Below are 123,447 nucleotides of genomic sequence, written 5' to 3'. Positions count from 1 at the left end.
CCCAGCTAAACCTGAGACACTTCCTCACTTGTTTTACCTAATACACTTATCCCAAAGCCCACAACAACATCTGGCCATGGCCTCTTTAGTGGTGCCACCTCCAGGCTGTCTCAAATAAGCATCAGTGTTGTCCCATGTACAGGTTTGCAGTGCTGGAAGGACTGGCCAGAGAGGAGAGGATGCTGGAGACCCAGCTTCTGGATTTGCTCTCACACAGAGGTGTAAAATTATCCCTCCCAACCTGGCTGGATAATACCTGGGATAACCTGGAGTGATAATCCAGAAGGATGGGTTTGGAGCAACCTGGTCTAGTGGAAGGTGTCCCTGCCCATAGCAGAGAAGTAGAATGGGATGGGCTTTCAGGTCCTTTCCAACCCAAACCACTCTGTGACTCTGTGCTGGGATGAGAGGCCTTGCAGAGGGCTCTGCACAGAACTGCTGAGTCCAAGTGTGGGTTCTGCACCCAGGGGGAGCAAGGCTGAGCACGAGGCTGAGCTGGGAGAGGAGAGGCTGGGGAGCAGCCCTGGAAGGGTCTGGGGGTGCTGGGGCAGCAGCTGAGCAGGAACCATGGCCAGGAGGGCAGGTGGCGTCCTGGGGACACCGACACAGGAGAGGGCAGGGCCTGGCTGTGCTCAGCTCTGGGCAGCCTCACCCAGAGAGCTCCAGGGTCAGAGATGGGGAAGGGGCTTGAGTGTGCCCAGAGGAGGAGACCCAGGCTGGGGCTGGGAGGAGGCTGAGGGCTCTGGGTTGGTCTGCTTTGAGAGGAGGAGGCTGAGGCTCTGGGTTGGTCTGCTTTGGAGAGAAGGAGGCTGAGGGCTCTGGGTTTGTCTGCTTTGAGAGGAGGCTGAGGGCTCTGGGTTTGTCTGATTTAGAGAGAAGGAGGCTGAGGGCTCTGGGTTTGTCTGCTCTGAGAGAAGGAGGCTGAGGGCTCTGGGTTTGTCTGATTTGAGAGGAGGCTGAGGGCTCTGGATTTGTCTGATTTAGAGAGGAGGAGGCTGAGGGCTCTGGGTTTGTTTGCTCTGAGAGAGGGAGGCTGAGGGCTCTGGGTTTGTCTGCTTTGGACAGAAAGAGGCTGAGGGCTCTGGGTTTGTCTGATTTGAGAGAAGGAGGCTGAGGGCTCTGGGTTTGTCTGATTTGAGAGAGGGAGGCTGAGGGCTCTGGGTTTGTCTGATTTAGAGAGGAGGCTGAGGGACAGCCTCATGCCCTCTGCAGCTTCCTGAGGAGGGGGCATGGAGAGGGAAGTACTGATCTCATGGGAATGCTGCTCTCAGAACAGGGCCAGGGGAGGCTCAGGCTGGACATTAGGAAGTGTTCCTTTATAGAGCACATAATCAAATACTGCACCAGGCTCCCTGCAGAGATGGCTGATGCCCCAGACTGTATTCAAGAGGCATTTGAGCAGTGGTGAAACTTTAGGGCAGCCCTGAACTGGTCAAGCAGTTGGACCAGATGATTGTCCTAAGTTCCTTCCAGCTGAACTGTTCTATGCTAACATGAAGGGGTTTGTTGGTTTTGGGGTTTGGTTTTATTTGCTACAGTGTCTGTTTTGTAATTTATGGTTTGTTGTACAAAACCACAGTCACCTTTCTGCCACAGAGGCAGTGAGTCATTCATCTTCTGGCTTACTTGGTGTTTGTTAGTTATATCCTTATTTACTGATACGTGTCACTCCTAACCTAAGCTTGTATCCAAATGAAGCAGGTGGTGATGAGAAAGAGCCAGGGCATTTTCCAAAGGTAAATAGTATCACTAAGGTGATAATCTTTTACAACAAAAGGATGTTTTCTGTCAACATGGGCAGAGCAGTGGATGTCAGCAAAGCCTGTTATGCTCTTTCCCACAAATCCTCTCCAGGCTGGACAGGGATTTGAGTGGCCTGGCCTAATGGAAGGTGTCCCCTGCCCATGGCAGGGGGGTTGGAACAGGGTGAGCTTCCTACCTAAAGCATCCTGTGATTCTGTGACTCCCCTGGAATGCCTGGGTGAGCTGTGGGACAGGTAACAAGCTGGCTCAGGCTGTGCTCAGAGGGAGCATTGGTGGATTTTACTCAGGTGTACTGGTTTGGAAAGCCTTACTGGATGCCATGAGAGTAGGGAAGGGAAGGTGGTATCTCATGCAGTAGCCATCTTCTCCACTACCTGCTTTTTGTGATATTGGCTGTTCCACAGAGCAGTAAAATAAATGTTCCATCCAGAGCCTTGTTCTTCAAAGAAAAACCATCCTAAGGAGTGTTTTCTTCTGTTTTAAGGCAGAACACAATCTCTACAAGGCTGCACGCTGTCAGACTGCACTAAGGATGCTGGCTTGTGTTCAGCAATGTGTTGCCATGCCTTTCTCAATACAGTTCTAAGATCACATCTCTCTCAGCTTGGCCACATGGATGCTTTTGACAGAAACACCTCCATATATTCCATGGCCTGCCAGTACCTAGTCCTGCTCTCCACTCTTGGCCATTCAACCCATTCTCTGAATTATGGGACACTCCCCACCTCTCCATCCTTCAGGACCAGTCAGAGAGGAGCTGATTGTCCTCCTCTGGGCTGAAGCAAAGTGAACAATGCCATCATTTGCAAAGAGGAAGAATTTTATCATGAAAACAGAGGTCAGGCACTGGTAGGGGCTGCCCAGGGAGGTGCTGGAGTCCCCATCCCTGGAGGTGTCCAAGGAATACCTGGATGTGGCACTCAGTGCTCAGGGCTGGTGACAAGGTGGGGATTGGCCACAGGCTGAGCTCAAAGGTCTTGGAGGTCTCTCCCAACCCAAATGGTTCTGGAATTCTGTGGCTCTGTGAAAAGAGAAGACAGCCTGTGCAACACAGTCAGCCTGTGCTGCTTGGGTGTGGGTGATGAAAAGCCATGGGAAGTCCAAGATGTCCTTGGAAAAGAAATCTCCAGGGTTTGCTTTCTGCCAGGATAGCCTGATGCTGCTAGCTCGCTCTGAATCAAGCTGTTTATATTTTCTGCCCTTTTCCTACACCATTCTTTCTTTTTTTCCCCTCTAAACTACTGACCATCCCTGTGTAAAATACAGACTTTCCACATGAAAGGCTCTTTTTGGGAAGTGGAACTTTCCATAGTTCTCTTTTTCAGCTGTGTACAGAGAGGGTGCTCAGGAGGGAGACACACAACCCTTGGCTGTGGCCGGGGAAGTTCTGGCACAGCTCCATTTAACATCTTCCTTACCCTTGGAGATCCTAAAGCTCCATGTAAGTGTTACTGTTTCACTGAACAATAGAGCAGTTCCTGGGGGAATACAAGGGAGGAGAGAGTGTAGGGTTATTTTATCTTTCCTAAACCTTATTCTGGGTTCTCAGTGATGCTTTCACATAATGGTCACTGTTGTTTATAGCAGGGAGAGACAGGGTGGGTACATCTATGTGTATTTTTAAAAAGAATCATCGTGACAGAGTTTTGGACAAGAAATGCCTAATTTTTCTGAGACAGACTTAAATACTAGAATGCTGTGAATGCTCTGCACTTAGAACCAGTGGTCCTCTTGGCTGTCTCTACTGGTTTTGTCTTTGTCTGTACAGGATTATGGCTGGGATAGAGTTAATTTTCTCGACAGCGGCTGGTCTGGATCTGTGTTTGGATCAGCGATGGAAGCACAGGAATGTTGTAGCTGTCGCTGAGCGCTGCTTACACAACACCGAGGTCTGTTCTGCTCCTCACCAGCGTGGGGCTGGCAGGGGGCACAGCGCTCTCCCACACCGGAGCAAGCGGCGCTCCCAACAAAACCCGGCAGGAAGGAGGGACCAAGGGGCTGTTCCCAAATCACCTTCACGCGTGATGGAGTCCGGCTCTCCCGGCGTGCCTGAACACCCACCTGCGGCAGGAGGCAGGGAATTAATTCCTTTCCATTCGCTTGTTTGTGCGGGTCTTGCTTTGCCTGTTAAGCTGCCCTTTTCACAACCCGCGAGTTTTTGCCTGTGAAAAACGCCAATCACTTGGTTTTAAAATTTTAAAAGTTTAATAGTAATAAAATGGTTATAAAAAATTAGTAATACAATGAGAGTAATAAAAATTTGGGCAAATTGAATTAGGACAATATGAGACAATAAATACAAAGAGTTATGGATGTCCAGATACCTTTTCCTGGGCAAAATAAGCCTGAAAAAGGACCCACGTTAACAGAGGATTAACCCTTAAAAGCAACAGCCTGTTGCACATTCATACACCTCATACATGATGCATAAATTCCATTCAAACACAGGATTCTGTCTGGTCAGTGTCAGCTTCTTCCTCTGAATCCTGACAGCCCCTTCGAGGCAGGAAGAAGTTCCTTTCTTCTGATTAGAGGGCAATAAATTCTTTTTCCCTGAAAGATTCAGGTGTCCTGTGGCTGCTATCTCAGTGCAAGCCCTTCTTTAGAAAAAGTATCCTACATAGCATAGTTTCTATTTTAACATTTTGTTGTAACCTAAAACTATATTTAACACACTACTAAATAGAATTAATACAGCATTGCTTTCTAACACAACACATATAATATTAATTTTAATATTTGCAAAAAGCCAATAAAAATTACATGCATTTTTCACATTGCATTTCCACATTCTGATTGTCCCCATCCTGCTGCAAGGGCTGACTCCCCCAGGGCCTGACCCCAACAGGAAGCAGAGCAGGATGGAGTGATGAATCCCACCCCAGCTCACCAATTCTGTGTCACCTGGCTGCCCTTCCCTGCCCCAGCCCACCTCCACATCAGGACAAGTATTCATGCCCAGCATAATTTTTTTTTTTTTTTTTGGTGTAACCAAAGCTGACAATCCGTGCACGACACCCCAGGAGAGAGCAATGAATCAATTGTAAAAGTGTAAAAAATGGGCTTTTGTGATCTGTGGGCTCTACCAGCTCCTGGTAGCAAGAAATGGCACAGCTGACGTGTGTAATGTAACAGGAGAAAGAGGTCGCTGAAACCTGCCCCCCCTGCCAGCAGCAGCTGGGGCTGTGCCAGGAGTAACCCTAGAAATTCTCCATAAAAGAGCACATTGACTCAGCTTCTACCAAGAAACTCAAGGAAAGCAACCCTACACCTTGCTAATCTCTGCATCTTGGTAAGCGCTGGGGCTGGGGCTGCTCTGGGGGAGCTGTGATTTACAAAGAAATGCTGCTGTGTGTTTGGGTGCTCTGGAAATGCAGAAGGATGCTGGAGTGCTGAGGGTTTGGCTGTTGGTGAGGGGCCAGCAGCACACAAGAGAGGTGGCACTGTGTGAGGGGAGGGACAGGGGACCACCAGGAGGTGCATGGAACTCAGCATGGCTGTAAAAGACCAAAGTAACAGCTCAGAGCCCCCTAATCCAGGCTGCGAGGTGTGGGTGCACTTTTAGTTGCCCAAATGAGGAGAGCATTGGCTTCATCCCAGGATGGGGAGCAGGGAGATGACACCTCCAGACCTGCAGGACAGATTCTGCTCTCCCAGGGCAAACTGCAACCATCAAACCCAGTTTGTGGAGTCCTGGTGTACAGCAGCCTCAGTGGAATCTAAAATTCCTGCTTAATACCAATTATAACAGTTGTTAATAATTTAAAGTTTAAGCATAAAATAATGCCCCTTTAGGGGCAAGATTTCTCCCTCCCAAGGCCTGGATGTCCCAAGTCTATTAAGCTCTTAACATCCAGCTACAATAATTGCCTTTTTACCAAAAATTTGAAGTCTAATGTTTTAAGAGGAATTTTCCATAGGTGAACACCGTTCCTGTTTCGCTGTTGTCCCTAATTTGCTCTTGCCAAATACATCAGGCAGGGAATTCCTGTCCTTACCCACCGAGCAAGAAGCAGACAAAAGGGACAGCAGGCACTGACCGTGGCCCCTGGTGCAGGGTGACAAAGGTCCAGTGCCCTCCAGCAGCCCCTGTGAGCCTCCCTCCTGCAGCCAGGATTCCCTGTGAGGAATCCCAGTTCAGCCTTTCCTTCCCAGCAAAGCTGCTGCAAACGCCGTGTCCCGAGGCAGCTCTTTTATAGCCGTGCTGATGTCCTGGATACCAGCACTTTTCATGGCTTATTAATTAACTCCCACCCCCTTCTGGGAACACCTAGCCACTCCTTCATCCTCACCTATCCCAGCCATTTATAGCAGGGAACAGATGCTAGAAATAGAGACTTGGCCACTGAGAGCCAGAGGAGACAAACAGGCACTGGAGTCAGTTTGCAAGGGAGAGATTTCCCAGCCTGCAGCAGCATGAAAAGCCCTGGGTGCACTCCAAGGTAAGGGCAGAGGGTGCTCAGGGCTGGGGGTGCCCAACTAAAACTTGCTTTGCAGGAAGGTCTGCTTCAAGACATCCCTGGGAGTTGTAAATAACTATAGAGTTAGTTACAATTTGCTCCAGGGAAGGGATTCATTTTGCCATCAGTATTTCTTGCCTGTGTTCCAGGTCTTCCAATTTAAAAGAACTTTTTTAGTTTGATGCAGATGTCTGTTATTTTTGGCTTGAGCCAAAGGAACAATAAGGGGGTCACAAGCCTTAAAGCATCTATAGCTGCACCTCTAAGAGAGGTAGATTTTGTGTAAGAGAGGTAGATTTCCATGTTTTCTTGCCAGAAGGGATAAAAGCACAGCAGAGGCTGGAAAGGCAGGTGGAACTCTGGCACCAAGTGCTCTGTGGGTTTTTTGGCTTCTTAGAATTTTGTGTCTCCCATGTGCTGCTCAAAGGTTTTCCAGGCTCGTTCAGGTAACTTCAGCACAGCATTCAGATTTGGGCTTTCTCTCCTGAACTTTTCTGCACCAGATCTTAGAGGTATTTCACAACCTAAACAACTCCATGGTGCTGTGCAGGTCAGACACTTGCAATGTTGTGACAAAGGGGGTGTGACACTAAGGGAACAGACAGAGAATCAGAATATTCTGAGCTGGAAGGGATCCACAGGGACCATTGAGTGCAACTCCTGGTCCTGCAAAGGACAACCCCAAATACCACACACCAAGTGCATGAGAGCATTTTCCAAATGCTCCTTGATATGCTCATAATTTCCATTGCATGCGTTTGAAGCATAGAGAGCATGAGATGTAATCATTCTCTGCAGAATTTCAAACAGTTGTCATGTCTTACTCTGGAATGAGCACTGGAAGCAGGTCTGGTAGCAAATCCCACACTGGCCCTGTGCTGTTTTCTGGGAGAGCAGCCACTCTGTGTTCAAAACACTGTGTATGCTCCAGGTGAAGATCCTACACCCTTTCTGTCAGTAAAAACCCTGAAACACTTCAGGAGCTCATTTGTTTCCAAGCACAAGATGTGCAGAAATGATGGAGGCTTGTTGCAAGAGAAAGGTGCCATCAATTTGCTGTGTGGGAGATTTGTTTACTCAGCCCCCCATTACCCCAGTGTGTGTGGGGATGTCACCCTGGAGCCAGTGACAGCCCTGACAGTGCAGCTGTGGGTGGCCAAGCCCAGGGGGTGATGGGGACAGGACTCCATGAGTGCACTGACCTGCACCCTGTGTACCTGCAGCCCTTCTCTCATCCCCAGGGTCTCCATTTCCCACTCTCCTCCCTGGGGATCTCCTGCATCCCTGCCCTTGCCTCTTCCTCTGCACACCTTCCTTGCCCACCTTTGCTGGGCTGAGGAGCAGCAGAGTCCCCTCCATGTCACCATTCCCTGCTTGTTCCCTGGGCTGGAAGGTGGTGTGGAGTTGTGAGGTCCCCAGGATGAGGTGAGAGATGAGAATCTGACTCCCAAGTTCTCAGAAGGCTGATTATTATATTATATTATATTATATTATATTATATTATATTATATTATATTATATTATATTATATTATAGTATAGTATAGTATGCTATACTAAAATTATACTAAAGAAAGAGAAAGTGTACATCAAGAGGCTATAAAAGAATGAATAATAAAAACCCACGACTGACCAGAGAGTCTGACACCTGGACCATGATTGGTCATTAAATTAAAACAATTTCACTTGCTGGGTAAGGAATTCTCCAAATCACATTTCAAAGCAGAAAAACAGGGAGATGCTGAAGCTTCCCAGCTTCCCAGGAGAAGAATCCTGGGCAAAGAAGATTTTTCAGAAAATGTCATGGTGACAGGAAGGCAGATATCCATCCATCCATCATCCATCCATCCATCCATCCATCCATCCATCCATCCATCCATCCATCCATCCATCCATCATCCATCCATCCATCCATCCATCCATCCATCCATCCATCCATCCATCCATCCATCCCAGGAACAAGAACCATGCCATGATAGTGCAGTGTCTGTCACCCCTGGGGCAAGGAGCCTGCCATTTCTGTGTGAGGATTGGCACCTGCATGGACCATGTCCTGCAGAGATCAGTCACTCTTGCTCCTTAAAACTCACCATTCCAGGAGAAAATAGTTTTGGCCTAGATAATTCAAACCTTCATTCCTCCCTGTGTCTCCAGGGACAAAATCTAGCTGTTGTTTGGTGTGGGGCATGTCCAGACAAAATGGGTCTCTGGGAGCATTCAGTTAGGCTGGAGTGTGTGCTGAATGTATGTGAATATTTGGAGGCAGAATGGCGCTGTGCAATCCTTTATTTAAGTAAATAACTCTAAAATATTGAGGGATGCCTTGAGGTGATAAGGTGCAGAGGTCTACAGAGCCTGTCTTCCTGCAGCAGAAGGGATTTTGCCATTAGTATTTTGTGCCTGTGTTCCAGGTCTTTGAATTTAAAAGAACCTTGTTAGTTTGATGCAGATGTCTGTTATTTTCAGCTTGAGCCAAAGGAACAAGAAGGGGGACCTATGCTCTGGGTCTTCTAGAGCATATTGTGATCTGGATCTGCCCTCAGGGTGGTTTTGGGTGTATGTGATTTGTTTGCCCCATAAATCATCGTTCAGAGTTGCCATTTGGGGGACATTACCTAAATTAATAAATGGGCTGTTACTGCACCATTAAACTGGACAGAAAAGGTGCAGCAGGAGGATGTCAGCTTAGGAAAGAGCTCCAGGCATGCAGGCAGGGTGATGTGCTTTGGAAAACCACCAGATATAAAGCAGCCTCAGTTTAAATGAAAGACCAAGAAGGAAGATTGGTGTGGGGTTTGCATGAAGCCTGCTCACTGCCCATGGGCTCCTCTGCCTTTCTTCTCCCACCTCATCTCCAGGGACAGGGGATTGTCCCACTGTCATCCCCCTCACAGGCCTGGGGCCAAAAGATAAGGAAATCCTGATGAAATCTTGCCTGCAGGTCTGTCTTGAAAGTCTTCCTGCAGAAGCTGTGCTGCAAATTCCTGTCAGGGGTTGGTAGAACTATGGCTGAGGGTCTTCCCTGGCTTTGGGAAGGGTTTTTGCAGGAAGGTTTGAAGGCTTGTTTGCTCCCTTTGGAGAGTGGAAACCACGAGTGTGACCACACCATGCTGGAAATTTGGATTATATCTTCTCAAAGCAGTGTAAAGCCTGAGCCAGACCTGCTGCATTTTGGCCATGTCTGCAAATAAGACATTCACACAGAGCTAAAAAACCTTCCAGGGTGAGAGAAGCCAGACCAAACTTGGTGGTGAAAAATTCCTTTTAGGTGGGCATCAAACCTTCAACAGATCCCCTCTGTGTCCCAGCTGGAGTACTATGGTGATGATCAAATCATCATAGGATTGTTTGAATTGGAAAAGAGATTAAAGACCAGCCCATTCCAACCCCTTGCAATGTGCAAGGAACCCTTGATGAATCCTTGTCTCTCAGGTTGCTTAATTATTGCTGGAAAAGGCTCCTCCCTCATCATTATCCCCCATTTCAAACTGGGGTGTAATAAATCCATTACAGGTGCTGTTGGGTTATTTGACTTTCTGTCTTGAAAAATTGTATTTATATTGCAAGACAACCTCAGTTTGGTGGATTGTTTTCCCCTCAGTTTAGTGGTTTTTTCCCAATCCCCATCTTCTGGAGTGATGTGATTACAGGAGCTGCTCAGGTTTCTCACCAGGGAAGTCTTTATACCCCTACAAAGGGCTCGTTTTCTGGTGAATAATCTAGGAGTTTGAATAGTGAATGAGCTCTAAAGCCCCAGAAAACCAAAAGAAAAGCAAAACAAAAGGCAGCCAAGCAGAGCAGGAGGCTGTGGGAAGAGCTCAGGCTCTGCCTGAAGCACACTGTGTCTTGCCAAAAGCCAAATTAGCAGGGTGATAGTGAGAGTGCAGTTTATCACTGCCTTGCCTCTATCACCTGCTCAGGGTCCGAAGGTCTAACACCTGCTCTTAGAAATATAGAACTGTGCTCACATTTGTGAGGGCAAGATGCAAAATGTGGCGGTTTGGGAAAGGACTGTTGGGTAAAAATCCACTGAAACTCTTCTGTATTTCCAGGCATGCCAGGTGTCTCATCATTTTCAGCTTCTGCCTGGGACTTTCCTGCCTCTCAGGATTCTTCCATATGAGAAGTAAGAGTTACAGGTAAGGGAGGCAGAAGAAAAGTTGCAGTTTCCTGTACCTGGAGCAGCCAGGGCGTGGCCTCTGACACCTGATTTATTTCTCAATAAGGCCTTGGGCTGATGTTCAAAGGGGGGTGGCTCAAAACCAGGTCCTGGTTTGGGGAAGGAATGGAATTAGCCAAAGCTCAGCCTCTCTGGGCCAAAATCAGCTGGGTGGGAAAAGGGGATTCAGATGAAGTCTTTGGTGAGAGTCTGGAAATGGGGGAAAGCTGAAGGGGCAGAACATCTACACTGGAGGGGTGTGGCTGATTTGGGTGCAGCCTCGGACCAGCTGCAGGTGTGGGCTCAGAGGTGCAGCTGGTTTGGCTTTGCCAGCTCTCAGACACGGGGTGCAGCTCCAGAGAGCCTCTTTGCCCCTCCTGTCGCCTTCCTGCAGGATCTCAAAGAGCCACGAGGAGCTGCCGGTCCCTCCCACGCCGTGCCGTGCCAAGACAAACGTCATGTTCCTCAAAACCCACAAGACTGCCAGCAGCACCGTGCTCAACATCATGTTCAGGTTTGCAGAGAGGCACAACCTCACTGTGGCCCTCCCTGCTAACAAGCTTGTCCACCTGGGCTACCCAAGCACTTTCATGGCCCGCTTTGTGGAGGGCTTTGAAACCATAGGCCAGAATTACAACATCATGTGCAATCACCTGAGGTTTAACCCCTTGGAGGTAAGAAAGAGCCACGACACCTGAGGAGAAACTTGGTTGGGACAGGACTAACTGTGGTGGTGTTCACAGGGGTCCCAGGATGAGGGAAGGGATGAGAATCTTGACTCCATGATTCAGAAGGCTGATTTATTAATTTATTATATATATCAGAAGGCTGATTTATTATTTTATTATATATATTATAAGAAAATTATATATTAAAACTGTATTGAAAGAATAGAAGAAGGGATTTCATCAGAAGGCTTGCAAAGAATAGAAAAGAATGGAATGAAAATAAAATCTTGTGACTGACCAGAGAGTCTGAGACAGCTGGACTGTGATTGGCCTTTAATTAAAAACAACCACATGTGACCTATCAAAGCACCTAACAGGTGACCTATGCACCTGTTGCATTCCACACAGCAGCAGATTGTTTTTCTTTTCTTCTGAGGCCTCTCAGCTTCTCAGGAGAAAAAATCCTGGGTGATAGGATTTTTCATAAAATGTGTCTGTGACAGACTAACCTCTTCTTCCTCCCACAAACAGGTGAGAAAGGTGATGGCAGCCAACACCTTCTACTTCTCCATCCTGAGGAACCCCATCCCTCTGCTGGAGTCTTCCTACATCTACTACAAGGACTACGTGCCTGCCTTCAGGAGCTCCAAGGACGTGAACGAGTTCCTGGAGTCACCCACGAGGTATTACCAGCCAGCAGATCACAGGAGGAACATCTACGCCAGGAACATCATGTGGTTTGACTTCGGCTACGACAACAACGCCGACGATGACGCCAACTACACCCAGGCTGTCCTGGAGCAGATCGAGCACAACTTCCACCTCATCCTGATCGCAGACTACTTTGATGAGTCCATGGTCCTCCTGAAGCACACTTTGTGCTGGGACCTGGACGATGTGATTTACTTCAAGCTCAATTCCAGGAGCCAGGACACCGTCCAGACGCTGACTCCGGAAAGTGAGGAGCAGATAAAAGCCTGGTGCTCGCTGGACTGGAAGCTCTACCTGCACTTCAACCAGAGCTTCTGGAGGAGGATTGAGGAGACCATAGGGCTGGAGGTGCTGGGAAAGGAGGTGGATCACCTGCGGAGCAGACAGAGGGAGCTCATGGAGACTTGTCTGTCAGAGCAGGAGGCAGTGAGGAAGGACCACATCAAGAACAAAGCTCTCCTGCCTTTCCAGTCAGGGGCTGCAAACATCCTGGGCTACAACCTCAAACAAGACTTGGACAACACAACTCTGAGAACCTGCCAGAAAATGGTCATTCCAGAGCTCCAGTACACCTCCTACCTTTATGCTGTCCAACACCCTCACAAGAAGAGGAAAGATGTGGGGTTGCCATTGCTGTGGACCAGTGTCCAGGAGAAGATGCAGCTCCCAGGGTCCAACTAGGACGTGTGGCAACCCACTGTGGCTTCCCAGGGCTTTGCATCCCCCCTTGTCTGACATGGAGCTGCCCCACAGGACCCTTGTGCATGAGGGGGAGGCACTGGGGGCTTTGTTGAGGGACACCAAGTTGGTGGTTGGTCTCTTTTTGGGGACCTTGAGCCAAAGGCTTTGCATTGCCCAGTTGCTGGGTGATCCCACCTGGCTGGAGGGAGCCCGGCTGGCTGCAGCTGGCTAAGACATTCCAGCCTCTTAATCATTAATCAGGAGCGTGATCATTTGCCTTCATTTGGTTTTATTTGATATCCACCGCTGCATCAGTCTGGTCACAGCTCGCTGGAGCAGGTCCTGACTTTGGAGGGTTTAGGGGAGGGAAGTGAGGGGGCTGTGACAAGGGGACACAGGGGAGGTGGTGGCTGTGACAAGGGGACACAGGGGAGGTGGGGGCTGTGACAAGGGGACACAGGGGAGGTGGTGGCCGTCCCATCCAGCAGCATCCACGCTCACTGAGGGCAAACCACCACACTCTGCTGGAGCTGCCTTTGCTGTGGCAGTGCCAGGCACCTCCCCAAAGCCAGGCAGGCTGCCCCTTGCCCAGGCAGGTAAGCTGTGCCTCTCACAGGTGTCACCACATGTGCCTCTGTCCCCTGTGGCAGAGCTCACTGCTTCCCTGAGAGAAGCTTTTGTGGTTTTGCCCCTCATTCTCAGGCAAGGGTGCCTGGGCATGGATGCTCCTTTGGGTGCAGCATCCCCAAAACCCTTTTGGGGCAAAACAGACACTTTTTGGGGCTCCGAAAAATGGCTGTGTTGGCCAAACTCTGCAGCACAGATTAGGAGGGGATGGAGTGAGGCACAGCTTTGGGCACACTGGTGCATCCAGCTCCCTGCTGCTGCCCTGAGCAGGAGGAGATGCTGGCCCAGCTTTAAGACACTGGGGTTTTATCAGTGTAATCTGGCACTGACAAATGTGTTGGGAGCGGGTGACAGCGACACCAAATCCATTGGGCTTGGTGCTGCATCCTCACAGACCTTCCTGGCAGCAGGGCCCTGGCTGGCAGGGTGGGGAGGGTGGGTCTTGGGGCTGAGGCTGTGGGGCAGCAGCCCCAGCTGGGAAGGTGATGCTGTCAGGGGCACAGGGGTGAGAAGCAGATTTTCCTCAGCTGCGTTCAGCAGCTGCTGAGGCAGGGGTGAACCAGCCCAGCAGGAACAACCCAGATTAACAGCACTTTGCCTCTCTAAAATTAACCCGAGGCTTTTCTAGCAGCCAGGTGGAGCTGCAGGAGCCACACTTGGTCACCCTGGGCCATTCCTGAGCAGTTCTGCAGCCTCCACCTCAGCTTTCCCCTTGGAGCTCCCGATCCGTGGCTTTGATATGAATTTTGTCAAACCCTTTTGGCTAAACTGATCACAGAGATGGAATATCGGAATATAGGTGTAAAAATGGTTTTTATGAGTAGCCGATCTGTGTGCAGGTCTGGGAAGTCTGGGGATCCTGGGAGGTTCGTGGATTCTGTGGTGCTGGGGGTCCTGAGAGGGCTGGGGATCCTGGGAAGGTTGGGGGTCCTGGGAGGGCTGGGGATCCACAGAAGGTTGGGGGTCCTGGGAGGGCTGGGGGTTCATGGAAGGCTGGGGGTCCTGGGAAGGCTGAGGATCCTGGGAAGTTTGTGGATTTTGTGGTGCTGGGGATCCTGGAGAGGCTGGGAAGGCTGGGAGTGCACGGAAAGTTGGGGGTCCTGAGAGGGATGGGTTTCCTTGCAAGTTTGTGGATTCTGTGGTGCAGGAGGTCCTGATAGGGCTGGGGATCCACAGAAGGCTGGGGGTCCTGGGAGGGCTGAGGATCCTGGAAAGGCTGGGAGAGCTGGGGATCCATGGAAGATTGGGCGTCCTGGGAGGGCTGGGGATCCTGGAAAGGTTGAGAGAGCTGGGGATCCATGGAAGATTGGGGGTCCTGGGAGGGCTGGAGCTCCACAGAAGGTTGGGGATCCTGGGAGGGCTGAGGTTCCTGGGAAGTTTGTGGATTCTGTGGTGCAGGAGGTCCTGATAGGGCTGGGGATCCACAGAAGGCTGGGGGTCCTGGGAGGGCTGAGGTTCCTGGAAAATTTGTGGATTCTGTGGTGCTGGGGATCCTGGAAAGGCTGGGAGAGCTGGGGATCCATGGAAGGTTGGGAGTCCTGGGAGGGCTGGGGCTCCACAGAAGGATGGGGATCCTGGGAGGGCTGAGGTTCCTGGGCAGTTTGTGGATCCTGTGGTGCTGGGGATGATGGAAAGGTTGGGAGGGCTGGGGCTCCACGGGAGATTGGGGGTCGTGGGAGGGCTGAGCCCCTCTGTCCCACAGCTCCCGGGCTGGGGAGCTCACAGTGGGGTGCACTGTGGTGAGCATGGGCTGGAGCCCCTGTCTGGCCTCTCCCAGCCTGCAGGAGAGGGAAACTGAGGCAGGAGATGCCGTGGCTGCCCTCGCTTCCCCTCGGGGCTCCGGGCAGGGTGTCTGGGCAGCCTCGGGCCCCGCTCCGGCCATAAGGGCTCCTTTGTGCGCCGCTGCTGAGTCAGGGATTGGAGCGGGGACCCCGTGACCGGCGGAGGGGGGACCCTGCGGGACTGGGGGGCCGAGCAGGGAGGGCACAGCTCTGCCCAGGGCCGGCGTCACCCCGTGGTGGGACACAGAGGGGACACGCGGCTGAGCGGGACGCGGTGAGTGACATCGCTTTCTCGGGGGGATTGAATCAGCAAAAGCTCCTGATGAAGCCACAGGTGACAGCTCCAGCTGAGCCTGGGGTGGAGGCCATCTCCTTCTGTGGTGATAATCGCCAGGGAAATGTAGGGGTATGTCAGCAGGGCACAGCTGGCCTGTCCCCGAAGGAAAGGCTTTGGGGACAGCTCTCACTCGGTGCCACAGGGACAGCCCAGCTGGGGACGCCCTGTCCGTGCTGTGCAGCTCAGGATCCCCCCCCAGAGGAGCGGGAACAGGGGCTCAGCTGGGTCCGTGTCACTGGAGGCAGCAGGGACACAGGAACACCCCCTGACCCTGTCCCCATGAGCCTGGGCTGCTCCGGGGTCTCCTCTGTGGGCTCTGCCCTCCCAGTGCATGGAGCTGCAGGGCTCACCCTGCTCTCTGCTCACTGGCCTTGATTTCCCAGACAGGCATCTTCAAGATCAAATTCATTTATTTCATTTATTTTGGGGTTCCTAGCTCAGCCTCCTCGCTGGTACCCCATGCCCTGGCACCTCTGAGCTGTGGTGACTCTCCAGCACACACTCAGCCCCTCTCCACCCCATCCCTGCTCCGGGGGGCTGCCCCGACCCCAGCCCACCAAATAAACCCCAAACCCTTCCTAGGACAGCCCCACACCCCTGGCCATGCCCAGCGGTCGCTATGGGACACGAAAGAACACAAGCACACACTGCTGCTCTCAGGGTGAAGAAAAAATGTTCCGACTCCAACATTTATAGTTTTCTAAAAGTGACAGTGGATTGGAGGGTGACAGTGCCACCTCTCCAATGACACTGGACAAACCACCAGTCTGTCAACTTTCTCCTCCTCCATAAAAGAATGCAAAACAACGACTTACTTACAGAAAGTGTGTGAGAAAGTCCGCTACAAGAATGTTAACATCAGAAAGCTTAGAAAAGCTTGGAAAATCTTAAAAAATCATCAGCCTCTCCCCCCGCCTTCATCCATCATCCCCCCGCATCCCTGTGCCGCAGCCGCTGCCATGGGCTCCCGGCACTTCCCGGCGCGCACCGTGCTGTTCGAGAGGGAGTCCAGCGGTGTCACGTACCGAGTGCCCGCCCTGCTCTACCTGCCCTGCGGTGCCAAGCTGCTGGCCTTCGCCGAGGAGCGCCTCAGCGCCGACGATGCCCACGCCAACCTGCTGGTGCTGCGCCGCGGCTCCGTCTACGGCACCTTCGTGGAGGTGGGACACGGTGTGCCAGCCTGGGGACACAACGGGGATGTGCCCATGGCGTGGTGGGGATGTCCCCATGGCACGGTGTGCCACAGCGGGCTCTGGAGGATGGCTCTGGGGATGTCCCCATGGCACGGTGTGCCACAGCGGGCTCTGGAGGATGGCTCTGGGGATGTCCCCATGGCACGGTGTGCCACAGCGGGCTCTGGAGGATGGCTCTGGGGATGTCCCCATGGCACGGTGTGCCACAGCCGCACGGGGAGGGGAGCGTGGCTGGGTGGAATCACAGGGCCACGGGTCGGTTTTGGTTGGAAGGGATCTCGAAGGCCATCTCACTCCATGCCCTGCCACGGGCAGGAACGCCTTCATTATCCCAGGTTGCTGCAAGCCCCATCCAGTCTCAGAATCTCTGCTGGTCACAGTGACTCTGAGATATGTACAAGTCTCTTTTTCCCAGCCTGGCAATCATAAAGAGTCAGGATTCTTCTGTTCTCGTTCTCAAGGTTGTTTGTTATTTCTTATCTATAGCATTCTTTCTCTGACCCACTGAGGTATGTCTGGCAGGCACACTGCCCATCTCAGAGGCGGTGTTATCTTTTTATACTAAAATCTACTTGTACATTATTTACCATATCTTCCCAATACCTATCACCTATGTTAGACAGTGAGTTTCTACCTTAAACCAATCTAAAAGTGCCAGCACCACCTGGAACATGGAGGCTAGGAAGAAGAAGGAAGAAGGACAGGGTATGCCCAAATTCCTCAATCTTGGGACTCCAAGCCCTCATTCCAAAAACCTCAAAAATCTATTTTTCACCCTGTGACAAACTAACTATTATGACAAACTAACTATTATTCGACTTAAGCTCTCTTGACTTGTAATTCTTCATATAAAGGTGGTCGTTTGCTCCATGCGTCAAAATCAAAGTCACGGGTGTCTTGGGCTCTGTGCCAAGGTCTCTGAGCCCCCTGTCAGGATCTCGAGTCCTCCAGGGCAGTCCAAGGAATTTCCTGGGTTCCGACAATCCAACCCAGCCGGGAACACTTCAGGGATGGGGCAGCCACAGCTCTGGCGTGGTCCTTACCCCTGTGTGTGCTCTCCTCCTCCTCCTGCTCCGCGGGCAGTGGGAAGACATGCGTGTGCTGGAGACGGCCACGCTGCAGCACCACCGCTCCATGAACCCCTGCCCGCTCTACGACGAGTTCACGGGCACCCTCTTCCTCTTCTTCATCACGGTGCTGGGCAGGACGCCCGAAGCCTACCAGATTGTCACCGGCCAGAACGTCACCCGCCTGTGCTGTGTCACCAGCGCCGACCAGGGCCTGAGCTGGAGCACGGCCACAGACCTGACACAGCAGGTCATCGGGGCCACCATCAAAGGTACCCAGCTGGGGGACAGGGGATGTGACCGTGTTCACAGGGGTCTGAGGATGAGGGAAGAGATGAGGGTCTGACTCCATGTTTCAGAAGGCTTGATTTATTATTTTATGATTTATATTATGTTAAAACTATACTAAAAGAATAGAAGAAAGGATTTCATCACAAGGCTAGCTAAGAATAGAAAAAGAAGGAATGGTAACAAAGGCTTGTGGCTTGGACAGAGAGTCTGAGCCAGCTGACTGTGATTGGCCATTAATTAGAAACAAGCACATGAGACCAATCCCAGATGCACCTGTTGCATTCCACAGCAGCAGATAACCATTGTTTACATTTTGTTCCTGAGGCCTCCCAGCTTCTCAGGAGGAAAAATCCTAAGGAGAGGAGAGGATTTTTCATAAAAGATATCTGTGACAAGGGGACAGCAGCCAGCACGGGGCTGGCCCTGGCTTTTGCTCTCCTGGAGCCACCAGTGACATTGCTGGGGGTGACTTTGACATGGGAATCCCACAAGCTTCCAAATAGGTGGAGGAGGAACTCAAGCAGGGGGGGTTGGAGAAGGGATGGAGGGAGTGTCCGTATCTGTTGCTGGGAGTGGGGAGAAGATGGAGAGGCGTGTGGGGACAGCTAGGCAGCACTGGGCTCTGCTGCCCTCCCACTCCCCCACTCGAGAGGAAGCCCCGGGGACCCTCCCACGCTGGGCATGGCAGGGCACGGCGGCGGTCGCTCTTTACCCCCCCCCACCTTCACCCCACGCCACCTCCTCTCCCCAGACTGGGCGACGTTCGCGCTGGGCCCCGGGCACGGCATCCAGCTGCGCTCGGGCCGGCTGCTGGTGCCCGCCTACAGCTACCACATCGACTGCAAGCAGTGCTTCGGGCAGCTCTGCAAGACCACCCCGCACTCCTTCGCCTTCTACAGCGACGACCACGGCCGCGCCTGGCGCTTCGGCGAGTTCATCCCCAACCTGCAGTCGGGCGAGTGCCAGCTGGTGTCGGTGGATGAGGAGGACGGGTCCAACGTGCTCTACTGCAACGCCCGCAGCCCGCTGGGCTTCAGGGTGCAGGCGCTGAGCACGGACGACGGGGCCGTGTTCCACGGGGGGCAGCTGGTGCAGCGGCTGGTGGAGCCGCCCCACGGCTGTCACGGCAGCGTCATCGGCTTCCCCGCACCGCTCGTGTACGTCCCCGCCGCCTCCCGGGACACCGGGGCGCCCTCCCGGGGCTCGGCGTGCCCGCTGCTCCCCGGGGCGCTCCGCGGGTTCGGGCGCTCGCCCACACAACAGGCGGGAGATGCCGAGCTGCCCGCCGGCAGCCGCCGTGAGCCCCGTGAGCGCTGTGCCGCCCCAGGGCAGCGCGGTGATGCCCACAGCGTCGCCTCGGCGCGGGGGCACTCTGCAGCCAGCCCCAGCCCCGCTCCCTTCTTCCAAGCGCCGACGTGGATCCTGTACTCGCACCCCACCAGCCCCATGTCGCGGGTGAACATGGGCGTCCACCTGAGCACCTTCCCCAGGGACGCCGAGAGCTGGACGGAGCCCTGGGTCATCTACGAGGGCCCGAGCGCCTACTCGGACCTGGCGTGCCTGCAGCTGCCGCAGCGGGACGCGGCCCCGGCCGGCGGCACCGCCACCGCCTTCGCCTGCCTCTACGAGAACGGCGTGAGGAGTCCCTACGAGCAGATCTCCTTCAGCATGTTCACGCTGCACGACGTGCTGCAGAACATCCCCCTGACAGCCGCTGCTCGCCCGCGGGGGAGGAGGAAGAGGAGGAGGAGCTGCTTCATCTCCTAGAGCAGCTTCCACCGTCACCACCCTGGAGCATCAACCCTTGGCTGGGTCCTGCCGCCGTCCAGCACGGCCGCAGCACACGGAGGTGTGTCACTGTCCCCTCAATGGGGTTCGTCTCACTTTTATTGCTGTTTTTTAAATTCTGTTTCGGGTGGGGAGGGTTTTGCCCCCAGCTCTGGTGGTGTCCACAGGGGTCTCAGGACGAGGGAAGAGATGAGAATGTTGAGCGATGTTTCAGAAGGCTGATTTATTATTTCATTATATATATATTGTATTAAAAGAAAATGATATATTAAAACTGTACTAAAAGAATAGAAGAAAGGATTTCATCAGAAGGCTTGCAAGGGATAGAAAGGAATGGAATGATAATAAAATCTTGTGACTGACCGGAGAGTCCGAGCCAGCTGACTGTGACTGGCCATTAATTAAAAACAACCAACACAGACCAATCAAAGCTGCACTGGTTGCATTCCACAGCAGCAGATAACCATTGTTTACATTTCAATTCTGAGGCCTCTCAGCTTCTCAGGGGAAAGGATTTTTCATAAAATGTGTCTGTGACACCCAGCCCAGCCTTAGGCTCCTCTCCAAGCAAGAGGCACCTCTGGAAACAAATACTGGGGGGCAGCAGCAGCAGAGCAGGGGGAGGCAGCCAGGGGTTTGGGTTGGGGTAAAGTTCTGTTCCTTCATTGTAGCTGGGATGGGGTTGGGTTTTATATTTGGGCTGATGATAAAGAAATATTTGTATTGCATTTCTGTCTGTCTGGGGTTTTAGTGATTTTTCTTTGTTATTTTTCTTTTCCTTACAATTTATTATTATTATTATTTCAATTATTAAAGTGTTTTTATGGCAAACCCAGGAGATGTCTCACATTTACCCCTCTCATTCTCTGCCCTCCCACGGCATGGAGGTGAGTGGCTGGGTGGTTCTCAGGTGCCAGCTGGGGTTCAGCCACCCCAATGGCCCAGCTGCTGTTTTGTCTGCTCTGGGATTTGGGTTTTTAATGTGCCAGGGCCGTCAGGGCTCTCCTCTGACCCTTGTCAGCCCATCAGGCCCACGCTGGGTGCTGTAAGGTTTGGGGAGGTGTTGAGCACAGGAGTGGGGAACGAGCAGCAGCTGCTCCTGACACTCGTGTGTGGTGAAATTTGGGGGTTACACCTCAATTCCTGCTCTGCCTCCCCCAGCACAGCTCCATCCGAGTGCCCAGCTCAGCTCCTCAGGCTCCTTCACCTGCTCTGTGCAGGGGACAAACACCAGCTCAGCTGCCCTAAACACGCACTGATTAACAAAACTGCCCTAAACATGCACTGATTAACAAAACTGATTAACAGGAGTGTCCAGCTCTTCAGTCTGTGACACCACCATGCCTCATTTTCCACCAGGGTGGGTGGAGGCTGGCAAGGGACAGACAACATGTAGAATAGAAATTTTCAGTTCCCTGGAAGTTGCAAAATAGAACTTAAAGACTAACTGGAAGTGAGACAAAAGGGTGTAAAAGTCACACACACAGGATGCTAAACACATCTGGAACCACTGGAGAAACAGGTAATGAGACAGATGAGCTGTCAAGGTGATTGATTTACACCTGATGGTTGCTGACAATCCCTAAAACATTTCATGTAAACTTGTTTCTTCTCTATCAGGACAAATCCCTTGACCACTGTTGTTGCTGTGTTATCTTGGGAGCTTAGTGCACATGGTGTGTGTTGAATGGAGATTTATTTTCAGGGTGTTGGTTTTCTTGGAAAACTCAAAGCTGCTACAACAAATGGCCAAGTCTTCTGATGGAACTTTCAGATCTGACTGTCTTTTTGGGTGCTAATATGTAATGCTGGGTGTTCACTGATGTGACACCACAGATTTGTCTTTTAGTGAGGATGTCAACCTCAAATAATTAAGCTATATTTATAGTTTTATAGCAGATTAAATAACTCCTCTGGATTCAAAAATTAACATTTTGGAACATGGTGACTTTTGTGGCAAAGTTATGTAACAAGAAACAGCAGTGCCCTGAGAGAGGTTCAAGGCAAGGTCGCGGCATTGGGGCACTAAGAACCAGCAGACACCCCTGCAGACAAATCTCCAGGATCAAAAATCCCTTCCAGGAAGGGATGGAGGCATGGAAACTGGTTCTAGGCAAAGTGTTCTCTAGGAAGCCCCTTGTAATGAACCTGTCTGACCATGGTGGAACAAACCCTGCTATGAGGCTCCTCGGCACACATTTGGTCAGAGGAGATATCCTGCGTGTGTCCAGCCCTGGGATAAGGAGTGCGTGCTCTCTAATGCTCCAAATTTCATCAGGAAATGTCCTCTGCCTCCTTTCAGTATCTTGAGGTCCTCTGCCTTCAGTTCTTCTCCTTTCAGAATCATGAGGCAGCTGCTGGCAGCCAGGTCCTGCCCTCCATCCCTTACCAGGCCAGTCCCAGCCCCAAAGGCCCCAAGGGAGGGGACACAGCCCAGGCCAGGGGATGTGCACAGGAGCAGCCCTTGGCTCCTCATCCCCACCAGCTGCTCCAGCCCCGGGGTGTCCATCCATCCCTGGGGGCTCTGTCTGTCTCACACCGCACTGGTGTCACCGCTCCGGCTGTGCCCTCTGTGCCAGCAGCCAGGGACACCGGGGTGGCACCTCCTCCCGGCAGGGCCCTACTTGCCATCACAGGAGCCACAGAGGCAGCCCAGGAGCCCGTTGAGGATCTGGAGCAGCGCCAGCAGCATCTCGGCAGCGCTGAGGAGCAGCAGGAGCGAGAAGAGCGCCACGTGCCAGGCCACGATGCCCTCGGGCTCCAGGCAGGTGCTCCAGGAGCTCCGGTGGTACAGGTAATTCTCGGCCCTGGGTGGCAGCAAGGGGACAAGGTTCTCCAGGATCCACAAAACATCCCCCAGACATCCCACCCTTCATCCGGAGGATAAGCAGAATAAAAGCTTAGAAGCAAAAAAAGCAAGGAGCAGGTAAGAAAAAGAATAGTTAGAAGAATCACATGTACTCATGTGTGTGAATCTAAAAAGAGAACAGAATTATTTTGACAGGAGGGAAAGGAACCTATACAATGACTAATTCTGCCATCTCTCTGAGAATTGACCTGACCACTGGAAGAAAACTCATGGAAGCTAGTGTCAAGATATTCCAGTGCAAAATCATTGGAATAAAACATTACCCATGGGTTCAGATATGATGAAATGTTGCTAAGAGTCTGAAGTAAAGAAATGGGAGCAGTGGGCTTCAAACAGTGAATGCAAAGGGACGATTCCACTTCATAATAAGCTATCAAACAGTGCTGCAACTTCTTATTTAAGTTCTATTCTGTCACTTGATAGTACAATTACTTCAGCTGGGAGTTGGGAGGATGATGAAGATGGAAAGCAGCACGCGGAAACCCACGGAAGGTGAGGATTCCTCGAGCTACCAGGGTCCTGCATATCCCACCCCCTGCATCAACCCACTTAATTAGCAATGAATTAATGAGGCAGCGGCGGCTCAGCCCTCACCTGGCGCCAGCCCCCAGGTCGATGGGGTCCAGGAATGGGTATCCCCAGAGGGCGGCGTGCCCGGGCCCCAGCGCGGTGCTGTTGTGCAGGCAGAGCGGGCCCGTGCTCAGCCCCACCCCGCAGAGCACGAAGCAGGCGGCGGAGCCCAGCAGGGCCAGCTTGGAGAGCAGCACGGACAGCAGGGCCTGCGGGGACACACACGGTCAGGGGACACACACGGTCAGGGGGGACACACACGGTCAGGGGGGAACACACACGGTCAGAGGGGACACACACGGTCAGAGGGGACACACACGGTCAGAGGGGACACACACGGTCAGGGGACACACACGGTCAGAGGGGACACACACGGTCAGCAGGGACACACACGGTCAGCAGGGACACACACGGTCAGGGGGGACACACACGGTCACAGGGGACACACACGGTCAGGGGACACACACGGTCAGGGGGGACACACACGGTCAGGGGGACACACACGGTCAGGGGGGACACACACGGTCAGGGGGACACGGTCAGGGGGGACACACACAGTCAGGGGGGACACAGTCAGGGGACACACACGGTCAGGGGGGACACAGTCAGGGGACACACACGGTCAGGGGGGACACACGGTCAGGGGACACACACGGTCAGGGGGGACACACGGTCAGGGGACACACACGGTCAGGGGACACACACGGTCAGGGGGGGACACACACGGTCAGGGGGGACACACGGTCAGGGGGGGACACACACGGTCAGGGGGGACACACACGGTCAGGGGACACACACGGTCACAGGGGACACACACGGTCAGGGGACACACACGGTCAGGGGACACACACGGTCAGGGGGGGACACACACGGTCAGGGGGACACACACGGTCAGGGGGGACACACACGGTCAGGGGACACACACGGTCAGGGGGGGACACACACGGTCAGGGGGACACACACGGTCAGGGGACACACACGGTCAGGGGGGACACACACGGTCGGGGGGGGACACACGGTCAGGGGGGGACACACACGGTCAGGGGGGGACACACATGGTCAGGGGGACACACACGGTCAGGGGGGAAACACGGTCAGGGGGGACACACACGGTTAGGGGGACACACATGGTCAAAGGGGACACACACGGTCAGGGGGGACACACGGTCAGGGGGGGACACACACGGTCAGGGGGGACACACACGGTCAGGGGACACACATGGTCAAAGGGGACACACACGGTCAGGGGACACACGGTCAGGGGGGACACACACGGTCAGGGGACACACACGGTCAGGGAACACACACGGTCAGGGGACACACACGGTCAGGGGACACACACGGTCAGAGGGGGACACACACGGTCAGGGGACACACACGGTCAAAGGGGACACACACGGTCAGGGGGGACACACACGGTCAGGGGGGGACACACACAGGGGGGACACACACGGTCAGGGGGGACACACACGGTCAGGGGACACACACGGTCAGGGGGGACACACGGTCAGGGGGGACACACGGTCAAAGGGGACACACACGGTCAGGGGACACACACGGTCAGGGGGACACACACGGTCAGGGGACACACGGTCAGGGGGGGACACACACGGTCAGGGGGGACACACACGGTCAGGGGGGGGACACACGGTCAGGGGGGGACACACATGGTCAGGGGGGGACACACACGGTCAGGGGGGACACACGGTCAGGGGGGACACAAGGTCAGGGGGGACACACACGGTCAGGGGGGACACACGGTCAGGGGGGACACACACGGTCAGGGGACACACACGGTCAGGGGGGACACACACGGTCAGGGGGGACACACGGTCAGCGGGGACAACCCAGCTCAGCTTGTCTGGGAGGGGAACGGCCCTGCCCAGCTGTGCCTGGGGATGGAGGCACCGCTTGGGTGGCAGCGACCCGCAGAGCCCATCCCGGTACTCCCTGGAGCCCTGTGCCCTGGGGAGGGGACACCCTGCCGTGGCACCCTGCCACAGGGGACACCCTGCCATGGCACCCTGCCATGGAGAGCAGCTCCCTGTCTCAGGGCCGTGCGGGACAGGGGCGCTCCACATCCCACCTGGCACCTGAGAAAGGGTCTGTGCCCAGCACAGGAGAGGGGGATCCGACACAACCCACGGCAGCCGGGGGAGAGGGGGATCCCTGCCCCGTCCCATGGCACAGGAGGGTCTCTGCCCTGTCCCACAGTGGAGGAGCTGCCTCCCGCCCCATCCCCACTCGTTCCCGGCCCCACCCGCGCTGGTCCATCCCGGCTCCCTTGGCTTACGCTGTGGCGGCCGGAGCAGCCGGGGCGCTGCCAGCCCAGCGCCGTCACCTGGATCGCTGCCAGCAGCACCTGCGGGGACAGAACCGGAGCTGGGGGACCAAGGGGACAGAACCACGGCTGGGGGAGCAAGGGCACAGAACCACAGCTGGGGGACCAAGGGGACAGAACCGGAGCTGGGGAACCAAGGGGACAGAACCACAGCTGGGGGGCCAAGGGCACAGAACCACGGCTGGGGGACCAAGGGGACAGAGCCGGAGCTGGGGGACCAAGGGCACAGAACCGGAGCTGGGGGACCAAGGGGAGCCGCCTGCCCCGCTCCATGCCCCGGCCCCGCTCCATGCCCCGGCCCCGCTCCACGCCCGTGCCCCGCTCCATTGCCCTGCCCCTCTCCATCCCGTCCCGTGGGAAGGGCGCCGTGCCCGCGGTACTCACGGCGATGCCGCCGCCCCAGAGCCCCGGCAGAGCGCGGGCGTGGCGGCCCAGGTGTCCCTGCAGCAGGTAGCGGGATGCTCCGCCCGGGAACAGCAGCAGGATGCTGGCCAGCACGGACAGCGTGCCCAGCACCAGCAGGCACGGCCCCACGATCCGGCTGCACTTCCCCACGCACATGGCCGTCCTGTGAGGGCACGGGGAGGAAGAGGAGGAGGAGAGGAAGGGGCCGCGTTCGGCGCTGCAGCGCCCCGAGGGGTCCCCACCCCGAGCCCATCCCGCAGCTGTGGGTGCGTGGGAGCTGCTGGGTTGTGCTTTGGGTGTCAGCCCACCCTGCTGGCACTGCCCCTACCTGAGGGAGGGCAATTCCCAATGGAAATGCTATTATTTCTTTGCCAAATGGCCACTAGTGTTCCCATACCAAACCCCAAGACCTGTGTGGCTCTTCCCAAATGTGTCCCAGCTCCTGGCAGGGAGAGATGTTTTGGTTTTTTTTCTTTAAGGTCCCTCCAACCAAACCCAGTCTGAGATTGTGTGGAAATGTTACTGCACAGCTCAGCTTGGCTTTCAGGGTTTACAATGAGCAGGAGGGAGCCAAGAAAGAGATAAAATCCTTGTACAGGACTTGTGAAAGCACATCAGCCTCCAATTTAATCCAACAGCAATTCCATCCCTGTCCCTGCCAGAGGTCTGAGTATGAAACTGATTAAATTTAATTAAGAAAACATTATTAATTATCCTCCAGTTCCACCGGCATGGAAGTTATGAGTTATTAAGTTATGAGTTTATCTAGAAAGCACCTGCCCATCTCCAGGTGCTACCTTGTCCAAAATTGCCTCTCCTCTGCACCTACAAGCCCCTTTCTGTACAGGATGTCCTTTGGTCACTCTGGCACTGCTGAATAGAGCATGGTTTGCTGCTGTCCTGGCTCCCAGCTCTTCTCTACCCTGAGTTCTCTTGGCTTGAAGTTGGGCTCATGCATTTTCCCCTTTCCTGCTCGATTGCAGCCCATTTTGCACAGGTTCCCAGGTCAGGCTGTTTCTTGCTCTGGCTTTGCAAAGCAGCAGCGTCTGTGGCACCGTGGTTGGCTCTGTGGAAGAGCTCCCAGCCCCTCCTGCAGGCCCCGGGGACAGGGAGGAGACCAGGGCAGCACATCCAGCTCTGGCACTGCCCCAGGGGCTGGGGGACAGCAGTCCAGGGGATCTGCTCAGGACCAGCCCCAGCAGGGCACTGGCGAGGGCTGAGCATGAGGGACAGGGCTCTGAGACACCTGAGGGGAACCATCAGCTCCACGTGTCCTAAAATCCCACCCTTCTTGATTTCCATCCTCCTGCCTTGGTTGCAGGGAATTCAGGGCCTCTTTGCCCCCCTTCAATCCCTGCCTGCAGTCCAGGGGTTGTGTGTGGTTGCTTCCTGCCCTGTGCTGAGTCCCACCTCCCCTCCACCTTCTGGAGCAGCTCCAGCCCCTCTGAGCTCACAGCCTGGGCTCTCACCTTTCTGCTCCTCTCTCTGCCACCTCTCCAAGCACTCTCCTTCCCCTCCAGCACTGCCCTCTCCCTGGGGATGGCAGGAATCTCTTTCCCCTGGGAATCTCCCAGGGAATGCTGTCCCTTCCAAACACCCCCTGAGCATGCAGCTCAGCCAGCACAGACAAACCCCGAGTGCAGGTTCTCCTGTGTCCATCTGGACAGCAGGTTGGTCCCGCGTCCTTCTGCCAGCCCAGCCCCATCACCAAAAGCACAGAGAGATTCCAGCAGAGCCCAGGGAGCTTCTCCCCCCTTCCCAGCTTACCTGGAGTGATGTCTCTCAGAGCAGCAGTGCCCAGCCCTGCCGAGCCCCGAGGAGGATCACCCTATTTATGTGGCTATTTGTGACACCTCAGCCCCCAAGGGCCGCCCACCAGGGCGTGACCCGCTGGCCATGTCCCCATCCCAGGGAAGGATGAGTGGCTGCATGAGCCAGCCTCTGCCTTGCTCTTCCCCATTTCAGAATTTACCCTGCAGGGCTCACCCAAACAGGCACACCCTCAGATTTTAAGGCTTCTACCACTGCCTCAACCACTGCCTGGTTGAATATTGAACATTGTTATTCCTGCAACACCCTGTTGGGATAATGCTTTCCTCTCTAATATTCAATAAAAGCTACAGAATAAACATTCCCTTGTGTCGACTGGCTCCTACCTCCCACCCTTTGCTCCTCACAGGTGTCCCAGCTTTTCCTCAGGTGCTGAGTGCATCCCCACCACCATGTGTCTCATGCCTTGGTGATAAAATTGAGAGAGGAAGGTTATTTCTGGGTATCTTCATTATTATAAATCACCAGATATCAGCATTTCCTATCTGCCATGGCTGGCAGTTAATGTGCAACAGGGAAACTCCAATTCCCACAGAGGTGGTGAGGAACAGGATCAGGAGAACATCAATGATCTCTGTGTCTGACAAAAGGAGTCAGGGAAACAACAGCACCAAAAAATGGCAAAAATGGGGCAGTTTTGTTGGCAGGAGGAAGAGCTGCAGGTTTTTTTTTGGCAGAGGAGTTGCAGGTGGCACAAGCAAAGAGAAGAATTGCTCATGGGCTGTGCAGGGAGAAGGAAGAACCTTCTCAAAGAAGAGTTTTGGGAGCCCTCCAAGAGCCCCATGGGAAAAGATGAATGGATGAGGCTGAGTTACAGCAGGCAATTCAATTCCTCTTGCAAAAATAAACTGAGGAGCAGGTTATCAGACAGTCCCTGTGAAAGGAAAATCAGAGTTGGCACCAGGAGAGGAATTCCCATTTTAGTCACAGAATCTCAGAATAAACTGAGGGGGAAGGGACCCAGCAGGACCATGGAGCCCAACACTGAATTGAGTGGCCCATGCAGGGATGGGGGAGAGGAGAATCCCTGACCTTGGCATTCCTTGGCACTGGGCTCAAGCACCTGAGTTAATCTTAGGCTATTTGATCCTTAAATAAGACAAATCAGTCTCTAAAATGAAGTCAGACATTTATACAGGCATGCAGGATAAGCAGAATCCAAGTTTTCCTTCCTCTCTTTTTCTCACTTTGAAAGAGGGGAACCCATTTTTCACTCTGCTGGAAGAAAACGTTTTGCAACCTCATCCTGTGCCTTCCCTACGTCACAGCAGAGTGAGGCTCTCAGCACACACATGATCTGCTCCATCACCCACAGAAAACCCCACGCCAGGAAGTGTGAAGCACCCAGCTGACACTCTTCCCTGCACTGCTGATCTTTTCCTTATAAGAATAATCCTCATGGAAGGGTAATTTTAGCCCTGCACGTGAGGAGCTGGGTGCTTGCCTTCCTCACACCAGAGTGCAACTGGGGAAAGTGTCAGCACAGCAAGGAGCTTGCTGCCAAGTCACCCAGTCCTGGTGCAGCCAAATGTGGTCCCACCTAACAATTCCAGCTTGGCCAGGGGCTCCTGATGGTTCCTCAGAGCTGAAGAGGAGCTTCCACCTCCCTGCTCGCTGCCCTTTGCCTCCCCAGGCTCCTCTGGGGCTGGGGAATCTGCACAGCAGGCTGGGTCTCAAGAGAGGTTTGACTTCAAGGAGAACCAAAGAGACTGAAGTGAGCCTGACCTGGTGAGAGGGACAAGTTCTGTGCCAAAGCTGCCTCCACCTTGCTCCTGGATGGAAGATGTCCAGCAGCCCTCTGGCTCTCCCACTCCCCTCCTTAGCACCTGCAAACCTGTTTGTGCCACTACACAGCCTTAAGACAAAGCCCTGCAGGGTGTTTGTGGCTAAACTGACTGAGGAAACACCCACACAATGCTGGACAATATTCCTTTTAGGGCTTAGAAATGTCACCCAAATTTACAGTTCAGATTAACTGGAAAGTTGGAAGTTTACAGAAAGGAAAAAGAAGTAAATGAAACCCAAGAGGTATTTTGAGTTTGAGGTATCCCTGCAGTTCCTTGACCTGCAGACTGATGTAAAAAGATTCCCGACTCAATTGGAACTGGAAATATTTTCCTAGGCTGTATGAAGAGTTCAGGGTTTTCCAGCTACAAGACCCTGGAAGGGCTGAGCTCCACACTGGAGACCCACCTACAGTCAGGAACATGAGGATGACCCAAAACTGATTTCTTAATTTCTGTTTCTCCACTGTACCTGCCAAGTCCTGGTTCAGAAGGGGCCCTGCTCCTCAGCATTTCATGCCAGGCCACAACAGCAATGTCCCAAGGAGCCCAAACTCCGTGAGAGGCTCTGCTTTGCCACCACCAGGAGGACACAGTTCAGAATAGAAAGCCCCATTTCCTCTGCTCCTTCATTGGGAAGGATGGGAAATCCCAGCCCTGCCTCTTTATATTAGTTTTCATACAGGTATTTTTCCTGTCAAGGTCCTGTAAATTTGTCTCACTTCAAGATTTTCTATCCTCTACAACAGCCTGAAACTTTCCTGGGCAGTGCTGTCATCAAGTTTCTAATCCTTCTAGCCCAGTATCTTTAAGGAAAAACTCAGGAACTCCACAAATAACACAGGCACAGACTTCCATTAGAACTAAACCAACAAATAAACCCCAAACCCAAAAAATCAAGTGCTGAAGAAAGCTATTGAAAACAGTTTGTTTTATTTCCAGGATCAAATATTACAATAGGACATTTACATATATTTATAAAAAATGCAGCAGTTGTGTATATAGATCAGAGGTTTCCTTGAGTTTGGTCCCTCCCAGCACAGTGAGCTGAAAACTTCCAAATTAATCCTCTCCCTCCTCCCATGTGAAGTTGCCATCATTGAATAAACTGACCATTGTGAAAAGCTGTCCCTTAGAAACTGGATGTTCCCCAGTTCCAGGAAACAGCCTCATTTTTAAAAAACCATCTGTCCTAGAGTCTGGTGTCTCTGAGCTGAGTTTTACCCAGATGTAAAATAGCACCTCATCCCCTGCTCCCCAGTTTCAGTTCCACACCTTCACAAGAGTTCCAAAGTGGCTTTTCCCTGCACTGCAGACACTCCCAGTGATCTGTCAGTGAGCAAATCCCCAATTTCTGCCCTCCCTCCCAGGGTGCCCATGGAACACAGGGGATAACCCGAGGCAGGTGGAGGCACTGCTGGCAGGTGCAGCAGTCTCTGGGTGTAAATAGATAAATATGGCTCTGTTTGTTGGGACTGCACAGACACCAAGCATCCCAAGGACAAGAGGAGACAGGAAAAAAAGCCAGCACAGAAAGGGAATCCATTAACCTGACCAGCTCCAAACCCACACAGGCCTGTGGGTGCTTCCAACAACGCAGCCAGCACAGGGCTCAGCATCAGTTTGTGCTGTCTTTGAAACAGGAGCTGTTCCACTTATAGAAAATCACTTGTGAAAATAAATAAATAGAAAGGGTGAGGGAGAGCAGAGGCTGGATTAGAGCCTGTGGGAACAGCCAGACAGGGCACAGCCAGTCCTTAAGGACAGAGACTTTGTCCTTCACCCACCTGAAGCACATCTCTGCCACCCCTTCTCCTCTTGGAACACCTGTTTTATCAACTTCACTAAACAGGGATTAAACCAGAAGAAAATAGTGACATCTAGTACAAACTAAAAAGGAATAACAATGAAGTGATGAGGCCCTGAAATTATACAGATCTTCCCACTCACATGGACATTCCTACACAGGTCCCTATGTTCATATTTCATTTTTATGTGGTTTACCAAAAAGCCACCACATTTCAAGCACCTCTGCAGTGTTTGCTCCCTGACAAACAGCCCAAAATGCTGCCCTGTCCCCAAAAGAAAACTGGTTTTAATTTAGCCCTTGTTGCTCGAGTCCCAGTTGCTCTGACAGGAACAGGAATTTGAGACCCTTCAGCAGAGAGGTTGAGTTACTAAAACCTGCACCAAACTCAGTTTTACTGCAGAGGTTCAACCACAGCAGCAGTGCCAGGGCAGGCTGAGTGTACAAATCAGCTCTGAAGGACGTGGACCCTGTGAAACACAAGCTGGGCAAAGGAGAGGTGTCACTTCCCCTAGCAGTGAGGAGAAGGTCAGGGAGCTCTGGGAAGAGCTGATGGAAAATTCCTGTTTAGATCTACTTAGGAATAATGGTACATCTGGATGCTTTTTACAGACAACTGTATTTTACAAAGCCACCTGCAGATCCTGGACATTCCTCTAAGATCTGAAGAGATTTACCAGGAAAAGCAATGCACTGCAATCCATGAATGTCAGAAATCATAAAAGTCACAGAATTTTGTTCAAATCCTAAAGAAAATAACAAAAGTATGGCCAGAAGTGTTTGGCCCAGCCTCCACCTGCCCTTTTCAGGTCAGTGGGGAATGCTGTGATGTTGAGGCTGGTCAATCAGCTTGAATTAAGAGCACATAGCATCAGAAAAATCCAAAACCTTCCTGTGGGCCTCTGAAGTGGGAAGTAAATGTGTCAGCTGCACCTGGCAGGGAAAGCCAGAGCTTGTTTCCCTTTCTGTTCCAGGATCCTGGTTGTGACCAAATGGGATTTGTTTTACATCCCAAAAGAAAGCTGTGTTAGATGAAGAGCACAGGCAAAGGAACATCAGCAGCAGCAGCAGGGAGCTCCAGCTTCAAACAAAACAGCCCTGACAGTTCTCACTCAGAAAAACCTGCACTGCCCACATGCACTGCTGCTGCTCTTGCAGCAAATCCTGACCCAGTGACACCCACAGGAAGCCACAAACCACAGCTTTTGAAGGATTGGCTTCCTCTGTCCTTCACAGCTCAACGTTGTATTTCCCAACCAAATTTAACACATTTTTTCCAGCAAAGGCAATCTGAGCTTCAGATTTCACATCTAGAAATGACTCTTTAAATATTGCCCAACCCATCACCTTCACTGCCATGAGCTGTCCTGTCCCAGGCAGGACTTGATTCGTGTTTTCAACCACATTCCTCCCAAGGGATGAAGAGATGAAGAGGTTGTGTCCTGGTTGGGGCAGTTTCTCTTCAGCTTTCAGCCCCCACAGCACAGCTGATGTGTGGTACTGGGTTTGTTTGGGGTGGGAAGGAGAGAGAGAGAGGAATGAACAAAGAGAAGAGCCACATGCAGGGATATGTATTCCTTACAATTTTTTTTCTCTGTTTCTTGCTCTCAAAGCAAAGCAAAAGAAAGGTGATAGAAAAAAACCCACACTGAAACAGATAGAAAAACTCCAACCCAGTTTCCTGGAACAGAACAAACTCCTAGAAACCACGAGAAAATGCCATTTTCAGTGTAAATGTTCAACTTCCCAATCTTCTTTTCACTCTTTGAGCAATTCCTGGTCTCATCACAGAGTTCAGCCCAGCCCCACACACAGGAGCAGGCCCAGGAGGGGCAGGGGAGGGAAAGTGCCAATAAATCACACCTGGTTCTTGTTATTCCAACCAGGCAGCTGGAGCTGCTTTGGAAGCTTTAGGATTACAGGGAAATGTGAGTTTGGGGTCTGGATATGCAGGAACTAAAGGATCCTTCAGTCCAGAGGTGCCACTGCTGCTTCACAGGCCAACCACAAAACTCCCCCTCACCTCCCCATGGAGGGAGCAGCCTCCACACCTGGGGGTCTTTACAAACCAAAGATGACATCTGGTGTCACACCAAACACTGATCAGGAAACTGAGATGAAAATCTGCTTTCCTGACACTACATCCTGCAGCAGAAAGGGAAATCAACTTCTACAATTGCATGATTACATGTCAAAGCTCAATTAGGAGAAGGAGACAGCTGTGAGTTGAAGTTTTCATGGGGAATGCCAGACATTTTCTGTGATTTCTTGCATTTAAAGGTTCCAAAGTACAGATGCTAGTATGAAATCAAAGGCAAAATATCTTGAAAAACTGGAAAATGTAAATTTCTGGCTACTAAGGTCTTTAACAAAGACAATCATCTCAGAGAGGCAGAAAAAGTCAGCAGTTATGCCAGGTCCCATGTGCCTTCTCCTCAGCGATTGAGGATGATGTTAAACTGAGTTTTTAGCTGTAAATACACAAATCCACCACACTGTGCTGAGGGCTGTGCCAGTTAACTCCTGTCCCATCTGCTGAAACACCAACTGGCCAAGAGCTCCACCAGAAAAATCCAAAATCCTTCTGAAGGATGACATTCTGGTGGAGACACTGGAGGAGAACCAGGGCACTGACTTGTGTGCCAGCCTCCAGAGCTGAAAGGAAAGCCTGCACCGAGGAGCAGCTTTAGAGGTAAGTGACAGTAGATGAATATGGAAATAGAACAAAATTCATCCCAGGGAATTCAAGCCACCAGGCTGGGAAGTGTTTTATGAAGCATTAATTGATGCTCAGTGCTGTCAGTGCTGTAAAACCCCTGTAAAGCCACTCACTCCTAGAAAAAAAGGAAAAAAGCCAACTGACTGTCAGGTCTCTGTGGCAGGTGTTTTCATGAATCCAAAACCTTTACAGTACCCTTGTTATTTGCAAAATCCTGAGAGCAATAAGGAGACACTTTGAGGATGCAGGGAAGGGAACATGGATAACCCACCCACCCCACAAAGGAGCTGGTTCTGCTCCAGCACTGCACTCACAGCTTTCCCTCTGGGCCAAGCAGTCAAGCCCATATGGAGCACAGTTGGATTTCTGGGGGGTTGGTTGTTTTTTTTACTACATCCACTGGCAATTTAAAGCAGGAGGAAAACATGCAGGCAATCTAGAAGTCTTTGAATTAGGTGGAGCAGAGCATTTTGTCATGGCTCAACCCAACTCCTTTCCAAAACCAGAGAAGGCTGGAAGGTTAATGGAGACCTTTTGTGTAGGGAATCCAAACAAAGGAAAGACTGCCCTGAAGGTTATGCCCTCTCCTTACAGAGAGATGCCTCCATGCCTCATCACACACTCTTTTCAAAAATAAATTAAACAAAACAGATTTAAGAATAGCAGCGAGAAGGGTTTGTGTATTATGGCCACTCCAAGCTCCAGCATGCTGGATACACAGATCACTGTTTTACTTTATTCCAGGAAAGCAGAGGAAAGATGTTCTTCCCAATGCTCTGTGCAGCTGAGGAAGAAAATAAAACTCTGAGCACTCTCATTTGGTCACTAGAGAGGGAGAAGGGAGGGAGAGAGAGGAGGAGGGAGAAGGAAGGGCCAGTCAGCTGCCTGATTCCAGCACTGCAATCCCACGACCCTTAACTGCATATTTAACCACTCTTGTCCCAGGCCAAGAGGAGAGGGAGGAAGGCTGGGAGAACTCAGGCCACAGTGCTAATTCCTTTCCTGCACAAAGACAGTCTCTTGAGGACACAGGCCTGCCTCCTGTAACGTGATCTCATAGTCCAGGTGGGAGAGTTTCCTCCTGGGGAAGTTGGTGAGCAGTTCAAAGCGCTCGTTGGGGTATCCTTTGGACTGGACGTGCTTCACAAGAGCCTGGGGAGAAAGGAAAGCAAACCACTGTCACAGAAGTCAGAATGGGAAAAAAATCCTGTTTTCCTTTTAAAAGTGTCACCATTTCTTTTTTTTTTTTTTGGCTTGAGGGGAAGAAAGGGCATCATGGTAATACTGGAAGCATAAGCACCTCATGGGAATAATGTATGTAAAGCAGCCAGTGCTTCATCAATATCAACACAATAATTAAAATTTAAACATTTTTTTAATGTTTTATATCAACAGTCAAAACTGATCAGTATCATCAGTTAAAACTCCTGAAGTGCAACTCTCTCCTTAAGCAATTTCTTTTGCTAGTTCTGGCCAGCTTTAAAATGGAAGCAACTAAAGGCTGAAAAAAAAATCAGCATGGAAATGATGTTCACAAAGAAACACCTGAGACTCAATCTGGATCTGACTGAAAGGCTCCAGAAGATCACATGAGATGAGCACAAATGCTGCTTGCTCAGCTCTGCAACCAAAAGATGTCTTTACCCACAAACCTTGACTCAGCTAAATCCCTCTGCTGACTCTAGAGCAGAAGGGAAATCATATGCTGAGATAAATTTCCTTTAACTTCCACAGTCAAAACCAAAAGTCAGGGTTTATTTCAATTTAACACTTCTGTACTGCCTAAATGAATTGCTCAAGTATTCACAAGTGCTACATGTCTAATAATATGTGCAAATTTACTTAACAAGCTGCATTCAAAAGGCAGTCAAGCTTTTTTTCCTTTTATTTTCAAGCAGGAGAGTCAAGGATGAGAACATGGGCTGAGGACACTGTATATTCCTAGAGCTGCTGGCTATGCAATAGCCCCATGTTTTTAAGGGACAGGACACTTTTCTGCCAAAACTACACAAAATCCTTCTGATGAGGTGTGCTTTTGCCTTCCCTATGACTTCAGCTGTTAGACTGACTACATTTAAATTTAAATGAGCTTAACTGGCCACTGTGTCCTGAAAACTCATGGCAAACAGGAGCACAGTAACCTCTTTACACTCTGCTCCCTGGAATATTTTGATGGAAATGCCATTCACATGGACTTCTCCAAGGTAAGGAGGCCAAAGCACAGCTGAGACACATCTGAGGCACAATAATTGACCAAAATTCTACCTCCCATGCAAAACCACCAACATTGTGTAATACATTTGTTTTGGGAGAACTTCCTCCAAAGTCTGCTCCAACATCCACGTCCAGAAGGGAGGGTGGAAGTATGATGGGAGAGATGGAGAATGAGGAGTTCCACTTTTAGAAACAAAGCCCCAGAAATGAGAAAGCTGAGAGCATTTTATGGTAATTAACAATTAATGCAAAAGCCATTTAGAGTCATTTTACAATGGAAATGAGCAGTGTGGGGATTCAGGAAGACACTGGAGTGCACACAAACCCCAAGCTGCAGTGAAGACACACAGAGCCAGTGGCTACCAGAGAGGAATGACATGGATCACAGGGCAGGCACTCCCTGGATACACCTCTCCGACTAAATCAAATTTCAACAGTGTCTCCCCAGGCACAGAAATTCTCCAGTTTCATCTTTCCTCTACTCATAAAGGATTCCCATTAAGGCCACTCACCAGTAGTTTAGCTTGTTCAGGCAGTGAAACTTGTTCCCTCTTTCCATCTGGATACCTCAGCATCAGCTGTGCCTTTGGTCCTGCACAAAGGAATTTATCACAAGTTAACACCAGGGCAGCTGAGTTGAGCTCCTGGGTAGATTTTAGGTGGGACAGCACAGCAGGGTGAGGGACTGGAGACCAACACAAGGTTCCAGGCTGTGGAGATAAATTTTTATCACAAGACTCTTCCAAAGCAGCAGTGACTGACCCCAGGCAGTGCCCAGAGCAGCTGTGTTACACCAGAGTGGACTTTACTCCTGGGCAGGACCTGAGTCAGGGAATCCAGAGGGCTCTGCAGGCTGTGCCCAAGTGGTGCTGCTCTTGGATCACTCACATGTCTGCTGGCAAGGAGGGAGGAAATCAGAAGGGATTTTTAAAAGAAGGGATGAAACCAGGCTTGGCAGCCTATGAAGAGTTTCAGGCAAAAAAGGCCCAACAAAAGCAATAAAAAGGGGCACTTACCATTCACGTCCAGGCCCCGGAAGGTGCTTTCAGGCTTGTCAGGTGACTCCTCCAGAGCCCCTGCATCGATGCAGGGCAGGACTCTGTGGTTTGATGTTGTCCCAGGCTCAGTCCTTGCAGAGGGCTCAGGCTGAGGCCTCCGGCTCTCCTCTTTTTTACACCCCAAGTCCTTGTGTGGAGACTTCCTCAGCTTGGCTGGAATCTCTGTCTCCTCCTCCTCCTCAGAGCCACAAACAGAAATAAACTCTTCGCTTCCAGAAAAAAGCTCTGACTCCGACTCCTCATCTGACCTGCTCTCCTGCTTGGCCTGGGAGGAATCAAAATGGGTCTCCTGCAGGGAGGCTCTGATGGCAGCTTCCAGCTGGCTGTCCTCACTGGCATCGATGAGACTCTCCTGTGGGATGCACACAACATGTCACCAGCATATTTTCTGAAAATATGACAGTGACATTTCTCTTTGCCCAGGATTCTTCTCCTGGGAAGCTGAGGAGCCTCAGAGAGAAATTAAAACGATAATTATCTGATTCCTTCTCCTGTGTTTGCTGCTTTGGAATGTGGTCTGGAGATTGTTTACCAGCTGGTCATTGTTTGATTGGTTCCATGTGAATTGTTTTAATTTAATGACCAATCATGTCCAGCTGTGTCAGACTCTGGAGAAGAATCAAAAGTTTTCATTATCATTCTTGTTAAGCCTTGTATCTGCATCCTTTCTCTATTCTTTAGTATAGTTTTAGTATAGCGTAATGTAATGCAATGTAATATAATATAATGTAATGTAATGTAATGCAATGTAATATAATGCAATGTAATAGAATGTAATGTAATGTAATATAATATAATGTAATGTAATACAATATAATGTAATGTAATACAATATAATGTAATATAATGTAATATAATGTAATGTAATATAATGTAATGTAATATAATGTAATGTAATATAATGTAATGTAATATAATGTAATATAATGTAATGTAATATAATGTAATGTAATATAATATAATGTAATATAATATAATGTAATATAATGTAATATAATATAATATAATATAATATAATATAATATAATATAATATAATATAATATAATATAATATAATATAATATAATATAATATAATATAATATAATATAATATAATATAATATAATATAATATAATATAATATAATATATCATAATAAATTAGCCTTCTAAGAACATGGAGTCAGATTCTCAATTCCTCCTTCATCCCGGGGACCCTGCAAATTCAACAACAACACACACTGCCTGCAAACATGCACTGAAAACCAAAAGGACATCAGTCTTCCAGAAGGGAAGGCACTTAGCCTGTCAGGATTACAGGCTGTAATTACTTAGTGGCTTCTCCTTGGAGTTCTGCATGGAGTAATCAATATTCCTTTCACACTCTGACTGCTAAATTCAAACCAAGTGCCAAAAGCACAAGCAGTGACCCCGGGAGAAGGCATTCCCTGGCACGCTGAGTTTCTGCATGCCCCTGCACAAACTCCTTGAGTGTGTCTGGGAATTGAGGAGAGCTGGACAAGGCCAGGTCAGAGTGCTGCTCCAGGCTGTCTCCAGGGAGCCCCACACTTACAGAGCGGGAGCATTTCTGGGGAGGGCTGCTGGAGTGGCCGTCCAGCTGGCCGTGCTCGCTCAGGAATCCGGTCACTTGGTCCAGGAAAGAAGTCACATCCAACTGGTGCCACTCCACGAGCTTCTGGCCTGGGGAACAAAAGGTGCCATCAAACAAAATTTCAGCAAAACGCTGCAGTTTAGTGGTCAAATGTGAAGAATGCGTATTTTATGATTGGCTTTTTGCAAATATTAAAATGAATATGATATGTGTTATGATAGAAAGTTATGCTGTGTTAATTTTTTTAAGTAGTGTGTTAAATATAGTTTTAGGTTATAACAAAATGTTAAAATAGAAACTATGCTATGGAAGATATATTTTTTTAAAAGAGAGGAATGAGGTACTCCCACTGAGATAGCAGTAACTGGACACCTAAATCTTTCAGAGAAAGAGAATTCATTGCTCCATTATCAGAAGAAACAAACTTCTTCCTGCCTTGCTCAGCCCTGAAGACACCATCAGGATTAAGAGGAAGAAGCTGGCACTGACCAGACAGAATCCTGTGTTTGAATGGAATTTATGCATCATGTATGAGGTGTATGAATATGGAACAGGTTATTGCTTTTAAGGGTTAATCCTTTGTTAATGTGTGTCCTTTTCTGGGCTTATTTTGCCCAGAAAGAGGTACCTGGACTGTCTGTAACTCTTTGTTTCTGTTGTCTCATACTGCCCTAATCCAAATTGTCCAAAATATTATTACTGTAATTATATTACTATTTTTATAACCATTTTATTACTATTAAACTTTTAAAAATTTAAAAACAAGTGATTGGCATTTTTCACATCAAACACACCAACTCCCTGCTGCAAGAGTCCTTACTTGAGGAACTGCAGCTTCCCACAGGCTACCACCTGCTAATTATGGAGCTTCCTCCTTCCACCCACTGAAAAGGGACAGACATGGATACAGACACAGCTTATTTCCATTCTTTTCTTTTCACCTCTGGGAATGTGAGCACAGAATGGTGAATTTGGCCTCAAAACCAAACCATTAAGTTTATGAAGAAGCATTTCTCCATTTTTGCCAAATTAATTCTAACCCTTGGCAAAGAGTATTTGTTCCCAGAAGGAAAGTGCTAAGAAGAGAATTCTAACTTCAGCTGCAATATTAAAAAATGTATTTATTTTCAGGTGGTTTAAGTCAGCTACACAGAGATCTCATCTCTATCATTTCAGTCCTTAGAAACAGGAGACCAGACCAACATTACATAACCAGGCAGCTGCATTATATGATGATAAAAGAAGCTGCTGGATACAAAAGAAAAAGCAACAACTTTGAAAGAGCTGGAGGGAGAGGGAGGAGTTTGATTGTTCAGGTAAAAAACAAGCAAAATGAAACAAAAACTCAAAGTCAAGATGGTATTTCAAAATTAAGAAGCAATTTAAAGTCATTGCTGAGCCTCACAAAGCTCTGTGGGAGGAGCAGAAAGCAGATTCATGCAGCAATTACAAATATTGTAGTTATTCATCACATGACTTCATGAAGCTTTTGAAAGGCTTCAAAAAAAAGAATTCAGAGTTTTTCCACCAGATGGAACTATTTTCACTTTCTAAGCAAAATACTCGCCAAGCTTCAAATAGACAAAATTTCTGCAAGTTTTGGGTGTTTAATTCCCTTAGTTCCTCTGGGAACATGCTGAGTCAGTCCTTGAGATTCTTCAGCCAAGTGTAACACAAACTGCAGTGGAAGATATTCCAGCCTACAACTGTCAGTGGATAACTCCATATGCAGTGGATAACTCATGGGGTAACTCCAGGCAAAGCAGCTGCCACTTGTCTTACCTGTCCTGGGATCCAGGATGGACACATAAGGGAAGTCTGCTAATTTATAAAACTGTATGTACCGCTGTCCTTCCTCACTGTCGTGGTACACCTACAAAATGGGGCACATTAGTGGCTGAAAAGGGAACAAAACAAACTCTACCTTGAAAATGCACAGAGTTTTTCTATCTTCTGCAGTATAAACTGCAAATGGTACACACAGCTGTAACTCTGAAAAGCTGAAATTAAGCCTCTAGAAACTACATGGTAATATCTTGTTTGCAGAAGTGAAAGGCAGTTTATGTCTTCAAATGCATATCCATGAATTCTATCTCCAACCATAAAATACATACACTCCATGAAGCACACCTTTTCTGCAGGATCACCTGGAGAATTCCATCTTTTCCAGATAATTCAATTTTTTTCCCCAGTGTCCCATCTACCAAGGCACCAAGTTAAGCCACACATCCATCCCCAGGCAACTTCTCACCTGCCAAAAAATGAAGTGGTCCCTGATGATGTTCTTCACAGCCTCGTTGCTCCACACATCACGGTTGAGGCACTGGCAGGCAAAATCTTGCACGTTCTGAATGTTTATCATGAGCCACTTGTTCTGCATCTGACCACACTCCTTGGCCTGGAAGCAGAAGGAAAAGTTTGGTTAGATCAGGCTGAAGGACCAGACAGCACCGATGCCAGCAATGATCAGAGATGGCTTCTACCACTGCCAGACCTTCCACCAAACCCCTTCACAGTGAGGAGGATGGACAGAGCTAGTGAAAAGGCACCCACAAAACAGAAGGCAGGGCTGAAGGATCTGCTTTAAATGAGCCTGGTTGAATTACAGAATCACATCGATGAACAGAGCTGCTGCATTTCAACAAGCCAAGCACAGGGAGGGAAAAGCAACTCAGAGGGGGGACACACATGGCACTGCTGAATAAAGTATTTATTCAGGGAAAAGTGTAGTCAGTCCCACTGATCTGACAACAAAGACCTGCTCAGTCTAAAGATAAACCCATGGACCATCTAGTTAAGTAGGCTGCATAATTGACAGAGGACTTGCATTGATTCAACAGCACCCCTTCTCTGCATGTTTTCTTTTTCTCCAAGTTTTGAGTTACTCTGTGACTGTCCAACTGCCCAATTAGGCATCCTTTTTTGATGCTGCTTATCCAGACTGCAAGTGGGGAGGGAGACAGGAAGGCGCAGGAAGAAATCTTACTGGTTTGAGTCACAAAGCTGGCACTGTCTGATTGCTTGGTTGCAAGTTAATGGTAGGAGTTTGATCAAGAATGTAATTCTGATCGCTGAACTGTCATACCTGTTGAAAAAAAGAGGGCTAGATCAACAGCAGGAATGCTCTTACCACCTGGAAAGACTGGAGCTGGCATAGGAACTCTCTTGGCTTTAAAAAAAAATAAATTTAGAAGTTACGCTCACCATCCTGCTGGTAATCAAAGGAATTCAAAGGATAAAAGAATTTAGGGGAATCAGGATGTTATGGAAGATTTTGCTGTTTGGGCATTACTTTGTTCCCCAAACCAAAGTTTTTACTTTTGAAATGAATTTTAGCCTGTGCAGTTAGGAACAGTCTGTCTGTCCATTGTGTCACAGACAGACACGTGAACCCCACACACTCAGCTTCACCAAGGCAAGAATCTCAGCCTACAATGTGGCCAAGTGCCCTGCAGAGGCAGCTTTTGTATTACTCATAGGAAAAAAATGAAGGTAGAAGCATGGAAAAATCCTATTCCCACAGGGGGCCTCACACTAATTACTTACCACTAAATTTACACTGCCAGCATCCAGGTCACCAGTGAGAAAAGTGGGGAAGGTGACACCTAAGTAACTGGCAAGGGTCTTAAATATAATTGTCATGCTTTTATTTAAAGGACTTGTTTTGAGCTAGCTGCTTTTTGAGAATTAGTTCTAAGAAACCAGTATGAGATGAGGCCTAGAGGCACTGCCCAAGTTTAAAGGGAACACAAATCCTTGTGTTAAATATTTAAGTCAATTGGATTGCCTTAGTCCTGAGTTCTCAGGTAATCTGTTAAAAGAACACTCCCAAAAATATGTAATTAGAAAGCTGGAAAGTGCATCTTATTCTTCTATCCTCACTCTGTATCTTTTAATATTAATGAAAACCTCTGGCTCTACCATTCCTCTGTCCAGCTGAGGGCATTGGAAGGATGCAAGCAGGAAATTCCAAAAAGAAAATCTACAAAACTGAGTTTTCACCTGCAGAACAGCCAGATCTTTTTAAACTACTTTTAACTTCTTTCTAAAAGCAAGCTTTGGATTGAATATTTAAAAAGACACAGTTAAACTGCTGCTATCTCTTACACAGAGTTCTTACAAGGCTCAAGGGGTTTTTCTGAGAGGGTGGAAGGACAGCAGTGTGAGGAGAAGAAACACTCTGGATTTGGAGATTATTATATTATATTATATTATATTATATTATATTATATTGGTCATTTTGGTAAGTGACAAGGCAGCAAGGGAAGGTTCAAGAGCTGGCTTGTGTATCCCAAAAGCTGGGATCTGATGGATTTGGATCCTCTGTTTCCAATATCAACTTTCCCTCCTGCTTTGAGGTATCAAGGCCAGTGGCAGAGCCCACAGACAGGGCAGTACAGGACAGCCACTCTTTGAGAGCAGAGCCAGTGGAGCCCAGATGCAAAAACCAACCCAAACCAAACCAATCTGCCCTAAGTGTGCCTTTACCCTTTCTGCCCAGTCACATAATTCATCACTACACCAGCAACCTGGTGAGGCAAGTCTTGCTTCATGCTCAGTGCTGGATCTCTGTGCAACTTTGACTCCAGCACTACTAAAAATAACTTTTCCTCCCATTTGACTTCTCTGAACATGTATGGTTTAGAAATGTTGGGGTGGTTTCTGCTGGCTCAGTTTTGTTGAAATGCAATCCTTTCAAGGCAGCAGAGAGAAGGAGGAAGTGGAGCCAGCACCTTGTGATTCTCTGGACATTTGTGTGACTCAGTGGGGAAAATAACAGCTGACAGAGAGTCAGAGCAGGACATAATCAAACAAGAAATCTCCTATTTGGTCACACTTCTCCTTCCTACCTGGGGCAGGGCACAGATCCTTTCAGCACCCAGGCACTCCTGAGCCACAGCTGTACCTGCAGCTGTGCTGCCCCAAACCAGGCCAGAACCACCTCATGTACAGGTAATTGCTCAATTTGAATACAAGGTCAGCTTCCAAATGATTGCTGCTTTTTAAGTAGAAACAAAAAACCCCTCAGAGTCTCAGCTGTAAAGCAGGGAGCAGCTAAAAAAGGTTATTGTTAAATGGGAAAAAGAAATCATATAGACAGACTTGAAACTCTGCAATGTGACATTGTCACTACACTGAAACCCTGCTGAGTGTTAGGCACAGAATTGCACACACCAGAACCATCCTTGCCCACAAGAAGTGCAAGCTAAACCAATTTGGTGTGTCCCCCTCAAATTCAATCATCTCTCACATCACTGGTATGTAGAGAACTTGCAATTCTTGAAAGTATCTGAGAACAAAACCACAATGTTTTGTATCAGACATCTTTGGTGTGTAATTTATTTATTTCACTTGAGGGATTTATTTCTAACAGATTCCACATTCATGGGAGAACTCCAGTCAGTCACACACTGAACTTTACAAGCACAGTGATCATAAGCTGTTCTCCATGTGGAGCACAATGCTTTTTCATATACAGCAGGTAAAAAAACCCCCAAAAAGTCACTAAACACTTAAATTTTTTTCTGCCATGGAGTTAACCCCACCTATTCCTAAAGCTAGTTAATACTAAGTCAAAATGAAACAGCAACTTTTTGGGCCTTACTGGTAACAGGGTTTCATTGTAACTCAAGAAAAGTGAGGTTTCTTGGGGAAAATTAAAGATAATTACATGTACTTAGTATCAAAAACCAACCTTAAAGTACCCAAAGAGCAGCAACAGCTGATGAGTGACCAAGATACATAAGACCAGATGTCACCACTCCTGCCAACAAAGCTCTAAATCCTAAATGGTTCTCTGGTAAATGTGCATGGCAAAACCCTGGCAGAGTGTTCCTGCACACCCCTCCAGAGGCTGGAACTCACCCCACACCAACCTTGGAAAGAAAACCCCACTTAGATCAAAGCTTAACTCCAAGAGCATCACAATGACAGGATTTAGTCTTTGATAGTCTGGAATGTGATGTAATCTCTGGTTTATCATTTATATCCATTTATCTCAGCATACAGAGAAGGGAGAAGCCAAGAGCAGCTTGCTAGAGATGGATTTTGGGAGGCTGTGGTCACTGAGGCCCTACACTGTCCCAGGCTGAAGCAGTAGAGCAGTTTGCAGTCAGAAAAGGTAAAATGCAAAGGGAAATGGTCAACACAGTGAGAAGGTGTGAAGAGTTATATTGCAAGGAAGTTGAGGAGCATCAGTGTGACATGAAGGGTATCCCATGGGATAAGGAACTGTACAGGAACACAGCAGGGTGAGTGCCAACATCAGAAAGTGTGCAGGTCTTTAGAGTGCAGGTACTGCACAGAACAGGGCAATGTGAGTGTACACAAACCCCTTCCCCAAGCCCAGCCCATCCCCTTTCTTATATTACCTTTCAGGACTGAATAAGAATGCAGAGACTTTAGGACAAACAAATCCATCAATCATTTATTTCTCTCTCTGACACCACTTCTGACTGTGACAGATGCCACAATCAACACTGCTGAAGTCCTCATACATTTCCAGCAAGACCCAAGGAGAGACCAGCAGCCATCTCAAACTGCACAGCAGAGCTCAGAGGGTGCTTGCTGACTGCTCCAGCAGCAGCACTGCCTGCTGCCATGTGAATTCCCCTCACTGGTGCCTTTAACCACACATCTGCTGGTGTCACCTGTCACTGTCATATTTTCTGAAAGATCTCTTTGCCCAGGGAAGGTGAGAAGTCTCAGAGAAAAATGAAAACAATATTATCTCATTTGCTTCTGCTGTGTTTTGCTGCTCTGGAATATGGTTTGGACATTGTTTACCAACAGGTTCTTGTTTCAAGTGAATTGTTTTTATTTATTGGCCAATCAGGGGCCAAGCTGTGTCAGACTCTGAAGAGAGAGTCATGAGTTTTTGAGTAGTATCTTTTAGCCTTCTGTCTGTATCCTTTCTCTATTCTTTAGTATAGTTTAGAATAGCATTCTTTAATATAACATAATATCATAAAATAATAAATTAGCCTTCTAAGAACATGGAGTCATTCACATAATTTCCTCCCTTCAATGGGGGTTTCTGAAAATGCCACAGTCACCAACAGCTCTGGACCCCAGGCCCAGCAAGCACCATCAGCTGGAAGACCTGAAACACATCTTTTAAGGCTGCTTCTCTGCTCCCACTGCAGCAAATTCCTCCCCAAGCTGGACACTGCTGCTCTCTGCCAGCATCCTCTCACAGCTGGAATTCTGTTAAGGAGATTGTGGGGGGCACCCTCAGAACACAGGAATTAGTGACAAGGCAACTGATCCCCAGTGATATGGGAAGCATAAAAAGAGAGATGGGTAATGGGATGAGAGCTGGAAACTCCATAAAGGCACACAGTGTTTCACCAAAAGCTCTCCAGCAGTGATCTAGTACTTGTGCACAGCAGTCAAGGCACATGTGAAAACAAGGTAAATCATATTTTTGTTCAGTCAGTCAGTTGTGCAGACTTGTGCAGTTGGTTCTCCAAGATCTGTATTGCACCATTTAATCATTACTTTGCATTCCCATGCAGTAAAAATAAAGATAATTTCCATCATCAAGCTCATCTATTCAAAGGTGACCAGGAGAAAGTTTAGTAGTAACTGGAATTTCTGAAAAATATCTGGAAATTATGCACTCAGAAATTAAAAATATATACCAATCTGCATGTTCTCTAATCATTACTTAAGTCATTGATCCACATCTTAACAATTTAGGGATAGATACACACATGCCTACACAGTCAGGGAAGGTGGCACCTGAGATTGTTTAAAGCTGACAGTGTCCTGTATCTCTGGGATACTTCCCCTAGCACCACCAGAAGCAAAAGACAACCACTGTGATTTTATAGAACAGCTCCACAGAGGATGAAGTTGTGGCTTGATGGCAAAGACACATGCAAATACTTCTACTCACTCAGGTATCAGAAGCCACTCAGCCATGTTAACTCCACCTGAGCTTCTCAGCAGGGCTGTGCTGCAAACCACACTGCCCTTTGCTGAGTCCTCCCTCACCTGTGCAAAGCAGTCTTAATCCAGCTTTTTCTATGTCCTCTATGGACACAGTTCAAAGGATGCAATTTTCCCATTCTGACCAGCCTCCCTTGCTCAATGAAGCCTTTCACTACATTGATATTGAAACATAAACCATCATGGTCTGCAAGGTGAGGACTTGGACTTGATGATCCTGATGGTCCATTCCAGGTGACACCATCACCAGTGAACTCCTTCAACACATCACCAACATTCCCAAGGGCAGTCCATCAAACATTTAGCACTGCCCAGTCTTTTTGCAACCTCTGACTGTGCAGCCATGCGTCATGGTGACCCCCAAGGGTGAGCCCTCACCGTTTCAAAGCTGCCTTTGTGCATCAGGTCAATGGGAGGCCTGAAGAGATCTGCCAGCGTTGTCAGCTTCTTGTCCACGGCCCCTCCGTTGCGGAGCTCCTGCTCCTGCCGGACTGCACGGCCCCAGGAGGAAAGGGACACAGTTAGACACACACACACTCACCAGGGGCATCCATCACTGCCTAAATGCCCAAACACACAGCTGAAATGGCCAAACACACAGCTGAAATGGCCAAACACACAGCTGAAATGGCCAAACACACAGCTGAAATGCCCAAACACACAGCTGAAATGCCCAAACACACAGCTGAAATGCCCAAACACACAGCTGAAATGCCCAAACACACAGCTGCTGGGGTGAAACTCTCTCCAGCTCCTAGGAGGTTTGGGGAGAACAGGGCTAGGGCAGCTAAGGAGTGCAAATCCCTTCCCAGGGTCAGTCCCGCTGAACAAGATTGGCTGGTGTGTATGGGAGAACCTCCCTGTCTCAACTTTGTATCTTAATAAACCTGAGGGGTCACATACCAATATTTGAAAACAAAGGAGCCAAAAAAGCCATGACTTGTCCCAGTGATGCTTTTAAATGGGAAACTGAGCTAGATTGTAGCAATGTAACTTTTAAAAGGAATATTTCTATTGTAGTGTTGCCATTAGTTGGCTGTGGGGCAATCCCACAGCAAAGAAACAAAGAAACAGATTCAGTTTAGGTAGACAACTCTCTTTGGATGTTTCTTTTAAAGTAGTATCAATTTTCTTTTAAAGAGTATCAATTCCATCTGAAATAATACCAAACACATTTCCAACACAGACAGGACCATGGACAATAAAGGTAAATCACAGCAGACACACGATGTATTTTATAGAACCAGGCCAGCTGAAATGGGCAATAACAATCCCATGGCCACAACTTTTCCAGTGTGGAAGGAGCTGTCAATGGGCCAAAGCATAAAACCCATGCTTGAGGAGACACAAAGGGAATGAAGCATCCCTGTGGAGCAGCCCTAGGAGCCAGGAGATAATCTGGAATTTCATGGCCAGGGCTGCTTTTCCAGACACAGCCAGACAGTGATGTCCACCTGTCAAGTTCTGCCAAAAAACATGATAAGGTTTCACCATAAATCCTCACAGTGTATCTCTCACATGTTGGGCATCTCTAAATGTCTTAAGAGTGGAATCACAGTGGTTTGGTTTGGAAGACCCTAAAGATCAGCCATGGGCTGGGACACCCTCTGCTAGTCCAGGCTGGAAGATGGTGACAAAAAATTTAAGGGTATTGATTATGTACATGGAACATTTCACTTCCAAAGCTGCCAGTGATTTCAATACTTGTTGTGTTCATCATTACTGGAAAGGGGGAATGAAAGTAACTATCAACACCTATTTTCAGTTTGGCAGCCAACCCTTAACTGTGTGGGAACATGGTCCATGGACCCCAGTGACAGGATGAGGAAACAGCTTCAGGTCACACCAGGGGAGGCTGAGATTGGATATTAGTGACAATTTCTTCATGGAAAGGGTTGGCCAGCCCTGGCAGGGGTTTAACAGACATGTGGATGTGGCACCTGGGGACATGGGGAAGTGGTGGCCTTGGCAGTGCTGGGAGAACAGCTGAACTCAGTCTAAGACTTTTCCAACTTTCCTGATTCTGTGGTTATACCTCAGGAATGTTCCAGCAACATCAGCACGACAGCCATAATCCAGATGTGAAACACCTGGTGCTGTGCTGTCACAGAATCTCATTCTGTGACACTTCCTGGATGAAACAACAGCCATGCTTTGGCATCTGGAGATTCTGTGCATGAACAGCCAAGGGCAAACAGCAACTAAAGCCACAAGAACTTCCTGCTCAAGGAGGAAGACTCAGGGCTACTCCAATGTAATTCAAGTGCCAGAATGTCCACTGCCTAGGCAAGGAAAATATCCAGTGGATTTATTTAATTTCTGCCCGAGTGCTAAGATTCTTCTCCCTTTTCAGTTCCCTCTAGAGAAGAAAAAGGGGTTTTTTTGAGAGTTAGCAACACCAAAGCAGACAGAATATACTGTGATAATCATAATTCTACGATTCTATACTTCTAATAATGTACCCTGCTACACAATTGGCAATTTAAAAATGTTTCAACAACTGAAAGCTGTCCTAGCCTACAACAGGAATGATTTCGTCATCTTATTTGCATTAAAAGTAATAAAATAAAATAAAATAAAATAAAATAAAATAAAATAAAATAAAATAAAATAAAATAAAATAAAATAAAATAAAATAAAATAAAATAAAATAAAATAAAATAAAATAAAATAAAATAAAATATCAGGCTTGCTGATCTGTAGACACTTACTGGTTTCTGTCTGAAAATCCCGAAAGCCATCGAATATTGAGCGAGCAGGTCTGCGTCTTTTAGGAGCTTTAAAAAAAGTAAAGAATTAATTGAAAAGTATATTATCAAAATAAATACATATTAGTACATTCCATCACATGTGTAGGAGAACAGAATAGGAACCCCAAGCAGGGACTCTGTGGGAGTAGAGGTCATTGGGAAGGGTTGGAGATGGATGGAAGTAGGCAGAAGGTAATTTGTAAATTCCATTCCCTAGCACATCCTCCCTCCAGCAAACCTTAGCCCAGAAACAAAACATGAATCAAAATACAGAGAGGATTAAAGCTCCTTCTGATGGGCTTGCCAAGACCCTTCAGCATGGAGTGGCAGTGCTGTCACAGCATCACCTTGTCACAATCCCAGCCAAGATTTTACCCAAGGCCTTCAAGGAGATTAAAAATTTCAAAAGAATAAACTCCATGAGAATTTTTTTTAATGAAGAAACATATTGTTTTTTCTACAATGCATTTCTACTCTTTTCTAAACTCTTATCCTGATCCTGTCCCAACTTCTTGGCTGGACTGACCAGCCACACTCCTCCAGTAGATCCAGCATTGCTGTTTGCAAGGAAACCTTCAGAACTGATTATCTGCACAGAGAGCCCAGGATGGGATCAGAAACAGTGTCCTCAAGTCCCACTAAAATCCTAAGGTACAGCAAAGCACTGCACTTAGAAGGAAAACAGAACTGCCTGTCAAGATTATTGCAGCCACTTATCTCCTTTCCCACCAACTGAAAGACAGAACTTTCAAAGCCCAATTGCTACAAGACATAATAAATAAAAAACAAATTAAAGTAAGATAAATAGAACCTATACCCAGTGGAAATGTGATGAAACAGCCAATCATGGAAAAAGAAAGCAAGCCTGAACAAGGGATGTGCAGGAAATAACACCTCTCAACTCCAGGGAGTAAGGTCTCCCTCACTCTGAGTGCTCAGGCACAAGCCAACCTCAGAACAATTTAAACTCAGTTGGAACAGGAGCTGAAGGAGCACTGGAGCAAAAGCAGCGTGTCCCTGCCAGCAGCACAGGTGAAGAGGCTCTCAGCAACCCAGGAGGATCCTTTGTACTCAATGATGGGATCCATGTACCCAGCAGGGCACAAACACACAGGGTCACCTCTTCAGCTGGAAAAAACCTGAGCTTATCCAACCATTCAGTATGACCCTTAAAAACAGAAACTGCCACCTCCCCTGCTGTAAGGCTACAGCTGAGACCAATTATCTCTTCAGGTTCAGCTCCTCTGTCAGGCTGCTCTGTGCCAGGAACACAAGTGGCACTGCTGGATCACAGAGTGCCAGGAGGGAACCACTGACCCAGGGCAGTGACAGTGTCACTGAGATCAGTGTGGAACAGGTAGGTATGAGAACACCAAGTGTTAGGATCAGCAGATCTGAATCCTAATAACCCACAGGAGTGAACAGATCTTTGTCAAAAACACTGTTGGAACACAGGAAAAAGTGCAGAGAGCTCCTCTATCTTCAGAGAGGCATCAGCAGGGCATCCTCCTCTGGATGCACATTTCCTGCTGCAGGACTGACCACCTCTGCTACTAAACTCCCCACTTCCAAAATCCAGGTAGGATGGGAAGTGCAAGGATTAGATAAACACAGTGTGTCCTTGTTTTCATGTCACTGCATCTTATGGTTGAGACTTTCAAAGTCCAGCTTCACTGCTGCTGACAAGGTGGCATTTCAGCAGCAAGGGGAATGTCATGAAATTACACCAATGAAGCTCACAGAAGTGCAAAAACACTTCAAGGAAAGCAGATACTTTGTACATCATTCCCTTTTTGCCCAAGTGCAAATTAAGTCAAATTAAGTTTTTCAAATTGTTGTTACTTTATGCGTCTCACATCAGGAAGTAGAAGTTAAGTTAATCCATTTTAGTGATTCATATTCTGTCTAAGGAATAAACACTTTCTGATGGGACTGGGGACTGAAGCATATTAAAGGAGTCAAAATTGTCCAGCTCCCAAAACAGACAGGAAAAAAAATTGCTAGAAGCACTAAAACTAGAAAAGCTAATACTGCTATTTGTATTTTGCAAATACAGCAAAAAGGGAAGTGGTGTGCACCTGTACTGCCTGGCATTGTGTGCTCCCTCTGAACCACCCTCAGCTTGTGCATCCTGGCTAAACACCTCTCTGAGGCTGAAAAACAGTCAAGAAAAATCAGTTCCAGGGTACACCTGAAACTTGGCCTCCTTCCCCTTTCTACTAAATGATAGGAAGGAGCATTTCCCATGGTGTGAGACCACTGCAGTGACAAGCACTTGCACAGCCTTCCTTGGTGAAAAGGGCAAAGCTCTCAATCCATCTGACATGGCAAAGGCCAGCCCAGAAATGACCTGCTCCACATGAGAAGGACAGAGACAAGAGCAAATGAAAGAGTAAATTAAATTCCTGCATGAGAAATGGAGAAGGGTATGGGCAATCACAGAGTTCAGCCCTTCTTTCTGATCTGTCATCTCAACAATTTGTCCTCTTCATTTTCACTTGTCAGCCAAGGCTTCATCCTCCATCCCATTTCCACAGCAGTACCCCACAGTTCTGGGCCCCCAGATGTATATACTTAATTAAGTTAATTGGCTGCCACCTCACAAAGTCTCATGAAGCAAGATTTAGCAAATTAGTACCTCTGGGAATAAAGCATCTCTTGTGTGTGAGATTTTTAATACTACTGGTGTTATTTCTTCTTATTAAACAAGTTTTGATTTTTTTTAGGCACTTAGCTCACCTCAAGTTAAAGAAAACAGAAAATAAGAACACAAGCCTACCTCCAAACAAGGGCTCAGGCTCTACTAAGATTTCCTGCTTTTGAGGAATTGGAGCTCGTACTTCATCCCTATCAAGGAAGAAGAAACAAAAGAAAAATCAGAGAGAAGATAATATTCCAAGTACTGTACAAACCACATCTCATTATGCTCCAAGGCTCCTGCAACTCAAACCAGTTAAAGATGCTGCTGTACCACTGCAGAGAATGAAGAGATTTGGGATTAAGTGGGTTCTCAAGGGAGAATCTGTTCCCACTCATGACCTGGTACCCTGTGCACTGAGAGCTGCCATGGATAACTTTTGATAAAACATCACACAAACCCCTGAGTGACTTGATCCCAGGCTTTGCCAATCTGTATTTAAACATTTTTTGTTCTTGAATAACTTTGTTAGAACTTGGAAGTGTTTAAAACCTTACCAAAAGATGTTAAATAATCCACTTACCATCCTACTTTCCTTGCTAGCTACATAGAAAAAAATATCATCTTCCTGATTATCAGCTTTTGTCTGTCAGAAGACTTTTTGCTTCCACCTGAAAGTGACACCTCTCTCTTTCCCAGAAGGAGGAACACCAGGTCAAGATGGCCATTCCCCCCATTTCTGAAGCAGTTCTTGGCTTACATAACTGGGCTCCCTCACATGTCAACAGCTCAGTCAGTTATACTTGCAGACACTCACAGGTAATCCAAAACAATAATTAGGAGAAGAGAGGAAATCACCAAGAAATCACTGTGACAACAGTGTGGTCACCTGGCCCATGGATTTTTGTGCAGAAGGATTTATCCATTGCTACATCCTGTCAGTGAAGGATTTATCCATTGCTACATCCTGTCAGTGAACTCCCTCTTCCCCCAGACTTCCAAGGTATGAAGAGTGCACTCTGCAGCTTTTGAACATGCAGCTTTCAAAAGGTAACTCAGGATGTCAGCAGGACATCCTTGCTCTTACCCTCCACATCTTTGATGCTCTGTGCAGCTTGTTACTCTCCACTTGCACATTTACTGTTCTCTCCTCCTAGGAGGAACACTGAGCTGATCAGCACCTGGAGGGTGTTGAGTATAAAAAAGAAAGTATTCCAAGAAAAATTTGGAGTCACTGATGTGCCAGAAGTTGTCTAGAAATAAGAACACTAACCTATATACCTATCTTAACTTTGTTAAAGGCTCAAGTAGGAAGGCACCTCACATCAGCTATAAAGCACTAAAAGAATTATTTAAATTTAAATTTACACATGTGCTTCAGAAGTATGAGAGGCAAGGATTTTCCTTTATAAGTCAGCTGTCTTTTTCCTGGAGTGGAAGATTTTCATAAGTACAAAAGCCTGGCTTGCATTTAATTTACCATATTTAATGAATGTGATTTATACCACTCAAGATATTCCCTTTATCTAAGGCAGTCACAATAATAGGCAGCACTGAGATTCTCTGATATGCTTAAGTGGAAATTCTCTTCCTTTTGCAGGCACCTGATGTGTCAGAGACTGGTGAAGGTGCTGATTCCTCTGCATACTGGTGTACAGGCATGGCTTTCCAGTGCCAAACTGGTTAAACCACTACAATAAAACCCTCACAAGTCAGACTCTTCTCCCAGGTAAGGAGAGACAAGAGGAGACAAAATGGCCTCAAGCTGTGCCAGGGGAGGTTTATGTCAGATATTATGACAAATTTCTTCACAGAAAAGGGTTGTAAAGCACTGCCCAGGGCAGTGGTGGAGTCACAATAAACATATGGATGTGGCACCTGGGGACATGATTTAGTGGTGGTGGTGCTGGGTTGATGGCTGGACTTAATAATCTTTTCCAACCTTAAATTCTATCAATTTATGAAATGGGAGTAAGGTGGCTGCATTTATAAGAACCAAACCAAGAGAACTCTCTCACTGCCAAATTAGTGTAAAGCGAGATTGCTGAAGCATTTAAAAATGAGACTCTCTTATTACTGGATCCTTACTTTAACAACTTGGGCTCTGTTTGTAAATAACAGCAGGTGAGAGCTCCAGAAAACTTCTGAAGTGCAAGAGACTCACAAAGCAGAACACTGGAGCAATGAACTGACCAAGAGCAAAGCAGTGTGCAATGCTGTGCTGAGGAGTGGCAGCTGCCTGGTTGGCTGTGCTTTGCACAGTGCCATCTCAGTGCCATCAGAGGGCCAGGCTGGCTGGCACAGCCGTGCCCAGGGTACGTACTCAGGGTGCGGGCGGGCAGCAGACACGGCTGCAGAGCTGGTGCTGGGCTCCTCTGCTATGCCCCCTCCATCCAGGAACATGGTGACAGCCATCTCCAGGTTGTTGTTGCAGGCTTCCAGCATGTGCTTCCCCACGCTTTCACTGGCACCTGCAATGCCAAAGGGAAAGAAATCACAACGTGTGGTTATTAATTGGTGTGGTGTGGTGAGGGTTTCTAGGATGAGGTGAGAGGTGAGAACTGACTTCAAGCACTTAGAAGGCTGATATATTATATTATATTATATTATATTATATTATATTATATTATATTATATTATATTATATTATATTATATTATATTATATTATATTATATTATATTATATTATATTATATTATATTATATTATATTATATTATATTATATTATATTATATTACATTACATTACATTACATTACATTACATTACATTACATTACATTATATTATATTATATTATATTATATTATATTATATTATATTATATTATATTATATTACATTATATTGTGTTATATTATACTGTATTGTATTCCATTCCATTGTATTACATTGTATTCCATTGTATTGTATTGTATTATATTATATTCCATTGTATTACATTATATTATATTGTTATATTATACAGTATTGTACTCCATTCTATTGTATTCCATTATATTATATTATATTATATTACATTATATTATATTACATTATATTATATTATATTATATTATATTATATTATATTATATTATATTATATTATATTATATTATATTATATTATATTATATTACATTATATTACATTATATTACATTACATTACATTATATTACATTACATTATATCATATCCATTATTTTACACTGTATTACATTATATTACATTGTATTACACTGCATTACACTGTATTGTATTGCATTATATTGTATTACATTACATTAAAAGAAAATGATCTATTAAAACTATACCAAAGAAAGAGAAAGGAGACATCAGAAGGTTAGAAAAGAATGAATAATAAAAACACAGTGACTGACCAGAGTCCCGACACAGCTGGACTGGGATTGGTTATTAAGTAAAAACAATTTACATGGAACTAATTAAAGATGCACCTGTTGGTAAGCAACTTCTAAACCACATTGCAAGCAATCAGATAATTCTTGTTTACATTTCTTTTCTGAGGCTTTTCAGGAGAAAACTCCTAGCTGAGGGATTTTTCATAAAATATAACAGTAACAACAGCATTTTGACTGGAAGTGCCCAGAACAGCTTTCTCTCTCAAAGCATTAATAATTAGGAGGAACAGTTCATCAGCTGCCATTTATCCCTGAAGCACAACTGTGAAACGTGCAGAGCTCAGGGGGAAGGGGATCTTGCAGTCAGGCTTCTTCCTGTCAGCAACTGAAAACCTACAGGAAACCATCTGAGGGCTTTGAGCACCATGGGGATTTTCTTCTGGAGGTCAGACATTTTCAGACATGAGTCCAGAGGAGACCAGCAAGGTGCTGGGAGGGCTGGAGCCAGGCTGGGAGAGCTGGGGGTGCTCACCTGGAGAAGAGAAGGCTCCAGGGAGACTTTAGAACCTCTTGCAAGGGCCTAAAGGGGCTCCAGGAGAGCTGGAGAGGGACTGGGGACAAAGCATGGAGGGACAGGCAAGGACAATGGCTGCACACTGACAGGGGGCAGGGTTAGATGGGATACTGGGGAGAAATCCTTCTCTGGGAGAAAACAGAGGAACCCTCTAATTTTGTGGGTCCCCACACGGGCACAAGGTGAAGAGAGAAGCTTCCAGAGAAGCTGTGGCTGCCCCTGAATCCCTGGAAGTGTCTTGGAGCACCCTGGGACAGTGGAGGTGTCCCTGACCATCACAGCAGGTAGAACAAGAGGAGTTTTAAGGTCCCTTCCATGCCAAGCCATTCCAAGATTCTATGGATTTTCCAAGCAGGCAGACAGAAAGAAAAATGAAAACCTGACTTAACATTTTAACAGGAAGAATATTAAATCAGCTGCTACAATTTTTTTATTCACTTGTAACAGACATTTAGAGAGGGAAGAAAAGACACTCTGATTTACTGATTCTGCTGAAAGGCAAAATCAAACCAGCAGAAGTTCAGTTTATATAAGAAGGGGGGAAAAAAAGCAGCCAAGAGGGAGAAAGTAACACTTTTCTACAGAGTTCTTTGTATAATGACTAACATTTATTCAAATCACAGAATCATGGAATGGTTTGGGGTGGAAGAGAACTTAAAGCTCATCCTGTTCTACACCCTGCCATGGGCAGGAACACCTTCCACTACCCCAGGCTGCTTCAGGCCCTGTCCAGACTGGCTTTGAAAACCTAAAGTGCAACTAATCCCAGTTTTAAAAAAAGCTCAGGATGAAGCAACAGTTCCTAACATCACCTGTAAATCTTTCCTCAGAGGATGAGCCTCTGTGTCCCAACTTCTCCCCAAAAACCATCCCATCAGCAGGAGCTCCCTCAGGAGAAGCTCTCCTACATCCCAATTCTTTACAGCACCTTCTCCCTAGGTGGTGGACTGCCCAAGAGCTTCTTGTCCTTTGGAAAGGCTGGTAGAGAGGAAGAGTGCTAAAATGCAGCTGAACCAGTCTGGGAGCAGCTTTGGGATCTGCAGGAATTGTTCCTAAGTTCACAGCAAGTCACCAAAATGACAACACTTTGCCCAAAAACAGACTCACAGACAATGTCAGTCTGGGCAAAACACATTCAGATATTTCTCAGATTTTCAGGGAAAGACTCAAGAAGCTCTGGTTTGAGCACAGAATACACTCTGAAACTGTGGAGATCAAGCAGTTCTAAATAACCTGCACATCAAACCACGGAGAAAGCCAAACTGACTGAGGGAACAGGTTTCCCAAAACACCCAACCTGCCACAACAAGCACACTGGGATGACAGGCAGCTGTGCTTTTAAGACCTTAACTGAGCTGTAGAAAGTGCAAAATAAAAACTAGTGATACCCCAAAAAACCAATGAGAAGTTCAGGTTCTTCACTCAAACGATTTTTTGGCATTTTCAGCACTTTTCAATGTTAACTGTAGCAATGAAACCACACAGACCCCACTCTGCACCTCCCTGCAGAGTCATGCAAAGATTCATTTGCAAGAACTGGGAGAAAAATGATAATTCAACCCTCTGTTGTTATTAAAAGAGACACTGACACAGCAAGTGCCTTCACTGATTTCTCCTTATCATTCCTGAGGAAAGTGCCAGTATTTCAAGCTTTCAGTCATTTCAGAAACAGAAATTTCTAAATATTTGTTAAGTTTCAAAGCAAATTTCACAAATATCCCATAATTTCCTTGAGGAAGACTGATGCCTTGAGAGGCTACCTAGAACAGAGGCTGGGCAGAGTTAAAGGAATAAAGCAGGGATTTATTTAAAGGCCTTCAGAGGCTACACTGTGAGCAGTACAAGAGCCTGGCTGTGGGTACACCCAAGATGGATCCAGGGTCACAAGTTTTCACACTTCTGTAAGTTTTGGTCCATTTCCATATTGGGGTTAATTGCCCAATTACAGCCTCAGGTTATGCAGTCCCATTCTCTCAGCCTGCTCTGCTCAATTCACTGCTGTTTGTACTTTTGGGCTTGAAGCTGCAATGGTGTCCTTGGTTCCAGGGCTGGAAAAGGATTGTTTTGTCTGACTAAACTGTGAGGAGAACTTGCTAACACTTCACGTGAAGTTCAGAGTTATACACTAATGCAGAACAGAATCTGGAAAATGTGAAAACTGAAACTTGAGGCAGCAAGACACAGAGGAGTCACATTCTGTTAGCAGTACTCTCCTGGATGAGAGCACCAAAGAAACACAATTCTGCCACCAGGATCAAAGAAAAGCATCAGGGACTATTTCTCCTCATCCCTGATGCTGGAGATGATTCCCTCAGCCTTTCCCCACAGACAGGAGTGACTGGAAACACAACTCTGAGCTGAAAAAGCTACTAACACAAAGCACTGAGGCGTGAGCACCTGTCACACCACAGGCAAGCTCCACACACTCCTAGATGCAACCTTAAATTCTGTTAAAGGTAAAAACAAAACTTCAAAACTCCTCTTAACAGAGGATGGTTGAAGCTCAGCAGGGTATTTCTTTTTTGGTTTTGAAAGCATAGAGGGGTTCTCTTATGTTGAGCATGAAATACGTGTCTAAACATAAAAGGTGTCAGGAGGAGGAAAGCAGCACAGCTCTGCCTGGTTTTAGCAAATATCTCACACATAGGCACATGCTACTGATATATAATTCCTGGACGTTCTTTTTCTTCAAAAGGTTTATTCTATAAAGATTCTGTAGGAATAGCTGAGTGATCAATAATTTCCCTGCTAGCATCCTGTCGAGGATCTGAGTGTGTCCAAGTACAGGGACACAATCTGAAACGGAGCTGGTGTGGACAACGGAATTAGAGCAGTTTCATTTCCCTTTGGCTGTTTAGTTGACACATCTTATTAACCCCTCCCGCAGCATCTGACACGCACAGCCACCAGCCAGGGGTAACTCCGGCGAAGCAGATTAGACACAAAGTGGGTCAAGAGCTCCGAGCACACAGCGCGAAGCAGGAGCTGTCACCTGACGCGAACTTCACGGAAAAGCCACCAGCTCTCCCCGTTGCCCACTCGAACCGCCCGCGTTGTGGGATATTTCTGCTTTTTCACAGGCGGGCTCGGGGCTCCGCTCCCGGGTCAGAGTCACCGGCGGGAGCGGGAAGCGGCGGCCGGGAGGGAGGGAGGGAAGGGGCAGGAGGGAGCAGGACACGCACCCGCGCCACCGGGACAACCGAGGAGCCTCCGAGCCGCCGCTCAAAGGGAGGCGAGATCTCCGCCGCGCAGGGAGCGGGGCCGGGCCCGGGGCGCGCCCTGGCACCGCCGGCGCCCCGCGGGAGGCGCTCTGAGGGCAGGGGCAGCGCGCCCGGAACCGCTCCGCCTCGGCCCGCGCCTCCCGCCCCCGGCCCGCCGGCGGTGAGGGCCGGGCGGGACCCTCCCGCGTGAGCCCCGCGGCCTCGGCGCGCCCCGCGGCCCGAACTCACCGGTGATGGCGGTGAACTGCTGGACCAGCGCCCTCAGCGCCGCGGCGCCCGCCGAGCCCCCGGGCGCCGCCATCTTGCCGCCGCCGCACCACAACACACGCGCCGCCGGCCGGCGCGCGCTGCGCATGCGCGGGGCCCGCCGCGCGCGCGCCCCTTCCCCCGCCCGCCGCCAACCGAGGGGCGGGAATGGGGCTCGGTTGCCGTGGTAACGATCCACGCCCCTCCGGTCGCGCGGGAGGCGGGAGTTGCCGTGGCAACGCCCTCCTTTCCCCCCCCCCCACACCCCCCCGCTGCCTCAGCGGCTTTCCTTGGGAATGCCCCCGGAATTCCCGACCCGCCGCTTCCAGCGGGGCACACGGGCCTGACAGGCGGAGCGGCACTCCCAGGACACGCACCCGGGTTCCCACGCGGATTTACCCCATCACAGAGGCCCATGGCGCAGCGAGGGGCTGGGCAGGGGGCGGGCCGGGTGCTGTGAGCAGGGGGACACCCAGGAACAGCCCGGATCACCGGCACAGGCCGGGGTGACCCGCTGTACAGCAGCGCTGCCGTGAAGGACACGGGGTTCCAATAAGCAACCAGCTGTCCCTGTGGCGGCAGAGCGTCCTGGTGGCCTGGGGACGCTGGGACGAGCACTGCCAGCAGGTCAGGGACTGATCCTGTCCCTCTGTGCAGCCCTGGCAGTGCCGTGTCCAGCTCTGGGCGCCTCAGCAGATGAGACACATGGAGCTGCTGGAGCAGGTCTAGGGGAGGCTGTGGAGATGCTGAAGGGCCTGGAGCGTGTGGGTGCCCAGGCAAGGCTGAGGGAGCCGGGGCTGCCCAGCCTGGAGAGGAGCCCCAGCTGAGAGGGGCCCTCAGCCCTGGCTGGCCCTGGCTGCAGGGAGGGCAGAGCAGGGCCGGGCTCTGCTCCAGGCCCAGCAATGGCACCGGAGCCACGGGCAGGGACTGAGCCCAGGCAGCTCCACCTGCACATGAGCAAGAACTTTCCTGGGCAGTGCCTGAGCCCTGAACAGAGCCCAGAGAGGGTGTGGAGTCTCCTCACTGGGGATATCCCAGACAATGTGTGCCATGGCCTCTGGGATGGCCCTGCTGAAGCAGATGGACACACTGTCCCTTCCAGCCTGGCCCATCCTGGGATTCTGTGGGGCAGCACCTGAGGTGGTCAAGGAACAGCTCATCTGCACCCACAGGGCACCCCTGCCATCACTGTCACAAAGCCAGAAGAGGAAACCCTTGAATTTGTCCCCCACCTACTGTACCAGGTGTTTCTGATCCCCAGGCCACCTGAAGGAATGTCAGGAAAGGAATGTTTTACTCCCTTCCAAATTCCAGACACAGCAGGAATGTGGCTGCCTTGCTGCTGAACACCTTGCCAGTAACACTTGTCAACTCTGAGTACCACAAAAAGCCGAGATTTCCCTAAAATTCTAAGGATTTATCACCTCACTGCCATGGAAACAGGTCCATCTGCTCCCTCTCTTATTGCCTCCCATCCCCACAACAGCTCTGGTGCTCACAGAAGCAACCAAGCCTGTGAAGTATTTGGGGTTTTGGCACTTGGTTTGTTTTTCCTGGCAGTTGGATGAGCTGAACTTGTTCACAAACAAGACAAATTAATCACCAGGGCTGAAGGCAGGTGAGCAGCAGTGAACTGTAACACCAGCCAGACATCTCAAATACTGACTCCTGCTTCACCAACACCAGTAAAACAAAGCTGATCTCACCTCCTTCAGAGCTTCCAGACCACAGGGTCAGAAACAAGCTGTTGGTACAACCAAAATCCACTCAGCCAAATTCCACCCTCTAACAATGAAGAGCTAAAAGAATAAGCCAAATTATGCCTGGTGAGCATTATTGTGCCATGGATAGAGTGAGGAATGGGATCATCTGGGGGCTTGCAGCATCCCACCTCAGATAAGGCTGCTGCTAAAGGTGACAGGTTTTGTACATTTTGCAGTTAAGATTTGTTTTATCTAACAATCAATCTTTAAATTTTTAGTCCTGTTTTGTTTTGCATTCAGCTTTGAAAATGGGGATTGTTTTTTTTTTACAGGCTTACCCTGACTGGACAGGCTGAGTCACCAGCATGGAAACAGTCAGTAGCTCTGCCTTAAAAAAAACCCTTTAATTAATTTTTTTTTTTTGACATCATGGGTAAATCAGAAAATAATCCCAACTGTGTTAAGGATTAAGGAGAAACAGACCCATATTGAAGGAAAGCTTCCAGAACAATGGCTGAGGCAGCAGGAGAAAAAGCAAATTATTTGCCACTGGTCACCTGTTGTAATTTTCTCCAAAAACATCTCTGAACAGAACAAATATTTATTTATTTATTTATGAGGAGCCCACCAATGATAAGAGATGTGCAGGCTTTGAGGAAAAAAAAAATCCCAACAATCATATTTTTGGCTCAGTGTGCTGGTCATGCTTTTCATAAAATTTGGTGTTTTAAACTTAAACCATCAGAAGATGCTGCTGAAGAAACAAGTCTGTCATGAATGTCCTAGAACAGAATTAAAGTCATCAATGGGGTTCAAAAAAAGGACAGAACTCAAACATCTGCTGACTCTGATGATTAACACAAACCCTTCAGCACTGCAGCTGGCACTTGGCTCCATTTCAAACACAGACAGTGCAGAAGTAGCTCCAAAGAAGCAAAGAAAAGCCAAATTATGGCTTCATAAAACAGATGAAACAAGAAAACTTCATCTGCATAGTAGGATCTGGTTGCCTCTTCCCCAGCCTCAACTTCCTACAGGCCTCAGCACCTCCACGTTTAAATTACAATTCTTTTTGAGTTGTTTTGGTTTTAAACCCAACAGGAACAGTATTTAGTAGTGCCTCTAAAAATGGAGGGGAACAATTACAGCCAGGCAGGGCAGTTATGTGAATTTCTAATTAGGTTTTGTCATTACTGACAACTCCAATCTTCAGTTGCTTCTTTCCCTTTTAACTTTCTCCATCGTAACTGGCTTTGGAATATTGTTTTAATCACACTCAAACCAGTTTGAGTATGAAAATTAAACTGCATGAAGTATAGTAACACCATTGTACATTCATGTGTATCATTAACAGGACATTAACAACAAGAAAACAAAAGTATCTTGTTCTTAACAGGGAAAATGGGATCTGCAGGAGGGATGTCTGTGAGCAGAGGTGAATGGGAGCCCACAGCCTTGGCATCCATGGAAGATGCTTGGCTTTGGCAGGGGACAATGACCTGTTTGTTTCCTTTTTGTTGAAGGGAGGGTTAACACTGAGAGGGAAAGAGTGGCTGTCTGCTTACACTCCTGTTAATGGGTGTGCCAACAATGCAATTGCAGCAACAGCCTGAATTCCAGCAAGGTGCTTCAATGTACAGAACAGTGCTTGTGCTGAGGGAAGCTTCAATCTTGCAGCTGACAGCCAGCTGGGAATACAAACTCGTTTTTCATTTGTTTCCTCCATGCAATGTGCATCTTTTCCAGCAAAGCCTTTGGACTCTCATTTCCAGATCAGACCATCACTTATTGCTTTCCAACACTACCAGTATTCACACTCCAAACCATGTAAATGCAAGTTAGAAAATAAGAAATACTCCCATTCCTGCAAGAAGTGCTGCAAGTGCTAGAAAACAATAATTCAAGAAAGCAACAATTAAAAAATGTTACATTCTGGCAGTGTATGTTGCTAAAACTTCTCAGAACTCCCAGAACTGCTGCCCAAAGTGGTTCCCCTCCAAGGCAACCACTCAATACTGCATAGGGAAGCTTTGCCAGCACAGGAGAACATCACCACAGCTCCCATTCCCATTCCACCAGGTGTCCATGGCTCTGATCTACTCTGCAACAGGGCTTTTAAACATCTGCAGGATTGTCTTTTGCTTGTTCTTAGGCAGTGAACAAATATCATTAGTGTCACTGGTATTAACCACACAATTCAAAACCTTTCCTTCCTTGATGCTGGGGGATTTCACCCGGACCCTGGCAGGGGACTGCCAGTTTTCATTGCAGGAACCTTTCCTAGACTTGTGGTGATTGGTTTCAGCCTGACTTTTTGATCCTTTGGAGTCTTTTGCCCCCTTGGAGCTTCCCTTCCTGGCAGCAGAGTCTCTCCCAGAGCGAGGTGGTTTGGCACGAAGCAGATACTCGTCAGGAGAGCCCTTCTGCCTGTTCAGTGTCCTCTCCTCCTTGTCCAGCTCCTTCTGCAGCTGCAGGGCCAAGAGCCTGTCCTGCTCCTCCTGCCTGCGCCTCTCATAGAACTCCTGCTCAAAGGCTCTTTGTGTCTGCAAGTTAAAATCATTCATCTGCTCTCCTTGGTCTTCTGCACTTTCTGAAAAGGTTCTTCTCCTTTTATCAAGCACGTCCAAGTCAATCATGGCATCAGCTGGGGCTTCCACTAGCTTCCTTTTGGGGGTCTCCTTAGGGTTCTGTGGCCTTTGTGGTGTCTCTTCATTTGAGTGTCCAGCCTCCTTCCCCAGAGCAGGCAACACAGTCTGGCTGTCAGACATCACCCAATTCATTCCTAACTGACCAGAGGTACAAGATTCATCAGCCTCTTCAAGGTTTACCCTTTGGACATCTGTCAAATTGCCACTGTCTGACTCAATTCCATCATCACCTCCATTGGATATAAGAACTGTCCTAGACCCTTCCTCTTCTGTGGTTCCATGAAGTGCATCTGGAACTCCATCTTCTAAACCATTTGGTCCTGGTGCTTCTTCCTGCTTTGTGGCAGCTTCACCTGAAGCTGAGGCACTGAAATAGTTCATGCACGATTCCAGAAATAAATCCTTAGCTGCAGAATCTTTATTTACACTGGTCAGCTGTGGAGACAGGGTTGGCATTTCCTCTTGCTCATCCTGAACTGCAGAACTGCTGCCTTCATTGCTGTTGGTCTCCTGAAGAAAAGGGAGACACCACTAATGAAGTAAATTTATCAAAAGCCCAAACACTTCTCATGGCTGCATTGCCCCTGAGTGCTCTGGGACAGCAACTCATATATTTCTCTTTTTAAAAAATACATAACATGTTCAATAATAATAATAAAAATATTTGAAATAACTAATAATAATGCAGAATCCCAGCTAAAAGACTGAAACCTCTACAGCATTTTTCTCTTGTAAGTGATTCAGACTAAATGTGCAAGCCTGCTCATTATCTTTGGAGGCTTTACAGGAATGATCAGACAGCCATGGAATGATGTAAATCAGGGTGCACCCTCCTCCAGCAGGCTCCAGAATTGCCAATCATGAATACCAAAAGTAGCTTAAAAAGGGCAGTATAACCTGCCCAGTGCCAATGTGCAAGGGAAATAGAGGACTGGAACCCTACAGGCAAGGGGAAAATATCCAATAATATCCAAAATATCCAACAATTGTGAGATTTGTAATAAAATTATTCCTGTTACCCCAGACACAGAGTTGCTCCCTCCTCTTCCTGTGGTACTGGAGAACAATGCTGATCCCAACATACCAGAATTCTTTGGAGACAGATACCTTAAAAAGAAAAAAAAGATAAACATTTTATCCTTGAATTGTCAGTCCTTTGCATTATTCATGGTCTTCAGGCTCATTCTGACAAACAAAAAACAACAAGAAGGCAAGTGTTTCCCTTCTCCTCCTATGAGGAAATGTTTTAAACTTCAAAACTTCACATTTGTCCCCAGTTATCTCAGGAAGCTGGCCTACAGCATTCTAAAGAAGCAAATGGGGCAGAGAGACACTGAAAAAGGCCAATAGTTAAAGAAACACTTGGCTGAATCTCTTACTTCTGAATGTCTCCAGAGTTGCTGGGTTTGTTCTTTGCCTTGCTCAGGATCAGTGGGGATGTCTGAAGGGAGAGGCTGTGTGCTGGTGATGGGCTGCCAGGCACGTGTCCCTCAGGATCTTCATTCTTCCAGACAAGTAAAAACAGCATTAGGTAGAGCAAAACACAACACAAACTGCAGAAACCTCAGGGAACTGCTTGGGTTTTGCTGCAGAATCTGTTACTGTTGTCCAAAGAATTCTAGAACTGTGAGTTACAGATGGTTACAGAGAAAGAAATGTTACCTGCTCCTTACACCTTCCTGGACCTAACACTGAGGAACAGGAAGCTTTGCTCAAATACGTACACAGATTTCATCATTGGGTAGCAAAAATTCAACTAAGCAAAACAAATTAATAAAACAAAAAAAAAAAACCAAAATGTAAGGTACATTTTCACTGTATGTATGGATTACACATCTTCATTTCTTCCAAAGAAGGGTTTTTAAAAAGATGAGGAAAAGGAAGCATACAGCAGAAAATCAATGTTTTAAAATGTTTCACAATGAAAACATGCAGCACACATGGTGGGTGCTGGATTTCAAGTGCATATTAGACAGGGTTCAAAAATTAATGGTCAATCAAGGCTTTAAAGTACTGGGGAGTGACACCAGCCTTCAACTACAACTAAAATAAATTTAAACTATTCCAAATTTTAACATTTGCCCTGAGCAGTCCAAGTTGCTTGCACTATATTGATATTTGCTGCTGTCCCACTCAATCCTAACTCACCAGGCTGTTACTGAGCTGCCAGGCCAGCTCTTCATCCTGCTTCAGCTGCTTCTCCATCTCCTTCTTTCTCTCTTCTGCCAGCCTCTGCTCCTCCTCCTCCTCAGCCAGCAGCCTCTGGATGTACTCCTCACTGGCTTTGTTCTCCTCCTGTTCATGTGCTCGCCTTTCTGCCTCCACCTACAGCAGGGGTTTGAAAAAATCCACCTGGTCACCACTGCAGGGCCACACTTTACACCAGGACCTCTCAGCTGACACTGCTTAAATGTGAACCACTCACTGTCCACCAAATTCAGCAGCATTTCGTTGCAGGAGTCTCAAAGATGTAAGGATCACATGGGTGCTGTGTGTGCAGCCTTGGATTTGACCACAGTGACAAATTTTTTGGTTTCTCTAGGATTATACTGTTAACCTGCAAGGTTAAACTCCATTGTTCACCTTCTCCAAGTGTTAGTAACAAAGCTAAGATCTCCAAGTTGTACAGAGAAAGTGGGATCAGAATTCTGTCTAAGGCTGAATGCCAGCTGTCCCACAGCATTTGCTCAACCTGCTTTTATCATTATATATCCCAAAGACAGCACATCTCTCTTTTAGAAGAGTGCTCCTCTCCTGAAACACACAAAACCCAAAGCAGCAGGCCAGGAATTTTACATCTGCCTTTCTTACAGCAGACATGCTGAGAGATCAGTTACCAGCAACTCCACAAGGACAGCAAAGCACTTCAAGAATAAATCTTTCTTTGGAAATTCCCCCCAGTCCTCTGCTTCATGTGATCCTGTAATCACCAGCAAGGGCTCTCAGGGAAAGGTGCATTCCCACACATTCCAGCTCTAAATCTTAATTCTACTGTGTCTGAATTAAGGAGGAAGAATCCTTAAATAGGCCAAAATTGAGAATTCTTTAAAATCTTTTCATGATTTTCCAATATGCAAAGGTAACAGAGTGAACAAAGAACAGAGAAAATGCTCTATGGTCATTACTGAAAGTTATCTAGTTGTATTCTCTTACTTGGAGGGAAGTCAAGAAGACAAATATAAAACCAAAGTCCAAACAGTTTCAAATTTCTACATTTGCTACTTTTATGTACATTGACTGAGAGATGAGGTAAGAGGTATAGATCAAGAATGTCAAATATATAGATCACCTCATGTCAAATACAAAGAAATCTCTCCCACCAATTTAATTCATGATTCAGGAGTGACCAGTATGTTCTTGCAGCTGCACATTCTTGCAGTATCTTTATTATTAAATAAAATTACAGCTGTTTGTAGGAACAGTTCAAATAACTGGATACAAAGCATTTATGCTTTTTAAACATATTTTTAGACTTACCTTACTAATCTCTGCTTCATATTCCTGCCTCAGCTCCCCAGGCTTGCTCAGTTGGTGCTGTGGCTTGGGGACACAGACTAGGAAGGAGAGGAAAAAACCAAAGTCAACAAACACAAAGTCATGACAGTCAGCAACAAAGGGTTTTAACAACAACAACAAAGGATTTTAACCACAACAACAAAGGATTCGTTATTCCCCTGTCATGGGAATGATTTGACTTAAATCAAGTGCTGTGATTGAAAAAAGGAAGGAATAAAGCAAAAAAATTCCAAGGAATAAAGTTTACACAGTAGAGAAGTGTGGTGTTACAGAGTGGCAGGAACAGGCAGTGTTTCCCAAGCACTGTATAAAAAGCAAATACAATGGAACAAGTTTCTCAGAGAAGCTGTGGCTGCCCCATCCCTGGAAGTGTCCAAGGCCAGGGTGGAAAGGTCTCACCCAACCCAAATCATTCTCTCATTCATTCTCTGTTGGCACCCTGACCATAATTTGTGTATTTCACTCTCTTTGTGGAACACATTTCCCTAAGGCCAACCTATCAAAACGTCCCCCAAGGGCACTTGCAACATCATAACCCCAAAATCCTCCTTCAAAAAGTTAATCAGATTTCACTTCCTTCTCTCCGACACCACAATTTTCAGCTCACAGATTCTTGCATTGACTGAACCCCTGGAATTTCAACCAAACTAACTAACACGTGAAAATCTTTTCACCACTTCACTCGCTTGACAGTGATAAAGAAACACACCCACAGACTCAAACACTGTATGCAGATGCTACAATGAAAACATGCACACATGGTGGGTGCTGGATTTCAAGTGCATATTACACAGGCTTCAAAAATTAATGGTCAATCAAGCCTTTAAAGTACTGGGGGATGACAACAGCTGCAAATGAGCAATGAACAAGGCCAGGCACTGATAGCCCACACCAAAGGCATGAACAAATACCCACTGAAATCACCAGACAATGTTTTGGTTTTTTTTTAATTTTTGTACTACAAATGAAGAAGGCATTGCCCACCTCTCCCCTGCCCCTTTTGCAGGAGAGCTCTGTCTCTGCCAGCAGTAACACATATCCCTACCCACAGCTCTGAAGCTACCCACAGCAATTGCTGTGACAAAGCAGAGACATGCCAGGACAAGTGACACTCCACTTACTTTCCTCATCCAAATCCTGTCCGTTCATCCTGCGCTCGCACTCCTGCGGGTAATCCTTCTGAATCTTCTCCCAGAGCTCCCAGTTGATCAGAGTGTTCCTGCGGCTGTTGTAGCGTGCCCAGGAGGAAACCCGACGCCGACAGAAGGGGCAAGAAAGGCAGGCCTTTTCCACCGTCATCTGGAAGCAGGAATTGCACAGGGTATGGCTGCAGGGCAGCGTGACAGGCTCCACAAAGATCTCCATGCAAATCTGGCACAGGCAGTCGGACAAGGACAGCGGGGCCTTGGATTTCTTCGACATGCTGGCTCGAGGCAGAGGAACAGCACTAGGACAGCATCAGGGCCTGAAAGCAGAAAGAAACATTTAGGTTCCTTATGGGAAGTAAAATATAAAGGAAAATAGAAAATGTTTTACAGCTACTTCAAGAAAATGTTAGTGGATTTAGAAGCCTGCATAAGTGGTTGCTTTTCTCAGGGCCTGAGAGATTCCTGAGGAAGAAGCAGAGCTTTACAGAAGTCATGGAAAAACTGTAGCAGGTTTTCCTACTGCACTTTCCTTTGAGCTGAAACAGATACTTTGGGGATAGCAAGGAGGTGGTAAGGAGAGGGGGGAAAAGAAGGTGAGAGCTCTTCCAGCCACCTCTGCTACTCCCCTCTTCTCCTTATCTATGATAAGAGACGCTGGATGTGTTATTCCAGTTACCTTAACCTTCCATTCACTCATGTTTTCAGTATATGCACATATGCTGTTACTCTCCTCTTTTCCCTATCTATGATAAGAGGCACTGGATATGTTGCTCCAGTTACCTTCACCTTCCATTCACTCATTTTTTCAGTATATGCACATCCTTGGAGAGCTGCTTTTGGCACAAGCTTGCTTCCAGCTTATTCTGAAGGTGAAACACAACAGAGCAGAGCAGCTTCTTCCTCATTCATTTGCTTGCTTAAGCTAGAACTACAAAGCTAAAATTCCTTTTTTTCTTAAGATAAATGAAGAATTAAAACTTCAGCACCTTCTTGTATGACTTGAAACTGTGGGGGTCATCTGTCTCCTCACGCGATTTTTCCACTTGGCCCAGCAATACTGTAGGAGAGAAAACAAAGACACATACAGCAAAATAAAAAACCCACTGATATTAAAGCTACAAGCTTCTTAAACAGGCAGCTTCAAAGACAGGAGGCTCTTGGAAAAAAAAAAAAGGCTGCCATTCCTCACAGAGAACTCTCCATGGAGACAAATACACGTTAAGGCGAGTTTCATTATTTCCGCTATTTTTATTGACAAAAAAACAACCCCCAGGAGGTCGGTGCCCACGGAAAAGGGGTCCCTGGTCCCCCTGCGGCCCCGTCACCCCCAGCCCCTGAGGGTCCCAGCGCGGACCCGGCACCCACCGCTCCGGAGGCCGCCAAGGGCCGCGGCTCCCGCAATGGCGGCTGCGCTGCGCCCCGCCCCTCACTCGGGAGCTGTTCCCGCCGCCCGCCTCACGGCTCCGGCTCCGCCTCCTGCTTCTCCTCCTTCTCCTTTCCTCCTTCCTTCTTCCCCTCCTCTTCTTCTGTCTCCTCCTTCTGCTCTTCCCCCTGATTCGCCGAGCCTGCTGGGACACAGAGGCTCTCAGAGGGAAGGCGGGCTCGGCTGTTGTGACAGGTCGGGCGGGAATGGCTTCCCGCAGGCAGGGAGCAGCGTTAGGTGGGATGGCAGGGATGAATCCTTCCCTGTGGGGCTGCTGAGGCCCGGCACAGCCTGGCCCGGGGAGCCGTGCCCAGCCCGGGACACTGTGGCCGCCCCGGGCCTGGCAGTGCCCAAGGCCGGGCGGGCTTGGAGCCGGGCTCCGCTCCCTGGCTTTGTGAAAAACGCCTATTTTATGGTTGGCTTTCTGCAAATATTAAAATGAATATTAGATGTGTTATGTTTAAAAGTGATGCTGTGTAATTTTCTTAAGTAGTGTGTTAACTATCGTTTTAGGTTATAACATAATGTTAAAATAGAAACTATGCTATGGAAGATACTTTCTTTTTAAAAAAAAAAAGGACTCGCAGCGAGATAGCAGCCACAGGACACCTGAATCTTTCAGAGAAAACGAATTTATTGCTCTCTTATCAGAAGAAATGTACTTCTTCCTGCCTCGCTCAGCCCTGAAGAGCTGTCAGGATTCAGAGGAAGAAGTTGACACTGACCTGACAGAATCCTGTGTTTGAATGGAATTTATGCATCATGTATGAGATGTGTGAAAAACGCCAATCACTTGTTTTTAGAATTTTAAAAGTTTAATAGTAATAAATGGTTATAAAAATATTAATACAATTAGAGTAATAATAATTTGGGCAATTTGAATTAGGACAATATGAGACAACAGAAACAAAGGGTTACGGACGTCCGGGTACATTTTCTGGGCAGCACGAGCCTGAAAAAGGACACCCGTTAACAAAGGATTAACCCTTAAAAACATTAACCTGTTGCATATTCATACACCTCATACATGATGCATAAATTCCATTCAAGTACAGGATTCTGTCTGGTCAGTGTCAGCTTCTTCCTCTGAATCCTAACAGCGCCTTCAAGGCAGGAAGAAGTTTGTTTCTTCTCATAAGAGGGCAATAATTTCTTTTTCTCTGAAAGATTCAGGTGTCCTGTGGCTGCTATCTCCCTGCGAGTCCTTTCTGTAAAAAAAGTATCTTACGTAGCATCCTTTCTATTTTAACATTTTGTTGTAACCTAAAACTATATTTAACACAGTACTTAAGAGAATTAATACAGCATTGCTTTCTAACACAACATATATAATATTCATTTTAATATTTGCAAAAAGGCAAAAATAAAATACATGCATTTTTCACAGATGGATGAATATGCAACAGGTTATTATTTTTAAGGTTAATCCTCTGTTAATGTGTGTCCTTTTTCGGGCTTATGTTGCCCAGAAAAAGGTATCCAAACATCCGTAACTCTTTGTTTTTATTGTCTCATATTGTCCTTATCCAAATTATTACCACTCTAATTATATTACTATTTTTATAATCATTTTATTACTATTAAGATGTTAAAACCAAGTGACTGGCGTTTTTCCCGGTTTGTTCCCTGGCCGAGCTCACCTGGCCGCAGGTGCCCGGGGCACATCCCGCCTCAGGTCCTCCTCCAGCATCTCCTCCTGCCGCTCAAACTCGAGCTCCAGGCTCTGCAGGCTGGAGTCCAGCTGAGCGAACCGAGCCTCCAGGGACAGCAGCCTGCTTTCTACTCTGGGCGGTGGAAAACAACAGTAAGGCAATGTCAGAAGGAATTGGAGCTTTCTGCTGTGGCATTGCATTGTGAACAGCTTCACACCCCGTTCTTGGGGTCCTTCCATGGTTTGTGAGAGCAAACAACACTAAAAGTCAAAGTTTTGTCACTTCTTTTTGGCTATTTCCTGATGCAAAGATCCTGACATCTCCAAATACAGCTGCAAAATTAGTATGTAGATATATCTGTGGCTCTCAACCATATGCATTATCAGTATCATAGGTTTTTCTCTAGCACATTTTGAGGTGATTTATGCTTTTATTTGTAATGTCTTTTGAACCATTTTCATTTAACATTGAGCAGAACTTACCATTACTTGTCTGGTTAAAAAATTATACAAATAATAAACAAGCCACCCGCAGTGGTTTTTTTAATAGGACTGTCCTTCCATGGAATGACTGTGATAAAAACTACTTCATAGCTTGTATTTATTAACTGCTTTTTCATTACTTGGTATCTGTTGTGGTTTCTCCTATTTAAAACTGTAAATTATAAAGATGAGGTTTTGAGTTGTAAGCCATTCCACTTTTGCTGAAGAAAACTGCCTTGTTTAAAAGAACTTGCTATGCTGAGACAAGGTACAAGGGAATGCCAGAATTTATTTTTGTACCATTTCTCTCTTTCCTGGGGAGACAGGGTGTGCTGGGCTTCTGTCACTGTGGGTGGTTTTTATAAACATAGTTTTCTCCACATTTTCCTGTTACCTGATTGACATGGAGGTGTGTTGTTGAGAATCCTGAGGATCTGAAAGCTAATGTAAATAATTCAAAGTTCATTCCTAAGTACTGAACAACTATCTCAGTACTATGTAGTCAATAGTGATTTACTAGCAGAGCATCACCTACTCCTTACAAAATTTTTTGTGATTTTTCTTTTTATTTTACTGGCAAAACTTCAGGCTGTGTCAGCTGACAATAACTACACTATCAGCAAATATTATTACCTACATATTTTCCCTTTTTTCATTCCTAGTTTGCTCCACTGCTTCTGTAAGGACAAAGTACTCAGCAGCTGGTGATGACATTAAAAGATAAAAAGCCAAAACAAAACCCTTCAAATATTTTCCCATTCTTTCACATGTATCCCACGGTATTTTAATGCCTGTTGTCATAAGAGATGGACCAAAAATGCCATTTTTTCCTATCAGCAGCTCCTCCCTCTCCCTGCCGGCCTCTGTTCCTGCCTCCCCCTTCTCCAAACCAAACCCTTCTTTGGATTGTGTCTGCAACTGACCTGAATGAGGAGAAAATAAACACTTCAACAGTGGCATATTTTACTAAGTATCCCCGCCCTTAATTCATTGTCTGGCCGATTGTGCAGATCCTTGTCTAACGATTTGCTGTTGTTTCCTGAGGCTAGAGGCTTCCTCTGCAGCCTGGTGAAGTTCCTCTTTCTGGTGTAGGACTCCTGTTGCTTCAGCAAGAATTTTGGGACAAAAATAGAACTTTAATTGGAAAACTAAGCTGGTGACATGCAGAAATGTAGGGAGTTGAGAAGAACTGGAAGGATTGATGTGTCATAATTGGATTGAATCTGTCAGCACAGAGAGAGCAAGGGCAGAAACTGAGGTGAGCTGGGGTTTGCTGTGAGTGACTTTCAGAGCTGGGCTGTCAGATAATGAGTGTTCTGCCAGTGAAGTGTTGGTTTGCAGCTTTTTATCATGGTAAATAAGCTTCCTCACAGCCCATTCTCCAACTTCCCCCTCTGCAAGTCAGAGTGAAGTTATCTAAGATCTCATCACTAATGTTACTCTCAGTGCAGCAGTTCCTCAGCAGCCTCCAGTCCAAGGCTTTACTATTTGACCAGTCTTGTCTCTCAAACATTGTTTTTATTGCCTATCTGTAAATTAATCTTCTGTATTTTTAAGCACCTGCAACAAACATTTCAGCATTTGCCGATTTTGGATCTAAGAATGTCTGTTCAATTATACCACAGTAGATCCACACTAAATTCCCACAGCTGGAAGTGAATTCTGGTAGACTGAGTGCTGCTGCCTCTTGATCTAAGTTTGGAATGAAAAGAGGAAGAAATGGATTAAACCTCCTGTTTTCATTTCCATCATGACCTCTGAACACTTTTTCCTTTAGTGTAAGTGAAGTTACCACTAAGTCAGTGAGCTCTGCCTCTGACTAGTGTACACACAAACCACATCCCCATTCTCTACCAGAAAGCTTTTCAAATTCCTGTCATCAGCACACAGAACATGCTTGGAAGCCATGCAGTAGAAGCTCCAGCATTCCCAATTCTCTGCAAGTGTGGTTCTATGTGAAACCTTATTTCTGCTATTCAGGCATTTGCAGAAAATGACATTTTGGAGCTGTCACTCTGTGGGTTTGATTTTCCAGGCCAGTGCAGCATCCCACACTTCTCCAAGCTCTCCCCATTCCCTCACTCCATGGTATGTTAGACACACACTTCTCCAAGGAGTTTCCCACAGAATTAATTTTCACTTTTTTCTTTCAGGAGTTGTTTCTCCCTCTGGTCAGGTCTCCAATTGCTACTTTTGTGCTCACCATTGTGTGAATCAGAGTCACAAAGACTGTGGGTGAACCAACAGTATGAGCAATATCTCAACAAGAGGAGCAGTTTCTTTCCAAGTCTGTCACCTGTCTGTCTGTCAACATATAATCATTCATTTCCTGAGCAGAAATACTGCATCCCATCAGCTGGGATACTCTTGACAGGGATCCTTTTCACTGCAGGTAAACCACAGTTGTATGTCTGACACCTGATTTGACTTTTAAATGTCTCAACACTGCATAGTTTGCCTTTAAATGTAATATGTCACAGAATCCCAGAATGGTTGGGGTTGGAAGGACCTTAAAGCCCACCTCATTCCACCCCCTGCCATGGGCAGGGACACATTCCCCTATCCCAGGTTGCTCCAAACCCCATCCAATCTGGCCTTGGACACTTCCAGGGATGCAGGGGAAGCTACAGCTTCTGTGCCAGGGCCTTACCACCCTCCCAGTAATGTGAAAATCCAGAGAGTAGGGACAGTATCCTGCCTGCCTTTAACTGCTGCGAATTTCAGACCCTCTTTTGACTCTTTTTCCTGAAGATCCATGCTCACATCTTTATGTCTGCCCTGAGCCACCCCCACTGGTGCCTGCTGCTGCACAGCCCAGCACGGAGCAGTGCCAGCAGGGGCAGCTGAGGCTGGATTGTTTTTCAGGAAGTCCATGAACCTGTTGGTCACGTTCCTCTGCCAAGTGCAGGCTTTGGAAATGGAGGGTGAATCAGCACCACCTGATTCCCCAGTGGTGGTGATTTGCTTTCCTTAAACTTTTAAGAAAGATCCATTCTTGGGTTTTTTTTTTTTTTTTTTTGCTCATGATAACCACTTACTCCCTATCTTTGAACTCTCCAGACTCTGAGGCAGGGTCTGAAAATCAGAAGTTCACCTCAAATCTCCAATTAGAACAGCAAGCCTGAATTTCACAGAAACACAGAATATACTGAGTTGGAAGGGATCCACAAGGATCTAACTGCTGGCCCCCACAGCAATCCCACCCTGTGCCTGAGAGCATTGTCCAAATGCTTCTTGAGCTTTGGTGACATTCCCTGGGAACCTCTTCAGTGCCTGACCATGGTCTGGGAGAACATTTTTCTAATATCCAACCTAAACCTCCCCTGACACAGCTTAAGGCCGTTCCCCCAGGTCCTGTCACTGTGGACAGGGAGGATCAGTGTCTGTCCTCCTCCCCCCTCATGAAGAAGCTGCAAACCTCAGTGAGGTCTCCCTTCAGCCTCCTCCAGGCTGAACAGCCCAAGTGCCCTCATGCAGCTGCAGCCCATGTGTGATGGAGCAACTGCCCAAATCCTGCAGCAAACAGCCAGGATGGCAGCCAGGGAATGAACACCACCATGGAGCTGCTGCCTCTGTCCCTCTTTCCTCCCCAGTGGGTGAAGGACACATTGAGCCTGTTGATGAGCTCCTCCCTCCCTGTTTACACCCCACCCTGCTGCCCACAGGAGTTCCCAGAGAAGCCCAGGTGACCCTGGTGGGGTGTCCCATGTCCCAGCCCTCCCTGTCCCTCTCCAGCCCCCCAGGACCTGTTCAGGGTCTCGTTCAGGGAGCGCAGGGAGATGCTGCCCTTCGCCATCGTCCTGGAGAACCAAGGGGAGGAATAAAAGCTGGAGTGGGCTCGCTCCTGTCTCCTGCAGCCAGCAGCAGGGACAGGGGATCTGAGTCCTGCAGGAGGTTGTTTGTTCCAGGCTTTTTATAGCCTGTATATCCAAATATAGGTCATGGATGCACCAACACACGGCCATGGACGTGTCACACACTGAACCACACAGCCCCTTCCTCTGCCCCACTGATCCCATGGCTCCACAGATGAGCTAATTTACAGCTAACACAAAAGGGAGTAACCACAATTTTCTGCTTTTTTTATTTTATTGCTGTGTTTTGGCTTCAATTTGCTGTCGTGCCCACCAGATCGTGTCTTGGGCCAAAGTTTCCTGCTGGGAAAGGCTGTACAAGCAGATTGCCTGTTTTTTATAATTAAAAAGGTATGAAGGTAAAATCTGATTTGGATGAGAATGAGTTGTGTTTGGATGCAAGGAGCTGCTTTGAGCAAAACCAAGACAGTTGCAATCTCTTCCATAAAGGGTGGAGAGAGGCAGCACAACCAGATAATGATATTCCAGAGTTGGGTGTGTAAAAAAAACCAAAAGAGCTGAAAATTTTTCCAATATAATAGGAGTCTGGTAACAGCCCAGCTGGTGAAACACAGCAGCACAAACCCAAACCTCCCACCAGTGCAGCAGGTCCTCAGCCAGTACTAGAAATTCAGTTCTGTGACAGGATAAGGATAACCTAGGAAAAATCCCCTTTTTAAAAAATTATTTGCCCACTTCATAGGAAATCCAGCATGAACTGAACATGCCCAGAGCTGTAACATTTCCACTTAGGTCTTCCTACCTTCAATTTGCAAATGAAGGGAAGCTTCTAGCAAGCCAAGTTCTGCTCATTGTGTTTCAAACCTTTGGGAAGACAGGAAGTATTTGGTTAAGGAGAAGCTGTGCCTTTGGCCCTTGGTATTCACCCTGTGATGGGGGTACAACAAACTTTTGGACACAATTTTGTGTGAGTCTGGCACTATTAGAGTGATTCTAAGGACAAGGGAAGAGTGAGAGAGAAAGCATTTATTAAGACAAGTGTAATAGTTCTTTTTCCCTGATATACACAACTAACTGACAGCTGACCCAGCAAACAGGTGTAACAGTTCCCCTGCTCCTTCTTTTGCTGCAGTGAAAAAATTCAGTTGGCAACCGCAGGGAAACAAATTTGATTACTTGTTAATTGATGCATCTCTAGTCTATGCAGCTGCTGACAGAGTGTGGTGAAAACCAGATTCCACCATGCCCAGTTTAAGCCAGCTGGGACACAGCTTTATGGGAGAAATCACACAGAGCACTGCAACAGCCCAAACCACCTAGGGCTGAGCCAGTGACAGCCCTGCTGCTGCTCAGCAGCCTCACTTGGCATTGTGGGTGTCTCCTGAGCACTAATTTTCTCCTCCAGCCTTAATTACGTCAGCTTAGCCATGAACTAATGTTACCCCTAAATATAGAGACCCGTTTCACTGAAATTCCAGCAGCAAGCTGCCAACCCTGCAAGAGAGAGTGGCTGTGTGAGCCACAGAGAACCAGCACGAGGCCAGGGACACCAGGAGTGCACAGCAAACCCCTTCCCTTCCCAGGGACCAGAGGGGTTCCCTGCCCAGGTCACTGTCAGTGCATGTAACTGGCTCTCAGAAGTGATTTAATCCCCTAGATTCTGTAACACCTGGGTGCCTTAAGGTTCTGGCAATGGATAGACTGATACAGAGCTGCTCTGGTCAGCAACCAACACTCTCCTGGAGCCTTTGATCTCTGCACACGACAGCCAGTTCACCTTCTCTCCATGCTCAATGCTGAGCTTTGGCACAACTGCAGGGTGTTCATTGGAGGCTGCTTTGTTGAGCTTCCCATCTTTTCTGCTGCAAGCAGCTGCTTGGGCCTTTTTCCTGTGCAGAGATTTTGCTGGACTTTTCTGCTGCTTCCCAATGTTGCTGCTGAGATCCCAGAGCAAGACTTTCCCATCATTTCCTCCAGACAACAAGCAGTAGCCCTCAGGCATAAAGAGCACCTGTGAGACTCCCAGGCTGTGAGCCTGGAACTCCAGCTCATGCTCAAACCTGGCCCCAGTGACTCGGAACAGTCGGACTTTACCATCCTGAGCTCCACAGCTGAAGATGTTGCCACAGGAGGCCACGGACAGGGAATGTGCAAGAGGTGGGTTGAAGAACTGCCCAGCTGACTGGGGGCTCTCTTCCTCCATCTCACACTCCTGCAGGTTTGTGGTCCACAAGGGACGAACTTTCTGCAGGTTCCACAGCATCACCTGGAAAAAAAAAATAAATTGTTTGTGTATTTTACTCAAATTGGATGTTTAATAGTAACATAAGCAACCACACTTCTTGTCCTAGCAGAGCAAAGGCTGTGTGTGACTCCAAGGGGTGTAAAGCACGTGGTTAAACTTGCTCTAATAAATGTAGCAAATCTTTCTGGCCTGCGTTGCAAAGCCCCACCACCACCACACTCTGCAGTCAATGACTCAGACCTTTAGACCACGGAAGAGATGCAAACACTGCTCTAAAAGCTTTTGCATTCATCTCAGCAGTAGTAATCATGACATCCTGCACATCAATTATTGAGAAGGAGGGACAGGGAAACCCTAGCAGTGAATAGAGATCATTATCATTCTGCATTTCTGTCTCTGCTACTTGGCCTATAATAGTCACTTCCACAAACGTGTCTGAAAAATGGGACAGCAAAAGGCAAACAGCAGTTGGGGCTGTGGTTTTTAAACAGGCATATTTGTATTTATTTTTATATCCAGTGGGTAGATCTGGTTTGTGCTATGGAGTAGGGCATGCTTTACCTACTGAGATGGGGCAGGTTGTACTTTTAGACTTCTTTTTCCAATGCCACCCCAAATCCAAGCCCCCAGTGAAGAATCCTGTGTCTCTTGTACAGCAGTTCAAGCACTACAGATTTATACTGAGCAATTTAAAATAATGCTCTCAAGACTTTTGTAGGATCTGAATTGACAATGAGCACCCTCAAGGGCAACAGATCAAAAAAGCACAAGTCAGTCTAATGCAGCACTGGTGTACTGTTTGTTTCATAAAGCTAAATTTCAATTTGTTATTAATAAAAATACTCCTTCAGTAGTAATCACCAATAAGTACAGGAGTCTTTAAATTTAGTTCACAAAAGAGCCTGGCTCTGCATTTCTGGGATCCAAATCACACTAAAACATCTGAAACATATTTCCTGTCACTTTCCTGTTTCAGTTACTGCTGTGGCTGCTGCACTAAAACTACTTCCACAACAACTGTGATTTACTGTAAATCAGAGGGGCTGGGTGATGCTTACAGAAAATACTCCTGCTTTTATCAGAGACAGGACTGCAACAATCTGATGAATCCATCAACTGCTGAAGAGCTTTCTGCAAACTAAGTATTTTCTGTCCTCATGGCATTTCCCCTGCTTCATCAAAACTCCTGAAAGAACTCCAGCAACCTGAATTTCAGTTCTCATCAACCATGGCTTCCCTGAGGGTTTGACAAGCCCAGAACATGTTTTGTAGAGCTCATAACTTGTCCAAAGGCATGGGGCAGCACAGGGCTTCAGAGTTCTGCAGCTAAGCTCCCCTTTGGGAAATGACAGATCTTAAAATGCAGCCTCAATGCAGAACAATGCTATTTTCACTGTACAAAAGCACACTAATGAAATCCTGTTCTGGGATACTGACTTTCACCCCAAAACCAACTTGCTGAGCTACAATAAATGAAACTAACACTAAAAAGTCACAAAAAAGAATCAGCTCACTTGTACTGAGTTGTACATAAATGTTTACAATTCTGATTAAAAGATTAAAAGTTTCCAGCCACAAGCTGGTGTATCTGCATTTTAGGGACCAAAATTAAGCCAGCTGAGGGACTGAGTGTTTACTCCTCCCAAACAGGGTCTATCATCATGGCTTTAACACAGAAAAATACAGTTTATACTAAATATCAGCTCTAATGGGTTTGAGATGTACTTTGGTTTCAAGAACAGAAGGTGAAACTGCTCAAAGCTGTCACACAAACTTCACCCTGACACCACTGGAACCACAGAAACCTTTGAGAAGTGACAGTTTTCATACAGGGCTAAACCAGGAATGTGGTCAGGCCTCAACCACTGGAAAGAAATTACTGAAAAATATCTGTTCTGGGCTTAACTCCCAGCATGGCTCTTCTCAGAATGCAAAGGACAAAGTTTCCTCTTGATGAGAACAGGAAGGTTTAAAAGGCAAAGAACATTTCATACTTCCAAGATGCTAACAGAACAAAGGACAAATGATAAAAATGACTTGTCTTCACAGTGATATGTTCTACTTGGAAAGATGCTGCTCTACCTGCCTGCCTCAAGCACTGTGCCTTCTCCTCACCATCCTTTGCATCTCATCTGCAGCCACAACTGATCCCTAGGGACAGCTGCTGGTTTTGCTCAGTCCAATAAAGAGCTAATACAGCACAAGTGAGCTTTGCAGTGTATTCTGAATTCCCCTCACCCCATTCACTTTTGAATTGTAAATATCAATGAAGATAAAAGCAGGGCAGAAGCTGCTGAGCGGAAAAAATACTTCAGAATAGCCCCAAAACTACTTCAGAATAGTGAGGAGCTTCACAGTGACTGCAGGCTGACCACCTTCGTGCTCGGTGAAAGTCTGTGGGTGCCTCACTACACAGGTGGCTAATTACCGTTTCCCTTCATTAATACCCGTGCACATGTATGCAAATCACCTGCATGTCCAGCCCGCAGGAAACCAGGCTTTGAGGCCGCTGAGGGCGGAAGGCAACAGACGAGCAGATGTTGGAGTGCCTCAAGGACCGGCTGACTTTCTGGCTTTCCAAGTCCACAACCTTTATGGCCCCCGAGTCATCGGCGGCAGCCAGCAGGCTGTCGGCGTCGTTCAGCGACAGGCAGTTGATCTCCTCCTCGTTCACGTGGAAGCGCTGCAGGGGCTCCTGCAGGGCGCGCACATCCAGCACGCTGACGGTCTCTCCGTGGGCCGCGTACAGCGTGCTGGGCCGGCGCGCCGAGAACACCACCGAGGTCACGTCCTCCGCCTGCGGGAGCCGCGGCTGAGCCACGGCCGAGCCCGCCCCGTCCCAGAGCGCCAGCTCGCCCCGCTCCGCGCCGGAGGCCACCAGCCCTTCCGCGCTCACGGCCAGGCACAGCACGGAGCAGGAATGGCCACCGCTCCACCGCACCGCCATGCTGCGGGGACACCCTGGAACAAACAAAAACAAGCCCCGAATGAGGTGGTTGCTGGTGTCATTGCAGCAGAAACGCATCAAGCAAGAAGATCATCCTGAAATTCCGGTGTCCAGTTAAATCGGGCACCACCACAGCTCAGGACAGCTCAGTACCCAAGCGGAGCTTTCGCGACACCACGGCGCTGACCGGTCTGTTCCAAACCTAAATAACACAATGAGACTTTTTAAAAGAAGTATTACTAAGTTAAAACAGGTTGCAACATATTTAATTGGCACTCAGAGCACACCCACGGTGCTCACCAACCTTAACCCTCCGTGGTGTGACTGCCCGCATCAGCCTGTGTCACAGCACTGCTTAGGGCAGCACATCAGCAGAAAATTAAGATAAGGACGAAAAATGGTAGCACAAAAGTGTTGGAGGGACTGGGACGCTGCGAATAAAAGCACATGGGGTTTGCGTGACAGCCCAGCAGCCGCTTCGCTGCCCTAAGGTCCGTGCATTTATTTAACCACTGGGCAACAAACGCTTGTTTCTGGTGGTTTTACCTTCTTTTGGTTTTTTACAACCACGTTATGTTTTCCATGTGATTTTTGTTGACCCAGATCTAAAGAGCAGCTAGAGCCCATTCATTCCACCAGAGGAGGAACTTCGCTCTTGGAGAGCAAATAGCCCTACAGAGAAGGCCGATACCTCCCCCGCAGCTCTCATCGGGGCACATTCGCGGCCGCCGCTCCCCGGGGGTCCCAGGTGAGTCGTACCCCGCCAACCTCCGGGCCCTGCGGCAGCTCGGTCCGACCGCCCCCCGTCCCGGTAGGCCGAGCCCTGCGGCCGCCCCCCGGCCCGGCTCAGCTCGGCCCGGCCCGCGGCACTGCCAGGGCCGTCCCGGGGGGCTCGGGAGGCGCGGGGCCCCCAGCTCTCACCTCAGCGCCCCTCGGCTCCGCCGCGCTCCCCTCGCCTCCCCCGGGCTCCGCTCGGCTCCGCCGCCGCCCCCGCCCCTCGCCGGCCCCCCGCGCCCGCCGCGCACGCGCGGGGCGGTGCCCGCGGCCGAGATGGCGGCGCCGCGCGCCCCCGCGCCGTGAGGGCCTCGGGCGGCCCCGGCCACACCGGGCGGGCGAGGGCAGCGCGGGGGGCGATGGCGGCGGGGCCCGGCCCCGGGCCCGGCCCCGGGGCGGCCGCGGCGTCGTGGGGAGGGCCGGGCTGGCGGCTGCCGGGGCGGGTGTTGGAGCTGGTGTTCTCGTACCTGGAGCTGCGGGAGCTGCGGAGCTGCGCGCTGGTCTGCAAGCTGTGGCACCGCGTCCTGCACGGCGACGAGAACAGCGAGGTGTGGCGCAGCCTGGCCGCCCGCTGCCTGGCCGAGGAGGCCCTGCGCACCGACATCCTCTGCAACGTGCCCACCTACAAGGGCAAGGTGAGGCCGGGACCCCCGCCCCGCCGGGACACCCCCTCACCGCCTCCCCCGGCGCCCGGGGACGCCCCCGCAGCCCTCCGGCCCACCCGCCATTGGAAAGCGAGGGGGCGGGAGGCTGGGGAGCGCCGCAGGGTTTTATCTCCTAGAGCCACAATGGTTCGGGTTGGAAGGGACGCCTCCCACTAGAGCGGGCTGCTCGCAGCGCCGTCCATCTCCCCCTCCCGCCTTGTCTCGCCCAGGTCCGTGCCTTCCACCACGCCTTCAGCACCAACGACTGCTCGAGGAACGTGTACATCAAGAAGAACGGCTTCACGCTGCACCGCAACCCCATCGCGCAGAGCACGGACGGGGCGCGCACCAAGATCGGCTTCAGCGAGGGCCGGCACGCCTGGGAGGTGTGGTGGGAGGGCCCGCTGGGCACCGTGGCCGTCATCGGCATCGCCACCAAGCGCGCCCCCATGCAGTGCCAGGGCTACGTGGCCCTGCTGGGCAGCGACGACCAGAGTTGGGGCTGGAACCTGGTGGACAATAACTTGCTGCATAACGGGGAGGTGAACGGCAGCTTCCCCCAGTGCAATAACGCGCCCAAATATCAGGTGAGAGGGTTTGGAGTGGGCTGGCGGGTGCTGGCTGTCACTCGCTGTCCCGGCTGGCTGCTGAATTGCTCCTAAGTGACTCTCAAAGGTCTCTTTGCCTCCCCTGCAGAAGGCAAATGATTCCACTTTGTGAGCTCTTTCCCCCATTCATTTACTGCTTGTGCAGGCTACACCTGTCTGGTGCTCAGTGCACCTGACACCCTGGGTTGTTCCCACACTTTAATCTCAAACTCTGAGTGTGAAACCTGTACTGTGGGTGTCTGCTTTGACATCGTGGTGCTTTTTGGAATAAAACCTGAAAAGACTGTTGTAGCTTTCTGAAGTAGCAACTTGCCCCACAGCAAGGTGAGTGTCTGAGGGCTTGTACCCCTTTGTTGTCTGGCAGGGTGAGCTGAACTTAGTGCTTAGGTGAGAGTCTTCCTGCAGAAACCTGCAGCAGTGCTGATTGCTGCTGCTTTCCTCACTGGCCACCTTCCTTCTGTGGGTGACATTTCTTATCTGGAATCTGATGTTCAGATAACTTCAGGGTGTTAAAGAGCAGCGGCCACCCTACCTTTTTGTCCTTACAGAAGTGCTTGTCTTGTTATTCTGCCTGCTCACACAACTGCTGGATTTGCTCTTGTTACAACTTAAAACTGGATCATTGTTATTTCCATCTCCTATTCAGAGAAGGAGTTAGAAAGGCCTTTAAAATAATCCAGTGTGACCCCCAGTGCTGTGACTTTGTTTCACTTGTGGGTGAAGATCTGTCCAGTACCTTGCATGTGATATTCCTAAATTTTGTGTGAAAGTTCAAATCAGTGACCCTTTGATGTATTTTGTGTTTATTAAGACCTGTGCAGTGACCTGCTCATAGAAAATGTGCTTGCAGGAAACACATGTGTGTGTTGGTGTTGGCTAGAAGAAATTCCCAGTGCTGGGGCTGGCTGGAGAAGAGTCAGGAGTTTGTGTGGTGCCTGCTCTGCTTGTGCCTGTTGTCTGGGACTTTCATTGATATCTGAAATAATGTGTGCTGGATATATGCAGGGAGTAAGCATATATATTTATTTAGGTGTTCCATTTTACATTTTGTACCGAAATTTCCTTTTACCTTGGCGGAGGAACACCTCTGTCAGCGACAGCTCCTGCATATTAATCTATTCTGGGATTTTTTGTAGGTGGCACTTGTCTTTCTTAAACCCATTGTCTTTAAAGATGCTCCTCACAGAGCAGTTGCTGCTCAGTGATAGCAGCAGCTGAACACAGGGCTCAGGTAACTTGGAGCCCATTGCAAAGATTCCAGAGCTCTGCAGTATTTCCAAAGCACACAGCACAAAGTGCCTGCTCTCACAGGTTCATATGGGAAGGGTCATGTTTATTATCATAAACAGAGGGTGGATGCTGTCCTGCTTCAGATCATGGTGAAACTGAGAAATTCCCTTCATAAGAGCAATCAATAATGAGACACAGGACAGCCCTGCTTTAAAATTCTCTGCTGCGTTCCACTTTGCATTATTTTTGTTTCCATCTGAACATGCTGACCATCTCTGTGTGTTATTTTTACTCTCCCTCCTGTCTCTGTTTCCAGATAGGTGAAAGGATTCGAGTGATCCTGGACATGGAAGACAAAACATTAGCATTTGAGAGGGGCTATGAGTTCTTGGGAGTTGCCTTCAGAGGACTGCCAAAAGTTTGCCTGTATCCAGCAGTGTCTGCTGTGTATGGTAACACAGAAGTGACTTTGGTCTACCTGGGAAAGCCTCTGGATGGATGACATGGATTGTCTCGTTGGGACGTCGAGATGTGGATGTTTGGGAGGAGAAATCTGCATGTTGGTTAGAGGGAAACGTGTATTAGAGGAAAAAAAAAAGAACAAAAAAGTGTGGGTGTGTGTCCAAGAGCCATCGAGGGAACCACATGGAGTTTGGAAACGGAGGACCAGCCGTTCTTCAGAACTTGTGTTACATTTCCTCTTTCTGCCAGGCCAGAAAAATCCTCAGGGCTGCAGTTGGTTGAGTGGGAAGCTGACACATGCATGTCGCAGCAGATTTTATTGCTAAAATGGCAGTGTGACCTCAAACATTTCTGAAAGGACTTGATACAAAAATGCTTGAGGAAGTTACCCTGGGATTTGTAAGTGGCGTGTTTTGTGAGAGACTCCCATTTCCAAACTGCTTGTTCCTTCCTTCCTTCCTTCCTTCCCTTCTTCCTTCCCTCCTTGGGGCCAGCATGAGGGCTGGAGCAGAGCTGGGGGTATTTACAGTTTTTAGTGTCCTCAGAGGCACGGTCTGTGCAACTGCCCTTCTCTGGTATTACCATACAACACGTGTGCAGCTATTTTTAAGTGTATTTTAAGGATTGTATATAAAGAAAACGTTGATAAGAACAGTTAAAAGAAAGGGTTTGCTTTATTCTAACTGGGACAGAATTTCTTAAAGGGGGAAAAACAAAATCACCCCCCTCCCTGGCACCAGAACACACAGCTGGTTCAGGTGTGGAGCCTTCATGTCAGTGCAGTTCTGTTGTGATGTGTTTTGGGGTGCTCTTGTGGAGTGAGGTGCTGCTTTGGGTTGTTTCCTGTGAAAGTTTCCATGGCTTCAGTGACAGGTTTGTTCTCTGTAGGAAACAAAAACGTTTTCCCCACGAGTTTCCCTCAGGAAGGAAGGCTGAGCACAGCACTGAGCCTGCCTTCCTCTCCATGTCAAAAATGGCACCTTTTCAGAGCATTCTCTCACTTGCTGATCACTGTTGTGAGATGTCTCAACTTGATGTGGAAGGACCATTGGGCTTCTGCAACCAGACCTTACTTTCAGCTTCAGTGGCTTTATAAAGCTTTAAGGCTTGCCTGAACCTTTCTTAACTGAATGAAATCCCCAGCACCCCAACATTCACCTGCCCAGGACTAGTAAAACTCTCACCAGCCCTTTGATGGGGATTCTGGGTCACATTAATGTTTGTGCTCTTCACTGATTTTCTCAAAGCCATGTCCAGACCCCCCCAGGCGTGTCTGTGTGCTGGCCTGTGCAGGCTGGGGAGCTGCCAGGTGTGGTGAGGAGGGAATTCCTGGTGGAACCACTTTGCTGTGAGGCTGGAAGGTCTCTAGGGAGCCCTAGGAGGGTCTTTAGCAGGGCAGGAAGGCTGTGACACCCTTGGCTGGCTCCTGACTCTGGTTTTGTGCTGGTTGGCATCTCCCAGAGCTGCTTGGGCTGTTTCAGAGCTGCTTTTTTGAGAGGGAAAGGAAATGTTTATACAACTTCTTTTTGCTTGGCTTTTTTTTTTTTGGTTTTTTTTTTTTTTTTTTTTTTTTTTTTTTGTTTGTTTGTTTTGTTTTTTTTTGTGCTAGAGAAAGTGAGTTGCTTGGTACTAGACACTGGCAATTCTCTGAGCATGGAAGAAAGAGGAATTCCTCTTGGGCTGTTGCTCATCCCCTTCCCTGTTCCTCAAGGAAGTGAGTGAGGCTTTGCCTTGGAGTGCTTTTGGCCAGGTAGATCACCAGGCTCTGCCCTGGAACTGTGTAAGTTGTTACAATTTAAAGGATTTAAAAGTATTTATTTGTTCTGTGTGTTCATTGCTGAAAGGCAAATCAAGGTCTGTTCCTCTTGCTGCACCAGACAGAATGTGCTGTGAGCAGTGGAGGTGTTTGAGGTGCTGAGAGCAGCCAAATAAAGGATGTGGGACAGGCATCCAAGCATCTGGACAAATCTGTTACAGGCATTGATTGTACTGGACTGTGAAGTGTCTGCAGAGCAGAACCGTGGGGCATAGAGTTGGGGATAAAGGAAACAAAACCCTGCCCAGTTTAGGAAAATAAATAGTCCCCAGGATGAATGTATCCTCAGTGCAGTCCTGAAAGATGCAACCTCTGCTGTTGTCCATGATCCAGTTAGAGGCAAGGAAACCCCGAGAATTCTGAGGAGTTTTAATCGCAAATTCAGATTGATTCCCATTCTCCAGACTGCATCTTACCCTCTAAATAATTTCCCTCTAAATCAGAAGTGCTGAAAGTTGAACATTCCTTAAGGGTGGGTTTGGGCTGACTCACTTGTGTAAGATTATAACTTATTCCTGGAGACCAATGCTGGCTGTACAAAATATTAAAATAAACTCTGCTATCATTCAGAAGGATCTGTTGGTGTGGATTGTTGGAATGGCACCTGCAGAACCCCACAGATGGGGGCAAGAAGGGAGCTGCAGTTTGGTGCCCCGAGAGGACAGAGGTGTTGGGGCTGTATGACTGCTTAAGGAGGGCTTGGAAACTCAGGGATCTGACAGCTCTGGTGGGAAATTGCCTCCTCTGAAACAGGGATGCTCTCTCCTGACTGTGGGAAAGGCATTCCTGCCTGCTGGGGGCCTCTGGGCTGGAGATGGGGTGGTGGGGACACCACTGCTGCCCCGAGGGGTCTCCTTCCCCCTCAGCCTCCTGCTCTGTCCTTTGCTTTCCCCGTGCAAGTTCAATATTTCACAGTGCTTTTAGGAAGAACTGTTGTGGGTTTGAGCTCTGAGGCACTTTCCAAACTCTCTGCACCAAGAGTTTGCTTTTAAGCAGTAAATCCTGGCTGGCACCTCTGTGACGGTGTTCACAGGGGTCTGAGGATGAGGGAAGAGACGAGGATCTACCTTCATGTTTCAGAAGTCTTGATTTATTATTTTATGATATATATTACATTAAAACTATACTAAAAGAATAGAAGAAAGGATTTCACCAGAAGGCTGGCTAAGAATAGAATAGCAAAGAATGATAACAAAGGCTTGTGACTTGGACAGAGTCTGAGCCAGGTGACTGTGTTTGGCCATTAATTAGAAACAATCAACATGAGACCAATCACAGATGCACCTGTTGCATTCCACAGCAGCAGATAATCATTGTTTACATTTTGTTCCTGAGGCCTCTCAGCTTTTCAGGAGGAGAAATCCCAAGGAAAGGATTTTTCATCAAAGATGTCTGTGCCACACCTCCTGCAGGAGCAGAGAGGTTTGTGCTGGTTTGCCAAGAAGGCAGAGTTGGTTTTCTTAGCCTGAGGTACCTCAGAGTCAGCTGAGCAGTTGTTTGGGGTATTTTTCCTGCCCTGACAAGGGGTTTAAGGGCTTTGGTCAGGGGGAGCATCAAGTGTTCACAGCCCCCATAGCAGAAATCAATCAGATTAGCAGGTCTTGGCTTTAGACTCTTACAGGATTTCAGGATAAGTGAGCCTTTTATCTGTCATTTTAATAAAATCCAAAATTCCCTGTGGTTTGAGTGTGCTGTGAAATCTGTTGGGAGCTGAACAGTCAATCCTCTGTCCCTGCCATACCTCTGGGGAGGTGAGGAGCTCCGTGTGGTCACTGCTGTGGGGACAGAGGCTGTTCCTGGCCTTGGTGGCACTTTGTGCTGGCCCTGAGCCTCTTGTGTGACACCTCAGGTGCCGCTGACAAACTGATCAATCAAGGTGGGCTGGGAAACTCCCTCCTGGAAAATGCTTTTATCCCAGCTGGAAGGCTGCAGTGGGTGCACATTTTTGGGAGCCCTGTGTGCACCTTCCCCTGGCAAAGGCCCTTGGTCCTGTCCCTGCTGGCCACGTTTCAGGTGACAAAGCCAGGCAGGAGCAGATGGCCCCGGTGCTGTGGCTGTGCTCTTCCCTGCCTGCCTCCCCATGTGACAGTGAGAAATCCAACTTTTCTCCCTGCCTATCTCTGATCTACATTTCTAAACTCCCTGAGCACACTGGGTGTGTTTCCAGATGGCTGCCTCTATTTTTTTTTCCCCTCTTCCATTTTGGCTGGGTTGATGACAGCAGCGATGAGTTAAAATAACCCTGGGCCTGATCATAGTCTGATCATGCAAAACTGATTTTTTCAAAGTATTTAAGAGGTGAGCAGTCCTCAGTCATTCCTTAAGCTATATATTTCCATGTGAATATTTCAGTTTTCCATGTGAATATTTCAGTTTTTACATGTTATAAATAGCTCTTAGATGTGTGATTTTTTTTTTCACTTACTTGCAGTGAAATCTGCAGACAGCAAACAGCATTATTGAAATTGCACTAAGATCCTTTGTACATTTAAAAAGCAAGTTTTTCGGGGGCTGGCAGTGGCCATGCTTGACTCTGTAAGTGACATTAAACCACCTTGTGCTGAAGTGGGATTGAAAGAAAAAATGAATGAAGCAGTGAATGAACACAGAAAGCTTTTCCTGCTGGACCTGCTAATTCATCCCTTAAGCAGTTTTTTCCTTCTGCTGGATGGAGCTGTGTGATTACCAAAGGAACTCTCCCATTTCCCCACGAGAGGGCAAAGTTGTGGGGGACTTATGCTCAAACAAGTGCTGAGTACAATAAATGTTTTTAATGTGGAACCTTCCCCCTTAACAATTACTTCCTGTTCTTTTCAAACACCAAACCAAACTAAAAAACCTCAACAGAAGTGGATGATGGACATAGAATTTTTTTGAATTCACTCCTTCATTTGAGCCCTGCGTTCTGAAATAGGCTGAGCAAATATTTGCATTTCAGAAAATTATTTTTAGTGACACCAAACCGAGCTAAAGCTCCAAGATCACCTTAAAAGACTGAAAGGGATTTGAGAGGCTCAAGCAAAATGTCAGAGTTGCTGTTCAAGGTCCACTTTTTCCAATACTTGCTTTTTTCCCCCTCAGGTGTTTATGATGAAGAAATAGTGATATCAGCAAAAAATTATTTTTAAAAAACCAATTGCAGTTGAAAAAATAAATCGGAGTAATTGAAAGGGGATTTTGAAATAAAACTCATTGTATATTATAAGTGTTGTTCATTCTTCTGCAATTTTACCAAGTCAGGAATTGAAGGGATTTTCCCTCCATGCCTGCACTGGCAGGTGTGGTGTGAGCTGCCTGCAGTGGTTTCATGTCTGTTTGATTTATTTTGCCTTTTTTAATGTGGAGCTTCCTTTCCTTAGGAGAACTCAGCCATATCCCATCACTTTTAAAAAGCAATCTAAGAGAGTAAACTCTACCAGCCCAAATATGTGGCTTTATAAAGTGCTGGACAAACCTTCTAGTAAGGAAATGGATGCTAGCCAAAATGCTTTTTTATTGTATTCAAATCCTGCAGGGGTTAGCATTTTTCATGGAATCCAGATTGGTTTGGTCTGGGAAGGACTCATCCATTTCCAGCCCCTGTCATGGGCAGGGACACCTTCCACTGGACCAGGCTGTACAGCTTTTACCAGTTCCCAAATCACCTTTTGGGTTTCTTTGATGGCTTTCTGTTCGTTTTTCTGTGCTCAGGTGACAGAGGCCACTTTGCTCACACCAGGTCCCATCTGTATTGAGCACCTGACCCCTTCCACAGGCTCTTGTGGAGGGGTTTGGATTCCAAAGCAGAGATCTTGCTTTGGAAGCAGCCAAAAGACCTTAGCTTCAGCACAAGGTTTGATCTATTCCTGGGTAAATAATCAGCATGAGCAGCGCGGATCAGAGCTGGAACATCAGTGGGGCTCAGGAGAGGGTGCAGGATGGAAACCAGGTGGTTTTTGTGGCCATCTCACCCCAGAGTGCTGTGCAGGAAGGTGGAGAGCAGGAGGGAGCTGTGATATTGATCCTGTGTCTGCCTGAACCTCCCCCTCCTGTGCTCCTGTGCTGATTCAGGTCCCAGAGTGAGCTGGAGCTGCTTTCAGCCTCTCCCAGGGATGGTATTTCAGATACAGCAGTGATGTCACCTCTGTTACACTGCTGACCTGTGTCAGAGTTTGTTTTAAAGCCCCACAGAAATATCCTGGCAATTTTCCTTTTCTTACCCAAGACCAAGGGATATGTCCTGAGTGCAAGAGTGAGCTCCAAACCCAAACCCCACAGACAGGCTTTGTCCTGGTCCATCAGGGAACCTGCTAGAAATGCAGGGATGCTGTGCCCCATGGCTGAAAACCTGGGAAAAGAGGGTTTTGTAGGGTGATTTTCTTCCAGATCTGCCTGCCAGAGCAGGCTGTGGCACAGGGATGTTGGCCCTTGTGGCCAGAGAGGAAGATGGGTGGGACATGCTGAGCTCTGCAAGGAGCTGAGACAGTTTCACTTCCCTTTGGGTTTGTGACTGAATTACTCACTTCTCTTCAGCAGAAAGGCAGCAGGGAGGGAGTTTGTGGGGCTGCAGATGGGGGTATTTTTTTTTTTTTTGGTCAAAATTTGCATTCCTGAATGATGTCACAGCAATGACTTGTCCAAACCTTCTTCTTCTCAAGCCTCCAGACTTGAGAGTTTTAGGATAAAAACCAACGGAGAGGAGGTTTAGATTTGGTATTAGGAAGAAGTTCTTCCCTCTCTGGTTGCCCAGAGCAGCTGTGGCTGCCCCTGGATCCCTGGAAGTGTTCCAGGCCAGACTGGACAGGACTTGGAGAACCTGGGATGGTGGAAGGTGTCCCTGCCCATGGCAGGGGTGGAACAAGATGGCCTTTAATGTCCCTTCCCACCCAAACCATTCCATGATTCTGTAATGAAAGACTTTGGTAAATGTGCTGGGGTAGCTGGGCCAGGGGGATTTGTTGCTTTCAATGGTTTATTTTATTGTACAGTACAACAAAGGTCAATTTATCCACACATTTGGCAATCCTGTGGGAAAAGCTTGGGCAGCTCCTTCAGCTCTAACTGCAGTCAAAGTCCAAACTAGATGAAAGCAACCTGGTTGTGGGGCTTTCCAGCCCCTGAGGAGATCTAGGAGGAATCACAGGATGGTTTGGGTTGGAAGAGACATTAAAGCCCATCCCGTGCCACCCCTGCCATGGGCAGGGACACCTTCCACTGTCCCAGGCTGCTCCAACCCCTGTGCAGCCTGGCCTGGGACACTTCCAGGGATCCAGGGGCAGCCACAGCCACTCTTGGCAAAGGATCAGAGGTATTTCCTGACTTTGGGCACTGGTTTCTCCTGAAGATGTTCTCCAGAGAATCTGGACTGTCTTGCATCACAAGGGAGGGGATGCAGTTGGCTTCCAGTTGCTCAGAAATATGAGGTTCTGCTACTTCAGCATCCAACACATCCTGCTGCACACTGTGCTCTGTCACTGCCATATTTTCTGGAAAAATCCCTTTGCCCAGGGTTTCTCTCCTGGGAAGCTGAGAAGCCTCAGAGAAAAAGGAAAACAATATTATCTCATTTGCTTCTCCTGTGCTCTGCTGCTTTGGAATGTGGTTGGAGATTGTTTATCCAACATGTGAATTGTTTTTATTTAATGACCAATCATGGCCAAGCTGTGTTGGGGCTCTGGAAAGAGTAATGAGTTTTCATTATTATCTTTTAGCCTTCTGTCTGTATCCTTTCAATATAATATAATATAATATAATATAATATAATATAATATAATATAATATAATATAATATAATATAATATAATATAATATAATATAATATAATATAATATAATATAATATAATATAATATAATATAATATAATATAATATAATATTTCTTTAATAAAATAATAAATTAGCCTTCTGAGAACATGGAGTCAGATTCATCATTCCTTCCTTCCAATGATGGGGGACTCCAGAAAATACCACAGCACTCTGGACCAAGAGATCCAGATGTTCTCCTGCTCTCCCAGGAGAAATTCACCTCAGCCTCGTGGTGTGGATCCAGAGGAGCCCCCAGACCCCAGCCTGGGAACAGCAGGAGTGTGAGGGCTGTGAGCAGGGCTGCAGGGAGGGCAGGGGAAATGAGATCCCTGCTGCAGCTTTCCCTCTCCAGCCGCTTCCTCCTCATTTACAGCCCCAGCAGGAAGAGCCCTGACCACAGGTGGAGCTGCCTGGGCTGGACCTGCCTGTGGGAAGGGAACTGGGCAGAGCCCACCCCTGCCTGGGGTCTGGGAAGGGGCTGTGGCCCAGCCACTGACTCAGTGTTCCAGATTGTGTTCTGTCACCATCTGTATGGCAGCTGTCTTCTGTCAAATGGGCAGTTTTCCTCATCTCTTCCACAATCACTCCTCCCTAGGGAGGGGACATTGCTGATAACAGCTATTGAATGTCCCTGCATGGCTGATAAGAACTACAGCATCCCATTGGGAGATGTGAGCCCAGAGGGAGGAGCCAAGCATTGCTACCTGGATATAATCTGGAGATCCTGGAACACCAGCACGGCTTCTGCACTGGATTCCCCAGAGGAACAGCAGCTGCCTCTCCTTCCACTGGATCTTCAGAGGAAGAATCCATCCTTCTCTACAGGATCCCTGCTCCAGCAGAACCACCCCTGACACTGCAGGAGGGCTGAGCCACAATTCCAATGGGACTGCCACCAACAACCTGACCCACAGGGTGTCAGGCTGGGTTCTGACTCTGGCAGTGTTGTTCTAGTGTACTGCATTGTTTATTTTATCCTTTTATTTTTTTTCCTTCCCTATTAAAGAACTGTTATTTCCTACTCCCATATTTTCGCTTGAGAGCCCCTTAATTTAAAATTTACAGCAATTCAGAGGGGTGGGGAGGGTTCACATTCTCCATTTCAGGGGAGGCTCCTGCCTTCCTTAGCAGACTCCTGTCTTTCCAAACCAAGACACTGAGCCACCTCAGGACAGAGCCCTCCTGTGCTGGCTAATGTCACTTTTAGGTTGGATGTGACATACGCATCCAGCCTAACAGGATCAGGGTGATCAGGGTCCAAGAAGAAAAAAGTTTTTTATTCTGCGTGTTCTCCAGTTTATATACTCTTAACAAAGCGTGATCTTAAGTCATTAACTACATCACAATAACTTATTATATTCATTGGTGCAAAGCAATTAACGTCAATGCAATTGGCAAAAGTTTGACAGAAATTTAAAAGGCACCTATACACATCTACTTATGCATGTAGTTTAGCTTACAGAAATTTTCATGTATCTTTTCTCATCTGTTCCATGCTGATGGCCTTGTCTTCTTCCTTGCTATGGATACACTCAAAAATCATCAATTGTTATTTCTTCTATTAACTCAGCTTTGCTTGCAGGCCAGCTGTCAAGCCCCTCCATGGCTGCTTGTTGGAATCAGGGTGAAGCAGAGGAACAGGGATGTGTTAAGCACTGTAATGCCAGGCCAGAGCTATCAACAGTGGATTTTAAAGCCTGTTCTTGTGTGTGAATATCTGAATGTCCTTGCCGTGGCTTTACATGTGCAACAAATGCTCCTGGCAAGGAAAGCAGTTGTTGAGGAAATGAAAAACATCACCCTTACTTGAGAAACCAAACTAATAATAAACAGGTTATAAAGAAAACAGCATGAAGGTGTTGGTGCTAACTGTGAAGGCTGGGTGAGTTCTGGTGCCTTCCACACCCTCTGAGGCCTCAGCAGATGGAGGTCCACTCCCTTTGCAGCCAGCTCTCACAAGCGTCCATACCAGTGTTCAGTCAAAAATCCCTTTTCCCTTCCTACCCTGCACTCTTAGGAACGTGGGTTTGCCTCCCACTAAATCCTGTCCCTTCCTTTCTTCTGGTTCCCACAGAGGAAATGGGCACCTTTTGGGCACTGAGGGGTCAAAGGTGGGATCCTCTATGAAGTTCTTGCTGTGGAGCTTCTGATTGGTGTTTAGATCCTTGATCAAATGTCCTCCAAACCCAAAGACATAATTTTTCCCAATTGTTTTTGCTGCAGCTCGCCTGGATCCCTGTAGGCTTGTTGCATGTTGTCAGTCTGGGGGGATTTTTGCCTCCCTCACCTCCCTGATCTCCCACAGCCCCAACTCCTCTGGTGCTGATGCTGCAAGGGTGGCTGAGCAAGCCCAGGGCTCTGCTCAGAACAACCCAGAACTAATCCTGGCTTCAAAGTCTTCTTTGAGCCCTGCTTTCCATCAGAAAACCTGGCAAGAGCCAGGAGATTGCTGACAGCTGGAATATGCTGAAGAAATTCCTGGCTGTGAGGGTGCTGAGGCCCTGGCCCAGAGCAGCTGTGGCAGCCCCTGGATCCCTGGGATGTCCAAGGCCAGGCTGGACAGGGCTTGGAGCACCCTGGGCTGTAGGAAGGTGTCCCTGACCTTCAGGCATTGAGCTGTCCATTTTAGCTTTTCCCTTTTGCCCATGGAGCAAATTCTGTTTTCTTTCTTGTGTTCATGTTTCCTCTTAAATTGAAGGCAACTACAATTGATGGCAGCTCCTGAGATACAGGAGACCTCAGGCTTCCCTTGTTTTATCCTGAGCAGGTGATTAAATAAAATAAATTAAATTAAGGATGCTTTGCACCATCATCCCTTGCAGAACAATTTTTTAAATTCTTGCCAGTTCTCCATCCCACTGGGAGTCAAAGAAGCCCATGGAGAAATATTCCTGTTTCTCTTTTCCCCCACCCAACAGGTCCTGCTGCTGAGTGAACCATGAGTGACCCTTTGGTGATTCCACTGGGGAATAAATCACATTTCCTGCAGGAAAACACATTTTCAGTGATGGGAGAATTTCATTTTCTCATTTTCAGCTGCTGTTTCCTGTTGCAGTTTCCCCTTTCCCAAGGGTCCTGTGCTGGGTGCATTCCAGGAGAAACTGAGAGCCTGCCCTCCTATCACAGCTTTGCTCTTGGGCTCTGTTTGACAACTTGAAGGCTGTTAAGGGAAAAGGATTGTTTGGAGGAGGAGGAGGGAGGAACAGAAGAAGCTTACTGGGTGTAAAACCATAAGGGGATTCCCTGTCCTCTCCTACAGCTGCAGGAATTGCAGCTGCACATCTGGACACGGCTCCAGGCAGCTCAATCTCCTTCAGTTTAAGCCACCTGAGCCTTTGAGCTGCCCTGGAGCTCCCTGAAGGGCTGATCAGAGGAGCAGCTCAATCCCTGGCCCTTCCCTCTGCTGGTATTAAAAAATAAATTACCCCTGTGAAAAATGTGTATTTTATGATTGGCTTTTCACAAATATTAAAATGAATGTTATATGTGTTGTGTTAGAAAGTGATGCTGTATTAATTCTCTTAAGTAGTGTGTTAAATTTAATTTTAGGTTATAACAAAATGTTAAAATAGAAACTATGCTAGGTAAAATACTTTCTTTAAAAGAGAGGAACAGGGTACTACCACTGAGATAGCAGCCACAGGACACCTCAATCTTTCAGAGAAAGGGAATTTATTGCCCTCTTATCAGAAGAAATGAACTTCTTCCCACTTTGCTCTGCCATGAAGACACTGTCAGGATTCAGAGGAAGAAGCTGACACTGACCAGACAGAATCCTGTGTTTGAATGGAATTTATGCATCATGTATGAGGTGTATGAATATGCAACAGGCTATTGTTTTTAAGGGTTAATCCTCTGTTAACGTGGGTCCTTTTTTGGGCTTATTTTGCCCAGACTGTCTGTAACTCTTTATTTTTATTGTCTTGTATTGTCCTAAATCCCAATTGTCGAAATTATTATTACCCTAATTATATTACCATTTTTATAAACATTTTATTATTTTTAAAATGTTAAAAACAAGTGCTTGGCGTTTCTCACACCCCTCTCACACATCAAATCCTTGCTGGGAGGGTGGGTGGGGGTGTGAAGGGAGGAAAAGGAGGGGACCCAGCAGCAGCTTCAGGACCTTTCAGAGCCATCCGGCTGCAGGATGTGGGGAAAGTGTGAAGAGCAGCAGCAGCACAGAGCCCTGGGGTCAGCCCTGAGGTGGGGCTGCTCTCCAGGAACTGCAGGGTGGGGAAAACCTGGATGGGCCCTGCAGGGGCTCTGCCAGCCCCTGGAGCTGCTGGGCATGGGGGCTACGCTGCCCTGGCCTTGGGGATGGGCTGGGGGCAAAGCAGGGTGTGAAGGAGGTTGTTTTGTCACCCAGTTCCTGCTGGGCTGCAGGAGGAAGCTGGTTTGACCCCCAGGGCATCACCTTGAGGGTGGCACCACAGAAAGGAATCCATCAGAAGCCTCCCAAATCCATCAGAATCCATCAGGAGCCTCCCAAATCCATCAGAATCCATCAGGAGCCTCCCAAATCCATCAGAATCCATCAGGAGCCTCCCAAATCCATCAGAATCCATCAGAAGCTCTCCCAGAGCCTCCCAAACCAGAGGGCAGAGGATGCCCAAGTGCTACAGCTCTGCCAGCTCCAGTGTCTCCAAGCACCAGGTGAGGGCTCCTGGCAGGGTTTGGGGTGAGGAGTTTGTGGTCATCAGCTTTTTTTTGTGTGCCCTTGAGCAGTGCCATGGGAATTTTGCCCTTCTGTGAGCTTCTGCCAACTCCTGTTCGCTTCTCTCTTCTCCTTCTTGATTTTTATACATCAAACTTCCTTGAAAATGGAGGAAATGAAACCACAGGGCTTTTTTGTGAGTGACAAGGGAGAGGTCAGCCTCCTCCCAGAGAAGAAATGAAATTTAGGGGGAAGGCAAAGAAAATGATCTCCCTGGTCATTTTTTGCTGGTTTCAGGAGTTTGGGGGCCACGTGGTCTGGCAGCTCATCTCCCGACTCTGCAAATATCCCACGGGCACCATGGAACACGTGGCACATAGAGCATGGAGCTGCAGATCACAGACAGCTCCTGCTGCAGGCTGGATGGATCCTTTCTCCATGGTTCTGAACCCTTTCCCACCTGGGTAGATCTGGGCAAAGTTTTCCTCCTCAGAGGCTGGGTTAGCTGGGGACTTGGGGGTGTGTGATGGGCCTGGGAAGGGGGAGACATGGGGTGGGGAGATGGAGAGCAGGGCTGGAAGGGGCTGAGGAGGAAGGGGACCTCCCTGTGCATATTGCCTTGGAAATGGGGATCTTTGTTTCCCGAAAAGCCATTTCTACTGAGTTTCACACAGGGATTAGCACTCAGGAGGTCCCTGCATCTGGGTGGTTCTGATTTGGGTTTGCTGAAATCCCCAGAAGCCCCAGGACACCCAAAAGACTGTGAGCAGGGGGATAGAAACATCCTGAATCTCACTTAGACACTGTGAGGCACAGGCACTGGCATCCTGTGACGGTGTTCACAGGGGTCTGAGGATGAGGGAAGAGATGAGGATCTGACTCCATGTTTCAGAAGGCTTGATTTATTATTTTATGATATATATTACATTAAAACTATTCTAAAAGAATAGAAGAAAGGATTTCATCAGAAGGCTGGCTAAGAATAGAAAAAGAAAGAATGATAACAAAGGCTTGTGGCTGGGACAGAGAGTCTGAGCCAGCTGACTGTGATTGGCCATTAATTAGAAACAGCCACATGAGACCAATCCCAGATGCACCTGTTGCATTCCACAGCAGCAGATAACCATTGTTTACATTTTGTTCCTGAGGCGTCTCAGCTTCTCAGGAGGAAAAAATCCCAAGAAAAGGATTTTCCATAAAAGATGTCTGTGACAGCATCCCAAATTTACTGGACACTCAACACCTGGGACATGTCCAGCTTGGCTTGGGATGCCACAGGAAACAACAGCACCTTCTTCTCCTATAGGACACACATCCCTTGGCTCCTGTCACACCCCTGGGCTGGGTGCTGGAGGCAAGAGGGGTCTGGAGGGACACAAGGGGAATGGGTGCCATGCAGGGGTGGCATTTCTCCATCCTGCATGGCTGTGCAGAGCAGAATCACTCTGGTCACCATCTCTGTGTGCTGAGCGTGGGTTCTGCTGCTGGATTGCACAGAGGAGCCACCATGCCAGGCTTGGCTGGTCCCCAGGAGCTGTGTGGCACCCTGGCTGCCTGCTGGGCCCCGTGGTTCCTCCCTGCAGGGTGTGAGTGAGTGCATGACCCATGCAGGGAGTGCTGTGCTCAGTGAGCAGAGCAGCAGGGCCCGCTCGCTCGCTGCCTCCATGTGACTGCAGCTTCCGTCGCTCCTTCCGCAAAGCCTAAATTGGTGCTCAGCCACAGGGCGGGTGGCACACGGCCCCAGGGGTGGCACACCGACCCCAGGGTGGCACACGGACCCCCAGCCGCGTCCCAGGACCCTCTGAGGGGCTGCAGGATGGAGCGTGCCAAAGCCCACGCGGTGAGTAACTGCCCCCCATAGCTGTGCTGGGGGAAACACCCAGCACAGGGGCTCCTGTGCCAGTCTGGGGACCTGTGTGTCACCAACAGCCGTGCTCGAAGGGCTGTGGCTGCGTGGGCTCGTGCTGGGGTTGGTGTGAAGCGTGGGGAGCAGCCGGCAGCTCCCAGGGCTCTTGGATGTGGGCTCTGGTGAAGGGCTGCGGGCAAGGGTTTCCTGCTGGGGCTGCTGCCTCCTCTCCTGGCTGGCCAGGTGCCATCCCACCAGCTCCAGGGAGCACTGGCAGGATGGAGGAGCTTCTGGTGTTGGGAGAAGCTGGGGAAGGTTGAGGTGGGTGAAGGAAAGTGGGAGTTTCTGCAGAGAACCAAAACTGTGTTCTTTGGGTGCAGCAAGGACCGAGGTCCAGGACAGCAGGGTCGCTCTCCTGCCACCGTGCCTGGGTATGAGCTGCTGCTGGACCCCAAGGACTTGAGAGGGTGAAAGGTGCTGTGTGTCACTTGCAGCCTGGGGAAAGGGGGCTACCTCTCTAGGGTAATAAATTCTGCTTTGATAATTCACCAGTTCAACACTTTGGCTGTCCCAAGGAAGGAGACAGCCCAGGACATGCCCGGCTCCCTCTGCGCCGCGAGGCTCTGGCTCCCTGGGCTGCCCAAAATAACCCTGTTTCTCCTTCATGCAGTGGCAGCTGTGAAAGTGCCGTGTGTCAAACACTGGCTGAGCCCTCACTGCTCATTTGCCTGAGTTTCAGCTTTTCCCCAGATGCAAATGCCGTCAGCTCCGCTCCCACCAGGTCAGTGATGGGGCAGCTCCTGCTGGAGAGCCTCTGCTTCCCTGGAAGGGTTCCCAGCACTGGGATGGGCACTGGGGGGACTTGTGGGGTGGGCTGGTGTCCCCTGGGGAGTGTTTGGTGCCAAGAGGGGCACAGGAGCCCTGTTGGGGGATGCCCTGCTGGAAGGATGCAGCTCAGTGGCCTCCACGAGCAGCTGTGCAGCAGTGACAGGGCCTTCCCCCTGTGCACTGCCACCCCCATGCCTGCCCTTCCCCAAACTGGGGGAGCCCCACCAGGGCTTCTGCTGGGCTGGGTGGGCTCAGTGCCAAGGCTCTGTGCCCCTTATTCCACGGGCAGCATCACCTGGGGCTTTTGGGGTGAGCAGTTTGCAGCTCCTGACCTCCTCCCCTGTGCCTCCCTCTCCACAGGAGTGCCGCCACTGAGATGGAGGCCCCGCTCCCTGGTCTCTCCCTGCTGCTTCTCCTCCTGGCAGTGGGATGGGGAGGCAGGATGGACGCAGCCTGGGCACCATCTCCTGGGGGCTGTGAGCTTGTAAGTCCTCTCTTGTGAACCCTCTCCCCTCTGAGTGCTTGGTCCTGCCGGGCAAAGCCCAGGCAGCTCAGCATCTCCAGACCTTCTCCATCCCAGCTAGTGGCTTGGAGTGGACTGGTGTGCCAAGGCTATAAGCAAAGAGCCACCTCCTCCCCCCTTCCTGTGCTCCCCAGACTTGTCCCTCTTCATCTCCTGCCTCCCACAGTGGTGTTAGATATCCTCCTCTTCCTTCAGGTGCAGAGCATCATGGACTGCACTGGCAGATGGCTGAGTTCCATCCCAGGAAACCTTCGAGGCGACACCGAGGAGCTGTTCCTTGATGACAACACTATCCAGGTCCTGAGCAATGCCTCCCTGCTCCTGTATCCCCACCTCTGGCATCTCAGCGTGACCAGGAACCGCCTGGAGCTCATTGAGCCCGGTGCCTTCCTCAGCAGCCAGGGCCTGGAGGTGCTCTCCTTGACAGACAACCTGCTCTTCACCAACTACTCGCTGACAGCCACTGCTCTTTCTGCTCTGCCAGCCTTGAGGATGCTGGATCTGGCTGGAAACCAGCTCAGGGAGGACATGGTGTCCATTTTAGTCTCCAACCTCTCTTCCTTGGAGTCCCTGTCTGTGGCCAGGAACATCATCATGAGGTTGGACTCATCCACCTTCACAAACCTGACAGATCTGCTGGAGCTGAACCTGGAGAAGAACTACATCTTTGAGATTGACAATGCCTTTGAAGGGCTGCAGAGGCTGCAGAGGCTCAACTTAGCTTACAACTACCTCCCGTGTCTGGTGGGGTTTGACCTGACCGAGCTCAGGGTGCTCAATCTCAGCAACAACGTCATTGAGTGGTTTCTGAGCATGGAAATTGATGACCTCTTTGAGCTGGAGGTGCTGGACCTGTCCCACAACCGCCTGCTGTTCTTCCCTGTGCTGCCCAGGCAGAGCAAGCTGCACTCCTTGCTGCTGCAGGACAACAGGATGAGCTTCTACCAGCGGCTCCCCAACGGCACCTCCCTGGCCAACGTCACCATGCAGTTCCTGATCATCGACGGCAACTCCACCAACATCACCACGGTCAGGCTCTGGGACGAGCTCTGCCACAGCAACCTCTCCTCCCTGCGCCTCCTGGACATGAGCCAGAACGAGGTCTGGGGCCTGCCAGATGATTTCCTGGCCCAGATGCCCTCCCTGACCCACCTGAAGCTCAACCAGAACTGCCTGGAGGCATTTCACCTGCCGGAGGAGGACCCCTTGGCCAGGCTGACAGAGCTGGACCTCAGCCAGAACCAGCTGGTGGAGCTGGGGGTGAAGGTGGGCACTGGGGACATCCTGCCCAGCCTGCGGCTCTTCAACCTCAGCACCAACAGGCTGCAGGCTCTTCCTCCCGGGATTTTCACCCACACCAGGAAGATCACTACCCTGGACCTCAGCTACAACCGGGTTGCCCTCTGTCCCCGGCCAGGTGAGGCCCAGAGTCTCTCCTGCGTGGACATCAGGGGTGTGCAGACCTTGAGCCACCTCTCCCTGGCGGGCTGTGGTCTGCAGGGCATGGGTGGCCGCCCCTTCCAGGGGACATCGCTGATGCACCTGGACCTCTCTGACAACCGCCAGCTGCTCTCCGGGGACCTGGCCTGGCTGCAGGACCTTGTCCTGACGCTGCAGGTGCTGTCTCTGAGGAACACCAGCCTCTCCTCCACCACGGACCTCTCTGCCCTGAGCAGCCTGGTGCGCTTGGACCTTTCTGGGAACTGCCTGGCCGCGTTCCCCGCCTGGCTGGGCGCGCTGAGGCTGCGCAGCCTGGACCTGCGGGACAACTGCCTGCCAGCGCTGCCGCGGGACCTGCCACAGCAGGCGCCGCTGGGCAGGAGCCTGCGGGAGCTCTACCTCAGCCACAACCCCTACAACTGCTGCACGCTGGGCTGGTGGGACGCCCTGCAGCAGGCCCGGGGGCTGCGTGTCCCCGACGGGCAGCAGGTGACCTGCAGGCACGGCCCCAGCGCGCTCAGCCCCGGCGCGCTGCCCCAGCCCGTCCTGCAGAGCTGCCAGTGGCACACGGCCAACATGGAGCTGCTCTACCTGGTGCTGGCTCTGCCCACCTGCCTGACGCTCCTGGTGGCCTTTGTGGTTGTCTTCCTCATGCTCAAGGAGAAGCTGCTGAAAATGGTGAAAAATCGGTGTGGGGTGTCCAGCCCTTACTGATGGCTGAGGAAGAGGAAGGGCTTGGGAAGAGTCAGTAATAGGAGGTGGTCAGGAGTGCAGGTGATAACCCCTCCGAGGTGGTCAGGATGGAAAGCTGATGGATGCAGGACAGGAGGTGCTGGGAGAGCTGCCATTGCTGCCTTGATGGTACCCCAAGGGTGAGAGCTGTGTCTGGTGATGGAGTGCTGGGAATCCTCAAGGAACGTGTCTGCAGCAGAAACCTTCAGCTGGTGCTGGTGAGAGCTGAGTGGACACAACATCAAACATTCCTTGGCTGAAAGGACAGGTTGCCCAGAAAAACCTGTGGATGCCCCATCTGTGGAAGTGTTCAAGGCCAAGTTGGAGTGGGCTTGGAACAATCTGATCTAGGGGAAGGCGTTGTAACCAGATGGGTTTTTAAAGTCCCTTCCAACCCAGACCACTCTGGGATTCTGTGACAATTTTCTCCAGCACTGCTTTCCCCCCCACCTTCCAGCAGTTCTTTTTATTTATTCCCACCTGTAGCCAACTCAAAAAATCTTCCAGATCTGCAACCAGCCTCCATAAAGTGCCCCAGGCTGGAGCAAACATCACCTGGGCACTGTGGAGAAGGGTCTCTCTAGTCACAGCTTTCCAGCACTGCCAAACTCGCAGGCAACCCTACTCATGCACCATTATGGATGTGCTGATAAAGACAGGCACTGTCAGCAGGGCTCAAAGACACATTTTGGGGTGTTGTTTCTCCACTAAGTCACAGTTTGGGCTAGAAAACTCCATTAGAAACAGCCCAAGTTGCAACAAGAGGAGATATTGATTGAAAAGCAGGGGAGTAAATTATATCCCTCAGCGATATTTTATCATGGATTTATGTTCCTCCAGTGACTGCTGGATTAAACATACAAAGGAAACAAGAGAAATCCTTCCTCCTTGTTGTGCAAGCCCTGCTCTGGTGGGCAGTGCCCGGGGGTTTCCTCCACCCAGCCCTGCTCACAGCAGCTCTGCCTCTGCCAGAGCAGCCAGCACTACCTGGGGAAGTGCTGCTCTGCTCCTCGGGGGTCACTGAGGGGAAAGCAGAAGTGGTGGTGGTTTGTGCTAACTCAAAAGCCCTTCTGAGAACGGGAGTGGCTTTATTCCTGTGGCACTGTTGGGATTTTTCTAGTGAAACATGTTTAATAGGAACGGGGCACAGGGAAGTGTGCAGCAGTGCTGGAGTGGGGGCTTGTCCTGCCTTGGTGTGGTGGGCTCAGTCAGTGATGTGGGGTGTGCTGGGGATCAAACCTGGTGGAGTTGTCCTGTGAGGTGATGGAGGGAGATGCCCAGGCCTGGCCTGAAGCTGGGAGGATGTTGGGGATGGTGCAGGCAGGGGACCCAAGGCTGGCAGCAGGACAAACCCTTCCCAGGCACGGGGCCTGGGCTCATGGGGGAGCCTGGTGTGGCTGCTGGCTCTGCAAGGCTGGAAAATGGATGGGTCAGACCCTGCTAGAGCAGCCAGCATCTCCACTGGGGCTGAGAGCAGTACAGGCTCTGGAAACCCATCTGTCAGATCTGGCTCAGAAATGACCGCTTTCTGCCCCAATTTTAGACTGAAATAGCCAAAACCAAAGCAGGCCCCAACTGGGGAATCCCTCAGCCTATTTCAACTCTTCTTTTGCTTGTAAGCTGCACCCTGGGGGACAGCAGTGACCTATAAATACACCCCTGCACCGTCCCCAGCTGCATTCTGGTGTCTCCCTGCTGGCAGGGTGAGCAGATGTCCCTGAGAGGTCCCCTCTTCGTGGAGCTGGGCTTGGAGAGGGATGTGTGTCCTTCCCCATCTCCACAGCTGGACAGGGATGTGTGTCCTTCCCCAGCTCCACAGCTGGAGAGGGATGTGTGTCCTTCCTCATCTCCACAGCTGGAGAGGGGTGTGTGTCCTTCCTCACCTCCACAGCTGGAGAGGGGTGTGTGTCCTTCCTCACCTCCACAGCTGGACAGGGATGTGTGTCCTTCCCCATCTCCACAGCTGGAGAGGGATGTGTGTCCTTCCCCAGCTCCACAGCTGGACAGGGATGTGTGTCCTTCCTCACCTCCACAGCTGGAGAGGGATGTGTGTCCTTCCCCATCTCCACAGCTGGAGAGGGGTGTGTGTCCTTCCCCAGCTCCACAGCTGGAGAGGGATGTGTGTCCTTCCCCAGCTCCACAGCTGGAGAGGGATGTGTGTCCTTCCCCATCTCCACAGCTGGAGAGGGATGTGTGTCCTTCCCCAGCTCCACAGCTGGAGAGGGATGTGTGTCCTTCCCCAGCTCCACAGCTGGAGAGGGATGTGTGTCCTTCCCCATCTCCACAGCTGGAGAGGGATGTGTGTCCTTCCCCAGCTCCACAGCTGGAGAGGGATGTGTGTCCTTCCCCAGCTCCACAGCTGGAGAGGGATGTGTGTCCTTCCCCATCTCCACAGCTGGAGAGGGGTGTGTGTCCTTCCCCAGCTCCACAGCTGGAGAGGGGTGTGTGTCCTTCTCCAGCTCCACAGCCAATGCTGCTGCTCCATCCAGCATGGGGAGCAGGGTGCAGATGTAGCAGGAACCCAGGCACCTGGCACTGCCCAGGGCATGGATTAAAAGGAGATATTCTTAATTGTATGGAGCTGATGGGGACATTCAGCATTCCCTCATGGTGCCTGGAAAGCTGTGGCTCACCTGGAGCTGTGACGTGAATGGGATGTTGGGGCAGCAAGAGGAGATTCCACTTTCTGAGGTGTCCTTACAAAGCTGCTCTCAGCATCCTTGCAAGGCCATGGTGATCAGGGAAGGTCCTTGGTGACTGGAGAACCCAGGGGTCCCACCCAGCTTCAGTAATGGCCAAAAGGCCATCCCAGAGAGCAACAGGGCAGCCACCCTCTTGCTGGGAAAGTCATGGAATGAATGTTCTGTTTGGAGCACAGCTCTGCAAAAAGAGGGTGGCTGGAAGAAGTCAGGATGGACTGCTGAGGCTGAGTGATGCCTGCCCAACCTGCTCTCAGGATGACCCAACCTTTCCTCTCAGGATGAAATGGATGGGTCTGTAGGCAAGGGGAGAGTGGTGGATTCCCTGTGCCTCAGCAAGGCTTTGGACACAATGTCCCACCACGTTCTCCATGCAAGTGGAGATGTCAGGGTCTGGATGGGTGGGCAGCCAGGCAGGTCAGGATCAGTGGGAGTGAAGTGCAGAGGGCTGTGGCTATGGGATGTGCTCTGCCAGGAGGCTGCTGAGGGGACTGTTGTGGGATCTGTCCCATTTTATGTCTTTATGCATGATCTAAAGCTGGCTGTGAAGTGCCTTCCTGTCATGTTCCCAAACTGGGAAGAGCAGTCTGGCTCCCTGCTGAAGGGCTGGGGTGGGCTGGAGGGATGGGGAGCAGGAACCTCACAATCCAGGCACTCCTTTGGCCTCATGTAGCCCTCACTGGGGCTGGGCACAGGCCATGTCCTGGTCAGGATGAAGCTGGGGGCAGGCTGGAAGTGGAGGAGAGGTTCCCAGGGGCCCTCTCCCTCCCAAGTGGGAGATCTTTGTGTGTTGTTATGTTGCAATTGTTGAGGCAAGGCCTGTGCCAGACCCCTGCATGCCCTTTCCCGTCCTGGGAGAGCTGAGTCAGCCTTTACATTTTTTTTTAATTTTGGCAAGTGAGGGCTCATCTTTCATTTCTCTCCTGACTGAAGACCCCCTTGGCCAAGTGTGAGCTCCCTTGTCCTCTCTAGTAAAGCACTGTGGTTTAACTGACACTTGCTCCATGTTTTTCACAACAGCAACTCATTTTGGGGTGTAGGAGGAGAGCTCTTCCAGCTGCTCCTCCAGCCACTCCTCTTAGTTATGTCAGGCAGCAGTTTGTTGGGGACCCTCAGTTGGGGATGAAGGCCCTTCTCACCCTCAGCCCTCCCAGCTGCCTGGGTGCAGAAAGCCAAAACCCAGGAAGCTTTTGGAGTTGTAAAATTTCCCAAAGAATCCTAATCTTAGTCCTCCAGTTATTACATGAGAGCAGGATTGATCTAGTAGAGCCCAGCCAAGGCAGACAGCTGGATGAAAACCTTCAGTGGGACGAGTTTGTCTTACTCCAGAACCACCCCCAGCCTCTGACCTCCTACCACTCTGGTTTTTCTGATATTTTAAGCAATTTCTCCCAGAACTGAGCACTAATGAGGAAACATCACCCAGGAGTGTAAGGATCCAATCATCCCATTTCAGCAGTTTGAAATCACTGTCTTTTAAAAAGTACTTTCAAGACTAATTCATTTTCAAGATATTCATTCTCTTACATGTAAGGACTTATTTTTGTGTATGCTAAAACTGAAGATTTAAGCATGCTAGGGAAAGGTGAGAGTAATATTCTCAATGCAGAGTTGATTTATCCAGAATGACTGATACATATTTAACCTCCCAGCAGGCAATAACAATCACCCTATTTGTACAGTACAGCTTTAACAGTGTCCTCAGGACATGAATATTTAACACCTCATTTTCAGCCAAAGCTGACTGAAATGTAAGAAATTGAAAGATTAAATAATTTAAAATTCTTTTATGTAGAAAAAGACTAAAACCAGCCAACAATTTCAGCTATGCAGTTTCCATTTAATCAAGTCTGGCTCCTTAAAAAAAAACTGACTCAAGCCTGGGATTGCTGTGGCACCTTGGGTTCTCCTGAGCCAGTGTATGGTGACATTGTTCTCTCTGCTGGGACACTGAGATTTGTCTCTGAACTGCCTATCTTTGTCTGGAATCACATTTCTTCTTCTGACTCCGTGTCCCAAGCACAGGACTCCAGGTGCTCATGCTGTGGGAAATCCACCTCAACGTTGTAAACAAAGTCAGGGTCATCCCTCCTCTTCCTGTTCTTTTCGAAGAGCTCGTCCATGATGCTCTTCCTTTGGGCCAGTTCCTTGTCATCCAGTTTGTTCATGTCCTCCTCTGGGTCGATGGTGTATTCATGGTGATACCTTCCCAAGCTGTCAGACAGGCTCTGTCCTTCCAGATGATCTCTCAGCAGCCTGTGCAGCTTCTCCAGCTGGTGCAGGGAGACCCCTTCCAGGTAGGGCTTGTGCCGGGGGTTGTTCTTCAGCTGCTCAGCGGCGCTGACGCAGTCTGGGGAGAGCCAACACAGCCACCTGCAGCTCCAACAAACCTCTTCCCACTGACACACCTCCTCCCAAACCCTCCCCAGGGTGTCTCCAAACCCTGCAGGCTCAGAGAGCCATTGAGATGTGGGCTCCTCGGAGAGGCAACATTACCCCCGTTGCCATATTTCTCTTCACAGAGAAAAGCAAGGCACAATTCCTCTCAAAGATTTCTGAGATTCATATTCTCTGAACTTAACACAATTCTTATCACTTGCTGTGCCTGTGTTGTGCCAGAGTAGAATGCAATATGGAAATTGTTTACTCAAAGTGAAGATGTTTTGTTCCCTTGGCCTCTCAGGACCAAGAGTGTGTGTCAGACTGTCATGGGACAGTCATGAGGGAATCAGAGATGAGTGCAGCTCTGTGCAGTGCAAGCAGTTGTGAGTGAGTGCATGGCAGATTCAGTGTACAAGGTACATAGTATAATATAATGAAGTCATTAATCAGCCTTCTGATGATAGAGTGAGATGCATCATTCTCTCTCCCTCACCAACATCAGAGTCACCTTTGATTTACAACAACCCCAGCACAGCCCCTCCCTGCAGGCGGCTGGGAGGGCACTCAGTGTGCTGCTACCAATGGGCTCCCCTGGAGGAAAAGAGTGAATTCATTCCTGCATTCAAGAAGGAATTTCCCTCACCTGAGAACCTGGAGAAATTCCTGATGGGCATGATGCGCTGGCGAGTCTTCTCCTGGACGTTGTCTCTGTAGATGAGGATGATGGAGGGGGGCTGGAAGCAGATCCCACATTTCTGTGCAGTGAAAGTCATCCTGGCTCCATCATAGTCCCCAGCAGCTCTCCCTGGGAAACGGGGAAAAAGGAAAAAGGGGGGCAGAGTCTCTCAGTCGTGGTATTTTCTGGGGTCCCCCGTGGCAGGAATGACATGCTGAATCTGACTCCATGTTCTTAGAAGGCTAATTCATTATTTTATGGTATTGTATTATATTAAAGAATACTATACTAAAACTATGCTAAAGAATAGAGAAAGGATACTTAGAGAACAAGATAGTAATGAAAAACCTGTGACTGATTCCAGACCTGGCACAGCCTGACTGTGACTGGATATTAAGTAAAAACAACTCACATGTTGGATGAACAATCTCCAACCACATTCCAAAGCAGCAAACACAGGAGAAGCAAAGGAGATAATATTGTTTTCCTTTTTCTCTGGGGGCTTCTCAGCTTCCCAGGAGAGAAATCCTGGGCAAAGGGATTTTTCTAGAAAATATGGCAGTGACACTCAGTGCTGCTCTTTTTGTCAGGAGTTCAGCAAAATCACAGAACCCCAGAGTGGTTTGGGTCAGAATGGGCTTAAACCCCATTCTAATTTAATTATGAAATTAAATTAGAGGGGACTTAAAAATCCAAATGTGTTGCAGATCTGTTTCCCAGCTCAGTGAACAGCACTGAGCACAGGTGTTACTTTTATTTTGAATAAAATAAATTGGTTAAAAGCCAATGTTTTTATTGGTTTAAATGTTTGTATTGGTTTAAATATTTTTATTGGTTTAAAACCTATGAAAAAATTTGTTTTAAATGAGTGAAAATATGTCAAACATGAAGGCGATTTCCAGGCTGCAGTAAGGCAAAGTAATGTATTTTACCCCCCAAAAATCAATGTATTTCTCCACATTAAGAAAAATCACATTAATGTTGAAAAGCTGCTTTGAGGCAGAATTGGAAACACTTCTTCCTTTGCAAAAAATCACCCAGGAAAGAGTTTGAACATGCAGTAATGTCCTTAAAAATGGAAAATTTCCAGTGCCAGGCTGGTGGGGATTTGGAGGAACGTGGGCAGTGGAAGGTGTCCCTGCCCACGGCAGAGGCTGGAACGAGAGGAGCTTTAAGATCCCTCCAGCCCAAACCATTCCGGGATTGCACGAAGATGAGAATGAGAAGCACAAACGGGAGCAGCTCTTCGGGTCTGCGGCAAAGAGCGTTTGGCTCTCCCGGTAACCGGGCTGGGCCCTTCCCTGCCGGTGTCACCGGTGGCCTCGGGGTGTGTGTCGGTGCCCGGGGCCGTTCAGAGCCGCAGTTGAGCCGCACGAGCGGCCGAGCCCCGAGCCCCGAGCTCGAGGGGAGCGGGGCAGGGCCGGGCTGGTCCCTCCCAGCCGGGCCCATCCTGGAGAGGCAGGAGGGACCACAGAGTCCATCTGGTGCCACCTACCCACGGCACACACTGTGCCCAGCCAGCTCTGGGATATCCCCAGTGAGGAGACTCCACACCCTCTCTGGGCTCTGTTCAGGGCTTGGGCACTGCCCAGGAAAGTTCTTGCTCATGTGCAGGTGGAGCTGCCTGGGCTCGGTCCCTGCCCGTGGCTCCGGTGCCATTGCTGGGCCTGGAGCAGAGCCCGGCCCTGCTCTGCCCCTCCCTGCAGCCAGGGCCAGCCAGGGCTGAGGGCCCCTCTCAGCTGGGGCTCCTCTCCAGGCTGGGCAGCCCCGGCTCCCTCAGCCTTGCCTGGGCACCCACACGCTCCAGGCCCTTCAGCATCTCCACAGCCTCTGCAGGCCCGGCTCCCTCAGCCTTGCCTGGGCACCCACACGCTCCAGGTCCTCCCTCCGCAGCCTCTGCAGCCCCGGCTCTCTCAGCCTTGCCTGGGCATGGAGATGCTCCGGGCTCTCCCTCCGCTGGCCCCGCTCCAGGCACTCCCAGTCTCCCTTACACTCTCACCCTGTCCCCTCACCTCGCGGGGCGTAGAAACACATTTCTTCCTCTTCTCCTTCCTCCTCCTCTTCCTCCGGCTCCATCTCCATCTCCTCCCGCTCCCGCTCCTCCCCCGGGGCGGTCCAGCCGCTCCGGGCGGTTGCCATGACTCCGCCGCCGCCGCCGAGCCCCAGCGGCAAAGGCCCCGTCCGCCCAAGGCCCCCTTCGGGCTGCCCGTACCAACGCCTGCGGAACACGGCGTCGCGCAGCAAGGCGTGGGCGGGCCCCGCGCGGTCGGGCGGCGCGAGGGGCAGCCCGCGCGGGCCGTGAGGAGCGGGCCGCCATGGCGGGCGGGCGGCGCGGGCCGGTGCGGGTCGGGGCCGGGCTGGGCGCGTTGCTCTGCGCGCTCCGTGAGTGCCCGCGGGGAACCGCGCCGGGAAAGGAGCGCGGGGCGGGCAGGGTTAGGGAGCCAGGCTGGGAGAGCTGGGGGTGTTCCGCCTGGGGAAGGGAAGGCTCCAGGGAGAGCTCAGAGTCTCTGTCAGTGCCTAAAGGGGCTCCAGGAGAGTTGAAGAGGGACTGGGGACAGGGAATGGAGGGACAGGACAGAGGGAATGGCTCCCACTGCCAGAGGGCAGGGTTAGATGGGATATTGGGACGGAATTCTTCCCTGTGAGGGTGGCGAGGTTCTGGCACAGCTTGCCCAGAGCAGCTGTGGCTGGAAGTGTTCAGGGACAGACCTGGAGCACTCTGGTCTTGGGAATGCATCCCTGCCCAAAGCTGAGGATTAGAACAAGATGGGCTTGAAGGTTTCTTCTAACCCAAACCATCCTGGAACTATGGCTTGGCCAGTGAACCAAGAAAGCTCTTCTGCTCTTTGGTCACAGTCAAGTACTGCTTCCCTTCTTCTGGGAGAGGTTTGCAGATGAGGCGTTCGTGGGTTATAAAACTTTTCCAGCCCCTGTGGTCGCTGTGCTTACACTGTTGGTTCTGTGTCACCGTAGATGTGCAGGCAGCCTGTCGGGTCACCAGTGTCACACAGGAGCTGCTGAAGGAGGGGTTTCACAGGTGAGTCCTCTCCCTGCCCTCCAGCACCAGGATCTTCTGTTGGAAGAAACTTCTTTTCATGTGGAATTGTATCAACTCCCTGGGCCATGATCCCTGGGAATGTATTAACAGCACCAAGGGATTAACCAGCTGTAGTGGAGGGAAAATAGGAGGCCCCTTTCTAAAACCTTTGTGGAGGCCATTGGTTGTTCTGAGTCATTAACAAAGAAGTGAAACTTCATTTTGGCCGTGGATGTGGGGTTGAGGTTAAGAAGGCTGGACAGGGAAGTGTGATCAGAATGAGTTGTGCTCGGTGTGAGAGCTCATCTCATCTGAGAAATGTCTCACGGGGATCTTGTGTCCCACTTTTGAAGTGTGGGTGTAAATGTTTTGCTCCTGTTGCTGTTTGAAGGGACCTGCTGGTGAAGGTGGAGCTGGGGGAGGATGCAGGAGGATGTGCAGTGGCAGCTCAGGTGCATCTGCCATCTGGAATCTACGTGGATCCCTACGAGCTGGCAACGCTGCAGCAGCACAACCTGACCAAGGTAATGGCCCCAGCAGATGTGCCAGTGAGCCAGGGAAGGACTCAGGGATCTGGAATGTCTGCTCATTGTCTGGCTCATTGCAACAAGGTGATTATTCCTGGAAGGAGGTGCCAAACAAATTAATCTTCCTGGTGTCTCCTTGTAGCTCAGCTTGCTTGGCATCCCCTGGTGCTGCTGATATTGTCACACACAGGGGATGTACCAGGGAGCTGCTGCTCCTCTCTTAGCCCCAGGTGAGCAGCTGTGCTAAAAGGGCCTGGGGTTCAGAAGGTGGAAGGGAAACCTGTAGCCATGATATTTTCTGAAAAATCCCTTTGCCAGGATTTTTCTCCTGAGAAGCCTCAGAAGAAAAGAAAAACATTGATTATCTGCTGCTGTGGAATGTAACAGTGCATCTGTGATTGGTCTGATGTGGTTGTTTTTAATTAATGGCAAATCAAAGTCCAGCTGTCTCAGACTCTCTGAGAGTCACAAGATTTTATTATCATTCCTTTTCTTTCTTTGTTAGCCTTCTGATGAAATCCTTTCTTCTGTTCTTTTAGTATAGTTTTAATATATCATTTTCTTTTAATGTAATATATATCATAAAATAATAAATCAGCCTTCTAAAACATGGAGTCAGATCCTCATCTCTTCCCTCATCCTGGGACCCTGTGAACACCACCACAGAAATTCCCAGAGAGGTGCTGGTGAGCTCTAAATCACATGCTGTGTGGTTGGACTGAGCAGCTTCATTTTCAACCCAGCTTTCTGTGCTCTGCCCAGTCTTTGCCTCACTTTAGAGATGTGCAAAGGCTGTGGCTTTTATCTGCTTAGGTGCTTAATTGGCCTAAAACACGGGTGCAAAGGCTGTGGGCACCATGACTGAGCTGACACCTCACAGGTCTGGCTGTAGGCACAGTGACACTGTGAACTTTTCCCACACAGTCTTGGAAAGGTATTTTGGAACAGCTTAAGGCTGGGAATTCAGGAATTCCCAACCTGATCGCCCTGACCACAAAATCACTCTCAGTGTCAGAACAAGGGAGGGAAGCACTTTCTGATTTCCATCCCAACCACTGCTGTGTCTCTCCCTGCTTGCAGGCAGTGCTGTCCCCTGCTGCCATTGATGTGGAGGCTCCTGAGTACCTGGCTCAGGCTGCTGTGCTGCTGCTGTTCCTGGAGCCGGAGTCGCGCTGCTCCCGCTGCTTCCGCGGCACCGTGCCCGTGCACGCCCGCTACCACCGCCCAGCCCGGGGCACACACCAGGCCTGGGTGCCTCTGCAGAGCCCGCAGGTGCTGCTCTGCTGCTGCCATGGTGAGATCCTCACTGGTGCTCCTGGGCATCCCAAATCTGGCTGTGTCTGGGTCTTGTCATCTTGCTACCACTGCCCAGGGCACACACCAGGCCTTGGTGGCTCTGCAGAGCCCTCAGGTGCTGCTCTGCTGCTGCCATGGTGAGATCCCCATTGGTGCAGTCCCAAAGCTGCCTGTGTCTGGGATCTTGTCATCTTGCTACCACTGCCCAGCCCGGGGCACACACCAGGCCTGGGTGCCTCTGCAGAGCCCACAGGTGCTGCTCTGCTGCTGCCATGGTGAGATCCTCATTGGTGCTCCTGGGCATCCCAAATCTGGCTGTGTCTGGGATCTTGTCATCTTGCTACCACTGCCCAGCCCAGGGCACACACCAGGCCTTGGTGGCTCTGCAGAGCCCTCAGGTGCTGCTCTGCTGCTGCCATGGTGAGATCCTCACTGGTGCAGTCCCAAAGCTGGCTTGTCTGGGATCTTGTCACAACCAGTGTTTGTCATGGTCCTGGTTTGCCAAAGGGCCCCTGCTCTGACCACTTTTCCTTTGGCAGCTAGAGATGTGCAGGGTATGTTCAGTAGCCACTGTCACCTATTTATAGTAATCAAAGTGTTCAAATGGCTTCTGACACTATTGCTGCATTCCCTTTATATGAAGGGGGAATGTAGGAAACTGTGCCCGAAGCTTGGAATGGTTGGAGTCTCAAACTCTGGTGAAACAAGAACCTGATATCCAATTAATATCAATAATTACATTTTAATAATACATTTATAATGTATTATATGGCTTCTGACACTATTGCTGCATTCCCTTTATATGGAATAAAATTCCATCCCTTTATATGGAATAAAATTCCCCCTTAAAGGGGGAATGTAGGAAGCTGTGCCTGAAGCTTGGAATGGTTGGAGTCTCAAACTCTGGTGAAACAAGAGCCTGATATCCAATTAATATCAATAATTACATTTTAATTATACATTTATAATACATTTATAATGTATTATATGGCTTCTGACACTATTCTGCATTCCCTTTATATGGAATAAAATTCCCCCTTAAAGGGGGAATGTAGGAAGCTGTGCCCGAAGCTTGGAATGGTTGGAGTCTCAAACTCTGGTGAAACAAGAACCTGATATCCAATCAATATCAATAATTACATTTTAATTATACATTTATAATAGTTACAATTAATGCATTTGTAATAATTAGAGTTAATACTTCAAGTCATGTGAACAATGAAATCCTATATTTTTGTTACAAATTTTGGGTCCCTTCACAAAATCATTCCTGCCAAGTCAAGCACACTCATGATTTTCAGCTCCTTTTTCTTTACTTTTTCATTATTTGAGCAATGATTTTCTGGGATAAGCACAGGGGCAGGCAGGACTACCTGGTCACTTAAAAAAGGGTGTTAAATCTTCCTGGCACATTTACTAGTTATGAGCAGGAAAACTGTTATTATTAATGATTAATGGGGAAGGATTTAAAGTATTGGAAAGGAGATGTTTTGTGTGCTGACAGGAGGCCAAGAAGAGAAATGGCCTTACTTACTTTGGGGGAAATTCTAACTACATGGCTGAAGTTGAGGGATCTGCAGGCTGACCAGGAATTCTTTGCCCTGTTAAGGACAGAAGGGCCAAGATACCACACAGGTGAGATTCTTTCTTGGGTTCCTGCTGTATCAGGAAGGGAAGAGTTGTAAAGTCCACAGCAAAGACTGCCCAGTGTCATTTTGGCCATGCAGAGAAGTTTCACCACTTGGCTCCCAGGGAATAGATTCTCTTGAGCTGTTGTAGGGGGAAAATCCCTTATTTGGAAAAAGCTTGCAGGCTGATTGCTTATCCTGCCTGGCTCCTGGTGATGCAGGAATGCTTTCCCTAGGTCAGCTGTCTGCACAGTGCTGGGAACCTGCTGAAGTGGACACTCCCTGCTCATCTGACACCAACAGTTCCTGTCAGTGGCACACCACAAAACACAGACCTGTGAGTTCTCCCTCTGGTTATTTTTAACAACTGTTGCCTTTTTGCTGTGATTCATACCTTTCTGGATTAATTTTTAATCCTTTTTTCCTTTCTGACTGGCTTTTAGTGGGGGTCATTCTGCCCTTCTCCTGTGTTTACAGGGATTGTGCTCTCCTGACCTTTTTTTTTTCCCCTTACTAGTTGGAATCCTAGGATGTAATTGGCACTGGTCAAATTAAGAAAAGTCTTTATAATGCTGGTGCTTCAGAGGGGAAGATGATAATCTAGCTAAAGTAATGGTAAAACTGCAAAGATTTAAGGAGTAGCATCCTAAAAAAAAGCCACTTCTGTTTGCTTGGTTGTTACCTGGTTGGGTAAATGTTTAGGAAAAGGTGAAGTTTCTTACTGTGTTCAAAACCAAGGAAAGTTGAATCTTTAGTGTGGCCAACAACTGCCTTTGATGTCCAAAAGTACCACAGCAGTGTAGAGATTCAGAAATTAGACTGATTTATATATAAAAAAAAAAATCTGTTGTTGTAACACATGTACCTTCCTGTGGTGGTGTTCACAGGGGTCCCAGGACAAAGGAAGAGATGAGAATCTTGACTCCATGTATCAGGCTGATTTATTATTTTATGATATATATTATATTAAAAGAAAATGATACATTAAAACTATACTAAAAGAATAGAAGAAAGGATTTCATCAGAAGGCCAGCAAGGAATAGAAAGGAATGGAATGAAAATAAAATCTTGTGACTGACCAGAGTCCAAGACAGCTGACTGTGATTGGCCATTAATTAGAAACAACCAACATGGGCCAATCACAGATGCACCTGTTGCATTCCACAGCAGCAGATAATCAATGTTTACATTTCATTTCTGAGGCCTCCCAGCTTCTCAGGAGAAAAAATCCTAAGGAAAGGATTTTTCATAAAACATGTCTGTGACACCTTCCTATGTTTAAGGTGCCTGCAGACCGCTGGTACATCTGTAGCTGTTGTCCATAAACATTTTGCAGCTTCCTGTATCAATGAAAAAAAACAAATGTTTGTTGACTTTGGAGAAATCTGTCTGCTTAGTGGTCTGAGCTCAGCTTGGGAGCTGCTCTCCCTGCAGCATTCCAGACATACCCTCAGTGGCTGGAGCAGGAGCAGAGATCCAGGGGTACAGGTGGCAGCAGATCCATTTCCTGAGCTCTGCAGTGCAGCAGTGGAATGGCTGGGAATTAAAAGGAGATATCCCACCCTGGTTCTGATATTGAATCCCAGAAGAAGCTTTAGCCAAGGGCTAATTAAATCAGGGTCTGGTTCCTCATCCTCTCAAAAAGAAACAGCTGGTCAAATGAGTGTTATATATTTATTTTTCTTTGTAGGTACGTGAGGAATTGATGCTGAGGGTTCCTGTGGGGCACAGGGAGCACAGTTCCCTGGTGTGTGCCCTGACCCTGCTCACCACAGGGCTCTGCTCTGGCCTGATCCTGGCTGCTGCCTGCAAGTATGGACACTTCTCACAGTGACCTGGGGAATGTGGCATGGCTGAGCTCCCTCCAGCACAGCTAGCTGCACGTTGCACTGGGCTCCTGGGTGCATCCTGCTCTGCTGATATTTATATCTTAGGGGGTGCAATGTCCCATAATGGGTTATGGTTCCTTTGGCTCATCATGTTTACAAATGCCTTTCACAGCCCACAAGACATTCTGGGTGTGTTGTCAATATCCAAAGCAGATGGAGAGTAGGAAAAAGCCTCAAAAAGCTGAAAGCACTGCTGTGGGCAATGAGGCAACAATCAGGAGTGGGTTTGGGGCTCCTATTCCCTCCTCCTGGCCCAGAGCCTGCTTCTAATATAGTGCTGCCTCTCACAGAGGTGCTTGTATTTATTCACTCAGGGATTGGTTATTAAAGGTATGAAAAACATCATTGAGTAATTAAAATTTTTGAATTTTAAGCTTGTTGTGCAGATGGGTTATGTATGAATTTGTGAAGAGACATTCTGTGCCTACCTGGGATGTGTCAATAATTATCTCTCCCATCCTAATGACTGAGAAATTGGCTGCTCTTGGCCTAATTAGAATCACAGAGTCATTAAGGTTGGAAAAGCCCTCTAAGATCATTGAGTCCAACCATTCCCCCAGTGCTGCCAAAGCCACTCCTAAGCCGTGTCCCCAAGTGCCACATCCACAGGTCTGTGAAACCCCTCCAGAGGACTCCACCACTGCCCTGGGCAGCTGTGCCAGGGCTGGACAACCCTTTCCAAGAGGAAGCTTTCCCAATATCCAGCCTGAACCTCCCCTGGCACACCTTGAGGCTGTTTCCTTTTGTCCTGTCCCTGTTTCCTGGGAGAAGAGCCCAACCCTCACCTGGCTCCATGTCCTGTCAGGAGTGTTGGAGAGAGTGAAGGTTCCCCTGAGCCTCCTTTTCTCCAGACTGAAGAACTGGTCAGAATTGAAAGAGTTTAGAAAATCTGAAGAAATTTCACCCTATTTCATGAGTGGAAAGAAACCCTTGGAAGATGAAAGTGAGGGACAGAATAGTGACCAGAAGCAAATATTTAGAAGATGTACCTTCAGTCCCCAGGACAGTTGATAAATGGAAGGAAATGGAGAGGAAATGAGCTAATGGAAAAGCAGAGAGGCTCTGGAGCAGCAAGGCTCGAGCACTGTCTGCAGCTGTCAGTAGGTGGCACTGGGAGCCCACAGTAACCTGTGTGGAGAAAAGAGATTTTATCCCCATTAACCTCGAGTAAATCAGTCAAAGCAGGGAATCTGGGTGAGTGTGAGAGGGTGAATGATAATTCATTTCATCCATGTCCTTTGGGCATCTTTCTCCTGCTGGAATTGAACAGAGTGAATCCCTTGGGAAACCATCAAAGAGAGATTTGGGCTGTCCAGCACTGGGACCATCAGTGTGTCACTTGTCTCCAAGTGGGGTGTTTCATTCCCAGAGCTCAGTTTGTTCCTGTGCTCTGGAGGTTTGGAGCCTGACCCTTGGAATGGCAATAATCCCAGTTTGCCAGAGCTGAGGGACAGGATTCCATTGCCTGTTTTTAAACACCAGTTGAAAATCACAGGTTGAATCCCTCAGCTAAATCAAAAACCTGGGGAAGGGGAATGGGAATGAAACAAAAAATATTGCAGGTGGAAAAAATATGGAGGTAAAGTGTATATCAAGATTTCCATCAATCACCCTTTCAACTGAACCTAAGTAATTGATTCTGATTAATGTAAAATATGAGAGGAATGGCAGAGCTTCACAAGGGGTGGGTTTTGTTGTGGTAAATATTTGCTGTTTTTAAATCCACAGCACTTGTATTATAAATACAGCAGACACATTTTTCCTTACAAGCTGTAATTAATCTGATAACCATAGCAGTGTTAATTACAAAGGAATTTGCCAGTGAATCTCTCTCTCAGAGCAGAAACTGCTGTCACTGAGGCAGCACAGAATTTAGCAGGAGTGCCATGCAGGGGGATTCAAGTGCCAGCTCCAGAGGGATCACAGAGATCAGAGGAGGAGCTGCAAGTCCTCTGCCAAAATTCTGGCAGTTTTGGAGACAGGAATGAAATGTTCCGGAGTTCTTGGCAAGAGACCACCACAAGGAGGGTTGGACACAAAGATCCCCCTTACTCATCCTTAATATGAGTAAGGAGGAAAGAAAAGGGGACGGGGCATTGAAGGTGTGTTGGGGATTAAGGCTTTTTGAATCACAAAGAAATGGGTATAAAAAAAAACCCCAAAACAAAACAACAACAACAACAAAAACCAAAATAAAAAACCCTCCTTGGGGAAGGAGACAGAAGGGAGGGAGGGGGGTCAGGATTCTGCAAATGGAGCTGGAGCTGAGAGGGATTGGGTGTGGGAGGCCAAGGCAGCACAGAGAGGTGAGGAGGGATGGGGAGGAAGGCCAGGGAAGGGTGAAGCCACAAACCTGCTGTGGCTTCTCCAGGGGTGAATTAGCAGTGGCTGGGCTGAGTCAGAAAGGAAAAGCAAAGGTGGGAAGAGCAGTGAAAGCATGGCTGTGCCTGCAGGGGATTGGGTGGGGGTCACTTGGGAACGGTGTTCCTGGAAAATGGGCCCATCTGCAGGGACAGGGGTTCTGTGGCTCTGCAGAGCTTCTCTGAGAGTGAGGGAGCACACAGCACACAGGTGCTGGCTGGAAGCCACAAGCTGGAAATTGGGATGTGCCTGGAGCTGCAGGGAGGATTGGGGTGTGTGTGGATCCTTTCCCTGAGAGCTGGGGAAGGGGAGCTCCTGCTGTCCTGCTCCTTGCACAAGGAAGATCAGATGTTGCTGCAAACTTGGGTGCACAGAGGAGTTGAGATCCAGCCCCCAGGGCATGTGGAAGCTTGGAGAGATCATGGAAGATTAAATGGACCACGGGAATTTTGGGGGAGAAGCCTTGAGGGTACATATGTGCTGCGTTCCTGCTGGATGTCTTGGAAGCTGCATTTCCAGCTGGAAGGGGCAGCACAGAGCTCTGTGTGTCCTGCTGCTGCCAGCAGAGGTGGGACCCTGGGCCAGGTGGGCTCTGAGAAGGACCCCCAGGCTGGTGGCAGGAGGGATGGTTTGTTCTGAGCTGTATCCACACAGAAGATACAAAATGAGCCCCTTTCAGGGCAGGAGAGAGAGCTGAGCACAGAGGAGGAACAGGAACAGAGAAGCTGTATCTGCCCCTGGATCCCTGGCAGTGCCCAAGGCCAGCCAGGGGCGGACTACAACTCCCGTCATGCCCCGCGGTGACTCAGCTTCCGGCGCGCGGCGGGCGGTGCCCCCGCGGCAATGCTCCGCCCCGCCCCCGCCCCCGCGGGCTGTGGCCACGCGCGGCGGTTCCGCTTCCCCTCCGGCCCCGCCGCCGCCGCCCCGCCGGCTCCCGGTCCTGCCGCCGCCCCGCTCAGCCCCGTTCCTTCCGTCCGTCCTTCCGTCCGTCCGCCGAGGCGGCGGCGCCGCCCCACCGGTGAGTCCGCTCACACCTGCCGGCCTCGCCCCCCGCCCTTTGTGCGGCCCCGGCCGGGCCGGGCCTGCGGCGGGCGCGCCCGGGTCGCGGATCGCCCCTCGCTGCTTCCCCCGCTATCCTTCCGCTCCCTCCGCTCCGGCCCCGCTGCCCCCGCCCGCCCCGGCCGCGGCCCCGCCGCTCGGCCCCGCTTCCTGCGGGCCCCGCCGGCCCCGCCTCGCCCCCCGCCCCCGGGAGCGCCGCGCCGGGCGCTGCGGGCAGCGGGGCGAGCCCTGGGGACGGCGGGGACAGCGGCGGGAGTCAGTGCGGAGAGCCCCGGGAACGGCGGGGACAGCGGCGGGAGTCAGTGCGGAGAGCCGCGATCGGGGCCCGGCCGGGGCTACAGCGGGAGAGCCGCGCTCCGGGCCCCGCGCTGTCAGAGCCCGCCGGCCCCCGGTGCTGGCGGCCCCGCGTCTGTCCGTCCCTGCTGCTGCTGCTCCCTGTGTTTCTGCCTGCTTTCCGTGGCTGCTTTCTGTGTTTATCCCAAAAGCCAAGCAGGATGGGTTAGAATCACAGAAATGCAGCATGGTTGGTATTGGAAGGGACCTTAAAGCGCATCCAGTTCCACCTCTGCCATGGGCAGGGACACCTTTCACTAGCCCAGGTTCCTCCAAGCCCCATCCAACCTGGCCTTGGACACTTCCAGGGATCCAGGGGCAGCCACAGCTTCTCTGTACACCTGTGCCAGCACCCTCACAGAGAACAATTTCTTGCTATTATCTGTTCTAAATATACTCTTAGTAGTTTAACAGCAGTGGGGAGCGAGGAGAGTAAAGTTGGATGTAGCCTGGTCCATGTGGCAGGTGCCCAAAGGCTGCTTTGGGAGCAGAGAGTTCATCAGCTGCTTTCGAGGAGCAAGGCTGTGCTTTGCTGTAGCCAAAATAAACCAGCTCACCAGCTGCCCTACGGCCAGCAGTGTCTGGGTATGGAATATAAACATTGCTACGGAGGTCCTGCAGTAATAGCAGTGTAAGGTGCAATTCAAACATGTTATATTGTGAAATTTTTATTGTTTCTGTCTTTTCAGGTTTTGCCTTTTTTTTTTTTTTTGGTGGGTCTTTAATACTTCAAAAAGCAATGCCTGCTCTAGAGAGTCTGGGACTTGCTTTGCAGCTGGAGTGTCCTCATAATGTGAGTTCTGGGGTGGTATCTCCTTAAAAAAACTGAGATGAGCTACTTCAGTTTGTTAATTTCAGAGACAATAGTAATTAAATTTACAGGGATATTGGGCAGGCTGGTTAAAGCATATGTTACCAGGGAACTGGTTGGTTAGTACAGACTGAAATAAAATAGAAGGAAAGTAGAAATACAAAAATGCAAAATTGTTGTTTTACGAGCTTTTGAATAGAATCTTTGAGACAGTAAAACTATTTTAAACAAAATGCTCTGGGTGATGTGTTTTAGAGGCAGGAAAAACCTCACTCTAAAGTTCACTGGTTGGATATGGCAGTTCTGGAGGGCAGAACAGAAATGCTTGAGGGAGGGTAACTTGGAATTTCTGTGCTAAGTTGCATATGGAATTTGGCTGGTCTTTGTACAGAGGTAGCTGTTAAAACAAAAACACCAGGCTGTTAACTGTGGAATATTGGCTCTGTCTGTATATTTTGCACTTTTTATCACCAGGCAGCTTATTCAGTGCATCTGAGGCTTGTGCTCTGCTGGGCAGCTGTTTGTCAGAGGCAGATTTACTGGGATGAAGTTTGTGCTGGGATACAGCTTGGGCCTTTAACAGTGGGAGTTTATTCCTGCAGGCACCTGGACTGGGTGCTGGGCTAGGTGGGTGGATGATGCTTCAGCCATGTAAGGCAGCTCCAGTCTCGGGCACATGTTAAATTAATACCCTTTTAAAATCCCAAGTTTTAAAACTTGGGTTGTTGTTGGTCAGCATTCTGGTTGTGTTAAAAGGGGGAAATTATTCAAGCACCTTTGGTTTCAAAATAACTTCATAATTCAGGGTTTTGGTTGATGCTGCAGGTTTTGTTCTTGTGACAGGAAAAGCTGTAGGACCCCAGTGTAGGTCTGTGTGCTATTAGTAAGATTCTTCTGCTTCAGAGCTCTCACATCTGTCTTGGGCTGGTTTTGTTTGGGTTTTCCCTCCTTTTATCTGTTGTGTGCATGAGGAGGTTTGTGTGCTCTGAGGTTTGTGCCAGTGTTTTCTGCTTGCTCACAACACACGCAGCTCCTGAGTGCCTGTGAAGCAGCTCTTTGTTCTGCAAACAAGCCCCAGTCACAGAGGCTGCTCTGCATGGCCCAGCCCAGGGACAGCACCAGCACAGCTCCCAGTCCTGCCTCCCACACCGGGACAGCCTTTGGGAGGGAGCTGAGCGTCCCTGGAGTCCCTGGGGACACGGAGCAGAGGCTGGTGCTGGGGAAGGAGGGGACATGAGCAGCCGGGCACCTGCTGTGGGTTACACTCATCCTGGCCACTGCTGCCAGCTGGGAGGAGGCAGAAGTAAGGTGGAGGTGGATATTTTGATTTTATTATTCCCCTTCTTCCTCTTTCTTTTCTTTCTTTCTCTTTCCTTCTTTCCTTCCTTCTCTCTCTCTTTCTTTCTTTCTCTTTCTTTCTTTCTCTCTCTCTCCCGGGAGCATGATCAAAGCAAAGGCACTCCTTGGGGCTGGGATTGATTCAGCAAGGCTGTACCATGCTCCATTTTCAGTTTCCATGCAGGTACCTCCCTCCTAAATCTGAATTCACAGGATGACCAGGTTGGAAGAGACCTTAAAGACCATGAAGTACAGCCCAGCCCCAATACCTGAACTCAACCCTGGCACCCAGGGCCACATCCAGGCTTTGTTAAACACACCCAGGGATGATGACTCCACCACCTCCCTGGGCAGCCATTCCAGAACTTTATCACCCCTTCTGTAAAAAACTCTTTCCTAATATCCAACCTCAATTTCCCTTGGCAGAGCATGAGACCTCTGGTTGTGTCAGTGCTGCTGGAGAAAGAGCCCAGCCCCACCTGAGCACAGGCACCTTTCAGGAGCTGCAGGGAGTGATGAGGGCACCTGTGAGCCTCCTTTTCTCTGAAAAAATGTATCTGGAGGCTGTGCCCTGGCCTTGGAGGGCACAGTGTCCTCTCAGAGAGGGACTGAACCTGTGCAGGTGCCTTGCCCTGGCTGCCACCTGCCCTCCCAGAGATAACCACCCAGCTGGGTGCCAGGCTGAGCTGCCAGGCTGGCTCCAAGGAAAGATAAAAGTCCAATTAATGCCGAGCTGGATTGGTTCTGCCTCTTGGCAAGGGCAGTTTGACCAGGAAGGCTCCATTGGAGGAGGCAGAATCTCCTGGCAGCTCTCAGGAGGAGGTGGGGAAGAGAAGAGTCCAGAGTGCTCACCTGGGGGCAAAGGACAAGGAGCCCTTGGGCAGGGCTCTGGTTCATTTTAGCCAGGAAACTCTGCAGTGTTCCCTGGAGGATTCTTATCGTGCTCTGCTTTTCTGTGTCTCGAGCTTGATAAGCTTTGGAAAGCTCTTATTTGCATTTAAATGCAGGTGGTAAGAGGTAGTAGAGCTTGCAGGTGAGAAGAAATCTCCTAGT

The 123,447-nt window shown here is 48.9% G+C and overlaps 10 protein-coding genes across 13 annotated transcripts; 5 read left to right on the top strand and 5 right to left on the bottom strand.

Moving 5' to 3' along the window:
• The first annotated feature begins 6,085 nt into the window (after positions 1-6,085).
• GAL3ST2 (galactose-3-O-sulfotransferase 2) lies at positions 6,086-12,557 on the top strand. The gene is given in 5 exon segments (XM_058031422.1): positions 6,086-6,107; positions 6,110-6,206; positions 10,276-10,362; positions 10,777-11,056; positions 11,582-12,557. Coding segments are annotated over 5 exon segments (1,347 nt in total). The 3' UTR covers positions 12,443-12,557.
• A 3,400-nt stretch (positions 12,558-15,957) lies between these two features.
• NEU4 (neuraminidase 4) lies at positions 15,958-19,505 on the top strand. The gene is made up of 3 exons (XM_058031238.1): positions 15,958-16,347; positions 17,464-17,719; positions 18,490-19,505. The coding sequence occupies exons 1-3, from the start codon at positions 16,147-16,149 to the stop codon at positions 19,503-19,505; spliced, it is 1,473 nt and encodes a 490-aa protein (XP_057887221.1). The 5' UTR covers positions 15,958-16,146.
• Positions 19,506-22,146: 2,641 nt separating this feature from the next.
• Positions 22,147-25,867, bottom strand: TM4SF19 (transmembrane 4 L six family member 19). Its single transcript, XM_058031545.1, has 4 exons — positions 25,691-25,867; positions 25,259-25,327; positions 22,990-23,174; positions 22,147-22,333 (listed from the first exon to the last, which is right to left on the bottom strand). Exons 1-4 carry the CDS (start codon positions 25,865-25,867, stop codon positions 22,147-22,149), a joined length of 618 nt encoding a protein of 205 aa, XP_057887528.1.
• A 4,393-nt stretch (positions 25,868-30,260) lies between these two features.
• On the bottom strand, positions 30,261-59,490 carry UBXN7 (UBX domain protein 7). Its single transcript, XM_058031432.1, has 11 exons — positions 59,418-59,490; positions 54,380-54,527; positions 52,198-52,265; positions 49,380-49,445; positions 47,047-47,159; positions 40,967-41,113; positions 40,498-40,588; positions 38,677-38,804; positions 37,082-37,475; positions 36,578-36,657; positions 30,261-35,003 (listed from the first exon to the last, which is right to left on the bottom strand). Exons 1-11 carry the CDS (start codon positions 59,488-59,490, stop codon positions 34,842-34,844), a joined length of 1,470 nt encoding a protein of 489 aa, XP_057887415.1. The 3' UTR covers positions 30,261-34,841.
• Positions 59,491-61,723: 2,233 nt separating this feature from the next.
• On the bottom strand, positions 61,724-69,896 carry RNF168 (ring finger protein 168). Its single transcript, XM_058031056.1, has 8 exons — positions 69,816-69,896; positions 69,437-69,507; positions 68,424-68,767; positions 67,264-67,340; positions 65,935-66,111; positions 65,166-65,290; positions 64,806-64,893; positions 61,724-64,296 (listed from the first exon to the last, which is right to left on the bottom strand). Exons 3-8 carry the CDS (start codon positions 68,722-68,724, stop codon positions 63,235-63,237), a joined length of 1,830 nt encoding a protein of 609 aa, XP_057887039.1. The 5' UTR covers positions 68,725-68,767; positions 69,437-69,507; positions 69,816-69,896; the 3' UTR covers positions 61,724-63,234.
• Positions 69,897-76,098: 6,202 nt separating this feature from the next.
• On the bottom strand, positions 76,099-81,991 carry WDR53 (WD repeat domain 53). 2 transcript variants are annotated; one of them, XM_058031123.1, is made up of 3 exons: positions 81,936-81,991; positions 80,538-81,028; positions 76,099-78,088 (listed from the first exon to the last, which is right to left on the bottom strand). In XM_058031123.1, the coding sequence occupies exons 2-3, from the start codon at positions 81,012-81,014 to the stop codon at positions 77,501-77,503; spliced, it is 1,065 nt and encodes a 354-aa protein (XP_057887106.1). In that variant the 5' UTR covers positions 81,015-81,028; positions 81,936-81,991; the 3' UTR covers positions 76,099-77,500. The 2 variants fall into 2 exon arrangements, with proteins under 2 accessions (XP_057887106.1, XP_057887105.1); XM_058031122.1 differs by lacking the exon at positions 81,936-81,991 and having other exon boundaries at positions 80,538-81,744.
• A 156-nt stretch (positions 81,992-82,147) lies between these two features.
• Positions 82,148-87,123, top strand: FBXO45 (F-box protein 45). Its single transcript, XM_058031474.1, has 3 exons — positions 82,148-82,423; positions 82,663-83,019; positions 84,587-87,123. The coding sequence occupies exons 1-3, from the start codon at positions 82,148-82,150 to the stop codon at positions 84,770-84,772; spliced, it is 819 nt and encodes a 272-aa protein (XP_057887457.1). The 3' UTR covers positions 84,773-87,123.
• Positions 87,124-99,359: 12,236 nt separating this feature from the next.
• On the top strand, positions 99,360-102,964 carry NRROS (negative regulator of reactive oxygen species). Its single transcript, XM_058031301.1, has 3 exons — positions 99,360-99,616; positions 100,024-100,147; positions 100,382-102,964. Exons 2-3 carry the CDS (start codon positions 100,040-100,042, stop codon positions 102,338-102,340), a joined length of 2,067 nt encoding a protein of 688 aa, XP_057887284.1. The 5' UTR covers positions 99,360-99,616; positions 100,024-100,039; the 3' UTR covers positions 102,341-102,964.
• A 3,912-nt stretch (positions 102,965-106,876) lies between these two features.
• Positions 106,877-110,251, bottom strand: CEP19 (centrosomal protein 19). The gene is made up of 3 exons (XM_058031644.1): positions 110,128-110,251; positions 108,083-108,244; positions 106,877-107,407 (listed from the first exon to the last, which is right to left on the bottom strand). Exons 1-3 carry the CDS (start codon positions 110,195-110,197, stop codon positions 107,046-107,048), a joined length of 594 nt encoding a protein of 197 aa, XP_057887627.1. The 5' UTR covers positions 110,198-110,251; the 3' UTR covers positions 106,877-107,045.
• Positions 110,252-110,419: 168 nt separating this feature from the next.
• PIGX (phosphatidylinositol glycan anchor biosynthesis class X) lies at positions 110,420-116,865 on the top strand. Of its 3 annotated transcripts, XM_058031642.1 has the most exons (6): positions 110,420-110,497; positions 111,089-111,152; positions 111,544-111,676; positions 112,760-112,973; positions 114,840-114,940; positions 116,294-116,865. In XM_058031642.1, the coding sequence occupies exons 1-6, from the start codon at positions 110,431-110,433 to the stop codon at positions 116,435-116,437; spliced, it is 723 nt and encodes a 240-aa protein (XP_057887625.1). In that variant the 5' UTR covers positions 110,420-110,430; the 3' UTR covers positions 116,438-116,865. The 3 variants fall into 3 exon arrangements, with proteins under 3 accessions (XP_057887625.1, XP_057887624.1, XP_057887626.1); XM_058031641.1 differs by lacking the exon at positions 110,420-110,497 and having other exon boundaries at positions 110,723-111,152; XM_058031643.1 differs by lacking the exons at positions 110,420-110,497; positions 116,294-116,865 and adding an exon at positions 115,491-115,687 and having other exon boundaries at positions 110,723-111,152.
• Positions 116,866-123,447: the final 6,582 nt, after the last annotated feature.

This window comes from Melospiza georgiana, chromosome 10 (assembly GCF_028018845.1).
Source record: "Melospiza georgiana isolate bMelGeo1 chromosome 10, bMelGeo1.pri, whole genome shotgun sequence".
Classification (NCBI taxonomy): domain Eukaryota; kingdom Metazoa; phylum Chordata; class Aves; order Passeriformes; family Passerellidae; genus Melospiza; species Melospiza georgiana.
The sequence above is the reverse complement of the archived record's forward strand: the minus strand, read 5'-3'. Positions and strand labels throughout refer to the sequence as shown.

Excerpts from the sequence above, each read along its gene's own strand:
- NEU4 (XM_058031238.1), top strand. The coding sequence starts at position 16,147 with ATGGGCTCCCGGCACTTCCCGGCGCGCACCGTGCTGTTCGAGAGGGAG. Across the intron at positions 16,348-17,463 it reads TCTACGGCACCTTCGTGGAG|TGGGAAGACATGCGTGTGCT; the intron begins GTGGGACACGGT and ends CTCCGCGGGCAG. Across the intron at positions 17,720-18,489 it reads CATCGGGGCCACCATCAAAG|ACTGGGCGACGTTCGCGCTG; the intron begins GTACCCAGCTGG and ends TCCTCTCCCCAG.
- TM4SF19 (XM_058031545.1), bottom strand. The coding sequence starts at position 25,867 with ATGTGCGTGGGGAAGTGCAGCCGGATCGTGGGGCCGTGCCTGCTGGTG. Across the intron at positions 25,328-25,690 it reads TCTGGGGCGGCGGCATCGCC|GTGCTGCTGGCAGCGATCCA; the intron begins GTGAGTACCGCG and ends CTGTCCCCGCAG. Across the intron at positions 22,334-22,989 it reads GACCTGGGGGCTGGCGCCAG|GGCCGAGAATTACCTGTACC; the intron begins GTGAGGGCTGAG and ends GCTGCCACCCAG.
- UBXN7 (XM_058031432.1), bottom strand. The coding sequence starts at position 59,490 with ATGGCGGCGCCCGGGGGCTCGGCGGGCGCCGCGGCGCTGAGGGCGCTG. Across the intron at positions 37,476-38,676 it reads CCCAGAAATGCTCCCGCTCT|GAGAGTCTCATCGATGCCAG; the intron begins GTAAGTGTGGGG and ends TGCATCCCACAG. Across the intron at positions 36,658-37,081 it reads CCGGGGCCTGGACGTGAATG|GACCAAAGGCACAGCTGATG; the intron begins GTAAGTGCCCCT and ends TCCTTTGTGCAG.
- RNF168 (XM_058031056.1), bottom strand. The coding sequence starts at position 68,724 with ATGTCGAAGAAATCCAAGGCCCCGCTGTCCTTGTCCGACTGCCTGTGC. Across the intron at positions 66,112-67,263 it reads ATGAAGCAGAGATTAGTAAG|GTGGAGGCAGAAAGGCGAGC; the intron begins GTAAGTCTAAAA and ends CCCCTGCTGTAG. Across the intron at positions 65,291-65,934 it reads GGCAGCTCAGTAACAGCCTG|AATGAAGATCCTGAGGGACA; the intron begins GTGAGTTAGGAT and ends CTTGTCTGGAAG.
- WDR53 (XM_058031122.1), bottom strand. The coding sequence starts at position 81,092 with ATGCGTTTCTGCTGCAATGACACCAGCAACCACCTCATTCGGGGCTTG. Across the intron at positions 78,089-80,537 it reads CCTGCGGGCTGGACATGCAG|GTGATGCTGTGGAACCTGCA; the intron begins GTGATTTGCATA and ends TTTTTTTTCCAG.
- FBXO45 (XM_058031474.1), top strand. The coding sequence starts at position 82,148 with ATGGCGGCGGGGCCCGGCCCCGGGCCCGGCCCCGGGGCGGCCGCGGCG. Across the intron at positions 82,424-82,662 it reads TGCCCACCTACAAGGGCAAG|GTCCGTGCCTTCCACCACGC; the intron begins GTGAGGCCGGGA and ends TGTCTCGCCCAG. Across the intron at positions 83,020-84,586 it reads ATAACGCGCCCAAATATCAG|ATAGGTGAAAGGATTCGAGT; the intron begins GTGAGAGGGTTT and ends CTCTGTTTCCAG.
- NRROS (XM_058031301.1), top strand. The coding sequence starts at position 100,040 with ATGGAGGCCCCGCTCCCTGGTCTCTCCCTGCTGCTTCTCCTCCTGGCA. Across the intron at positions 100,148-100,381 it reads CTCCTGGGGGCTGTGAGCTT|GTGCAGAGCATCATGGACTG; the intron begins GTAAGTCCTCTC and ends CTCTTCCTTCAG.
- CEP19 (XM_058031644.1), bottom strand. The coding sequence starts at position 110,197 with ATGGAGATGGAGCCGGAGGAAGAGGAGGAGGAAGGAGAAGAGGAAGAA. Across the intron at positions 108,245-110,127 it reads GTGTTTCTACGCCCCGCGAG|GGAGAGCTGCTGGGGACTAT; the intron begins GTGAGGGGACAG and ends CCCGTTTCCCAG. Across the intron at positions 107,408-108,082 it reads GAATTTCTCCAGGTTCTCAG|ACTGCGTCAGCGCCGCTGAG; the intron begins GTGAGGGAAATT and ends GGCTCTCCCCAG.
- PIGX (XM_058031641.1), top strand. The coding sequence starts at position 111,010 with ATGAGGCGTTCGTGGGTTATAAAACTTTTCCAGCCCCTGTGGTCGCTG. Across the intron at positions 111,153-111,543 it reads CTGAAGGAGGGGTTTCACAG|GGACCTGCTGGTGAAGGTGG; the intron begins GTGAGTCCTCTC and ends TGCTGTTTGAAG. Across the intron at positions 112,974-114,839 it reads GCTGCTCTGCTGCTGCCATG|GTCAGCTGTCTGCACAGTGC; the intron begins GTGAGATCCTCA and ends TGCTTTCCCTAG.